The sequence below is a fragment of the Schistocerca cancellata genome, unplaced genomic scaffold (assembly GCF_023864275.1).
Source record: "Schistocerca cancellata isolate TAMUIC-IGC-003103 unplaced genomic scaffold, iqSchCanc2.1 HiC_scaffold_1132, whole genome shotgun sequence".
Lineage (NCBI taxonomy): Eukaryota > Metazoa > Arthropoda > Insecta > Orthoptera > Acrididae > Schistocerca > Schistocerca cancellata.
The window spans coordinates 311,448-455,626 of NW_026047131.1; the positions used below are offsets into that span (position 1 = coordinate 311,448).

At 41.6% G+C, this 144,179-nt stretch overlaps 1 protein-coding gene across 2 annotated transcripts; it reads left to right on the forward strand.

Annotated features, from left to right (window-relative positions):
- The first annotated feature begins 26,363 nt into the window (after nt 1-26,363).
- Nucleotides 26,364-115,484, forward strand: LOC126159400 (uncharacterized). 2 transcript variants are annotated; one of them, XM_049916516.1, is made up of 6 exons: nt 26,364-26,480; nt 48,107-48,248; nt 76,147-76,268; nt 89,850-89,971; nt 95,950-96,020; nt 114,832-115,484. In XM_049916516.1, the coding sequence occupies exons 2-6, from the start codon at nt 48,122-48,124 to the stop codon at nt 114,954-114,956; spliced, it is 567 nt and encodes a 188-aa protein (XP_049772473.1). In that variant the 5' UTR covers nt 26,364-26,480; nt 48,107-48,121; the 3' UTR covers nt 114,957-115,484. The 2 variants fall into 2 exon arrangements, with proteins under 2 accessions (XP_049772473.1, XP_049772474.1); XM_049916517.1 differs by having other exon boundaries at nt 26,388-26,476.
- Nucleotides 115,485-144,179: the final 28,695 nt, after the last annotated feature.

Consider the following 144,179-nt stretch of genomic DNA (forward strand, 5'->3'; position numbering starts at 1 on the left):
TGCATACAGACGTATGACACAAGTGACACCCAATCACCTGACGACGTTTGAAGTCCACGAGTTCTGCAGAGCACCCCATTCTGCTCTCCCACGATGTCTAATGACTACCGAGGTTGCTGATATGGACTACCTGGCAGTACGTGGCAGCACAGTGCACCTAATATGAAAAACATATATTTCTGGGGGTGTCCAGATACTTTTGATCACATAGTGTACTGCCATTTCAACAAAATACTAAAAACATGCAATCTTTAATTTCTTTACCAGTACCATCATTCATAACTGAATTAGAAAAAGATGTTAGACAATGCTGAATTCAGATTCAAGATATATTGTTCAGTTAACAAATACTAAAATGAGGTATTGGAGAAGTGATATATTGGTGTGCGTAACTTCCAAAGGAACATACTTTTCTATCAAATGGTTTATTCATTTTTTGAAATATATACTGTTGCAGCAGCAAGAATGTATGCCAAAAATTAACTGTTCAATAAAGTTTTCTTCTTCATCGAGACTTGTCTCAATGGTAAGGAAGACAGTGCTACAAGCACACTGATTGACATATTGTATGATCTGATAAGGAAATCATTATCAATTACTGGTCATTGACTAGACCATCATTGTTATTCTTATTAATTATGTTTCATATTACAATGGTCCTAAAAATAACAGGCAAAATAAATAAATACATACATAAGGTCACTGAGCAAACGTTTCACAAATACAGAAACTGTTTTGCGAGCATTACAGAAAATTTGAAATTTTTACCTAAAGTTTTTAAAACAGAATAGTAGCTTCTTGAAGGGTGCTGTTTTTCCCCAAACAGTTGAAGCCACATCAGAAACTGAATAACTAGCTGCTGACACTCAGGCCTGTGGTCATGATTCATCTGCCTGGAACCACTTTCCTCTTAGCAAGCAAGCTAAGTGTCTTATTTAGAGCCAAATATCCACTGCACTGCAATGAGACGTATGCAGGTTATAGTTTGGTCCAGCAACATTGAGATGAAAAAGATCAATCCAGGTGTCCAAAACATCTGTAGTCTCAAGTAAACCTAGAAGAACAGTGGCAGCCTGGTTGCTGCATAACAAACAGAGATATTCTGACAGGAATACTCAAGAGTAGCTTGCACTTTGGTATTCCTCATTCACATAAAACTGCTTTCATCATTGCACCAATTCCATTGTCACGTCAAACATACTCTCGAAAAATGAAAGAAATTACTTTTCTGGTGTCCACAGAATGTCATCATCACAGGTCCTTGATGGCTCTAGAGGTTGTGAAGTGATGCTGGGAGATACCTCTTCATCCATTCTGTTCCCACTGCAATTACTGCAGACCCATCGCAGTCTAGTCGCCGTTCAGCTGTCTCTATCATTATGGGGTGGTCTTGCAGTAATGGCAGTGTAGTGTTTCTACTAAGACGACCACATCTTTAACTGATGACATCCTCACAGAAATGTGACAGCACAGCTCCTGTACGAAGCATCTTGTATCAACCCACTTCAGTTTTGATGCAAACAGTTTCTGTTGACACTTCTGGAATAGGCTCTGGTGTTACTCCCATGTATATTCACTCAGACTCCTTTCAGTAGCACTAGCAGTAGGATACGGAGGCGCTCTAGATTAGAGATGGGCAAACTTGTTCATCCTTGGGAACTAGTTCACTGGTGATCACTCTTTTTTGGGAACCATTCAGTTTTACTCATTCATCATTCATTTGTGCTTGGTATATGGTTCTTATGAAAAATTGAAAATTAGTAGCATAGGTGACTGAAGATGGAGTACAGAGTTTTTATTCGTAACAGATTTCTCACACAATTGTAATTTTCATGATTCTGTGAAACCTCTCGTTTACCAATGTAGCATTATGTGACTGATCACAGTGAAATAATATAAGGTGGAGCACGAAAAACTGGCCCCGAGTACAGACTGCTCGCCAATTACATACGATTTGTTGACTGCTACGAGCAGAATAGATAAGCATGTAATAATTAGGCAGTGAAGAAATAACAAATAAGCTAGCACAAACAACAACTTCGAAACAATAGACGATGATTGGTAGGCGACAATGGGCAGTCTAATACTCAGGGCCGATTTTTTGTGCACCACTCTCTACCACTGAAATAATATTGCAGAATTTATCACATTCTCTTTACAAAATGTGACACCATGCATTCTATTACAGAACGTGGACTTCATTCAGTTGTTAAGTCAGTCTGCCTTCCATAATAGTGAACATGATCTTTTACCTTGGACCAAAAAAAAGACGAAAAATGGCCACTCATGTGTGCTGTGACGACTTCCTTTGCATGTGTAATAAAAAAATCTTGCCTTTTTACAAGTATTTCTACTGCCGTTTATCGAAATAGTGAAGTAAGCTGATATGATGTTTTGTTACCTGAAAAGATGTATGTTTTACATACTACATAATTTTATGTAATTTACTTAATTATAAAATACCTTTTAATTACCAGTCATGGACACTGAATAGAATACTAAAAGAACCAGAAGTTCAGAGTTCAAACAAGATTTGAAACGGATCTAGAATGGGCGTGAGCAGCAAACTAAAGAAAAACAACTCAATACTGAATTAACTAGGAGCAGTCAGCAGTGGAACTGCGATGAGTGACCACGTGAAGAAGGAGGAGTCTAGCTGAGGGAGACCAAGACCGACGGGAACGGGACCGAGGCTGGAATGGACGGGCCGACGTGTCATTGCAGGAATGAGACCGACCATTTCCCATTCCCAGGAGCTATAAGTAGAAAACTGTGACCAAGACCGATAGGAACGAGACTGATGCTGGAATGGGACTGATCGTTTCTCGTTCCCAGGAACTATAAGTAGAAAACCGTGACCGAAGTGAACTATGAAAGACCGTTCCTTAGAATTCATTCATCACTCGTTCCTTTCATGTTGATGCACCATTCCTTTGGACCCTTTAGATTGCAAATGATCGATCTCTACTCTAGATGGAATGTGGATAGTGCAGATCACTGGTCAAATCAGCTGATACAACTACATTTGCTGATGAGATGGATAAATGTAACAGTTTTCAGCTTCTTCGCCCATTCCACTGGCTTCTCTCCACATACAACTGTCTTTATGTATGCAGGGGGAACTGCAAGAAAATTAATAGCAAAGTATCAACAACATCCAACAATAGTATTATAGTTCCAAAAATCATCTTAAATGGAAACAATACATATTTTGGTTAAGAGACAGGAATACTATGTAAACATCACAATTCACAAAAAAAACTGCTTATATAGACACTATCTCCAACTTCCATGAGAAATTTGCAGGACAATGATATGATAACCAGTAACCATAGACTGTTCAGTTCAAAGCTAATTTTTTTAGCTGAAAAAAGTCAGTATTCACTCAATGAATTTTAAAGTTATAAATAGTAAGAACACATAAATATATTACAACAATGTGTGTACAAGTTAGACACATCATATTTCAAGTATTTTTATAAATAAGAGTTTCATAAAAATTGGGACATATGCTATGTGGTAATCTAATATCCCTTGCAATACAAATGTATGTAAAGACTGTACTGAATTTCAATACATATTATTAATTGTTGTAATTACTACTTTTAACATTAAATATGTCTAACTGCCTTGTCCAAATGTCACCTTTATGACTCAGTGAAAAATAAATAAATAAGTTTGGTTCAAACAGAAACAAACATCTAATTCCACAATGCCAGAAATACCATTAGCAACTACTCATAGGTTAAGAATGAGCGCAAAGTCATGAGCGACATTGCAACAAACTCTGCCATTGATCAACAGACCATCAGATGCTAATCACAGAAATATCCAAGGACTTACTGAGGTGAAAATGAACATGACATCATTAAGGGTTATGCAATAAATAAGTATTATACAACTCTTCAGGCTTTCCCGGTGATCTAATGACATCTTGGGTTGTCGGGTGTTCTGCCGGATATCAGCGTTGTACTTGCACGATATTTCTGTCATGTAGCTCGAGACCTTCATCAGGTGCGACCTGAGACTGCTCCTCGAGTGGACCTGGTCCAGTATTTATGCCTATGGCCTTCCCCCTCCACCAACGGCTGCAGGCGCTTCCTCTGTGTTCCACGCCCATTCCCTGCGACCTGCTGGAGTGTTGCCACTCTGTTTTTCATCCGCTGCGACTCTGGATGTTCCCTCAGCAGTCCGCGCCCACCAGTCCCACTTCTGGGTGTTGCACCTTCGGTCTGGTGCGCCTGGCAGTCCGTCAGGGGCTCGTTTACCATCTCCATGTCTCTGGTTCTTCTGTTTGTATAGTGTTGCAGCTGGCCCCGTTGATTCTTTAACAATTCCAGAGACGGAGCCCAGGCTCTGCTTAGCTGGTACCCTGTGTCACGATTCATAAGATCGTCAGCCATTTTAATCTCTATCGATTCTCTTATAACACTGTCCCAAAATCTGTGTGTTTGTGCTAGAATCTTGGAATCCTCATACTTCATGGCATGTTCTAGTTCTAGACAGTGTTCAGCAATGGCTGACTTAGTCACCTGTCTTAATCTAGTGTGCCTCTGATGTGCTTTGCACCTGATCTCCACAGTTCTTGTCGTCTGGCCAGTGTAGGACATGCCACATTGACAAGGTATATTGTAAATCCCTCGTTTTCTTAACCCCAGGTCATCTTTGACACTCCCCAGCAGTCCCCTGATCTTGTCGGATGGACAGAAAACACACTTGATATTGTGTTTACGGAGGATCCTACTGATTCTGGCAGAAACAGAGCCAGCATAGGTCAGATATGCCACCTTCTTTGCTTCATCTTGGTCTTCTTCAGGAACCTGTGGTATAGTGGCTGGTCGGAATGCCCTCTCAATTTGTCTGTCCGTGTATCCATTCTTGGAGAAAACTGTTTTGAGACGTTCTATCTCTATGGGTAGATTCTCTTGGTCTGACAGGGCATGTGCTCTGTGGACAAAAGTCTTCAGAACCCCATTCTTCTGTGCAGGGTGGTGACAACTGCTGGCCTGCAGATATAAATCAGTGTGTGTCGGTTTTTGGTACACACTGTGGCCAATTGATCCATCTGCTTTCCTCTGGACTAGTACATCCAGAAATGGCAGCTGGCCATTCTTCTCCAGTTCCACGGTGAACTTGATATTAGGGTGGCAGGCAGGGGCAGCTAAGCAGAGCCTGGGATCCGGCTCTGGAATTAAAGAATCAACGGGGCCAGCTGCAACACTACACAAACAGAAGAACCAGAGACACGGAGATGGTAAACGAACCCCTGACGGACTGCCAGGCGCACCAGACCGAAGGTGGAACACCCAGAAGTGGGACTGGTGGGCGCGGACTGCTGAGGGAACATCCAGAGCCGCAGCGGACGAAAAACGGAGCGGCAACGCTCCAACAGGTCGTGGTGAGCGGGCGCAGACCGCAGGGGGAACGCTCGGTACCCCCGACCGTAGACGAAACCCCCAGGAGCGGGTTTGGTGGGCGCGGACCGCAGAGGGAACACCTAGAACCGCAGCGGACGGAAAATGGAGCAGCAACGCTCCAGCAGGTCGCAGGGAATGGGCGCGGACCACAGAGGAAGCGCCTGCAGCCGTTGGTGGAGGGGGAAGGCCATAGGCATAAATACTGGACCAGGTCCACTCGAGGAGCAGTCTCAGGTCGCACCTGATGATGGTCACGAGCTACGTGACCGAAATATCGTGCAAGTACGACGCTGATATCCGGCAGAACACCCGACAACCCAAGATGTCAAGTATTATACATTTAAACTGACAAATAATGCAATTTTTTCATAATGTGAATAAAATTTCTAAACACATTCAGTATTGATACTGTCATTAACATTTTTTTACACAAGAAATGTATTATATTGCATGGTATTGATTAGTCTCATTTTATACATATGCATACAATGTAACGAAATGAGACTGCACTTAAAGATAACAGTTACGATATTGAGTACCACCGAGGCACCATTAAGCGTAAAAAGACCTTTTGTCCAGTTTTGGAACAAAATACATCACTGATTCTGTGTATAAGGAATCCAACAGCTTGTTGGCAGGTTTGTGGAGGTACGTGGCACTAGATGTCTATGCATAGGTCATGTAATTTGGGTAAATAATGGGCCGCTGATTAGTGTACAATGTGTTAGAACCCTATAGCGGCCCAGATGAGTTCCATAGCATTCATATTGGGCAAATTTTGTAGCCGAACCATCATCATGAGTTCACTATAACTCTGTTCAAACTGCTGTGACATGATTATACTGCTGAAAGATGACATAGCCATTGGAGAAGACATCAAGCATGAAGGGATGCAGGTGGTTTGCAGCAGTCAGTGTGTCTTCAATTAAAACCATAGGTTTCACACAAGCACAGGAGACTGTCTCTCATAGCATAATGCTCCCACCAGCCTGCAAGTTTCAAACCCTGTTCACCTCGATGATGGCATTTTTGGAGACAGCTATTGACCTAATGTATCAAAAATGTGATTCGTCTGAAGAGCCGACAATTATTCCATTGATCAACAGTCGAATCCCGATGGTCCCGTGCCCACTGCGAACTTACTTGATGGTGTCGTTGGGCCAACATGTGAACAGGCAGTGGTTGTGTGCTGCAGAGCTCTATGTTCAACAATGCATGATGAACAATATGCTCCAATACACTTGTGAGTGCACCAGCATTGTACTCTTTCAGCAAAGATGCCACGGATTCCCATCTATCCGCCTTTGTAGAGCTGACAAGCCTCCAAACACCACGTCCAACCATTTAGTGTGTATTGGTAGTTTCCCTGTCCTTCTACCTCTTTTCATAGATGCTCACAACACCAGCACATGAACATGTGATAAAGTGACTGATAACCCAGCTGTTTAGTCCCTTTACTTGCCAAACCAACCAACCAACCAACATTCAACCACCTTTGCCGTTTTTGAGATATTCGTTACCTTTGTCAAAGGTGATTATCTCAATGCAATTCCCCATATCTTCACTGGGGTGATCAACCGTCTGTGTCTGCTCTGCTTGTGTGCTTTTGTTACCATGTTGCATGCCCACAATGCCACCAGACACCACGGCAGGCAGTGATTATAATGTTTTGGGTGAGTAGTGTATATCTGCATAAATCAGTACACAGCAAGGGAGGTGAGAGTGTTTTAATCATTAATATTTCTGTTATAAATTTGCAATTTTAGAAAAGTTTTTCTGATACACAATACAAAAAGTACTTTAAACACTGAGCCGAACAACTATGTCCTGGGAGTTCTATTGACCGAGACTTAATTTTATGACTAACAATAAACTAAAAGAAATCTGCTAAATTTTGATTATGCGAAAAGTCACACAAATCTGAAGGCTGTAAATTCAACTAAATACTTAGGGATTACAATTACAAATAACCTAAATTGGAAGGATCACATATATAATGTTGTGGGTAGAGCAAACCAAAGGCTGTGATTCATTGACAGAACACTTAGAAGGTGCAACAGATCTACTAAAGAGACTGCTTACACCACACTTGTCCGCCCTGTTCTGGAGTATTCCAGTGCAGTGTGGGATCCGCGTTAGGTGGGAGTGACACATGACATCGAAAAAGTTCATAGAAGGACAGCTTGTTTTGTATTATCACGAAATAGGGAAGATAGTGCCACAGACATTATACATGAATTGGAGTGGCAATCATTAAAGCAAAGGCGTTTTTCATTGTGACGGGATCTTCTCATGAAATTTCTATCACCAGTTTTCTCCTCTGATTGCGAAAACATTCTGTTGGCACCCACCTACATAAGAAGAAATGATCATCACAATAAAATAAGAGAAATCAGGGCTTGCACAGAAAAATTTAAGTGCTCATTTTTCCTGTGTGCCATTCGAGAGTGGAACTGTAGAGAGACAGCATGAAGGTGGTTCATTGAACCACCTTCCAGGCATTTAACTGTGAACAGCAGAGGAATCATTTGGATGTAGATGTTGAAACATTTATATAACAAAATAAATAAACATTTTATCATAAAACAAGAATAAACCACTTACCTTACCAGAAGACTATTACCAAAAAAATTTATATCAACAAGTCATCATAATTTTAAACAATTTTTACAACTAATATGACTAGATTTGTATAACGATGGCTACTATATGTAAAACATGAACCATAAGAGGTTATTTAGAGTTTATGATAAATCATCAATTTTCTATAGCTGATAAGCACATGAAATGAGCAGTGCACAATTTCTTTAAATTATTAAGTTTGAAAGAAGGTGTTGATGGCAAAAAGACAAACACAGTACATCTGCAGCCTACCAGTCTATTGTACAGTGGAAATTCTGATGACCACAAGTTCATTAATAGTTGAGCAGTCTAATTAAATCTACACATAATTTCCTGCAAGCCATACATCTTCAACTACTGTTTGTATAGCAGTGTGACACATAGTTTGAGGACTTACATAATACCATATTAAATTCCAGCTTCTTTTTATAACAACAAAAGTAAATCATTGTTTGGCAATATAATGTAAATGGATAGATAAATCTGCTAACCAAGTGGCAGGAGGAGAAAACACACACACACACACACACACACACACACACACACACACCTATAATAAAAGGTTTTACATAGGAAATTTTTCAGAGACAGTGGCTCCTTCTGGCAGAAGGGCTGAAGGGGAAGGAAGACGGGTGAAGGGGAAAAACTGGAAAGGTTAAGAAAAAGGGGTAGAGTTTGGAAAAGTCACCCAGAACCCAGCTCAGAGGTGACCTACCGTTTTGGGGTTCTGTGTAACTTTTCTGAACTCTACCCCTTTTGCTAAGCCTCTTCAGTCCTTTTCCTTGACATCCTTCCTTCCCCTTTGACCCTTCTGCCAGAAGGGGCCACTGGCTCCAAAATCTTGGACCTTTCCGTAAGTTTTGTGTGTGTTTTCTACTGTCACTAATTGGCAAGTAGATTTTTGTACCTGTCCAATTATACTTCCTTCACATAAGGTAGTTGAGATCTTCGTTTGTTGGAGGATGAGTGATGCCTTTGCTTAGTGGTTAGTTTTTGCATTGTAATCAACAAGAGTACATGTAAATCACATGTCTGAGGTTGCAACTGACATGATGAATATTACAAAGTGTGTTCAACATGTAACACAATGGTTTGTTTACAAAGTATGTACTGTTTACATTTTAACACTTTGTGCATCACTTGAAAAGGTGTAAGAACCAGAACAAAACAGAATATCATCCACTACAACAAACTTCAGTGTGTATAATTCTTTCACTTTATATCTTATCAAATGCAAGCACTTAAGCATGTTTCTTGCTATCCACACAATGTAATAAATGTCAATAAATACTGAAAGATTTTTATTCAGTGCAGAGCAGAAGGGATGTTGCTGACAAATACATTACTGTAATTAAAAAGTCAGTCACCTGAAGGTGAGTATGAGAGCCCAATTATGGTAACAGCATTACAATAAAGCTTTGTGAAAGTATTTGCGGTTGGATGCATTCTTTAACAGAAATCCTTAACATTTAGTTTACAACTGGTTTCACAGTGAAACTATCTTCTATTTAAAGTCTCAAGAGCCACTCAATGGCTGTTCTGTAATACCACTGATTCACTTCATGCTGCTAACCTCTTGTCAAGAATTACAACTTACCATGTGCTTTGACATTATGTGAGTGCGAAGGCAACAAAGACATTTAGGTGCAGAGAATGGTGGGATATCAGCTACTTTATCTTTCACACTGGTGCTGATCTGGTAAGCTACCAAAGGTTGTGTGTTGTAAAGTAGAGTAATATTTTAATTTCATCCAGTTCTTTATATTTGTGACGTAAACACAAAAATTATGTTTGCTTTTACTACAGAACTGCTGTGACGCATTAGTTAGTGAGAGATTCTGTTTCTTTTAGGAACAGAGCATTTGACCATGGTCTCCAAACGAAAATTCAGAATACAAAAAAGTTGTGTGTCCTCCTCATCTGAAAGATTTTTTAACCACAGGCATGAGAAAGAAGAAACCACCAAAATAGGTAATAACCCAAACAACTTCTCCATTTTTCATCAAAACATAAGGGGAATAAGAAGCAAACTAGATCAATTAGGAGTTAACATAAATGTCAAAAACTTCATGAACAATGCTCAGCTCTTATGTTTCTTAGAACACCATATTACAGAAGGAATTGGAATGTTATGTTTAGACAGTTATAGCCTTGCCACCTACTACTGTAGAGATAGCATGGGAAAAGGTGGAGTAGCTATTTTCATTAAAAATAACTTAACTTTTAAATCTATCTAAAAAGAAAGATGATGAGACTTACCAAACAAAAGCGCTGGCAGGTCGATAGACTCACAAACAAACACAAACATACACACAAAATTCTAGCTTTTGCAACCAACGGTTGCCTCGTCAGGAAAGAGGGAAGGAGAGGGAAAGATGAAAGGATTTGGGTTTTAAGGGAGAGGGTAAGGAGTCATTCCAATCCTGGGAGCGGAAAGACTTACCTTAGGGGGAAAAAAGGACAGGTATACACTCGCACGCACACACATATCCATCCGCATATACACAGGCACAAGCAGACATTACTTACTTACTTTTACTTACTTTTAAATCTGTAGATGTAAGCAAATATTGCATTGACCAACAGTTTGAAGTATGTGCAGTAGAAGTGACATTAAACAGTTCAAAATTAATAGTGGTTAAAGTCTGCAGGGCACCAGGAACCAATTTCACAGTCTTTATGGTGCAGTTAGAATTGTTACCATCAACCCTATTTTCAAAAAATAATGACATTATCTTACTTGGGGACTTTAATGTTAACTTTGCAACCGAATGCAACAACAAAGTAGACCTCCAGAATTTGCTGAGTTCCTACAGTCTTATATTGGTAGTTGACTTTCCTACTAGGATTACACCTGACTGTCAATCTCTGATAGACAATATATTTTTTGATGTAAGTTTATACCAGAACTTCACTGTCACCCCAATCTTAAATGGCATATCAGACCATGATGGGCAGCACTTCACTCTACATGACTACAGACCTCTCAGGAAAACAGCCCCATCCTGGAAGGCAATCAGACATATGAACAAAGAGTCCCTGGAAATTTTTAACCATAAGCTGCAGCATGAAGACTGGAATTCAGTGCACAGAGTAAATGATGTTGATACAAATTTTAACATATTCATAAATGAATTCCTATCCTGCTTTGAAGAAGATTTTTCTAAAAAGTTTGTTAGGAACAATATTTCCTCATCCTTAAAGAAGCCATGGATCACAAAGCCTATTAGAGTGTCATGTAAATGTAAGAGGGAACTTTATATTGCAACCAGAGGGTCCAGGGACAGAGAATTAATCGTTGTTGTTGTGGTCTTCAGTCCTGAGACTGGTTTGATGCAGCTCTCCATGCTACTCTATCCTGTGCAAGCTTCTTCATCTCCCAGTACCTACTGCAACCTACATCCTTCAGAATCTGCTTAGTGTATTCATCTCTTGGTCTCCCCCGACGATTTTTACCCTCCACGCTGCCCTCCAATACTAAATTGGTGATCCCTTGATGCCTCAGAACATGTCCTACCAACCGATCCCTTCTTCTTGTCAAGTTGTGCCACAAACTTCTCTTCTCCCCAATCCTATTCAATACTTCCTCATTAGTTATGTGATCTACCCATCTAATCTTCAGCATTCTTCTGTAGCACCACTTTTCAAAAGCTTCTATTCTCTTCTTGTCCAAACTATTTACCGTCCATGTTTCACTTCCATACATGGCTACACTCCATACAAATACTTTCAGAAATGACTTCCTGACACTTAAATCTATAGTCGATGTTAACAAATTTCTCTTCTTCAGAAACGCTTTCCTTGCCATTGCCAGTCTACATTTTATATCCTCTCTACTTCGACCATCATCAGTTATTTTGCTCCCCAAATAGCAAAACTCCTTTACTACTTTAAGTGTCTCATTTCCTAATCTAATTCCCTCAGCATCACCCGACTTAATTCGACTACATTCCATTATCCTCATTTTGCTTTTGTTGATGTTCATCTTATATCCTCCCTTCAAGATACCATCCATTCCGTTCAACTGCTCTTCCAAGTCCTTTGCTGTCTCTGACAGAATTACAATGTCATCGGCGAACCTCAAAGTTTTTATTTCTTCTCCATGGATTTTAATACCTACTCCAAATATTTCTTTTGTTTCCTTTACTGCTTGCTCAATATACAGATTGAATAACATCAGGGAGAGGCTACAACCCTGTCTTACTCCCTTCCCAACCGCTGCTTCCCTTTCATGTCCCTCGACTCTTATAACTGCCATCTGGTTTCTGTACAAATTGTAAATAGCCTTTCGCTCCCTGTATTTTACCCCTGCCACCTTTAGAATTTGAAAGAGAGTATTCCAGTCAACATTGTCAAAAGCTTTCTCTAAGTCTACAAATGCTAGAAACGTAGGTTTGCCTTTCCTTAATCTTTCTTCTGAGTTAAGTCGTAAGGTCAGTATTGCCTCACATGTTCCCATTTTTCTACGGAATCCAAACTGATCTTCCCCGAGGTCGGCTTCTACTAGTTTTTCCATTCGTCTGTAAAGAATTCATGTTAGTATTTTGCAGCTGTGGCTTATTAAACTGATTGTTCGGTAATTTTCACATCTGTCAGCACCTGCTTTCTTTGGGAGTGGAATTATTATATTCTTCTTGAAGTCTGAGGGTATTTCACCTGTTTCATACATCTTGCTCACCAGATGGTAGAGTTTTGTCAGGACTGGCTCTCCCAAGGCCGTCAGTAGTTCCAATGGAATGTTGTCTACTCCGGGGGCCTTGTTTCGACTCAGGTCTTTCAGTGCTCTGTCAAACTCGTCACGCAGTATCGTATCTCCCATTTCATCTTCATCTACATCCTCTTCCATTTCCATAATATTGTCCTCAAGTACATCGCCCTTGTATAGACCCTCTATATACTCCCTCCACCTTTCTGCTTTCCCTTCTTTGCTTAGAACTGGGTTTCTATCTGAGGTCTTGATGTTCATACAAGTGGTTCTCTTATCTCCAAAGGTCTCTTTAATTTTCCTGTAGGCAGTATCTATCTTACCCCTAGTGAGACAAGCCTCTACTTCCTTACATTTGTCCTCTAGCCATCCCTGCTTAGCCATTTTGCACTTCCTGTCGATCTCATTTTTGAGACGTTTGTATTCCTTTTTGCCTGCTTCATTTACTGCATTTTTATATTTTCTCCTTTCATCAAGTAAATTCAATATTTCTTCTGTTACCCAAGGATTTCTACTAGCCCTCGTCTTTTTACCTACTTGATCCTCTGCTGCCTTCACTACTTCATCCCTCAAAGCATTCCTCTTCTACTGTATTTCTTTCCCCCATTCCTGTCAATTGTTCCCTTATGCTCTCCCTGAAACTCTGTACAACCTCTGGTTCTTTCAGTTTATCCAGGTCCCATCTCCCTAACTTCCCACCTTTTTGCAGTTTCTTCAGTTTTAATCTACAGGTCATAACCAATAGATTGTGGTCAGAGTCCACATCTGCCCCTGGAAATGTCTTACAATTTAAAACCTGGTTCCTAAATCTCTGTCTTACCATTATATAATCTAACTGATACCTTTTAGTATCTCCAGGGTTCTTCCATGTATACAACCTTCTATCATGATTCTTAAACCAAGTGTTAGCTATGATTAAGTTGTGCTCTGTGCAAAATTCTACCAGGCGGCTTCCTCTTTCATTTCTTAGCCCCAATCCATATTCACCTACTACGTTTCCATCTCTCCCTTTTCCTACACTCGAATTCCAGTCACCCATGACTATTAAATTTTCGTCTCCCTTCACTATCTGAATAATTTCTTTTATTTCATCATACATTTCTTCAATTTCTTCGTCATCTGCAGAGCTAGTTGGCATATAAACTTGTACTACTGTAGTAGGTGTGGGCTTCGTATCTATCTTGGCCACAATAATGCGTTCACTATGCTGTTTGTAGTAGCTTACCCGCATTCCTATTTTCCTATTCATTATTAAACCTACTCCTGCATTACCCCTATTTGACTTTGTGTTTATAACCCTGTAGTCACCTGACCAGAAGTCTTGAACCTCCTGCCACCGAACTTCACTAATTCCCACTATATCTAACTTTAACCTATCCATTTCCCTTCTTAAATTTTCTAACCTACCTGCCCGATTAAGGGATCTGACATTCCACGCTCCGATCCGTAGAACGCCAGTTTTCTTTCTCCTGATAACGACATCCTCTCGAGTAGTCCCCGCCCGGAGATCCGAATGGGGGACTATTTTACCTCCGGAATATTTTACCCAAGAGGACGCCATCATCATTTAATCATACAGTAAAGCTGCATGCCCTCGGGAAAAATTACGGCCGTAGTTTCCCCTTGCTTTCAGCCGTTCGCAGTACCAGCACAGCAAGGCCGTTTTGGTTATCGTTACAAGGCCAGATCAGTCAATCATCCAGACTGTTGCCCTTGCAACTACTGAAAAGGCTGCTGCCCCTCTTCAGGAACCACACGTTTGTCTGGCCTCTCAACAGATACCCCTCCATTGTGGTTGTACCTACGGTACGGCTATCTGTATCGCTGAGGCACGCAAGCCTCCCCACCAACGGCAAGGTCCATGGTTCATGGGGGGGGGAGAGAATTAATCAGCCATTATAAAATGTATTGTAAAATCCTAAAGAAAGTTATTCAGACATCAAAAGCACTGTATTATGTAAACGAAATTGATAAATCCAATAATAAAATGAAGACTGTCTGGCAAATACTTAGCAAGGAGACAGGGAACAATAAAAAAAGACTTGTAGAAAACTTCAAAATCAAACACGAAGGAAATCTTGTGCAAAATCCTGAGATCATAGCTGAAATTTTGTATAAACACTTCCTGTCAGTGTCTGAGCAAATATGCTGCAAGGGTTCTGTGAATGATGCCTTGACCTTTTTGCAAAATACTGTCCCTAACAAAATCATTCAAATGCATATTAGACCTATTACAGTGTCAGGGATTGAAAGAACAATTGCCTCCATGAAAACCAAGACCTCCTGTGGAGTAGACAATATTTCTAGCAAATTCTTAAAACAGTGTTGTATTTCTGTAAGCAGTATACTGTATAATATTTTCAATGCCTCTATACAACAAGGAATTGTTCCTGATAGACTAAAGTATGCTATCTTTAAGCTTCTCTTTAAGAAAGGGGAGAAAACTGATGGTACAAATTTCAGACCAATATCTCTCCTGACTGTTTTCAAAGGTACTAGGAAAACTTTTGTATTCTAGAATTTTTGGACACCTACATAAATTCAATATTCTTAGCAAACATCAGTTTGGTTTCCAGAAAGGAATATCGACTGAACAAGTGATCTATGCCTTAATAGATAAGGTTTTGGAATCTCTAAATGAGAAAATGGTGACAACAAGGTTATTTTCTGATTTATCTAAAGCCTTTGACACTGTGAACCACCAAATACTATTACTGAAGGCAGACCATCAAGGAATAAATTGTGTAGCAAATAAATGGCTCCAGTCATACCTGACAGATAGGAAACAGAAAGTAGTCTTAGATAAGTCACATAATTTGTGTGGTGGAATGATTTCATCAGAATGGAGAGACATAAATTGCGGAGTGCCACAGGGCTCTATTCTTCGTCCTTTACTGTTCCTGTTATTTATAAATGATTTACCTTATTCTACCTTTATACAGTGTAATTTTACCATCGTTGCAAATGACACGAACATAATGGCTAATGGTCATACATGGGAAAATGTTCAAGAGTCTGTTAATATTATTCTTATAGATTTAATGAAATGGTTTACTGCAAATCGTCTTTCACTAAACCTTAGTAAGACTAATTATATTCAGTTCATACCAACTGCCAAAACTGAGGAAGAAATGACTGTTAAATATGCCACACAGGTCTTACAAAGAGTGGAAGTAACAAAATTGCTAGGCATGAAGATTGACTGTAGAGTAAACTGGTCTCGCCACATTTTAGATCTTTACAAGAGACTCAACTCTTCAATTTTTGCAATGTGAATCATCTCTGACAGTGCAAACTTAAGCATTAAAAAACGAGCATACTATGGTTATTTCCATTCTTTGATGGGATATGGATTTATTTTCTGGGGAAATCAACCACTCGCAAAGAAAATATTCGTTGCTCAGAAGCATGTTGTAAGATTGATGTGTGGTGTAGACTCTATACGCATTTGCAGAAGCCTATTCCGGAATCTGGGAATTCTTACAACTACTTCTCAATACATATATTCACTTATGTGTTTCATAAGTAAAAACACTCATTTATACAAATGTAACAGTGAATACCATAAGTACAACACAAGGAGGAAACATGATTTCCACAGTGAAGGTAAAAATTTGAAGGTTGTGCAGAATGGTGTACAGTACTCTGTATAATGATATTTAAAGCTCTTCCTCCAGAAATCAAATGAGAAATAGCCAACAAATCTACATTTAAGGAGCTTCTGAGGCAATTTCTTTTAGCCATATCATTTTACAATTTGGAAGAGTTTATGAAACACAGTGAGAAACTGCCTTGAAATAACATAAGATGTATTATCATATAAATTGAACATTAACCTGTACATTCTTGTCACATATGTAACTCTTTTAGTGTTAACTTCTTATATACAACTCCCTGGGTTATATGACCTTTTCATATTTAATTTACTATGTTTTATACTTTGATATCTGTAAGCCTAATATAGTTATGTAATAGTTATGTAGCTTTCTAATCTTTACTTGTAAACATAGTGTATAAGTAAAAATTGACAAGCACTACAAGCATGCAAAATTCTCACAGTTGGATCCATGGTGTAAGAAATAATTCAGTGATGAAGCTGTAAGTGAAAGCGATCCTTCAAGTGAAGAGCAAAATGTGCTGGAAACAATAGCTGATGATGAAGTTATATGGGAGAAGTTTCCAATATACAAATGTTTAAAAGAGTTTTGTGATGATACGGCAACGGCCTTGCCGCAGTGGATATACCGGTTCCTATGCGATCACCAAAGATAAGCACTGTTGGGCATGCCTGGCACTTGGACGGGTGACCATCCAGCCGCCATGCGCTGTTGCCGTTTTTCGGGGTGCACTCAGCTTCATGATGCCAATTGAGAAGCTATTCGACCGATTAGTAGCAGCTCCAGTCAATAATACCATCATAACGACCGGGAGAGTGGTGTGCTGCCCCCACGCCCCTCCTATCCACATCCTCCTCTGAGGATGACATGGCGGTTGGGTGGTCTCGGTAGGTCTGAAGACGGAGTGTGTGACACTGAAGGGAAACTACCTTTTCGAAAAAAATAATTGTAGATATGAAGGATGACTATAGGACACACAATATCTTTCAGAAGTATATATGTATCAAGAAAGGCTAGTCTCTCTCTCTGACCCCCTGCCTCCCCCCAAAACTTACTTTAGGAGCCAGAAGTATTCTTTCACAGAATATTGGCTTTCACACCTGGTGTTTACTTTACTAAAAATGTCTGGGTTGGGAGGTGATGGCCAAAATATTTGTCTCCAACTGCAGGAGACGAGAAATGTTTGGAGGTTGACATTTCTCCCCCAAAGATGTTTTCCACAGTCTAAAAGTAAGAGATGAGATGTCAGAGATTGTATGTAAGTTCTCTAATCATACTATAATTGATGGCAGAGACTTTAATCATCCAAAAATTAATTGGAAAAATTACAGTTTTGTTAGTGGTGAGCGTGATAAGACATCCTGTGAAAAATTACCAGATGCCTTCTCTGAAAACTATATAGAACAGATAGTTTGGAAACCCCCTCATGATGGAAATATATTGGATCTAATGGCAACAAATAGACTTGTCCTGTGTGATTGAAACTGGTATCAGTGACCGTGATGCAGTTGTGAAAAGAATGATTATCGAAGGACAACTATATCATGAAGAAAGATGTATGTGTTCAGTAAACTAAATAAAAAATCAGTAGAGTCAGAGCTAAATGAGGAACTCGAAATGTTCAGCACACGGCAGGAGCATGAAGAGGAACTCTGGCTCAAGATTAAAAGACTAGTTGACCAGGTACTGGATAGACATGTACCCAGTAGAACAGTTTGTAATGGAGGGGGTCCCTCCATAGTATACAGTCACTGTAAAGAAAATTCCAAACAAACAGAGATTACTGCATAATAGGTGTAAAACAAAGGATAGGGCTACAGGTACAGAGATACTGAATTAACTGTGTTTGGCTGTCAAGAGCAGTATGTAATGCCTTCAATGACTATCATAGCAGAATATTATCAAATGATCTTTCACAGAACACGAAGAAATTCTGGTCATTTGTGAAGGCTGAAGTGGCACCACAGTTAGTTTCCAGTCTCTAGTGAATGAGACAGGAACTGAAACTGACAGTAGCAAAGCACCATTTTTGAATGTTCCTTTACATAGGGAAAGCCAGGAGAGTTGTCCCAATTTAATCGTTGCACCATTCTAAAGATGAGTGTGATCAGCATTAGTGTCAAGTGAAGTTGAGAAACAGCTGAAATCGTTAAAACTGAACAAAACTCCAGGCTCGGATGGAGTCGCTATCAGGTTTTACACTGATTTGGCAGCTCAGTTACCTCCTCTTCTAACTATAATCTATCATGGATCCCTTGGACAAAGAGCTGTGTCCATTTCTTGTAAAAAAGCAAAGGTCACATATGTCTACAAGAAGGGTAGTAGAAGTGATCCACAAAACTATTGCCCATTATCCTTGAAATCAATTTGTTGTAGAATCTTAGAACATAATCTGAGCTAAAACACAATGAGGTATCTTGAACAGAATGACCTTGTCAATGCCAACCAGCATGGATTTTGGAAACATTGATCACATGAAAACCAACTTACACGTTTCTCACATCACAAGCTAAAAGCGTTGGAAGGAGGAGCACCCAGGTAGAAGCTGTATTTCTTGATTTCTGAAAAGCAAAAGTGCTATCATATGGGATATCAAGTGAAATTTGTAATTGGGTTGAGGATTTTTTGGTGTGGAGTACACAGCATGTTACTTGGATGGAGAGTCATTGTCAGATGTAGAAGTAACTTTAGTTATGCCTCAGGGATGTGTGTTTGAACCTATGTTGTTCATGTTATACAATAGTGATCTTGCAGTTCTTAATTGTAAAATCAGACTTTTTGCAGATGATGCAGTTATCTATGATGAAGAACTATCTGAAAGAAGCTGCATAAATATTCAGTCAGATCTCAGTAAGATTTCAAAGTGGTGCAAAGACTGGCAACTTGCTTTAAAAGTTCAGAATTGTAAAATTGTGCACTTCACAAAACGAAAAAGTGTACTATTTTATGACTATAATATCTTGGAGTCGCTGTTGGAATTGGCCAACTCATACAAATACCTGAGTGTAACACTTTGTAAGGATATGAATTGGAATGATCACATAGGCTCAGTCATGAGTAAAGCAAATGGTAGACTTTAGTTTATTGGTAGAATACTGCGGAAGTGCAGTCAGTCTACAAAGGAGATTGCTTAAGAATCACTCATGTGATCAGTTCTAGAATATTGCTCAAGTTTGTGGGACTCTTACCAGACAGGATGAACAACAGATATTGCACGTATGCAGCCAAGGACAGCACGAATGGTGACGGGGTTGTTTGACTCATGGTAGTGTGTTACAGTGATGCTGAAGAGATTGAACTGACAGACTATTTAACATAGACATAAACCATATTGAGAAAGTCTATTAACAAAGTTTCAAGAACCAGCATTAAATAATGTATCTAGTAATATACTAAAATCTCCTATGTATCAGTCACATAGGAACCAAGTTTTGAGCCTTGTGCTACAATATGCTTTACTACTTCAAAATCAGAGTAAAAAGTTTCCATTGTATTCTTTACCTTTTATCTTAATTCTACACTTTTTTCTCTGTTTTCCACGAATGGTTTTATTAGAGTGTCTACCTTCCCCCGATACTATATTTATGCAATGACATACACAGACAAAGGATTTTGAGGGAATTAGGAATACTCAATTAAATTTCTTCTTTTCTTCCAAAGGTCTGATTATGTGTGTCATGAAGCTTGCTAATGCTATCTTTGTACAGTTTCCTTTCATGAATCCATGTTTCACTTCATCCAGGATATCCTTTTTCTAATAATTTCGTAGCTGTTCCTACAGTTTTTTGATAAGGTAGGTGTAAGTCTTATACATCTGTTCAACAATGGAAAATCCAGGATGGAATGTAACAATATTATGAAAAGGGTAGTTGCTACTCACCACAAAGTGGAGATGCTCAGTCGCAGATAGACACAAAAAAAGGACTGTTAGAAAATGAGCTTTCAGCCAACAAAGTCTTCGTCGGAGATGAATAACACACACTGGCCAAGAGCTCATTTTATAACAGTCCTTTCGTTGTGCCTATCTTGACTCAGCATCTCTGCTATATGGCGAATAGCATCCTTTTCATAATATTGTTATATGTCTATATTTTCAGGATTCCCCTTGTCACTGACTTTATAAATTAGACCACCTTAGTCTTTCCCAGACACGTTGGAAACAAACCTCTTTCTGTTACCTTTGCTAGATACTGTGAGCTGTATTTGCTTACTATTGCAGATATTCTATCTATGCTCTCTTTATCTCCGTTTATTAGTAATCTCATAATATTTTTAACTTGTTTGATCTGTTACAAATAGGAATAGGCATTCTGTTATTTCTGGTTAAGCTATACTCCTTTTAGTCAATGCTTCATTTCATTTCATTAGCTTTTACATCTATAGCTATAGTATGCTAACCGCTGTGAAGTGAGTGGTGGAGGGTACATTCCATTGGACCAGTTATAAGGCGTTTTCCTATTCCGTTCAGGTATGGAGTGTGGAAAGAATGATTGTTTCACAGAGTTTGTGTATGCTGTAATTAATCTGCTCTTGTCCTCAAGACCGCTTTGGAAGCGATATGTAGTGGGTTGTAGTATATTCCTAGAGTCATCATTCGAAGTTGGTTCTTGAAACTTTGTTAGTAGATTTTCTCAAGACGGTTTTTGTCTATCTTCAAGAGTCTCCCAGCTTCTAAACTATATTTACATAATACTTATTTAAAGTTAAACACGCTTCACATGGGTCAGTCAGTTTGTTCCCTTGTGCTGTAAGTACTATGTCCCCACTTTCTGTCTTATTTAATTTTATTTTATTTATTTATTTATTTATTTATTTATTTATTTCGTATTCCATTAATCCGTATTGTGATAAATCACAAGGATGTGGAATGAGTCATGATTACATACAACAGATATAATACACATATATAAAATGACAAAAATGTACCATAAGATTATGAATAAGTTTGTAGGTTAAAATCAAATCAAAGGTATAGCTCAAGTAATATAAAACAATACCTAAAAAGGAAATATAGTACATTTTCCAAATTAAACAAATAATACACATATATAAAATGACAAAAATGTACCATAAGATTATGAATAAGTTTGTAGGTTAAAATCAAATCAAAGGTATAGCTCAAGTAATATAAAACAATACCTAAAAAGGAAATATAGTACATTTTCCAAATTAAACAGTTAATGTGATCTATAGCAAACAAATTTTTATCAGTATAAAAAATCATTGCTTATCTGTAGATACTCATCAAGAGAATAGAAGGAATTTACCATTAGGTATTTTCTCAATTTACATTTAAAAGTAGGTAAGACATTAATGTGATCTTTAATACCTGATGGAAGGGAGATGAAAATTTTTGTGGCTGAATAATGAACACCTTTCTGAACAAGACTTAAATGTTTCAGATCCCTGTGTAGATCATTTTTAGACCTAGTATTATGATCATGACATTCACTATTAGTTTTAAAAAGAGATAGGTTGTTAGAAACAAAAATCATCAAAGAAAATATGAATTGAGAGGTAAGTGTTAATATTTGTAACTTATGAAACAGCCTTCTGCAAGAATATCTTGGATGAACACCACTCATGATTCTAACAGCTCTCTTCTGTGCAGTAAATATTTTTTTGGCTAAAGGCTTGTTGCCCCAAAATATTATGCCATACGACATGCTAGAATGAAAATAACCAAAGTAGGCAGCTTTAGTAGCGTCCTCATCACCAATGGGGGTGATTACACGCAGAGCATAAGTTGCCACACTGAGCCTTCTATGTAGGTCTAAGATATGCTCAGACCAGTTCAGCTTGCCATCAATTAGAATGCCCAAGAACTTAGATGATTCACAGTGTAGTATATTTTGGTTACCACAGTTTAAGTGGCATACTTCATTTTCTTGTTGAGATGTGTGAAATTGCATATACTGAGTTTTCTGAATGTTTAGAGTTAGTCCGTTGCACTTAAACCAGTGTAGGATGTCAACGAGTACAGCATTACATTTATTTTCTAGGTCACTGTTAGTTCGACTTTCAAGCAGAATAGTGGTGTCATCGGCAAAAAGAGTAAATTTACACTCGGTGTCTGTGCAAAGTGGGAGATCATTGATGAAGATAAGGAAAAGCAAAGGTACTAGGATGGACCCCTGAGGCACACCACACTTTAATGTGCCCCAATCAGAAGAAATGGGACTATCATTGGCACCATTAATTATCACCTTCTGTTTTATGTTTTGCAGATATGATTCTATCCATCTACCAATGCTACCTCGCAAGCCATAAAAATTAGCCTTATGTAAGAGAATGTTGTGGTCCACACAGTCAAAGGCCTTAGACAAGTCACAAAAAATTCCAATAGGTGACATTTTATTATTTATTGACTCTAAAATTTCATTTGTGAGAGAAAAAATAGCCTGCTCAGTTGATCTACCTTTTTGGAAACCAAACTGGTTTCTGTTGAGTATGTTGTGGCTGTTAAGATGTTCTACAATTCTTGTATACATTAGTTTCTCTAATACTTTTGAGAAACTACTTAGTAGTGATATTGGACGGTAGTTAGATAAATTAGTTTTGTCACCCTTCTTGAAAAGTGGTTTCACAACGGCAAGCTTTAATCTCTCTGGGACAACACCTTGCTGGATAGACTCATTAAAAATGTGACACAGGACTTGACATATGTGGTCACTACAATGCTTCAGTATTTTTGGTGAAATGTTGTCAATACCAGTGGAATTTTTATTTTTTAAGGCCTTGATGGTATTTTTAACTTCAGTAATAGTAACTGGGGCAATACAAATTGGGTCATACGTGTTAGGGTTAGCTCTGTGTAATAAATGCGTAGCAGCATTTAAGGGACCGTTACAACCTACTTGTTCTGCTGCAGTTATGAAGTGATTGTTGAATATGTTGGAAACTGTTACAGGATTATGAATAACCTCATCCTTATAGCTTATCTCTGTGGTAATAACATTCTTGTTACTCTTGCCACACTCTCTCTTTATAACATTCCAAACTGCTTTTATTTTGTTCTCAGATTTATCAATTTCAGACTTAATATACAGGCTCTTGGATTTGTTTATCACCCTTTTTAAAATTTTACAATATAACTTAAAATGAGACCTTTCAAGGGGATCATTTGATACTCTTAGTGAGGCATGTAACTCCCTCTTATTCCTGCAAGAAATTTTTATACCTCCAGTAATCCATGGTTTACTGGAAGAAACCTCATTGTTCTTTCTGACAGTTTTTTTTGGGAAAGCCATTTCAAATACAGATATAAATTCATTTAAAAAAAGGTTAAATTTATCATTAACATCTGATGTGCTGTACACTGGCTCCCAATCTATCTGTGACAAATAGTCGTTAAAGGCAGACACAGTTTCAGTGTTTATACATCTATAGGACCTATAGGTGTGGGAGATTTTATTGCACAAACTGATGTTATTTACTTTCAGAAGTTGTCCATCATGGTCAGACAGGCCATAAATTACTTTGCTCACACTAGCACTGTTGACTCTATTCTTGTCAATGAAAATATTATCTAGAAGGCTCTTGCAATTTTCTGTAACTCTAGTGGGCCAGGTAACCATCGCAGCCAAGTTGTAAGAATTCATTAAGTGGTCCAGGTCAGTTTTGAGGTTGTTATCAGTTAAGAAGTTGACATTAAAGTCACCTACAATTATTAAATTTCTAGTTTTAGAGAACAATTTGGTCAAAAGAGATTCTAACTTATTCATAAAGATGCAAAACTTCCCTGCTGGAGCTCTGTAAATTGCAAGCACAGTAAGTAACATGTCCTTTGCAGAAGTGTCAGTCCCGCAAACTTCAAAATGTTGATCTACACAATACTTACTTAGATCTAAAGATTTATAAATGATTTTACTGTCTATATAAATTACAGCACCACCTTTCTCCTTACTTGTTCTGCAGTAATGAGTAGCTAGATCATACCCATCAAGCTGCAGCCCATCAATTCCAACTGTTACACGATGCTCAGTAAGGCATAAAACGTGAGGACGGTCAACAGTGTCCATGTCCCCTAAATTTACAGATAAAAACTCTAATTTACTTTTGAGACTTCTGATATTTTGATGAAGAATAATAAGATTCTTATAGCTACCTCTACTGTCCTTCTGCTGGTCTGCTTGTCCATTAACACCGTTAGTCCCCGTTGCACTCAAAACTGTGTTGGATACATTAAGACCTATGTCGCAGCTGGAGATTTGTTCACTAGATGTCGTTGGTGAGGTCGGGTGGGTGCTGGCCATAAAAAATCACTGTTTCTTTTTGGAATTCTTCTTTCTCTCGTAGAAAATCGGGGATTACCTTTTATCCTTGGAGATACTGCATCGGAATTATTTTCCAGTCCTTGAGGTTCTTTGGGTGGAACTTCATCATATGGTATTAATATGTCATTGGCAGTGACAGGGTGAGACACAGCTATACATCTGTTTCTTGTATTCACATTGGTTCCCTGTCTACCTTGGCATGAATTGGTTTCTACAGTACCGGTACAAAATCTGACCTTTCTTGCAGAGCTGGTTGTAAGTGTTTTTACTACATCACACCGTTTCCATGGGTTTGATACTGATGAAGCAATGTTCCTGCACAGTCTGAGCTTTCCTGTTTTGTTCAGGTGTAGTCCATGATTAGTGTAATCAGGCCTTTGCAAGAATAAATTGACATCAATTACTTTCACATTAACAAAATTAGATGACAAATTCGTTATATATTCATTAAATCTGTACACTGTTTCGTTGACTTCTGGCTTGTCATAACAGTAGGGAACGGTACATAACAATAGCTTTGTATGATCAAGTGCTGCAGTCAACTTTTCTAAGTCTGGAATAAAGTTGTTTTTCTTACGAATGTCATTTATTCCTGCAAGGATAATAACTGCATCGTCCAAATTGAAATCACTAGTAAGATCTGATGCCCCTTCAACTACACCACTGAGGCATGCATTTGGTTTAACAACAGATGATGTGTAGTACTTGGGTTTCAAAAATTCATTTAGCAATGATGCACAGTTTCGCCCATGACTGTCCGATAGTAATAAAATTTTATTCGTTGGCTGACTCTCAATTGGTCTTTTTGTCGAATTTTTAGGAACATTGTCTCGTCCTACCACCTGAGTAGATTTCTCTGTTTCATCAATTTTATCACTTAAGGCACTAAAACGGTTGCTTGTATTCAGATGAGTAGATTTCTCTGTTTCATCAATTTTATCACTTAAGGCACTAAAACGGTTGCTTGTATTCAGATGATATAACTTCATTCCTCTTTGTATTTATGCATATGGAACATATAACTAACTAACCATCTTGTTTAAGAAATATTTTATGAGGTTCCAGCTTCTGATAACGATATTTTCTTGTCTTATCACCCTGCTATATTCTTTTTTTCTTGTATCTGTACATTTCACAGTCTGCTTGAGTATTAAACATTCCACACCTTTCGTTCAAATCTAGCATTCATGATTTCTCTGTTGATCCATTTCTTGCTGTGTCTTACATTTATGTTTCAGCGGACCTTTCGAAAAGCTTTGTTTATGAGGTGACTTAAGACTGAGATGAAAGGTTTGCACCTTTTTTCCACATAATCGCTGCATGAGGTCTTCTGATCTGAGTAACATTCCCAAAATTACAATGTCGGAAAAATATCTATATATGGCGACTTTTATCCATTTTCGACATTTGCGAGCTGCTAATACGGCTTTACTACAATTAGGTAACGTTCAACTCAGATCTATGTCTTCATATATAATATTGATAATAAAAATAATATTTTTTAAACGAAAAACATGTCACGGCCAGTTACGAAAACTTTCCTCCAAAATTTGTCCACAAATGATAATGTAAACCATGTATTAGCATTTTTTTTATTGAACCATACTACGAAACAGGCAAAATGGCAAGAGAGGAAGAGTTTATTTGTAACATTTATGTGTGAGGCTTTTTAATTGGGCGCCATCGCGTTTATTTTGTTTCCGATAGACGCTTTATCTGTGGTCGTTCCCGTGAGCTGATAGGTCGCTGCTCAGTGGTCGCAGTATGGCCTATGGAATATATGGCGGTATTTACGTATTAAATGATGAACGCTGACACATTCGCGCTGTACAGTAGTCTGTAGGTAAGTTTCATAATTACAACACATATACAACAGATTTTATTTTCAGGTTATCTAGTATTTGCATTTAGCACGACTGTGAGTAGTTCGAAAGATTCCTTCGTTGTATCATTTCTGGATGGTGTCAGACCCGAAAAACTAGACTTACAGGCTTAGTGCCAAATAATGGAAAAATACCTATGGTTTAAGAAGTTTTCAGAAAGAAACTAATAAATCTAGTCCTATGACATACAGATTTTAGCCCCGACGATATCCCAGATGACAGTGCTAAAACTTCACGATATAAAGAAAGAAATGTTATTCCTTGAAATAAACATGCATTGGAAAAATTCTGTCTTCTGAACTTGCGCATTGAAATTCTGGATACGCACATTTTATTGAAATTAACTGTGCATTATACCTCGTTTATTGTGTTCACATTCACTATATAATAAATTTGCATATGACCACCTTCGCTCACCTTTATACGTTGCTGGCTGCAGAGGAACTCACTCGGCGTGAAAAGTGAAATGAAAGTATTTCTGATAATGACATTTAATGTTCTGGTCGTATCACTATAGTCCTTCGAATAAATTAAAATTACCTACTCGAACGTAAGTGGGAGTTTGTGCATTATTAACTGACCAATAACAAATCTAAATGTTTGTGTTCTGAGAGGGAACCCGTTTTGAAAGAAGTTTTCGAATAACATGCTACAGTTCGTTGGGATTCAAAATTACGTCGGTTTTGTGCTGGCAGAGTGTAGGGCAGTTTGTGTGTGTTAACTGTTCATATATTAAGACTGAATACAGTGCAGTCATACTATTTTAAGACATTGTAAGGCTTAAGGTCTATATAATACCAAGCTAAAAATATAAGAAAGGAAAGAAATTGGGTAAATAAGTCTCTCAAATTAAGCGGCTAGATTGTGGAAATGAGTCTACTTGATGTAAATTCTTTCCCATGAAGAACTTGGATCTTTTTCATAATAAATTAACCTTATAAAATGTTGTTAATGAAGTTTATCTGTAAAGAAATATCAGAAATAGCTTGAGAGACTGGTGTTGGTCTCACCTTCATAAATGACACCTTTGGTTAAATTAGGATCACTTAGCTATGTAGACTTGCAAAGAGGAGCTCCTTGAGGATGACAAAAATTTTGAAATGTTATCTCTGTGTATTAGAGGACTGACTTAGTCACCACTATTTCAGCATTCAGGTTTTATTTGCATTTCTGCCCGTTTGCTTTCTTTTTACTGCCAGTAAGACTTCAATTTTCATTTATGATCTTTTCATGGAAGTAAGTGAAGTTCTTGTGCACTGTAAAAGATGTGGAGTTGACATTCATTAGTGGGTTACATAAAAAAAAAAGTTTGGATATTTCTTTTCATTATTTCACTGATTAAATGATCATGTATGTTGGGAGGGGGGGTATATTATAGAGAGAAAACCTAATTTAACATTTACTCTTAGAGATACAGCTGAAACACATTTAGTGCATGTTGTCATTGTTATTACCTATAATCTGGATATTTTTCAATTTTTTCCAAATTATTTGATCAGGACATTCATGGCTACATTTAGAACATGTTCAATCACCTGAGGACCATTGTCTTAATAGTTTGAGTTGGTTATGTTTGTAGATCTTATCTTGTTGTGTTTGATTGCTCCCCCCTCCCCCCTCTCTCTCTGTCTCTCTCTCTCTCTCTCTCTCTCTCTCTCTGTCTGTCTGTCTCTGTGTGTGTGTGTGTGTGTGTGTGTGTGTGTGTGTGTGTGTGTGTGTGTTTTTTATTTACATAGGGAAGTTTTAATTTTTGAGGCGTTATGGTTTTGTTTTTTGCAGCGGTAGGTGTTGGTTTTTCCATATCAGTAGTTATGGTTGACCTATATAGGTCAAGGGAAATGACAGATTCTGATTTTCGTATTTTTATATGTAGGTGTAGGTGGGTACCGAAAGCTGTGGTCAAGGGAAATGTCAAATTCCAATTTCCGTAGTTTTTGCTGTAGGCGTTGGTGTTTTGGTATTGTCAGCTGCCATTGACCTATATAGGTCAAGGGAAGTGTCAGATTCCTGCAGATTTTGTAATTTTTTTTTTTTTTGTTCATCATGTGTGTGTTAGGATCGTGGTGGTTTTTTTACTGTTACATTTAGCTTGTCCCCTCCCTAAAACCCCAAATTACCTGCAGTTGTCCCATTAGTTTGATTGTATTTTTGGAAGGAGATGTTACTATCTAATTTATACGTATTTTTGTGTTTGTTGCCATGTGTATGTAGTGATATCATAGGTGCCATATTGTTGACGCTTAGAATAGCCATTTCCACTATATTGATATCATGGGTAAAAGCAGACGGGTGGAATATGACACTTCCATATTCGCCTCTTGATCATATATAAGGATGTCTGTTGTCAAGTGAGATACCAGTTTTCATAGGAAGTTCATATCAGTATGCTTAAAATTAAATGCAGTCCACAAAGTATTACACACAGTCAAAGAATTCCTGTAAAGAATAGAAACAGCTGTGCAAAAGAAAAATTTTAATCAGACCACCAGTGACTGATTTTATGTGAACAAGTTTATTGTATGTATACCTGTATGATTGAATAATGTACTGTTTTTTGTCCTATGCTGAGAGTTTTGTATCTTCGTGAAGATCATTTACTACTTGCATTGCGATATTTATTTTGTAAATTAAACTATTCTTGTTGACCAAGCACATAAGTGAAAAAATGTACTGGCATTCATGACGAGCTGCTTGAATAAATTTGTGCAAGAGTGTCTAGGGTCGATTCTACTCATAAACCTGATTACCTCCATTGGTGCCATCAAGACATTGGAAAAAAAAGACATTTTTAAATCTTTAAATTAAAAGCTTTGGTGCCAAACATTTAAAGTCTTTTCTTCAACATTTGAGTGCTGCAAGATGTGCCATACTGAAGAATTTGTTTACATGTGACTGATTTCACTTGAATATAACGTCATACGTCATAAATATCCAAGGTATGCAGCTTTGATTGTTTGCAAATCACAGAATTGTAACTGAACAAACAGCATCTGGTGTCGAATTGTCTTTTTCATAGGTTGAGGATGTGGACTTACTTTCAGAGCTGATTATTAGTGTGTAATACCAGGAATTTTGAAGGCTTAACTGTCGATTTATTTCAGCATCTTCCTGTTTTTTGTGTGCAGTTGAAACTGAATGAACTGAGTCTTGTGAACACTGAAAGACAAATGATTTGAAGTGAACCAGCCTAGAGCTGCATTGAATATTGTGGGTGAAGTGTTCTCTAAACTGCAGTTGGTTGCTTTGTCAACCATAATGGTTGTGCTGTCTGCAAATAGGATAAAGTGTGCTTTTTGGCTCACACACAATGGCAGCTCATTGATAAAGATTAAGAATATGAACTCTACAATATTCGACATCTCACTGCGCCCAAGTCAGAACAGGCAGTAGCTATTGCAGAATTATTTGACACTACCTTCTGCTTTCTGCCCTCTTGTTTCATGCCACATCCCTGCTGTTCCATTTAGACCATAGTAGAATTTTACTATGGATACTGCATTTAGATGGTCCATAATCCTCTTGTACATAAACTTATCCATTATTTGTGGATGACTTGGAAGCCTCAGCTTTATCACCTTTTTTGAAGAATAGTTCGACAATTGCACATTTGAATCCAATAGGAAGAGCACCTTGATTTAAAGGTTCATTAAATATTTGACAAAACTCTTAAAAATAAATTAATAGCACTGCTGTATTACTTTAATTGGGAAATACGGAAGCGTCCGATCCCACCCGTCTGCTTTGACCCGTGACATCACAAATATGGCGGAAATGACCATAAACCACGATTCCAATACAGCACATATAAAGTCGTTACATACACATTATGAGGATGAAAATACATCGAAAAACAAACACACACACACACTTTCCACAAAAAGCCTAACGGGACGTGTGTGGAAAATGGGGTGTTTTTCGGTGGGGGGCAAACTAAATATAAACAAATTTAGGCACCCACACACATACAAAACCACACAAAATGACGAAAAAAACCGACATAACAAAATTCCCCAAATACCACTGAACACAATATCTTCTGGAATCGGACACTTCCCTTGACCTATATAGCTCATCAGCAGCTTCCGATCCCATAAATTAGGATCACACTTCCCTTGGCTTATATAGCTCAAAAACATCTCCCAATACCAATACCAACATACACAGCCACACTTTGGGATTGAACACTTCCCTTGACCTGCGCAGTGTTAATTTTATCTGTCTTATCCATTCCTGAACAAAAACAACAACCGATTAATTTTACTAAAATTACCACACGACGTACAGCAAACAACACTAAATTAACCTTCACACAAAATCGTTAACTCACTGAAACGAATTCCACTACAAACACAGCCGACACGCGAACAATTCTTGATAAAGAGCAAAAGCAAACTGAGCCCATTACACCACACAAACGGAAACCCTGAACATACCACCAGAGAGCACAACAAACCACAACACGATGACATCTACAAACACGCCACACTCACAAACCAAACTCCACGCTGTCATGACATCACACACGACAACACCCTTACGTCACGGGTCAAAGCCGACACGTGGGATCGGACGCTTCTGTCAACCCCTTTGATTGATACATTGTCCACACCAGTGCTATTTTTGTCTTTCATTTGTGTTATCACCTTCCCAACCTCATAGTGGGATAGCCCTACATGCATCTGGCTGACTTTGTTCTCTGCAGATTTTTGTAGAAAGTTCACGGCATCAACCACAAACCCTCTACTACCAATTTCATGAGTTATTGTCCAAAAATTGTTGTTGAAAATATTGCTAACTATTTCATCATCTACCATGCTGCCATGATAACGCACTTCAGTAGTGCCTGTATCGCCTGCACTTTACCTGTCCTCCCTTTTCGCCGTCATCCAAATTGTAGCATTTAAAATTGGTCTTACATCACTCTTGTGAGAAAGTCAATAACTGTCCTCAGATTAAAAGAGCTCATTAAACTCTCAGAATGTGTCCTATCATTATTGCAGGTAAGAAAATTTACATTAAAATCACCAGGCCTGTCTATTTCCTTGATTTTTGAGAACAATAGTTAAGTGATTCTGCCTGCTTGAAAAATATACTCAGATTGACAATTCATTGGATATAAATGCTACTTTACGGATTTCTCCTGGAATATTACTGTTTCCTTTGAGAGTAACTATCATACTGATCATTTCACATGTTTCTAACTGCCTTTTAATAAACATTTTTCTCTGCCAACTGTTTCAGTGCTGGTGTCTTGCATTTGAAAAATCACAGTGTGTCTTTCAAGAGAATTTAAATTATTTTTCCACTTTATTGTAAGATTTATGCAGTGCATTCTTCAACGTACAAAATTGTTCATAATATGCATAGTAATATACATTGGAGATTTGTCTATTGTACTGGGTGGTTGTAATTAAATTTCCCTATTTAACACACTATATTGCGGAAACTAATTACCATATGAGTACCACTTGGTGGCCTTAATGTCCAGAGTTTGGGGTGCATGATTTCCATGTGTAACAGTGCCACCGTGCAGTCCAACTATGGCCACCACGTGCCATTATCTGTCATTGTGATTCATAGTCTTGCAATCCTGACCATCCACAGTGCACTTGTTGATGTGTCAACATGAGCTTGGAAAAAAGGAGTAGGGCATTATTGGTGAAGCACTATTATCAAAACAACGGTAATGCTGCAGCTGCACTTCGAGAATATCGCGGGCTGAAAGGATTGCGGAATGGTTCTGTTTCTGTGCCTGCTGTGCGGAATGTGATGAAATAATTCGAATCGACTGGAGAACTGGGCGTCTCTCTGGGAAGAGGCCGACGATCGCTTGCACCACAGATAGTTGATGAAATTACTGTTGCTGTGGCAGACAACACTGCATGCAATTGCTGATTATCAGGTGATGTGCATGCTGTTTAAAATAGTTTAACATCCTGTGGTCCACTGTTCAGAAGGTGCTTTGAACCATTCTCAAATTGTATCTGTGTAAGGTCCATATAATGAAGCAGCTTGCACCACAGGACACACAACGGGTTGTTGACTTTGCTCTTCTTTCTCACAAGGGTTGAAGTTGACAAGGGCTGGTCCTGGACCATCCTACGGACAGACGAAGCTCATTTTTCTTTAACGTATGAGGTGAACACACAGAATTGCCGGTGTGGGGATCTTCACCTCCAGTCACTGTGCCTGAAATTCCTCTGTATGGTGAATATGTTACCATATGGTGTGGGTTCACAGCTTTGTTCATCATTGGCTCATACATTTTTGAAAAGGCTGGCGCTCAAGGGCCAAAGACGTGCAGTGTCACTGGCCAGCATTACTGCAATATGCTTCACCAGCGTCCCCCGTGCACATCGCTTCTGAAGTTCATCTGCTTCTCAGAAATACATTCGGAAATGATCAAATTATCAACCGATTGTTTCCAAATGCTTGGCCGGCACGATCACTTGATCTCACTCCCTGTGATTTCTGGTTGTGGGGCTACTTGAAAGACAGGATTCACCAAGGAAACATCCACACACATGCTGATCTGAAGTGCAGCATATCAAGAGAGGTAGCCAGCATACCTATGGACATACTTCGTCTGTTGCGGAGAATGCAATCCTGTTCTTGCAAACTTATCTGGTCGGTGATGTGCACCATAGTGAGGCTCTTCTGTAGCGATATCGGTACCAGTATGTAATGGTATAATGTACTGTAGCAGCTCATTAAAAGTGGTTCAGTTGCATTGATTCAGCATTATTTCTCTCACCATCTCCTTGACATTAATGCTACCAAGTTTGATACCCCCCCCCCCCCCCCCCCCCCCCCCTGCGGGTCCGGGGATTAGAATAGGCCCGAGGTATTCCTGCCTGTCGTAAGAGGTGACTAAAAGGAGTACATCCCCCTCAAGGGGGTAGTTAGCGCCTGGGTCCGGAGACGGACAGTTCCACGACCTATATTTGTGGTCTTTTTGGTTTTTCACTTCTCGTTTCTTCCTTCCTTTGGTTGGTTCCTTTCTTTGTTCTTCTCCATCTCAGTGTCTTCCTTACTCTTCTCCTTGCCTTCTTCTCCTTGCCTTCTCTGGTCTCCGCCTCGGCGTTTGAGACAGTCTGTCCTCTCTCTCTTCCTTTTCCTCTTCTTCCTTCCTCCCTGTGCGCGCCTGAAGGCCGACCCACGCGTTCGCACGCGTAGCCGGTGACGGGGTAACGCATAATTCCCCGCCCTGGGTAGACAAGTAAGGCACGCACGTACTCCCTGGTAAAGGCCAGGCCCAGGGAGGGGTGATTGCCTGAGCTGATACCTTCTGACCATGCCGATTGGTCCCTCCGTCTGTTTCTTGGGAGGTGTGACCTGAGGTGTAAACATTCACCTAAGGCGGGAGTGCCCTCTGAGAGGGTCCCCCTAAGGAAGGAGCACGCCATTGGAGACGCTGGCAATCGTGGGGGATTCCTCCGCAATGGATTTCTCTTCTTCTCTCTCGACTTCTGCCCACAAACGGAAACATGGCCAGCCACCAGTGACAAAAGTACTACCGCCTGCCCCACAGTTCCTCGTCGTTTCTTGATCTGAGGACGGAAAGGATTTTTCCTCTGTCAACCCTTTCATTATCCAGAAGGGCGTCGATGCCATAGCCGGTACTGTTAAGTCTTGTACAAGGTTGCGTAATGGTACCTTGCTACTAGAAACTGAGGGCGCCTTTCAGGCACAGAAACTGCTTCGAGCCACACTCCTGTACACATTCCCTGTCCGGGTGAAGGCTCACCGAACTTTGAATTCGTCTCGTGGTGTGGTCTATACTAGATCTCTCGACGGATTGACTGACGAGGAGAATCAGTCTTTCCTCGCTGAGCAGGGCATGACGGCTGTCCATAGGGTCATGAAAAAGGTCAACAATGACCTTGTACCGACCCGGACACTTTTCTTGACCTTTGATAGTGTTCAGCTGCCATCGCGCATCAAAGCGGGCTACGAGGTTATTTCTGTTCGCCCCTATGTCCCGACACCTACGCGCTGCTACCAGTGTCAGCGTTTCAATCACACTCGCCAGTCTTGTTCCAATGCGGCTAAATGTGTCACTTGTGGCAGGGATGCCCATGAGGGTGACTGTCCACCTCCGTCTCCTCGTTGTGTGAACTGTCAGGGTGACCATGCGGCATCCTCCCGCGACTGTCCCATCTATAAGGAAGAACGCTGTATCCAAGAAATTCGGGTCAAAGAGAAAGTGTCCACCTCGGCTGCTCGCAAGCTATTTGCTAGTAGGAAGCCCACGCTGCTCCCAGCGGGGAAATACAGTACTGTCCTCGCCTCTCCTCGGACTACCAGGGAGGTGGCAACCCAGACATGCGATCTGACCTTCAGCACCTCGGTCGTCCATTTGGTCAGTGCTAAGATCACGCGGTCGACGTCTCCTCTTCCTCCCATCACCCCCAGACACAAGCCCCTTCATCAGCTTCTGCTAAGACGAAGACCCAGAAGTCAGATGCAAGGGCCTTCAAGAAGGAACCGTCCCTTGCAGACTTCCTACATACCTCGACCTCCCAGCCATCGACCAGTACTTCCACCAAACGACCTTCCAAGAAGGCTCATAGGAAGCACAGTTCTCCTCCTCCGCCACGGCACATTTCTTCTCCTGCGCCACCCAGTGGTTGCCGCCCCAGGCCGTCATCCGTTTCGCCTGGCCGCACCGCTGGTAGCCGAACATCTGGCCGTTCACCGGCGGAGGAAGCTCCCCCTCCCGGCCATCTTACCAAGATGGCCGATGAACATATAGAACCAATGGACGATGACTGTCTGCCTACTGATAGCGGCGGCAGTGCTCGCACGAAGCCAGGCCCTCAGTGACCTTTGAGGTGACCCCTTCTTTCATCTTCCTTTTCTTCTTACGATGGCACTTATTCACTGGAATATTCGTACCATTCGCTCCAACCGAGAGGACTTGAAGTTGCTGCTCCACTTGCACCGTCCGCTCGTCGTAGCCCTCCAGGAAACGAAGCTACGCCCATGCGATCAAATTGCCTTGGCAGACTACACCTCTGTGCATTTTGACCTACCCCCTGTGGTAGGTATTCCGGCTTATGGAGGGGTTATGTTGCTGGTCCGGGATGATATTTACTACGATCCCATCACATTGCACATCGGCCTGCAGGCAGTTGCCATCCGAATTACTCTCCCCACTTTTACATTTTCCATTTGTACCATTTACACTCCATCGTTGTCTGCCGTTACCAGGGCAGACATGATGCAAATTATTGCTCAGCTACCTGCACCATTTTTGTTAACTGGAGACTTCAATGCCCACTATCCCCTTTGGGGCTCTCCAGCATCCTGCCCGAGGGGCTCCCTGTTGGCAGACCTTTTCAACCAGCTCAATCTTGTCTGCCTCAATACTGGCGCCCCTACTTTTCTTTCGGACACATCTCACACCTATTCCCATTTAGACCTCTCTATATGTACTACCCAACTTGCATGCCGGTTTGAGTGGTACGCACTTTCTGATACATATTCGAGCGACCACTTCCCGTGTGTTATCCATCTCCTGCAGCATACCCCCTCTCCGTGCTCATCTACTTGGAACATCTCCAAAGCAGACTGAGGGCTCTTCTCTTCCAGGGCGATCTTTCAGGATCAAATCTTCACAAGCTGCAATCGTCAGGTCGCACACCTCACGGGATGCTGAATATTCCATCCCTCACCCTACTTCTTCTCCACATCGCGTACCGGTCCCCTGGTGGACCGCAGCATGTAGAGACGCTTTACGTGCTCGTCGCTGTGCTTTACACACCTTTATACGCCACCCTACAGTGGCGAATTGTATCAATTATAAACGATTATGTGCACAGTGTCGTCGTATTATTAAATAAAGCAAGAAAGCCAGCTGGGCTGCTTTCACAAGCACCTTCAATAGTTTTACTCCTTCTTCTGTTGTCTGGGGTAGCCTGCGCTGGCTATCTGGCACTAAGGTCCACTCACCAGTTTCTGGCTTGACGGTCGCGAATGACGTCCTTGTGGCCCCTGAGGATCTGAGGATGTCACCAATGCCTTCGGCCGCTTTTTCGCAGAGGTTTCGAGCTCCGCTCATTACCACCCTGCCTTCCTCCCCCGAAAACAGGCAGAGGAGGCTAGGCCACCTAACTTCCGCTCCTCTAATCGTGAAAGTTATAATGCCCCATTCACCATGCGGGAACTCGAAAACGCACTTGCCCGGTCACGGTCCTCTGCTCCCGGGCCTGATTCTATTCATATTCAGATGCTGAAGAACCTTTCTCCTGCGGGTAAAGGTTTTCTTCTTCGTACATACAATCGCATCTGGATTGAGGGACATGTTCCCGCATGCTGGCGCGAGTCTATTGTTGTCCCGATTCCTAAGCCGGGGAAGGACAAGCACTTGCCTTCCAGTTATCGACCCATCTCGCTTACCAGCTGTGTCTGTAAAGTGATGGAGCGAATGTTTAACTCTCGTTTGGTTTGGCTGCTCGAGTCTCGACGCCTACTTACCAATGTACAATGTGGATTTCGTAGGCGCCGCTCTGCTGTTGACCATCTGGTTACCTTGTCGACCTTCATTATGAATAACTTCTTGCGGAAGCGCCGGACCGCAGCTGTGTTCTTTGATTTGGAGAAGGCTTTCGACACCTGTTGGAGGGCGGGCATTCTCCGCACCATGCATACATGGGGCCTTCGCGGTCCCCTCACTCTTTTTATTCGTTACTTTTTAATGGATCGACAGTTCAGGGCACGTGTAGGTTCTGTCCTGTCAGACACCTTTCGCCAGGAGAATGGGGTGCCACAGGGCTCAGGTTTGAGCGTCGCTCTCTTCGCCATAGCGATCAATCCAATAATAGATTGACTCCCAGCTGATGTATCAGGCTCCCTTTTCGTGGACGATTTTACTATCTATTGCAGCGTGCAGCGTACATGTTTCCTGGAGCGCTGTCTTCAGCATTCTCTTGACCGTCTTCACTCCTGGAGTGTCGCCAATGGCTTCCGTTTTTCTGCCGAGAAGATGGTCTGTATTAACTTCTGGCACTACATAGAGTTTCTCCCACCGTCCTTACGACTCGGTCCCGTTGCTCTCCCATTCGTGGAGACAACAAAATTTTTAGGTCTTACATTTGACAGGAAACTTATCTGGTCTCCACATGTGTCATATTTGGCTGCCCGTTGTACCCGTTCTCTAAATGTCCTCCGTGTTGTCAGTGGTACGTCGTGGGGAGCAGATCGAACCGTCCTACTTTGTCTATATCGGTCGATCGTCCGCTCCAAGCTGGATTATGGGAGCTTCGTATACTCCTCTGCACGGCCATCCATCTTACGCCGCCTCAACTCCATACAACATCGGGGTTTACGTCTTGCGATTGGAGCGTTTTATACTAGTCCCATCAAGAGTCTTCATGCTGACGCTGGTGAATCGCCACTCACCTACCGGCGCGATATACTGCTTCGTCGGTATGCCTGTCGGCTACTGTCAATGCCCGACCACCCATCTTATCGTTCCTTTTTTGATGACTCGACCATCAATACGGGTTGTATGTCTCTGCCCTGCTACCCCCTGGAGTTTGCTTTCGTCGCCTCCTTCAACACCTTAATTTTTCACTCCCTGCAACCTTTCGAGTGGGTGAGAGCCACACGCCACCTTGGCTCCAGGCTCAGGTTCGCGTTCACCTTGACCTCACCTCGCTCCCAAAGGAGGTTACCCCCGGTTCGGTCTACCACTCCTGTTTTCTCGAACTTCGTTCGAAGTTCATTAATATGACCTTCATTTATACAGATGGCTCTAAGACCAATGACGGGGTCGGGTGTTCTTTTATTGTCGGGGCACAAAGTTTCAAATACCGGCTCCATGGCCATTGTTCAGTCTTCACAGTTGAGCTCTTTGCCCTCTACCAGGCTGTTCTTTACATCTGCCGCCACCGACATTCTGCTTATGTCATCTGCTCAGATTCCCTGAGCGCCATCCAGAGCCTCAGTGATCCGTACCCGGTTCACACTTTCGTGCACCGGATCCGACGCTCTCTTCAGCAGCTGGTGGACGTCGGTTCTCCGGTTAGCTTTATGTGGGTTCCTGGCCATGTCGGTATCCCTGGGAACGAAGCTGCAGATGCTGTGGCCAAGGCTGCGGTCCTCCAGCCTAGGACAGCTTCTTGTTGTGTCCCTTCGTCAGATTGTAGCAGGGTCATTTGTCGGCGCATTTTATCGCTGTGGCATGCCGATTGGGCTGCACTTACGGACAACAAGCTTCGGTCCTTGAAACCTCCTCCTGCGGCTTGGACGTCCTCCTCCCGCCCTTCTCGGCGGGAGGAGGTCGTTTTGGCCCGGTTACGAATTGGACACTGCTGGTTCAGCCACCGCCATCTGCTGACGGCTGCGCCGGTGCCGTTCTGCCCATGTGGGCAATTGCTGACGGTCCGCCACATTTTAACGTCCTGTCCAGATTTTAACACACTGCGTCTTGATCTTGGCCTGCCATGTACTCTAGATGCCATTTTAGCGGATGACCCACGAGCAGCTGCTCGCGTTCTTCGTTTTATCAACTTGACAAACCTCTCTAAGGACATTTGATTATGCTGTTTTTTTAATCCTATGCCTGTCAGTCTGTCTTTTATCGTGTTTTCCCTTTTAGTTGTTGTTTTAAACTTGGGCCTCGCGGTGCATTCTTAACGTCGTCAGGGCGCTAATGACCATTGAAGTTGTGCGCCCTAAAACCACCAACAAAAAAAAAAAAAAAAACAGTGGTGTGCAGTTGGCAACTGGAACCCTCCATATGATTCCTGTAGACACCCTCCTGGTGGAAGCTGGTGTCCCACAAGGGAGTGATGGTAAAACGCCAGCAATTCTTGGTGACTATGCAGTCACAATCTGTCAGATGCCCTTCCATCAGTGGTACTTAACTGTTTCATAACCAGCAGTTCTGACTGCTTACAAATTGCACAAAATTGGTTAGACCAGCTGGGATACGACTGGAGGCTCCAGGCGAGGACATCAAACTGCTGCTCTTGTCTGTGTGCATGGAGTTCCCTCTCAATATCCCCTGTGGTGTGTACCCAGTCCTCTGTTTCAGATGATCCTCTTCTGTGTCCCCTAAGAAAATTGTTGACCCCTCCTTCCTCAGACACCTATTCTATTCTGTTCGGTTCTCTGCAGTTACCCAAATTCGACATCCATCTATGCAAATGGATGAAAAGTTAGTGACAGTTTTGGTTGTGCATTTGCATATGCAAGGTGACATGAGACGCATTTTCTGCCACATTCATGCAGTGTACACATGGGCTCTGCAGTACAATACAATAAAACTCTCTCTGCAAAGGACATCCTGATTTGAAGAGAGTCCGTGAGCATGGCATAACTCAATGCTACCACAGAAGCGTTTTGGTCACTAAGGTCCAAGACTAACTAGTTAACCTTCACAGTTCCGGAACTGGACTCTGCCCCAAGTGGGGTATTCTGAGAAATGAACATGCTGACAAATTAGCTAAATAAGCAACCACAGAAGACATGAGCCCACAGTACCCAGACATACGAATACATCATCAAATTTTGGAAATCTGGGATAAGGGATGTCAGGCAACCACAACCCTCTACAAGCTGAGAACAAACGAGGTGACCACCAGGGCCTGGTATACTTCACTGCAAGCCTCTCAGAAATCTACTTCCAGGTACTCCATGTCAGTGACCTCAGTAGTCATTGGACATTGTGAGAGAGCAAGTTGAGGCACTCCGCAGAACTCTGGGACTTTGAACGTGGTCAGGTGATTGGGCGTCACTTGTTATACGACTGTACACGAGATTTCCAGGCTCCTAAACATCCCTAGGTCCACTGTCTTCCGATATGATAGTGAAATGGAAACGTGAAGGGACACGTACAGCACAAAAGTGTACAGACCGACTTTGTCTGTTTACCGACAGAGACCGTCGACGATTGAAGGAGGTCATAATGTATAATAGGCAAACATCTAACCAGACTATCACACAGGAATTCCAAACTCATCAGGATCCGCTGCAAGTACTAGGACAGTTAAGTGGGAGGTGAGAAAATTAGGATTTCATGGTCGAGTGGCTGCTCATAATCCACACATCACACCAGTAAATGCCAAGCGACGTCTTACTTCGTGTATGGAGCGTAAACATTGGACGATTGAACAGTGGAAAAACATTGTGTAGAGTGACGAATCATGGTACACAATGTGGCAATCTGATGGCAAGGTGTGGGTATGGCGAATGCCCAGTTAACTATCGTCTGCCAGCATGTGTAGTGCAAACAGTAAAATTCGGAGGCGGTGGTGTTAGGGTGTGGTCGTGTTTTTCACGTTGTGCCCCTTGTTTTGCGTGGCACTATCACAGCACAGGCCTACATTGATGTTTTAAGCACCTTCTCGCTTCCCACTGTTGAAGAGCAATTCGGGGATGGCAATTGCATCTTTCAACACGATCGGGCACCTGTCCGTAATGCACAGCCTGTGGCAGAGTGATTTCACAACAACAACAACATTCCTGTAATGGACTGGCCTGCACAGCGTCCTGACCTGAATCCTGCAGAATACCTTTGTGATGTTTTGGAACGCCGACTTTGTGGCATGCCTCACTGACATACGTCAATACCTCTCCTCAGTGCAGCACTCTGTGAAGAATGGGCTGCCATTCCCCAAGAAACCTTCGAGCAACTGATGTCTGCAAGAGTGGAAAGTGGAAGTTGTCAAAAAGGCGAAGGGTGGGGCAACACCATATTGAATTCCAGCATTACCGATGGAGGGTGCCATGAGCTTGTAAGGCATTTTCAGCCAGGTGTCCGGATACTTTTGATCACACAGTATATCCTAGTAATTCTGACTACAGTGACCCTTGTTATGAGTATCCTTCAGTGACTGGCTACAGTTTTTAGCGATCACAGGCCCTGGAGCTGCCAGTTCTAGATGTTCTGCTTGTTTCCAGCACCATTTGGATGAAGATGACTCTCACGTTTTCATTTGCTTTCTTGCGTGCAAACACTAGCAGCATGTGAATTCTTACTCACCTTAACAGACCCACTACATCGAAATTGGTGAGAGAACTCGCATGTAGCCTGTGAGTGTGTGTTCGCTGTTAGCTGAAATGGGCATGAAAACATCTGTCACTATCATTCACTTTGTTTCTAAGAATAGTAATGAAACCTTTGCCTTCTGTGCAGTTGTCGGCCTTCCTCTGTCAGTCACCATTAGAAGTTAACGCCATGGACTTACGATGTTGCATGCGCAATTTCAAAACTGATAACTCATTCACATAGCTTTTGTTGTTCCAGCCTTAAATTGGAAGATATGTCTTATGCGGCTGTCCACAGTAGTGTATTCTGTGCACTCTTTTCATATTTGCATAATTATTGCATCTACATTCACTGTAGTCTATTCTTGGTCTCTCACTACAATTTGTAGCCCCACACTTCTGTTATGTAATTGACTGTACCTTGATAGCACAGGATGTTTCATATCTACTGATCACTTCTTTTAGTCAAGCAGTGCCACAAATTTCTTTTCTCTCCAATCTGATTCGGGTCCTCTTCTTTAGTTCCATGATCTACCCATCTAATCTTCAGTGTTTTTCTGCTCCACCACATTTTAAAATCTTCTGTTATCATGTTGTTTCTACTGTTTATTTTCTGTTATTTACTTCTGCATAAGGCTACACTCAAGACAGCTGCTTTTGAACAACACTTCCTAACATTTCATTTATTATTATTATTATTATTATTTGTGGATAAGTGCATTAGATTACTTAGATGTGGGCATTTCTCTTCCTCTGTGCCCGTGTTTCTTTCATTCTCTCCTGTGTGCCTGCTTTCTCACTTCAGAGCATGTTATTCCAGTCTTCTTCTTTGGTTTTTTCTTGTGGTCAACTTGCCGTTTGTGAAATTTGGACCTGAAGACTTGGCATTTGTGAATATTTCCTGGAGTAACTTCTGCCAATTTCATGTCAGTTTTGATCTCGGCAACCCATTTCATTGTGTCCGTTTTGGCTTTGCTCGTGTTGTCATAAAATCAGACAATTTGTTTTGTAAGTTTGTCTAGGTTCATTCTTCTAATGTGTCTATAGAATTTTAACCTCTGTTTCCTAATTTCATTATGGGTATTTGTGTATTGTTGGATTTTCTGATTGCTCCTGAGTTGGTATTGTTCATGCACAAGTTTTGGGCATAGAATTTTTCTTATGATTTTGCATTCCTTTTTCTCAGTGTTTTGATTGCATTGTTTTCTCATTCCAAATTAGTGTTTCTAATCCAAAGAGGTATTGTGGTTTAATTACCATATTGTAATGTCTTAGTTTTGTGCGCTTGGAGAATTATTTCTTGTTATAGATATTTTGGGTGAGTCAGTGTGCAGTTCCATCTGTCGGCATCTAATTTTGTTCACTTTTGTTTTGATTCCATTTTCCTGAATCCACCAAGATATTTAAATTGTGGAACTCGTTTAATTTTTCCATATTTTGTCTCCGTGAATTATGGGACTCGTTGTCTCAAAATATATCTGGTGACTGACTTTTTGTGCAGTTTCTTTCTGCATCAAGATCTTCATCTACACTATACCTACATACAAACTCTGCAAGCCACTATATGGCACTTGGTGGAGGGTGTGTTGTACCACTACTAGTCATTCCTTTTCTCTTTCACATGCAAGTAGAACAAAGGAAAGCAACTGTCTGTCGGCCTCCATATGAGTCCCAATTTCTTTCGTCTTATCTTCGTGGACCTTTCGAAAAATGTATGTTGGCGGCAGTAGAATTATTTTGCAGTCAACTGCAAATGCCAGTTCTCTAAATTTTCTCAATAGTGTTCCTCAAAAAGAATGTAGCCTTCCCTCCAGGATTTCCTATTTCAATTCCCCAAGCATCTTCATAAAATGCAGTCTTCTTTACAGATGAACCACACTTACCTAAAACTGTCTAAACAGAATCTGACAATCCGGCTTTCCTACTACAATCCTTACATGCTCATTCTATTTCATATCACTTTGCAACATTATGCTTAGATATTTGAACAATGTAACTGTCTGAAGCCTCACACTTCTAATGCTGTATTTGAACATTATCGACGTGTTTTTCCTACTAATCTGCATAAACTTACATTTTTCTCCTTTTAGAGCTAGTTTTCATTCACCCCATCAACTAGAAATATTGTCCAACTCATCTTGTATCCTCCTAGAGTTCTCAATGACGACATCTTCCTGAATGCACATGACATAATAATCCTCATAGAAGCTCTGACAGCTATATCCTTAGAGATAAACAGATTTTACTCACAACGTATACCAGCAACACTAGGACCAAGAGGACAGCGAAACGAGGAATTTCCTGCTTCTTCAAGCCAAAAATGGGAAAATTACTAAGCACACACCAGGATCAAGACAAACTCGTGATGAATTTCGAAAACCTCTCTGTAATAGCCATGTGCATAGAACCAGTAACGCCAATTGAAGACATAATAGCAGCCATTATGACTACCTCAAGACACGTGATGCCGGGACGAAACATCAACGTAGCTGGAGATGTCAACTGCAGATTAGACGTCATTAGTCATAGAACAAACGAGCTGCTAGACATGATGACAAGAAAGGAATCACCAAGGTCAACAAGGCGGACGAACAAACATACTTTGCACACTCAGGATGTAGCACCATTGACTTAATATTCTTCAAAGGATCAAACGTGACACTAAATAATTATAAAGTAAGTTAATCAGCAGATGAAACACCTCTAAAGAAGCAGTGCCCAGTTGTGGCCAGCTTTTGCTTCCCAAAAGTGAAGAGCAGAGTAAAAGCCACAGCAATTAACACCTCATGGCAGCTAAATAGCCATGTTGTAAGTCAGTAGACAGAAGAATGAAAAGAATTTGAGAACCACTTAAAGGGAAACAACATTGAATCGGCTGCCATAACCCTGGCAAAAATAATTCAGTCTGCCCTAATGTGCAAACCCAAAAGGAGAGTGCAGAAATGGTTTGACAAAGAATCTTATGGAAAAAGAAAGATCACCCTCCATATAGCAAAATCCAGCCAGAGCCTAGAGGATGCAAGATCATACAGCCAAATCAGAAAAGAAAACAAAAATCTTCAGAAGACTAAACGAAAGGGATGCATGTAACAGGAAATGATCAATATGTTGGAGGAAGTCATAAAGGACCCATACTTAACACTGAGGCTACGAAAAGCTCAGAGCAGTGGACAAATAGATACAGTTGGGGAAGAAAATTTTAGAAATATTCTCAACATTGATCAAACCAGCACTGCATATGAAATGATCAATATGGAGACAGACCTAGCAGAAACTAACCCCTTCATGATGGAAGAGGTACATCAGATAACATAGTCTCTAAAACACAATAAGCCTCCAGGCCCCGACAGAATATGTAATGAACATACCAAAAGTTCAACTAGCCTACTGCTCCAACCAGGTATATGAAACATATGTCTACAAGAGGGCAACATACCAGAAATATGGAGGTTGTTGACAATTAAGATGCTATTTAAGGGGAAAGGCAACAAAATGGATCAGAACTCCTACAGGGAATTGTCCTGGAAAAATGCATGTTGAAGATACTAACAAACATTATCACAAAAGCAAATTTTTGAAGAAGTAGACCAGAAGATTCCGGAAGAACAATGGAGATTCCGGAAAGGCAGGAACATGCTACACACTATTAGCAACCTAAAAGACGACGTAGAGGAGGCATTAAGACATCGCCAAGGAAAATTCCATGCAGTCTTTGTAGATTATACCAAGGCCTTCAATAAACAAACAGGTGCATACTAATCTCAAAACTAGAATTAATAACAGGGAAAGATAAACTTAGTGTTGATCCATAATATGCTGATCACTAACTTCATTCAGATCAGATGATGTAAGCACGTCGAAAACAATAACACAAACCAACGGCGTATTGCCCTGTACTTTTCAGTATTGCCACATATGATGATGTACAGATGATAAGACAAGAAATGGAGGACATCAAAATCTACATATATGCGGATGACATGGTCATTGGTTCAAACTCCAGACTCAACCTGCAAAGAGCAACCAACCAACTCGAGACGTGGGTGCAGGAGGTCAATATGGAAATTGACACGGGTAAAATCGTAAAGATGTCATTCTGCAACGGAGGTCGAGAAGCTGTGGAGGACAGAATATTTCTTGGGATGGAACCTCTTATGACAGTCGATAGCTTCAAATATCTGGGGCTGAATCTCTAACCACTGCCAGGTCATTCCCAATACATGTAAAATCTTGAGCAGCAGCTGCCACAAAAGTCATGTTTCACATCAAGGCTGTCACTGAAAACAGCCATGGCCTTGTTCACTACAAAAATAGTTCCCATCACAACCTATGGGATAGATAAAATTTGGGAAAAGTTGAGTCTGAAAGACCTAAGGACTCTGGAAGCAGTTAAGTCATGCTTCTTGAGAGCACAGAGTTTCAATACACACAGTCTATGCCAGTGTATAAACTCACCAGGGAACCCTTTTTCATAGAGGAACTGCGTATGAGGCTCCCATCGTCCGACAACTCGAATAAACTCCTACATGAAAGAGAGAAGAAAAGGGAAATTTGCCTGGACTTTTATACAACAGGAGCCATGACAAACATATCCTGGACCAACACAAATCGAGAACTCCTCACCTGGTGAACTCAATAGCAGTGCATGGATATGACCAAAAAATATGCCAGAACAAGTGTTTCCACGATCCCGGCAGCAACTGTGTGTGTGAATTGTGCAACCAACCCTGTGACGGTTACCATGTGACCAGCTGTAAAAAAAACGAGTACAATCACTGGTAGAAGTCTGTAAATAGTAAACAATGTGAACACAGAAATGTGAGGAACAAGATGATATCACAAAGCTATGTAACTTATGCACAACCTGTGCACATTTATTCTAATTATAATTCTTATAATAATATGAACTAAATAATATATGTGTAATGGATGATAAAAAAAATCAGGCATTTATAATGTGTGTACACTATGCTTTGGTAATTATAAAATATAAGGGGCTGTCAAATAAAAATGAGACAGATTAAAAAATTTAAGTAAATTGTTTATAATTTCAAAAATAATTACACTGGGTGATGAGACAGTCAGTGCCAGCATGGAAAAATACCTAAGGAACCATTATACACTCATGCGCCTCTTTGTCTGAAGCAAATCAACAGCCAAGAGTATCTTCTTTCAGGGTTCCAAAAAATATGGATAATAAGTGATTCAAAGGGTAATGATTCACTGAAGTCCCACAGCAATGCTCACACTAGTATCAGTTGCACGTAAATGCCTTTAAGATACCTTTTAATTTCTTGCAACACCAGCTGTTTTTCAGATTCATAGTAAATTTCTAACAGATTCTCCTGTGCTACAGCCAGAGCATCATTAGAAGTTTAAAGCATTAATTTTGTTTCAGCAATTTGGAAAAATTGTAAACTTCACTTCTAGTACCCCTATTATGTAGGTGGCATAGATACCAAAATTTGTTTCATGTAGAATAATTGCATCTAACAGACAACTGATTATCTTTCAACAGTTCTTAAGTTCCTCGCAGTGTTTTACGAAAAGCGTAAAAATTCTGAACCCGCTCATCAAAAATTGCCATAAGCTGGTAATTGATAATAGATACCTATGTTTATACTCAGATTTATGGGTCTTCAAATTTCAAACTGCCTTTTCTTTACTGAACTTATTTTGACCTTGTTTGAGATTTTATTAAAATTTATCTGATCATTGGGGGGGGGGGGGGGGGTTATGAGGTCTTCAAGATTTGGAAGTACCCCACGACCAGAGGCCTGGGGCAGAGTGCACACCACCACGCCCCTTCCCATGTCGCTAGCCCAGCACTGCCTCGGCTCCATTGGACAGACTCAGTACTGACTGTAATGCACTGGTTTGCTGGATTTCATTTTCTTCTTTGAGCCTTGCTTCAGCCTGGATTAGAATGATGGCCGAGTATGACACTGAAAGGAGGTGAACACTTTGCATCGGTGCACTTTGCATTATCCATAATAATACTGTATGGACCATGATATCACAGAGTAGCTTGTTACTAGTATGTCGCAGGGTAGTGGTTATAAGTGCCATGAGCAATTTTTTGCGTGCACCCAAACTGTGGATTCCGTGATAACTAATTGCCACAGCAGTGAAGTTAACAAACTTGAAATTTAGTTAATGAATGATGATGACTTGTACATACTATTCTGCATATGTTTTGGCTTGATCAATTTTGTTCTGTATCTGTTGAAGCTGATAAGAAACCGGACAATAAACTTGCCATTTAGCCAGTTTAGGGGCCAGAAAAAAAATCATTTCGTGGAATGTTTGTGTTTCTGATATTTCGCGATATCTTGCCTAAATTAGAAATAATTTTGAACTGCAAATACAGTTAACTACCTCTAAAATGTGCAGTACTTCATATATCAAAACATTTGTTTTGTCAACATCGATATATATTTGTCATACATTTTACATAATACCATGGATAGCAATAATTTATTTCTAACACAATGTTGGCATATAATTTGAAGCAGAAATTTCTGATATTGCAATCTGTTTAGTTGTCACCTCTTTATGTGTAAAATTTCCTCTTTGTATTTTATAACAGCTGCACTGTCTCAATATGGCTATGACTGAAGTGAATGGATCTGCAGATTGCTCCGAAAAGTGCCAGAGCCTCATTGCTCGTTCTTTCGAAATACATGAACAGTTTTCAGAAAAAGAGGCAAATTTGATGAAGAAGCTCAAAGGTATTTATTAACTAGTTTATTCTTTTGTGAAGTGAAAGCTTTTAATATTGCTGTTTTCAAAAACATTTCTAATTCACACTGCAAAACATGATATAAACTAATGAAATTCTGACAGTTTATCAGCAAAGGAACAGCATTGTGTTGAGCCATTATTTCCAGTAGTTTCCTATGTGCTGTGTACGGGTGAAGTTCTAGGTTCCTGTACCAATCAGTATTTTACGGACTCTGGACTCCACTGAAAAGCATGCATCTGGAAGAGTGCTGTCCAACTTTAAGGATTTAGGTTTTTTCATAGTTTCCCTAAATTGCTTTAGGAAAATGCGTGGATTGTTTCTTTTAAAAGGATGCAACCTATTTGCTTCCCTGATACGTGATTATGCTCTGCCTCTAATCACATCAACAACAGTCTGTACACCCTAATATTTCTCCATTTCTGTGCATCTAGTATTGAGGTTGGAATGTTACCCTAAATTTGCACTTGGCCGTAAATACCATAGAGTAAGAGTGTGGATCAGTGGGGAATGTAGTAAAGGTGATGGCTATTACAGTGTCATCCCATGCAAAGTGAAGTTTTAATTATGTCTGTAACACTTCCTGACCCTTTGTTTGGTGGCAAATCAGCACAGATCATATCATCAAACCCTTGCTGTTTGTTGTTCATATTCAGACCTATCTGTGTTCTATGTTCACTCTAATATTTCGTTGTTAATTGTACAGATGTTACATCAATAACCACGGAATGACCTTTCACCATACTTGCAGCGTGATGAAGGAGGCTTAGGCCTTTAATATATCTTTTTTTGTTGCAGCTGAGATTGCCAAAAGAAACCTTTCCCTTGCTTTGTTGGATGTGCTCTGTTTCTTAGTCCTTCTTGCATAAATATAAAATGATTCAATGGATTAATGAGTAATAGATTCCACTCCATCATATTTTGAGACTCGGAGTTTATTTTAGCTTTCTGCTACAAAAGCTGTTTTAAATAGCCAAAAATTGAATTTATGTGAATACTAAGGTGAAATAATAAAAACCTTCAGTCAGATCTCTCTACCTAATATACTTGAATACAATAGTAGCAATTATTTTCGTTTATCTTCAGAAAAAAATAGCCATATTGCAAATCTTTATGCATTTGCATGTATGTTACATAATTAATTGGTATAAAACTTGAGTGTTGGAATTTTTTTTTCTTTTTTTTTTCTTTCCCTGGTGGGTTTCTAAGAGTGACCTCCAGCATCTTCTCTGAGCATTTGCCACTATTAGATCCTTGGGAAAGACCTGAGAAAAACCTAAGCAGATGACATCAGTTTTTCCAAAATGTTTTCTAATGAGTGGGTTTAGGATATGATGGGTGTTCTCTTCCAGCCAGTTACTCCACCTTGGATCTGTGTCATCAGAAATGCTACAGTTGTACAAGTGTATGAATATTCTATGTAACTATGAAGTACTTCTGCTTCCTGAAAGTAACAACTGCCATTGATACCTATTTTAGCACATACACACTCCCTTGTGAAATATTCTGTAAGAGAAAACATTTTGTTAGCTTCAGTTCAGTATTATTACTTAAAATTTTACATAAATTAAATTCCTAATATTGTGCATTAATTATTCGTCTATGAGAGAATGCAACAGTCATCAGATTTCATGTGCAAAGCATAACATATTAGTCATTTTTTATAAAAAGCTTCCATAACATAAACACAGTTCCATGCCAACCTGATATGAAACATATGAATCATTTAGAATTAGTATACATGAAACAGTTTGGATTCAATCACTTGTTCTTAGACATAAGCAACTCATAAGATTCATATGTCACAAAATTTTTAACATGTGCAGCATCAGTGTAGAAGGTGCTATGGATGTCTGATGCTTCTTGTCCATGTTCAGCAATCAATCTGGAATGTTTTACAGTTTAGTTCATTTCTTATTCACAGTATACAATGTATTCTACATCATTCAGCCCAGGATACTACCATCTCTTACTTGTGATCATATTACCGATCATATGAACAGTGGAAATTCCAGGATGCCATAATACAGAATATAAAGGAAAATATAACTGATTGATGTGTGGTGCTTAGAAACATGTAAACAGAAAACGGTATCCACAATAGCTTTCGAGCTCTTGCTCTTTCTCTAGCAAATGTGCAGCCATTCATATACACAACCCCACAAGCATGCAAGTGCACAGATCGGTATCTTTGTGATTTTTGTGGTGTGTGTGTGTGTGTGTGTGTGTGTGTGTGTGTGTGTGTGTGTGTGTGTGAGCGTGAGCAAGAGCTCAAAAGCTAGTGTGAATACGGTTTTCTGTTGCCTGTTTCTATGTGCCACATGTCGGTCAGCTATGGGTTTTATTTTATGTATTATTCACCACTCACAGAATTATACCTCAGGACATTGATCTCTACGCTTCCTGTCTTCTGCCGGCCGTTGGTGGCCGCCACTGCTACCCCCCCTGCTTCCTCACCCCCACCCCCACCCCCTCCGCTCTTTTTAAACTCGCATTAGTTTACTATTACATAGTGTTCAATTGTCCTGCAGGGACTGGATGTTAAAAGTGCTTAGCAAATGCTCGTGTGTCACAGATAGTGTGTATGTTCTTTTTTTTTTTCTCATGGATTTCAAATTCGGTATCTTACTTAATATTATCTACTAAATAATATTCGAAAGCAAACATTATTAATGACTGTCCCTGATTTTAACACATTCATATATTCACTGCTACACTTTGTCATTGATACTAGGTCTCTTCACATCACACAGTTCTCATGAATGGAAGTCTCAGTTAAAAGTTCCTTTATCATATTACCAAAATACTCACTTTAACCACAGCATAATATCGCTTTTTTTTGTACTTACTTGTAAGTCCCTCGCGCATAAATACACCACCTTCTATGGGGGATTTGAATCTTAGTAAATCTTAATCCATAGGAACGTAAACACAACAATACATGCGTGTGTGCGCGCGAGCCCCCCCCCCCCCCCCCCTCCCACACACACACACACACAAATGACTAACAAGAAAAAAAAACATAAATAAAATTCACATATGTCTATATTCAATAATTTGTGTGTGCTGGTTCATTCTTGTTCTCTCCTTGTATAGCTGTAAAAATACTTTAAATCATGGTATGCATGTAGCCTTTCTATGTGTCCTGAAGTTGGATAACATACCAAACACATTTCTTCATGAGGAATGGAAACAGTTCCATGTAGTTTAGTATATAACACTTTGCATTTCTCTACATGTTTAGCTGACAGTGACAACAGGATGATTTGGCATGAGGACTAAATCTCACACCTTATACTCCCATTTGTGAGCTATTTTTCTGTCAGATACTCTTTTATTCTTTTGCTTAGTTTAGCATGGTAATTACTGCTTGCCACACTTTCTATTCTTGTCCAATGTTTGTGCATTTGTGCTGAAGTATACAGTGTGAACTTTCATTTCGTTCTTTGTTCCTAAATATTAGTTCCTGTGACCTAAGGTCAGTAGATGAGTATGATTTCCTAAAACTGATATTGATAATCAAATCACCTTCCTTGTCTTTTAGAGCAATGTAGTCTCATAAATCAGTTCAGTTAATGAAGAATTCGTTCTGTTAGGCTGGTTTTCATTTAGTATTTTGATGTAAGTATTTGCTTAGTCCCAGAAGTTGCTAAGAAGTTACGCCATTGATCACAAGTAAACTGACTTCTGTTATCTGATACTATCTCTGGTTTGCCAACCATCGCAAAGTAATCATGAATTCTCATAATAAATAATGTTTTGATTATGTTTTGTCTCACATAAAATTTCAGATATTTTGTGAACATACCATACAAGGCAATGCTATATTTCACACCTCCTCGTCCTTTGGGCAAAGCGCCACAAATAACAGCAGCAACTATTTATAATGGCTGAGTGGGGATAATCGGATGTAACTCTCCTTTTGTGAATTTATTACTTGCTTTGGTTTTTGACAAAGTAAACAAGATCTCAAAATAATCTGTACTTTCCTTCTTGCATTTGGAAGTAACAGTACTCATTTAAATTATTAACTCATTTTGTGACACCCTAGTGCGTTTATGCCAAATCGCTCTGTTTTCAGTCTCCAAAGGAATACGAACTAACCAGTGATCCATGTTGGGCCTTCTCCTGTAAAATAATACTTCTGGTTAGGGTATAATGAGTGATAAGCTTGCTGTTTGGGTCTATTTTCAGAGTTCCTCTTACTTTCAACCAGGTAAGATATGCATCTTGGATCTGACTTTTTTACACAGGCTCAGAAAGTATTTGACATGTTCCGTCTTTCACAAGTAAAACTTCTATATCTCAGATCTCTTCCTTATATGTAGACAATTCTTCTAATCCTCCTGATGATGATGATGATGATGATGATGCATCTGTGACTGTTCCATTCTCATTTAATGGTAATTATTTCAAAACTGTATTCCCATAGGGATAATACCTGGAGTACTAATCATGCATTCAGTTGTGTACAATTGAATAGGCAACTTACAGCTGTTCTTTTCTCCTTGATGTTAAGTGTTTCAAATCTGTATTGCAGTAGGGGTGGTGCCAAAGTAACTGCACTTGCAGAAATGTAAAACAGAGTAGCAGACATAGAGCTTTATGATCACTGTGTATTTTGGTACAGGGACCTGTTAAATAAAAATGAAACCCCTCGAATGCCAGTACTATGGCCAAAGATTAAATTTCAGTTTTGGACTAAGACTTCCCACAACCTATTAACACTCTGCTTCTACATCCAATAGTGCGAAAAATTTGTTCTTCATTAATAGTTTGAATCTGAAACAAAAAAGCTTGCATGTCAACAAATGAATCATCAGTTGCTACCTTGAAATCATAGTTTAAATTGAGTGGTATAACATGTTAACTTGACTCAGCCCTTGTTCAGTTATACCAAAGGCTTATTGACGTACTGCTGTCCATTCCCATGTCATAGGTTTCTTTAACTCTGGGTTTATACTTTGTACAGTCTGGATGCACTACACACCGGCAACCCTTCTCACAGCAGTGATGTATCAGCAGCCTAACATCAAAGGAAACTCTAGCTATGAATATCAACAGTGCAGGAAAAGATAAGATCGCTACTTACCGTAAAGAAGACAGGTTAAGTTGCAGACAGGCACAATTAAGACATTTATATAGAGCTTCCAGCTACAGCCATCATCAGCAAAACACACACGCAGGCGCGCGCGCACGCACGCACCATTCATACAGACAAGCAAGCGCACCTCATGCACAAATGACTGCCACCTCAAGCGTTCCAGGTTGGAATGCAACTGTCATTTGGGGTGCAAGCAGCGATCAGGAGGTGTAACGAAGGGAAAGGGGTGGTGGTGGAGGGTGAGGAGAGAGGCAAAGACAGTCGCAGCTTCAGAGGTTATGTGGCAGGGAGGTGGGGCAAAAAGGAGCGAAGAAGGAGAGGAGTGGGGAAAGAGTGGCAGGAGCCTTGTCTGAGAGCAGCAAACAAAGATGGCGGGAGACAAGAATGGGGAAGAGATGATAGCACAGAGGGGCTGTAAACTGTTGGTTGGGGGGTGTGGGGACAGTATGTTACCATAGGTTGTGGCAGAGATAACTGCAGGAGCACAGAGTGTATTGTAAGGATAACTCCCATCTGCGCAGTTCAGAAACTGTGGTGGTGGTGGTGGTGGTGGTGGTGGTGGTGGTGGAGGGGAGGAACAGCTGCTCAGGTAGTGAAGCAGCCATTGAAATCAAGCATGTTCAGCTTGCATGTTGTGCCACTGGGTGATCTACTTTGCTCTTGGTCACAGTTTGGCTGTGGCTGTTCATCTTGGAGGACAGCTGGTTGGTAGTCATCCCAATATAAAAGGCTGTGCAATGATTGTGGCAGAGTTGGTAAATGATATGGCTGCTTTTGTAAGTAGCTCGGCCCATGATGGGGTGGGATAAACCGGTGACAGAAATGGAACAGGAAGTGCTGGGTGGGTAGATAGGGCAGATCTTGCACTTGGATCTTCCACAGAGATATGATCCTTGTGGTAAGGGGCTGGGATTGAGAGTGGCATAGGTATAGACTAGGATGTTTTGGAGTTTGGGAGGGCGACTGAACACCACTTTCGGAGGGGAGGGAAGTATCTTGAGTAGGATGTCCCTAATTTCAGGGCATGATGATAGGTAATCAAAGTCCTGACAAAGGATATGGTTCAGTTGCTAAAGTCCGTGGTGGTTCTTGGGGATGGTAAGATGGTTTTGTGTGTGTGTGGGGGGGGGGGGGGGATGAGTGGAAATGGCATGGGAAATCTGTTTGTGGACTAGGTCTAGGGGATAGCACCTTTCTGTGAAGGCCTTGGTGAGACCCTCAGTACACTGAGCATGGGAGTTCTTGTCGCTGCAGACACTCCATGCTCAGGTGGCTAGGCTTTATGGGAGGGATTTTTTGGTGTGAAAGGGATGACATCTGTCAAAATTCAGCTACTGTTGGTGGTTGGTGGGTTTAATGTTGACAATGTGCAGATCGAGCCATCAGAGAGGTGGTCAATGGGGTAGGTAGGTGATACACTGAAGCGGATAGGAGAGGTGATGACAAGGTTGAGAAGGATTGAAGGTAGGGTGTCTTGGCCTTGCGTCCAGATCATATCATCAATGAACCTGAACGAGACTAGCAGTACAGCATTCTGGGAGGCTAGGAAGGTTTCCTCAGATGGCCCATTATTGGTTGACATAGGAGGATGACATGCAGGTGCCCACGGTTGTGGCACTGATTTGTTTCTATACCTTCCCATCAAAGGAGCAGTAATTGTGGGTTAGGATGAAGTTAGTAACGTGTATCAGGAATGGGATTAGAGTCTGAAGGACGTTGGGAAAGGTAGTGTTCAATGGTGGTACAATCGTTGGCATGAGGAATGTTGGTGTATAGGATATAGCGAGTGATGAGTAGGGATCCAGGAGATAAGAAGTGGGGATAGTGGAGAGTCAGTGAAGGAAATGGTTGGTGTGTTTGATGTAGGAGGCTAGATTACTGGCAATTGGTTGGATGTGTTGGCCAATGAGGACCGAAATTCTTTCAGTGGGGCCACAATAACCAGACACAGTGGGGTGTCCAGGATTGTTGGGCATGTGGATTTTTCAAAGCATGTAGAAGATGGATGTATGGAGTGTCATAGGGGTGAGGAGTGAAATGGGGGGAGGTTCTGGGAAGAGTGTAAGGCTTTAAGCAGGGATTGGAGGTGGTTTGGGCTTCTGGGATGGGATCACCCTGCAGAGTTTATAGGTAGAGGAGTCAGATAATTGGTGGAGGCCATCTGTCATCTAGTCACTGCAGTTTATAACAACAGTAGGACCTTTGCAGGCAGGGAGATTAGGCAGGATTTGTTTTGTGATTGTGTGGCTATTCTTTCTTGTTCTGAAAGGTTGATAGTCTGAGGAAGGGACCTGGCAAAGGATGGTGATGCTAAGTTGGAGGTAAGAAATTCCTGGAAGGTGACCAGTGGTGTTTAGGTGGGATAAAGAGAGAGGGGGGAGGGGTGTATCACAGTTGGATGGTGGTATGGACTGGAAGAGGCAGGGTTCAATGTTGTAATTAGGGTGCTTTTGGTTGGAGGGATTAGCGGCGAAGAAGTGCTTCAATTGCAGGGTGCAGGAGGAGGAGAGTAAAATTTGAGGCCTTTGGATAGGACTGAAGCTTCTTTGAAGCTGAGTTTCAGTGGAAAGGTTAACAGTAATGTTGAGTTTGTTTGGCTGGGGGATGCGACAAGTTGAAAAGGTCAGCTAGGCAGAGTTTAAGTGTTGTGAGGGTGGAGGAGGAGGAACACTGTGGGTAGGATAGCGGTGCCCAGAGGTGCCAATAGGATGTCCACAGGGTGGATAACATATGGTATGGTGTCTCACATGCTCCTCTAGGTGTTGGAGAGCAAAGGATTCATTTACAGAGATGCAATTTATGGACTAGGGATTGCACACTTGTTTGCTGCCACTCTCTCCAAACAAAACCACCCAGATTCTAACATTGAACCCTGCCTCCTCTAGTTCATACCACCAACCAACCATGATACTCCCCCCCCCCCCCCCTCCGCCACACACACACACACACACACACACACACACACACACACACACACACACCTAAACACTACTCCCCCCAGGGGGTTCACAACTCTTTCGTGGATACGTGCGTGGCAAGCACGGGGCCCTGAGCCATTGCAGCCTTCTTTCTCTCCAGGGCTGCATTTCCTTTCCCTTCCCCTCCTTGCTCCTTTCCCCTCACCCTCTCCTCTCCCTGTCTTGGTGTCCTTGCTTATGTTGGCCCCGCTATCCTCCTGGTTCTGTTGGTTTTCTAATTCGGCTTTGTTGCATAATCATCTCCTCCTTTTGGCATTCCTTGGTCCCCCTCTGGGGTTTGACCTCCATTACAAAATTTCTCCTCCGTAGTGTGAGCCATTTGGGGAAGAGCACCTTACCTAGTGTCTCCGACGTGCGCCCTCCTAGTACATTCCATCTTTTCTTTCACGTCGTTGTCTGATGCTAGGGTGCATAGCCAGCACGGTAGCCAGCCCGTGTGGGGGGGTCGCTATGTACCCTTTTGGTTGAGCCCCCTGAACACACAGGGATCACACTTCTGATACCTGAGCTGTGACCTCCTCATGCATGCCTCGGAGTGGTCGCTCGTCGTCCTGGAGCATCGGAACTCCCGGCAATGGCCGCCGTGCCAGACGGCCCTTGCTGTGGCTGGGTGGCGCCCGTGAGGAGAGCCCCTGATCGGAGTGGGTGGTATCAGGGCGGATGCTATGCAAATGAAACGCATACGGGTCCAGAACTCTGGCCGTTCTTCTGCGGCCGTCTCTCTGTGTGGAACTGATTCCTCCAGTGCTGCTTCTCTTGCCCCTTCGGCCTTCCCTTCCGTGGCTACCCCGTGGGAAGAGGGTCAGGCCCGTCGGCTAGGGGCAAAACCTTTCCCCCGTTACCTAGTTTGCACCAGGACTGATGGAGATACTTTCACCAATACCAAACCTTTATTCTTTGTGGAACACATTGAAGACAAGTTTGGCGAAGTGGACTCCCTGAGCAAGATGCGGTCGGGTTCGTTGCTGATAAAAACTGCTTCAGCTGCCCAATCTGCGGCCCTTCGTGCCTGTACCCATCTTGGCACAATACCTGTGTCCATTACCCTCCACCAGTCTCTAAATATGGTACAAGGTGTGATTTTTCACAGGGACCTCATCCTTCAAACTGATGAGGAACTTCGGGACAATCTCGGACGGCGGGGTGTTCACTTTGTTTGGCGTGTTCAGAAGGGTCCTGAAGACAATCGTATTGATACTGGTGCCTTTATCCTGGCCTTTGAAGGGGATACCCTCCCTGAGAAAGTTAAGATTATGGTCTATCGTTGTGATGTGAAGCCGTACATCCCACCTCCTATGAGGTGTTTTAAGTGCTTGCGTTTTGGACACATGTCTTCCCGCTGTTCACAGACCCCTCTCTGTGGTGACTGTGGACGTCCACTCCATGAGGGGAGTCCCTGTGCTCCCCCTCCTGTCTGTGAAATTGTCATGGTTGTCATTCTCCACATTCACCAGATTGCCCAGTATATAAGAAGGAAAAAAAGATACAGGAGTATAAGTCCCTCAATCGTTTAACCTACACAGAGGCCCGTAAGAAATATGCAAGACTCCACCCCGTGTCCAGGACATCTAGTTACGCCTTGGTTACATCTTCACCCCTTCCTCTCCCTTCCTTACCCCCATCCCGGACCCCTCTCCTCCCCCCCATCCCTGCGGCTCCCACACCTTCTCCTCTGGGCGCTGCTCCCCCTCCTCAGCCGGAGAAGTGTCCCACTCCTTCGGCGTCTGCCGGTCGAGGGCGCCTCGCCCGGGATGCCCCTTCCCGGCACCTTCCGGGCCAAAGGTCTGCTGCCGCGGGACGACCGCAAGAGCTGCGGTCTCTCGGCCCCCAGGTCGCCCGGTCTCTTTCTGTTCCTGATCTTGCTGCAGCTGGCTCCTTCATGCCACACAGCCCTCCTCGATCGCAGCCTGAACGGAAGAAGAAACATAAGTCCCGGGACAAAGAGCCTCTGGTGTCACTGGAGGTCATTTCCCCGACTTCACAACCGGATTCTGACCTGTCGTTCATGGATGTCGCCCCCTCCTTGTCGGTGACGGGTGGGGACCCGGCGGTATGACTGGATTTAAAGTGTTCAGCCCCCATTTAAACCCTCGTTCTGTGGTTCTCCGATGGAATTGTAATAGATACTATCGCCACCTTCCGGAATTGAAATCCTACTCCGCAGCTTGTGTGGTTCTCCAGGAATCTCATTTTACTGATGCTCACTCACCGACCCTCCGTGATTTCCGTGTTTTCTGTCGAAATCTGGTCGGACCCCTGCGGGCTTCTGGTGGCGTTTGTACATTGGTCCATACAGACATTGCTAGCACGTGGATTCCTCTTCAAACTACATTGGAAGCGGTTGCTGTTAGGGTCCACTTCGACTCTGCAGTCACAGTTTGCAATCTTTATCTCCCTCCTGACAGGACTCTTACACCTGCTACCTTAACTGCCCTTCTTCAGCAACTCCCTCCTCCCTTCCTCCTCCTCAGGGATTTTAATGCTCATCATCCTTTGTGGGGCAGTGCCTTTCCATCTAGACGAGGTCTTCTTATAGACCAATTTATTGCAGACCACGACCTGTGCCTTCTTAATGATGGCTCCCCTACTCATTTCAGTGCCGGTCATGGTACCTTTTCTGCCATTGATCTTTCTCTTTCTTCTCCCTCTCTCCTCCCTTCATTACACTGGTCGCCACACGACGACCTTTGTGACAGTGACCATTTCCTGTTGATTATCACGCTCCCTTCCCGCTCCCCGATGGACAGGTTGCCTCGTTGGTCTTTCCAACGTGCCAATTGGCCTCTATACACTGCACAGGTCGCGTTTTCTCCCTCTTTGTCGGGTTGTATTGATGACGTCCTACGTGACACGTCTGACGCGATTGTTCACACTGCTAGCCTTGCTGTCCCACGCTCATCTGGACTATTTCGTCACCGGCAAGTCCCGTGGTGGAGTACGGCTATTGCCATTGCCATCCGTGATCGCTGTCGAGCTTTGCAACACTTCAAGAGGAACCCATCCGTAGCTAGCCTTACTACCTTTAAACGTCTTCGCACTAAAGCCCGTTATTTAATCAAACAGAGCAAGCGGATATGTTGGGAACGATTCGTTTCTTCCCTTGGTTCTACTGTCCCTCTGTCACAGGTATGGGCTACACTTCGCTCTCTCCAAGGTTGCCATCGGCAGTCCACCCTCGCAGGCCTTCACCTCCCGGATGGCATTTGTACGGACCCATCAGTTCTTGCAGAACATCTAGCGACCCATTTTGCAGTGGCATCAGCGTCAGCCTCCTATCCAGCTGCTTTCCTTCATCAAAAACAGCGGGCTGAAGCTTCCACCTTATGTTTCACTCTTTGTGAGTCAGAATCTTACAACGAACCTTTTACTGAATGGGAATTTCTTTCTGCTCTATCTTCTTCTCATGATACGGCTCCTGGCCCATATTCCATTCATAACCAACTGCTTCAACATCTCAGTGCTCCACAACGGCAACATCTTCTTCGAGTGTTTAACCGTATCTGGCTCCAGGGTGACTTCCCTTCTCAGTGGAGGGATAGCATTGTGGTTCCTGTCCTTAAGCCTGGTAAGAACCCCCTATCTGTTGACAGCTATTGGCCAATTAGTTTGACCAATGTTGTTTTCAAGTTACTTGAACGGATGGTAGCCCGTCGGCTCAATTGGGTCCTCGAATCTCGGGATCTATTGTCCCCTTACCAGTGTGGCTTTCGAGAGGGACGGTCTCCAATCGATCATTTACTCCGCTTGGAATCTGCAGTCCGGCAAGCTTTTTCCCAGCGCCGCCATCTGGTTGCAGTGTTTTTTGACCTTCGCAAGGCCTATGACACGGCCTGGCGCCATCACATCTTACTTACCCTTCATCAGTGGGGTCTTCGGGGCCCACTCCAGATTTTTATCTGCCAGTTCCTGATCCATCGGTCATTCAGAGTACGAGTTGGTACTGCTTTTAGTTCTCCACGGACCCAGGAGACAGGCATCCCACAGGGTTCTGTCTTCAGTGTCCTTCTTTTCCTCATTGCTATTGATGGACTTGTGGCTTCTGTCGGTCCCTTGGTCGCCCCTGCCCTGTATGTGGATGATTTCTGAATTTGGGTTAGTTCCTCCTCGATGGCATCTGCAGAACGGCAGCTCCAGGTAGCTATAAGGCGTGCCTCTGCATGGACCCTCTCACACGGGTTTCAATTCTCTCCTTTAAAATCGCGAGTGGTCCACTTCTGTCGCCGTACTACGATCCACCCTGATCCAGAGCTCTATCTCGCTGCACAAAGATTGCCTGTGGTCCCACAGTTTCGTTTCTTGTGTCTTCTTTTTGACAACAAGCTCACTTGGCTGCCCCATATCAGACTCCTGAAGGTAGGATGTTTCCATAAACTCAATGTCCTTCGCTTCCTTGCCCACTCCTCTTGGGGTGCGGACCGTTCCCTCCTCCTCCGTCTTTATCGTGCTCTAGTTCTGTCTCGCTTGGACTATGGTTGTCAAGTTTATGGTTCAGCTGCTCCTTCCACACTGCACATGCTGGATCCAGTCCACCATCGTGGTATCCGTTTGGCCATCGGTGCCTTCCCTACTAGCCCTGTTGATAGTCTCCTGGTTGAAGCTGGGATCCCCCCCCCCCCCTTTCTGTTCGGCGGTCCCAGCTTCTGGTGTCTTATGCATTCAGTATCCGTTCCTCTCCCACTCATCCTTCCTATTCTATCCTGTTCCCAGACCATGGACGTCGCCCACCCGACTCCCGCCCTCGGGCGGGTTTATCGGTTGGGCTGCACCTTGCGTCTCTTTGCCGTGATTTTCAGCTTCCTTCTTTGTCCTGTCTTCCTCGCTCCCTCCCCTCTACCCCTCCTTGGTTAGTTCCTTAGCCTCGAATTCGGACGGATCTCCGGCGAGGTCCGAAAGATTCCATCCCCCTGGTGGTGTTCCGTTCCTTTTTCCACCAAATTTTATGGGAGTTTCGGGATGCTGTTGTTTTCTACACTGATGGCTCTAAATCTGCTGATCATGTGGGGTATGCCTTCACGTCCTCTGTCGGAATGGAAAATCATCTGCTGCCACCTACATGGGGGGTGTTTACTGCGGAATTGATGGCAATTTCCCAGACCCTTACCTTTATTAAACAGTCCCAACACAACCGCGTTTTGTTATGTACGGACTCAATGAGTGGCCTTCTTGCTATTGACTGGTGTTTTTCGCGCCATCCCTCGGTCTCTACCATCCGTGACCATCTTGCTGATATTCACCGTGCTGCTTGTTCCATTGACTTCCTTTGGGTCCCTGGCTATGTGGGTATCCCGGGTAATGAGCTCGCTGATCGTTTGGCTGGGGGAGCAGTCACTTACCTCCCGTTTTCTGTAACCCCCTCCTGCAGCGGATTTACGGCTTCACATCAAATCCCACTTCGCACAGTCATGGGCCACTTCTTGGGAGGCTACTCCCCTGTCTAATAAACTTCGTGCAATTAAGGTGACACCGGGCCCGTGGCGTTCTTCCTTTTGCCTCTCCCGAAAGGACTCGACCACACTGTGTCGTCTCCGCATTGGCCATAGCAGGCTGACCCAAGGTTTTCTTTTGCGTGATGAGCCACCCCCACTATGTGGTTGTGGAGCCTTCCAGTCAGTAGCCCACATTTTGGTTGAATGCCCCCTTCTTTTGGCTCTGCGTGCTAAGTATAGGCTCTCCAACACTTTACCTTTGATGTTGGCTGACGATTCCCGGATGGTGTCTCTGGTTCTCGGTTTCCTCCGGGAAAGTGGTTTTTATTCTCAGTTTTAAGGTTTTTAATCTCTCTTTGGTGTTGGGGCAGGGCGGTGAGTGTTTGGGTGTCTCCCACTGTAAGCAGTGTTCGGAGATTCCCGATTCCCCTCCCTGACCGAAATCCTCTTTTCTTCCCCTTTTACTCTGTTTTTACCCTTTTTTTTAAGGCTTGGTTAGTCTTTCTATTCCCGTACATACGTTCTAGATTCTAGCAGTTGTACCTTTTACGTCACAGGTGCTCCTGCCTATGCTGCTTCAGCATAGTGTTGGATTCGTTCTCTTGCCGACTTCGCTCATTTTGTTTTTTACCAATGACAACATGACTGCCCTTTTACGTTTTTACCTTTTTCCGTTTTATTTTTCTGACTTTACTGCGAAGTCCCATTAGCGGAATGGAGCCTATTTGAAACAAGGGACTGATGACCTTGCTGTTTGGTCCCTTAAACCTCAAACAACCAACCAACCTAAACACTACTAGTCACCTCCAACTTAGCATCAACATCCTTCCCTAGGTCCTCCTCAGAACATCAACCCTTCAGAAGAAGAAAGAATAGCCACACACAATCTCAAAACAAATCCTGCCTAATCTCCCTGCCTGCAGACAAAGGTTCCACCACTGTTGTTATAAACTGCAGTGACTAGCTGACAGATGACCTCTGCCAATTGTGACTCTTCCACCTATAAACTCTGCCAGAGTGATCCCATCACAGAAGTCCAATACAACCTCCAATCCCTGCTTAAAGCCTTACACTCTTCCCAGGGCCTCTCCCCTGAATCAATTTCCCTCCTCACCCCTACGACACCACGCACATCCATCTTCTGCATGCTTCGAAAAATCCACAAACCCAACAATCCTGGACACCCCATTGTGTCTTGTTATTGTTCCCCCACTGAAAGAATTTCGGTCCTCATTGGCCAACACATCCAACCAATTGCCCGTAATCTAGCCTGCTACGTCAAAGACACCAACCACTTCCTTCACCGACTCTCCATTATCCCCACCCCTTTTATCTCCTGGATACCTACTCGTCTCTACCTATACCCTATACACCAACATCTCTCATGCCAGCTGTTGTACCACGATTGAACACTAGCTTTCCCAACGTCCTTCAGACTCTAAACCCATTCCTGATACACCCTACTAATTCCATCCTAACCCACAATTACTTCTCCTTTGAAGGGATGGTATAGAAACAAATCCATGCCACAACCAGAGGCACCTGCATGTCATCCTCCTATGTCAACCTGTTTACAGGCCATCTGAGGAAACCTTCGTAGCCTCCCAAAATGCCAAACCCCTACTCTGGTTCAGGCTCATTGATGATATCTTCATGATCTGGACTCATGTCGGAGACTCCCTATCTTCAATGCTTCACTACCCCAACACCTTTTTTTCCCATCCAATTCACATGGTCCTCTTCAACCCAGCTCACCACCTTTCTAAATGTTGACCACTTCCTTTGCGATGGTTCAGCCACACATCTGTCAACATTGTACACAACAGTACCTGCATTTTGACAGCTGTCACCCCCTTTCACACAAAAATATCCCTCCCATAAAGCCTGGCCACCTGACGAGGCGTGTGTGCCATGACAGGAGCTCTCTCGCTCAGTATGGTGAGGGTGTTACCGAGGCCTTCACAGGCAGGTGCTATCCCCCAGCCCTAGTCTGCAAACAGACCTCCTATGCCATTTCTCCTCACACCCTAAATTGCCCCACCACCCCGAAGAACCGGCCACAAAGGAGTGCTCCTTTGTCAACCAGCACCACCCTGGACTGGAACTACTGAACCGTATTCTTTGTTACGGCTTTGATTAGTTATCATCATGCTCTGAAATGAGTGACATCTTACCTGAGATACCGCCCCCCTCAAAGTGGTCTTCTGTCGCCCACCCGATCTCCAGAACATCCTAGTCCATCCCTGTGCGCCTTCCAATTTCCAACCCTTGCGACAAGGATCGTACCCCTGAGGAAGACTCAAGTGCGAGACCTGCCAAATACACTCGCCCAACACTTCCTATTCCAGTCCTGCCACAGGTATTTCCTACCGCATCAGGGACAAGGCCACCTCTGTAAGCAACCATGTCATTTATGTCATTTATCAGCTTTGCTCCAATAATGGAACAGCTTTTTATATTGGTATGACTACCAACCAGCTGTCCAACAGGTTGAATGACCACTGCCAAACTGTGTCCAAGAGTACAGTAGACCACCTCTTGGCACAACATGCAGCTGAACGTAACACGCCTGAGTTCAGTGGCAGCTTCACTACCTGAGCCATCTAGATTCTCCCCGCCACCTCCAACTTTTCTGAACTATGCCGGTCAGAGTTATGCTTAAAACATATTCCTGGCCTCAACCTATGGTAACATACAGTCCCCATACCCTCCACCCAATAGTTTCCACCCCTTCTCATCTCCCATCCTTTTTGTTTGCCACCCTCTCCCAATGCACCTGCTTATCTTTCCTCGCTCCTCTCCTTTTTCACTTCTTTTCCCTCCACCTCCCTGCTCCCACAACTTCCTGACACTGCTTCTGTTGGCATTCTAGTTCCTGCACACTCCGGCAGACAGCGTTCGTCTCTCTCCCGCCCGTACACTATAGTCACTTCCCCTTCCCCACTCCGTCCAGATAGCTGCTTACATCCCACGTAATAGTTGCTTTGCGGCCTGAGATGCGGGAGGTGGTGGTCATGTGTATATGAGGTGTGCTTGCTTGCGTGTATGAATGGTGTATGCTTCTCCTTTGCTGATGAAGGCTGTGGCCGGAAGCTGTAAGTAAGTTTCTTTCAATTGTGTCAGTCTGCAGCTTTACACATCTTCTTTACAGTAAGTAGCGATCTAGCTTTTCCTACATTGTTGATTAACCACAAAGAGGTTACAGCAGCAGATGGCAGAGCTTCAATTGTGCACGCTGCGTAGTCCAGCTAGTGGCGGAACAAATGCTGCCAGAGGTCGCTGGCCCTGTGGACCTGTTTGCCTCCGTGAGCCACATGATCACAAATAGCTCCTCTAGTGTCTCTGTGCAGCCTGGGTACTTAGCGCAGTGCAAAGCCACTTCAGGTCACCTTCCGTTAAGCTCTGGGCCAGTTGCCAGCTGCATCCACGGATCTTAAGAGTCCTGACTGGAACCTTCACTGCGTACGATGGTGTGCCACACCCGCCATTGCCAGTCAAGGGAACTGCCAGTGTCTTTCACGATCATCTGGACTTGGCTTCTGCATCAGAGATGATCGGGAACTGGGTATCGGCTGTCGACCTTAACTGTGTTGTTTCATTCTACTTTTGAGTTAATATTAGAATTTGACTGTTTCATCATTATAACGTTCTGTGGATGTATGTAAATTTAGTGCGAATCGCGAACTTTGCAATCTGTTGTAGTGAGTAACTTTTTTCCCAAAGGAGGAGTGTTTTGGTTTATGTACTTTTCGGTAAAACTGCTGTGCATTGAAACTTCCTGGCAGATTAAAACTGTGTGGCGGACCAAGACTCGAACTCGGGACCTTTGCCTTTTGCGGGCAAGTGCTCTACCAAATGAGCTACCCAAGCACGACTCATGCCACGTCCTCACAGATTTACTTCTGCCAGTACCTCGTCTCCTACCTTCCGAACTTAACAGAAGGTCCCTAGTTCGAGTCTGTCCGGCACAAAGTTTTAATCTGCCAGGAAGTTTCATATCAGCGCACACTCTGCTGTAAAGTGAAAATTTCATGCTGTGCATTGTTTGCCTGGGCTCTGTTTTCATTGCACCTCAATCAGTGCAAGATTTACCAAGTGATAATGAGAAGATGGTCTGTAAATCAATATTTTCACTTGTGTTTTGTGCCCCAGGTATACAGTGTCGGTATGCATACAAATCCTATGTTGTGAAGACCATGGTAGTAAATTTTTGCTCCACCATGCCTAACCCTTCCAGTGTTGCTACCCATATGTTGCTCCTACTCCAGGGCATGCAACAAGCTGTGCACACTACGCTGGACAAGATAGTGACCATCATCACAACCACATCCAAACACTGTGATGTCCAGCTGGTTGTCCTGCATCAATTCTCTGTGAAAAGATTCAGAGGGGAATTGTTGTCATTCCAAGTGTCGACCGGAAGATGAGCTCTGGGAAGCTATGTGGTCAGAATGGAGCAACCGTTCCTGGCCCATGGTATTACAGCTGACACCCAGTAGTATGCATTACTTTTAGCCTATGCAGGTCTGGAAATTTATGTGTTTTTTCAGGAATTCAACCATGAAGTGGAGCCCAATGCCCTTCCATACAAATGCTTAAATACTTTTTACTAGAATATTTCAATGTTAAAGTGCATGTTGAGGTGCCCCGCAATGTTTTTAGCAGCCACAAGCTTTCAACAGGACCGTGCCTACTCGCGATCACTGATTTTGTTCAGATTTATATTCTCTAGTCTTGTGTTCTGCATCTTCGTTCAGTGCTTGTGGTTACACCAGAACCTTCCTTGCCCCCTCCTCCCAAAAGCGACAGACTGTTGTCGTGTGGGAAGTGGGCCCAGTGTCAGGCTGGAAGCTGATTGCTGCAGCTGTACCCTGCCATCCAGCCTGCGCTCTGGTGAAAACGACCCCTGGAAAACGACCAGAAGGGTACGCATCCACCTCCTGGTGCCATGAACCAGATGAAGGCGGAGACTGCTGCGGTGTGGGTGGGTCCAGTTCTGTCGGTAGGACAAGGAGAGGTGAAGGCTCCTTCTCCGTGGGGTCGTCCCGTGTTGTTGTGATGACAACCTTTGGTGGCTGCAGTGGCCTGCTCTCCTCTGGACCCGTTAATCTGGGAGAAGAGAGACTGAAAAATCATTGGGTACATGCCAAAGATGGTGATTTTGATGGTGGCGCTGCAAGCTATCTGGACCTAAAAGAAGATACATACAAGTCGACAGACGACAGACAATCTTGGTTCTCGCCCATGGTCTGTTGTCGCTAAAAACCCTGTAAAAAAAAAAAAAAAACGCAGCGCGAAGCGATACTTGAGGCTTTCCTTTGGCACCGGATGCTGAGGAGGGTGGAGCAGTGTCCAATGGCCGTGGCCGTGAAGCAATTCTGCCGGCGATGGCCCATCTCGTGGGTGCGAATGATGTGAGGTGAGAAACAGTTGCAATGCTTGATCCCTGGTGTGTGTGGAGCAAAGTTTGGTCTTCTGCTGTTGAAGGTTGTGACAGAACATTTCTCTCTGCTGTTTGACTGCGGATGGAACAGTGCACTAGTTACATGCAGTATTCCAATGAGTTCACAGAATGTTTGAAAATTTGTTCTCAGAGTTTGACATCGGGTACAATGTACACGATCACATCACGCAACATAACATAGCACCACAAGCACATTTGAGAGTGCCGTGTGGCTAGGGCCTCTCGTCGGGTAGACCGTTCGCCTGGTGCAAGTCTTTAGTGTTGACACCACTTCGGTGACTTGCGTGTCGACGGGGTTGAAACGATGATGATAAGGACAACACACCACGTAGTCCCTGAGTGGAGAAAATCGCCAACCCAGCCAGGAATCGAACCCGATCCGTTAGATATGACTTTCTGTCCCACTGACTACTCAGCTAACAGGGGCGAACTGCATTTCCTTGTCACACCCTGTAAATCTGTTACCCACTCGCGATAAGTGTGTTCTGACTGTTTTTCGCAATTGAAGAATTGATACCTAGCTGCTACCACATTCCCTTGTTGTTCATAATAGTTTGTTAGTGAGTCTACCACTGCTTGGTAAGCAAGTTCACACGGAGTGGCATTAGGAAAGAGTTTGTGAATTAATCTGAACACTGCACTTCCTACCGTGGATAAGAGATAGGTATGTTTCACAGAACCTGCAACATTGTGAGCTAGTAAATGTGCCTCAAAATGTGATAACCACTTGAGCTATTCCTCTTCTTGGTCACTAAAAAAAGGTGGTATAGCAGCTGTAGTAGGTGGTGCTTGTTCCGTCGGGCGCACAGCATTGGCGAGTAGCTGCTGCATCGTGTTGAGTAGTGCTGCGATCTGCTGCGTCTGGAACTGAAACACGTGCATTAGCTGTGTTGCAGTGCGGAGCCTGAGCAGGGGGGCGGGACAGGATTTGTGGGCATGTGGGAAGATACAAATGCAAAAAATATACAAGGCAGGCAATCTAAATAATGACAGAATCAAAGAAATATTCTGCAACACCCACCTGAAAACACTGATTAGCAAAACTGACAGGAAACTGTTAAAGCAATGAAGCGCTCCTGCAAAGTAAAGACAGAGAATTTAGGAGCCAGCACAATATAAATGAAATTCTGTGGCCACTGGGCAGTGGGTTCGGATGAGACTCGTCGCCAGTTGTTGGGTCATGCCCACTCGTCTCGTGTAGGGTGTCTAAGGGATGCTGCGTTCTCGGAATGCTATGCAGCAATTCGAGCAAATAACATTAGTAGTTTCATTTCTATAAATCATATCTACAATACCATGTTGTGGTGCGGTCCTCATCGGCGCACAATTGGCCGATGTCATTTCATTGCCTTCTCCAGTCTTGTGTTCTTTGTCTTCATTCCGGTGCTTGTGATTATGCCAGAACAGTTCGGGACTCTTCCCAGTGTGTCAACCACTGCCTGGGAACTACACTAGTATAAATAGTTCATGCCTTGCCTGACCCATGCCAAAAATGCTACTTTTCTAAATGTTTACCCATGTACATACACGAAAAATTTGGATGAAATCGATGATGAGTAGGCATGGTGATCCCCTTGTGAATGGACCATCTTACAGGAAGAGAATAGACAAGTTGTGGGGTTTATCCCATGACTATCCGTTCTAGTGCACTAAATGTGAACAGTCGTACAAAACTTCCCTTGTCAAAGAAATGGTTACTTTACATTCACCAGGTGGAAGACTTCGTAATGACCACCTCAAGCATGAGGATCCCCCATTAGACTTACCTCCCCATAATTAGGGCTTTTGAACAGTCTGTACGGTCATCAGCAGCATTACATGACACTTCGCAAGTGCATGAGTTGGGAGACTTATCACCTTTTGAGCTCACCCACACTACAGAAATTCTCATGACACATGCATAGCTACAGCAACGATACTATCAAAGTGAAAGGACAGTTTTTGGCTTGCACTCAGTATCATTCCACTGTTTTCATGCCAAACATCTTGCTGGTAAGCATTTAAGGAACCACAAACATCCTTGGTTTGAACCTTTTTAATACTTTGGACTCGGAAGTACATGACTCCACCAAACGCATTCAGCTGCCAGAGGCTAGCTCATACTTTAGCAACTTCATTCAAAGTACAATTCAGTCATGTCACCCTCCTGCCAACAGCCACTTCCTGTTTCTTCAAAGTGTGGAATGTTCTATTCGTTCTCTGGGATGAGCTATAGTCAGAACTACAGTGCATCTAAGAGAAAGTTAGTCTCAATCCAGTCCCCAGCAGTCGGAGTGGTATTTTGGAAAAGCCAATTCACGGTCAACGTACAATCCGCTACAAACACCTATCCAATTCCAAAAGTGGATGACACTATGGCATGTCTTGCAGGAGGCAAGATTTATTAGCAGGATGCTTTCTTTCAGCTCCCTCTGAAAGAAGCATTATAGAGCATTCTGCTCATTGACATTCCTTTTGGACTATTCCACTATAACAGGCTTTCTTTTGGTGTTTCCAGTGCTCTGGCTATTTTTCAGTGGTACTTTCAACAGTTGATGTCCAGTGTACCCGGCATAGCAAACTATCTGGATGAATTCTAGTCATTACGTTGATGTCCTTTAACAAGTGTAACATTTTTTGTCCCTCAGGTGTCGTATCTTGATCATGTTCACAATGCTTAAGGAATACAATCCACATCATACTACATTTAAACAGTCCAGTAACTTTGAGGACATTAAGTAATTACAATTTGTGCTTGGCCAACTTAATTATTATTGCAAGTTTGTCCCGCATACCGTGGTCATATCGGAACCACTCCATCAGTTATGTAAAAATGTAAAATTGTGGTCTTTGATCCAGCAAAACCTTTAATTGTAGCAACTGATGGTTCTGATTACGGCTTCGGTGCATTGTTATCTCGTATAATATATGGTGTGGAACATCCTGTTGCATTCATATCCAAAACTCTAACACAGGCACAATGCAACTACAGCCAAATAGAAAAGGAGGCCGTGGTTGCTGTGTTTGCACTAAAGAATTCCACAATTATGGCTGATGTTTCATGTTATTGACTGAACATAAACGTCTTTTACCATTATTGAAAGCAGACTCCAATATTCCTACCACACTGGCGTGTCTCCTCCGGAGGTGGGCATTGTTTTTCTTAGCTACTCGTACGACATCAGATATCGCTCGACAGCTCAGCATGCCGACACTGACATTCTCTCCATATTGCCAAATGGACACGACACACTTTTTGATTTGAAACCAGAGGTCTGTTGCCAGACGGACAAAGAAGCTGAAGGAGGTGTAGCCACCCTTCCTTAAGGTGCATTGCCCATCACTGACTGGAGGACCCAGTTATCTATCTTCACCAGTGGGGCCCTGGCAGTGGTCACCCATTTATTAGGACAGAATGTGGTGGAAATATGATTAAACAATGGCTCTGTGTGTCACAAGCATCTGGTACACTGAGGATGGCTAACAGATGGGAAAGAGTTGGATCATCCAGAAGTCCAAGCATTCTGGCACAGGTGCCACAAGTTCTCTATCCTCATTAGAGCCCTCTTGCTGCAAGGGGAAAGTGGTCAAACCTGCACTGTGATTCAGTTTGCCTTGTGGCACAGTATACCATCCCTGAACATCAGAGACACTGGGGAATAGTGCTCATGAAGAGGCTGGCCCCTCAATATGAGTATTGGCAACAGATTGATGCAGATATTGCCAACATGGCGGTGGTATGTGAGACCTGCCAAAGAAAACGGGCAACACTCTTTCACAGGATGCTTCGTGCCCCGATCTCGACTCCATTTAGACTTTGCAGGCCTTCCTGGGCTAATTGTGGTGGTTGTGGTTGGCACAGTAACCGGATTCTACTACTTAAACATCCTCGGCACATGCTCTCCAGACTCTGGTACGGATCTTCTCCACAGGACGACTCCCAGAAACCATGGCTACTGTTAAAGGGCATCAATTCACATCTTCTGAATTTACCACTTTTTGTGCTTCTGACAACATTGCCGTAGTGTGCAAAGTGCCTTTCATTCCACATCCACTGGATTAGCAGAACATTTCGTATGTGCATTGGAGTCACAGTTATCAAAGCTGCATCCCCTTCATGATTTAGATGAAGCCCTCACTTTGTTTTTGGTATCGTATTGTGCCACAGGTCAGTACGGCATCAGCCCCCCAAAAATTTCCACGGATGATTGTATCGGTCCAAACTCTCCGACCGTCAACATACAGGACCTCCGTTTCTCCATTCGTCGTCTCGATTCCAACTTTATTCTGTCAAAGATGATGTATGGGTATTGGTTTTCTCCAAAAATCTTCACCAGTGGGGCCCTAGCAGTGGTCACCCATTTATAAGGACAGAATGTGGTGGAAATATGACTAAAAATAGCTCTGTGTGTCACAAGCATGTCAACCAGGTGTGCTCACAGAAGACAGTGACAACTCCTAGCGTTGGATTGTTACGCCCTTTGGTTCCAGAGTTGGACAACAGCATTTCTCAGATAATAATGCCCCTATTGCCATGTGTCATGGCTTAAGGTGTATGTGTACGTGCAGTGTGCAAAGTTTGCCCTCATCTAGTCTATAAGGTAGTTTCTCACTGTCGTCGCCATAAATCCGTTGTATCGCATAATGGACCAACCCTGGTCTGGAAATATTTTTACGAAGTGACGTAGCAGTAATAGACAGTGTTTCATTTGCTTTGAAAGTTTAAAGATTTGTATACCTCTTCTGAGACAGTAGAAGAGGAAGGAAATTAAAAACTTAACAACTCATTCATAATATACAATAAAAATAGAAAACAGCTGTCTGTGATCTGCTTGTAGCCCATGAAAAGGGACAAATTAACATGAAAAAAAAGTTCTGCAAGCCCAGTTTTCACCCTTTAGCACTGACTATTCACAATGCCCAGTGCGCGATCCTCAATTACATAATTCTTGAGGAGGATTTCAAAAATTAGAATCAGTATGAGAATACTGGTGATTTTTTTGTAGTATTCAACCACTTACCACTCTTTGAGAAAATACTGAATGACAGACGGACTCAGTTTTCTTTTATTTGCTTATTTAATTTAATATTTTGATCATATGTACCTTGAAACTGAGGGAGTGAGAAGTTTCCAGGCTTCCTTAGAGTTCAGTGTTTATTACAGAAAATTATAGGAATAAAAAAACTGAAAATAGGTTATTTCAGAAACAGGTTATTTTGAGCACTTGTAACAGTCAGGTTAAACTGGTGTGGAAAATATAACTGAAAACTGGTCGTTTCAGCGATAACGACAATTGCTAGGAGTTGCGTCGCAATGGATACGTATAGCACTGACTAGCAGTACCAATTGCATTGCTGTTTCCAGCATCTAAGTTTGCCAGAATGCCTTCCTGTGCCCCTACCTAAGCCACAGCTTGTTCTGCTAACACAAAGGGATGGTGGCATTGTTTGTGTTAGATTAGCTAAGTCCAGACCTCGGAGCATCTGACGGATCAGCCCTCAACCTGAGTAGGAGTGGATTTTTAGTCCTGGGTACATGAACACGGGCTAGTAGGGGGCAAAGTTGAGAGGAGCACCCACTTCTTTGGAGTGTGGGGCACTGTCGCTGGTGAGGATTGGATGAAATCATTGTCACTGAAGTGGACCAGTGAGCTCGCAATGGTGCAGCGAACCGTGCAGCTCAGAAGTGTCCGTGGTCTCGGGGGCAAAACTGATGGGTGGACTGTACTGTATTAACGGCACAAGACTACAACGTAAAGGAATTTTTGGTGGTACTCGATAGCACTGACATGTTAGAGGCAGATCGGAGAGATGTAATAGGACACAATTTTATGATAAGGAATGGCAGAAGAAACTATGGAAACAACTGAATCCTTAACAACTCCCCCTGTGCCGTGCACCAGGATTTTTTATGCAAGTCAAAGATGTTGCACCTCAGTTCTTTAGACAGTGGATGTAGTCCAGCCTGAGTGGCAACGCAAGAAGGCAGAGAGGTTTTGTGTAATAGCATCACTTCCGCAGAAGTGACTTGTTATCCCCTCCCCCACTGTACGTACTCAAAGCAAACCTTTGATGAAAAATCGTGCACACAGCACTGTCAGAGGCCAGTACCAAGTGTGCCACTGATGGTGACCAGAATGGACTTTGCCTGCCAGAACATGAGAACAGAAGGCAAAGTCAACTCATTTTGAAGGGTTACACCCACCCACTCAATCACTCTGCAGGACAGAGCAGTGATGTCTAGAGCTCCACAGACCGTGTGGGTGGCAACCATTGTTGCAGCTTTACCTGATATTGCAGCAGAGAGGGGCTTGCTAACAGCGGGTCGCCCAACAATGACACTGGACACGGAAGTGGCACTGTGTTGTCTTTTCAGGCGAGTCCTGTTTCTGTGTACAGCAATATCCACTTGTGGATCTTCCGAGGAGGATGGGTTTTGCTGAATTGCATTCGTTGTCCTTATGCAGGACAGGCACCTGGCGCGACTGGTGAGGAGACTCATTGAGTATACAACACGAAAACCTCTGGTTTTCGTACCTGATAACTTGCACAACAACCCTTACATTTCTGATTTTTTAAGGTCAGTGCATGTGTCCTGTCTTCAGGGACTCCATTATCTTTGAACAAGATAATGCAAGACTGCATGTTGTCTGTGCTGTCATGTTCTCCAGACCTTACCCATTGAAAACATCTGGTCATAAGTTATAGAGAAACTGGAACTTCACCATTTGCCCCTTTGTTTGAAGAACTCTGGAATAGAGCTGTAGCAGTGTGGAATGATGTAACTGTATCTGTCATCCATGCTTAGTTTTACTTGTTGCCCAGCTGTGGTAGAGCCATGGCTGCTGCCAGAGGACCAGGTCTGTGTACTCAATTTCACACCCTCTACCTCTCCAGAATTCCTACGAATGTTATGTTTTCTTTCAACAATACTGTGTGTGCGCAAGAGGACAAATTCTGTTTTATAAAAAGATAACTATTTATCAAACATGACTGTTTCATGTATGAAAAGGTTTTTCAGAGGCCACTACTCGTCGCAGAATTTGACTACTTAAATTATTTGATGAATCACGTAAACCTCATCTTCAGATTACAGTAGTGATACAAAAACATTTTTTTATACTAACAAGCAATGCTGTTACAAGTATTCCAAGCATACAGAAACATTAAATTGAAAATATAAAACACTTTTAATATCTATGTGTACTTTTGTTAAATGTTTTTGCATTGCCATTGTAGGCTGAAGATTAAATTTATACTTCCTCTGTCAGAAAACTTTGATGACTTTAATTTATTTCTGAGTTTGCAATACTAGAAAGGAACAAATGTTGCTTTTATGCTACCTGGTATGTATGCGTCCTTAAAATGACCTCGGTCATGTTTCTGTGCAAACTCAGTAGGTAGCAGGGCTGTGCTTAGCAAGACACTGTTTGGGTTCTCGAGTTAAGGTGACGCAACGGATGCTGATCGTAAGCAAAGAGGGAATATCAAGTTCTGTACTAGGCTCGGAAAAACTCTTAGTGAAACATGAAAAGTGATTAAGACTAAGCAAGCGTATGCAGGCGAGGCACTTTCGAGAAGTGGTGTTTTAAAGTGGCACACAAGTTTTTTTGTGAAGGCAGAGATTCAATGCAAGATTATTCCAGAGTTGGTCGCTCGTCTACAGCACATTCCGATGCAAACATAGAGCGTGTAAGGCAGTTATTGCAAGAAGACTGCCATGAAACTGTGCGTGCAATATGAGAAGAGCTAAATTTGAATCACGATATGTGTCATAAAATTTTATGCGAAGATTTAGGGAAACGGAAACTTAATGCAAAACTCGTCCCTCACACACTAACAGATGAACGAAAAGAGAAAAGATGAAGAATTTCTGCTGAACTACTGGATAGAGACAGATTTGATCCCACATTTCTGTCAGTGATTATTGCTCAGGATGAAAGTTGGTGCTACCAGTATGACCCTCATGCGAAGTGTCAAAATGCTGAATGGAGGAATCTCGGATCACCAGGAACCTTCGAGAACATAGACAATGTTTATAGCATTCTTTGATAGTAAAGGATTAGTTCACCGTATGTTCCTCCAGGTCGAGCAGTGAACCAAACTCTTTACATCAAAGTTTTGAAATGTTTGCGACAAGCAGTTCAATATCGCTACCCAGATGTGTTGCATTTTCAGGACTGGTTCTTGCTGCAATACAATGCGAGACCCCCTACGGCTTTATCTGTTACTGAGTGTCTGGCCAGACATTCTGTTTTTGCCATCCTACATCTGCCATATTCACCCGACCCCTCACTTTTTGATTCTTTCTTGTTTCTGTGAGTGAAAAGGTGGCTGAAAGGAAAGCTTCATCAAGATATCACAAACATCCAACGGCCTGTGACAAATGAGCCTAGAAGCATTTAATTTCAAAATCTCCCTGCTTGCTTCCAAGACCTCCAGAAACATTGGCAACTGTGTAGCCTATAGATAGCCAAGGAAACTACTTTGATAGGATCTGGGCTCATCACTTGGTGAGTGCAATTTTCTATTTTTTTAAAAAAAGGTCCTGGAACTTTTCTGAGAAAGGAAGTGTTTTGAAATATGTGGCTTCATTAAATAATTTAAATAGCCAATACATCTAGTGACTGGTAGTCATCTATCAAAAACCTTTTTGTAAGATTTTGTTATTTTCAATCTTTCCTGATGCAGAAATTGTGATACCCAGCAGCGTATATGAATAAATGCAACCATACTGATATTGTTTACCTCCCCTTTACACCTGCATTGACTGAATCCTTTTGCATCACACCTTCCCTGTTTACTGCTCTTACTTCCTCCTCCTCCTCCTCCTCCTCCTCCTCCTCCTCCTCCTCAACCCATCGCGCCTATCCCATGGATAAAGTGTTTTTAATTCATCTTAGTGTAATATGTAATATGAATAACTGGTTTAACAGAGCTGGAAATGAAGGTAAAGGAACAAAAGGATAAACTCGAGGAGCTATGTGAATATCAGAAAGAGATGGAAATGAAAGAGAGAGAGGAGGATGCTGCAACAGATTCTTTAAAGCATGAAATGGTGAGTTTTTAATTTGATTTGTACCACATATTAAACAATGTTACTCCCTGTTCTTGTACTGATAATGGGTCATTTCAAGACAGTGTGGTGAGTTCTGTAGTTGTAATTGAATTTTTATTTAATTTTAACTTCTAAGCCATTTATGCGATTGTGAATTGACACAAATGAAACATTTCAATACATAATCCACACTACAGCGTGTACAAAATTACTTCAGGATGCACGGCTATGATGGTGAGGCCCTTGCTGGAGGCACAGCACACATTTCACTAATCCCACGAGATCTTTAGCCACACCAAACGCACACAGTTGCCAAACATCACCCCACCCCCCTACCACCACAACACTTCCCACTTACTATATACTTTAATTTTAAGCAGTATGCTGTCCTGTGTGATCTTTCATTGCACACTGGGATTTTGTTTGTGTTTGGGTTTATGCTCACAGGAATTATTATTTTATTTATTACTGGCTGTTACCTGCTGTTTTGCTCACTTATCAGTAGTTTTTTTCTGACGAGTGTTGGTGAGTAAGAAAGCTAGTAATTTCACAAAATTTCTGTGTTTGTAGCGGCGTAGAGACATACGTGTAAAAAACGTACCCGTTATGTGGGTACATAATGAATGTATTTATATTATTTTACTGCATATCAAATCTGAAAGCATGCATTGTATTTTCTAATTATATTAAAACAGTGACTCGATTCATCACATTCCTGCAGAAGTATAAATTTTAGGGTTTTCTCTGGCCCGCCTAGTACTGGACCGACCATTCTTTCAAGTAGATTAGAAGCTGTAAGAGGTGCGTGACACTCAATGTCTAAAATGCGACGGACTTGTGACAGTTCTAATGTCTCTGTAGCGGAGTGAGTTACTTTACCAATTAATAAAACTGGTATTAATACTTAAGTGTAGATTGAACATGCTCAGAATTAAATAAGCATTGTATTGATTACATTGAATCATGTTCAAACAAATTTCAGGCATGTAGCTGGTCATAGTTTTAATTCATTGCACAATATTTTGCCTGGGCACCTGCCAGTACCTTGAGGTGAGCCACGGAAGACTGATAAAGACTTGCTCTGTTCCACCCTATAAAATCTGATGAACTGTGATGGTGGCTACCAGTTGGTCACTGCGTGGAGCTCCATCTCCACGATTTGTTCCAGTCAAAGACGACAGTGTGTGTCAGTGCCTGCGGCGAGCCGTAACACGGAGGACAGGTGAGTTTTGCGGTTCCTCCAGCGAAGTGTGGTCTGTCTGTCAACTTCGTCAATCTTAGATTGCTCACCTGAAGGTAACTGGCAGGTGCTCAGTTGAAATATCCCACAATGAATTAAAGTATGACTGGCTGCAAGCCCGAAATTTGTTTGAACACGGTTCAATGTAGCCAATACAATTGTTATTCAATTCTCAACATGTTTAATCCATACTTAAATATGAACACCAGTATTATTAATTGCAAAAGTGACTCACGCTGATACATTTTCGTGTCTTAACCGTTTAACCTATTCCGATGGTATTTGGTGTGGAGATAGGCTGATTTAAGAAGTATTGCTCCGGTTTGGAAATATTGTAGATCTGAGCTGATGCACAGAGCAGTCTGAGTTGTAGTGGGGGGGTGGGTAGTCTCCACGTGACCCGTGTTTATGTATAGTGACTTTGCTGTTTCCTCTTTGTCCACTGCTCTCACATCAAATGAAAACAAAATGAATTCTGTGACCGGGAGCTATCGAGTGAATGAAAATACGTTCACATAATTACGGAAGGCTAAAACTAGTCATAGGTTTCAGACTATATTATTTCCACCTTTCTGGCAGTTGAGCATCAATGGCCTTGCATAACAATGAAGTTATTTTTGTCAGTTTGCTAAAGAAATTTGGCTTTTATAAGTCTTTTCCTCTGAGGAAGACAATTTATTTGAAACGAAGTGTGTAATTCCACATTATTGACTAGTTTTAACTGTTCACTGAACTTCAAGTGCACTTTTTCATTCTCTAGCATGTTTGGCATTATGCCATAATACGAGGAGCATTCAAGTTCTAAGGCCTCCGATTTTTTTTCTAATTAACTACTCACCCGAAATCGACGAAACTGGCGTTACCTCTCGACGTAATCGCCCTGCAGACGTACACATTTTTCACAACGCTGACGCCATGATTCCATGACAGCGGCGAAGGCTTCTTAAGAGTCTGTTGTGACCACTGGAAAATCGCTGAGGCAATAGCAGCACGGCTGGTGAATGTGCGGCCACGGAGAGTGTCTTTCATTGTTGGAAAACTCCAAAAGTCACTAGGAGCCAGGTCAGATGAGTAGGGAGCATGAGGAATCACTTCAAAGTTGTTATCACGAAGAAACTGTTGCGTAACGTTAGCTCGATGTGCGAGTGCGTTGTCTTGGTGAAACAGGGCACGCGCAGCCCTTCCCGGACGTTTTTGTTGCAGTGCAGGAAGGAATTTGTTCTTCACAACATTTTCGTAGGATGCACCTGTTACCGTAGTGCCCTTTGGAATGCAATGAGTAAGGATTACGCCCTCGCTGTCCCAGAACGTGAACACCATCATTTTTTCAGCACTGGCGGTTACCCGAAATTTTTTTGGTGGCAGTGAATCTGTGTGCTTCCATTGAGCTGACTGGCGCTTTGTTTCTGGATTAAAAAATGGCATCCACGTCTCATCCATTGTCACAACCGACGAAAAGAAAGTCCCATTCATGCTGTCGTTGCACGTCAACATTGCTTGGCAACATGCCACACGGGCAGCCGTGTGGTCGTCCGTCAGCATTCGTGGCACCCAACTGGATGACACTTTTCGCATTTTCCGGTCGTCATGCAGGATTGTGTGCACAGAACCCACAGAAATGCCAACTCTGGAGGCGATCTGTTCGACAGTCATTCGGCGATCCCCCAAAACAATTCTCTCCACTTTCTCGATCGTGTCGTCAGACCGGCTTGTGCGAGCCCGAGGTTGCTTCGGTTTGTTGTCACATGATGTTCTGCCTTCATTAAACTGTCGCACCCACGAACGCACTTTCGACACATCCATAACTCCATCACCACATGTCTCCTTCAACTGTCGATGAATTTCAATTGGTTTCACACCGCGCAAGTTCAGAAAACGAATGATTGCATGGTGTTCAAGTAAGGAAAACATCGTCATTTTAAGTATTTAAAACAGTTCTCATTCTTGCCGCTGGCGGTAAAATTCCATCTGCCGTACGGTGCTGCCATCTCTGGGACGTATTGACAATGAGCGCGGCCTCATTTTAAAACAATGCACTTGTTTCTATCTCTTTCCAGTCCGGAGAAAAAAAAATCGGAGGCCTTAGAACTTGAATGCACCTCGTAAAGAGCCAAACATGAGATAATACAGTATTGGTACTCCAAGAAAATTTACATCCGTATCAGGACATGTGAATGTGCACTTTAAGCCAAATTATGCATTTTAGTATGGTTCATGAAATTCCAATGTTCTTGGAGTATCCTCTAATGTCTTGTTCCTTTTATGACATAATGTAAGATCTTTTAATGTTTTACACATACGAACTTCCGGGCTTCCTGAGTCATCGTAGCTGCACAAACGTGGTGATGCCAGTTGTCGGGTGCTCTCTGGCAACTGCTAAAATGAACCTATTTCTAACAGGTCACAGAAAATATTGCGAGTGATTGTTTGAAAAGCGTTATTTTCAAAATAAATTTCCTTTTACGCAAGATGGTCTATGTGTGAGAATGTACAGTGAATTTCTGAAATCACAAACTGTTGAGCTCTCATTTAAAAAGTAAACTCTTTGAGAACGACCATTTAGAATAATTTTGAGCCCAGAAGATGAGACATTTTTCTCATTGTTAAAAAATTTACTGGCACATTTGTGTAATGTATCTTAAAGTATAACATGCACAAAAAAAGATCAACATTATATGTGAAAGCTTAGCTTCTCGTGCAGCTTTTTAATCTTTGAGACTAATATGTGAAAGCTTTAATTTTCTTGTATTAACACTATGTATATTAATTTAAACCATTAATGTTTCCTATTTGTGTGTTCGCTCTACTTAACAGTGATGTTCCTATTGGTTTACTACATCACGTGTCCTGTGCTCTGAATGTCCGCTGTCATCGGCTGGCAAGATCACGTGACGTGAGCTGTGACTGTCTTACAAGAGCACATCACAATCTAGATTTCAATGCTTCAGATAGTAACATGCAATGTTCGCTGGAATTCAAATTTCTACTTTTATAACACAAATGTATACAGTGTTCATGTTGCTGCACATCAGACATCTTTCCAAAACGTGTTTTTTTTCCCCTGAATTTCGTTTCCTAAAGTGCCAGGAAATACTACGCCGGTGTATAAAACCATATCATTCCTTTATTTGGTTAAGCTTTACAGTTTCGAGGAAAAGTATACTGTCACTTAACGTGGAAAAAGTGTATTTTCACCTGGGAGAAAGTTTATTTTTTACCGGGAAAAATCCGGGAATTTTCTTCCTTGTCCATATATACATCCTGCCATTTCTATCACATATGGAGCGCAGCAAAAATGACTGTTTAAGACACCTCTTTGCCCACTTTAATCAATCCAATCTTGACCTTGTGATCCCTACGGAGCAGTACGTAAGTGCTGCAGTTCACTGCCCCACAAAAAAAAGTGAAACATATGGAAGGCGTGGTCAGATGTTGTATATAAGGGGCATTCAAAAAGAAATGAGCTGGAGGCATAATTACAGAAACCAGTACCTGTATGTTTGAAGTATTTACCCTGGCTGTTCAAACCAAAGTTTGCCGGCTGCTTTACCTACAACTGAGCCTATGTGACTGTTCCATTCCATACCTCTACAAAGTGTTACATACAAGTATTTGCATGTATTAACCAATTTGAATACTGAATCATTGATATTGTGGGCATATTGTACTACTTTCCTGTGTGAAGTGCACAATTTTACGCTTCTGAACATTTAAAGCAACTTCCCGTTCTTTGCGCTTCTTTGAAATCTTATCAACACATGACTGAAGGTTTGTGCAGATTTTTTCAGACAGTATTTCATTACAGGCAACCACATCATCTGCAATAACTCTGAGGTTACTATTAACATGGTTTTTGAGGTTACTAACATAAACTACAAACAGAAAGGGTCCTAAAACAGTTCCCTACTGTACACTTTGCTTCCTCAGATAACCTCTCCACTCAAGATAGCATACTGTGACCTCCCTACCAAGGAATCCTCAAACCAGTCACAAATTTTGTTTTATACTCCACGCAATCATTCTTTCGATAATAAATGTATGTGTGGTACATCATCAAATACCACTCGGAAATAGAGAAATAATGCATCTACCTAATTGCCTGGATCCCTGGATTTCAGTATGTTGTGTGAGGAAAGTGCAAGTTGGGTGTCACATGATCAATGTTTTGGGAATCCGTACTGGTTGGTGTGGAGGTGGTGACTCTGTTCACAATACCTCAGTACTTTTGAGCTCGGAGTATGTTCTAAGATTCTACAACAAATAGATGTCACGGATAAAGGACAAAAGTTTTACAAACCAATTCTTCTACCCTTCCGTTTGCAGCCCTTGTCTTCTCCCATCCATCCAGCAGAGTCCACGATGACCTGTGTGGTAGTGTCCACTTCCCGATCTTCCTGTCCCTCCCTCAGCATCACTCCCCTGGACACTTGCCCAGATGGACTCTCAACAGTGCTAAAAGAATACAACTACAGACATTCTTTCAGCAGCTGAGCTAGCAATCCCCTGTTCCTTAGTCCACCCTGATGGAAGACAGTACCTTGGTGGTCATAAGAAACCTGAGGCCATTAGGGATCATAGGCGGACTCTCCAACATCATAAGCGGCACCCATCAACGGAGCACATCATTGCCTTTAAGCAGCTCCATACCTGGGTCCGCCACCTAATAAAACAACAGAAGCAAGAATGTTGGGAATGATACATTTCAGTTATCAGACCATATACCTCTCCTTCACAGGTTTGGACTGAGATCTGACATCTCTGCAGGTACTGAAACCTACGGGTGTAGCTTGTATTACCTCGAATTGCACTATCTACACTGACCTAGATGCTGTCGCCAAACAATTTGCTCTGTATTATGCTCGAGCCTCAGCACCTGAGAACTATCAGCCTGCCTTTTGCGTTCTAAAACACCAGGTGGAGTGAAAGCAATTATCATTTACTACTACCCACTTTCAGCCATATAATGCATCATTCAGTCAGTGGGAATTCGGAATTAGTCACTGTCATAGCTTACTGCCCTGATATAGCCCCAGGGCTATGATCAGGAACTGTCAGTGGATTGTCAGCATCATATCCTTCCCATTTTTAATTGCATCTGGATTGAGGGCAAATCTCCATCACAGTGGTGAGAAAGAATTATTGTCCCAGTGCTGAAACCAGGTGAACACCCTCTAAAGATGGAAAGTTATCACCCAATAAGTCTCACCAATGTTTTCTGTAAGTTGCTTCAGTGCATGGTGAGCTGGTTACTGTGTTGGCTCCTTGGGTCTCGGAGTATTCAGGCTCCATCCCGAGGTGGTTTTTCACCACAGCCATTCCACTACTGATAATCTGGTTTACCTGGAGCCTGCCATCTGAGCAGCTTTTGCCCAACGTCAACACCTTATAGCCGTCATTGTCGACCTGCCAAAGGCTTATGACACCACCTGGCGTCACCACATCCTTGCTACCTTAAACAAGTGGGGTTGAGCCCTGATGACCACGCTGTTTAGTGCCCGTAAACCTCAAAAACACACACACACACACACACACACACACACACACACACACACACACACACACATGTAAGTGAGGTCTCTGAGGTCTGCTCCCAATTTTTATACAGAACTTCCTGTCATGCTGTATGTTCTGGGTTTGAGTTGGTGCTTCCGACATTACCCCCAATATCCAAGAGAAACTGGGTCCTGCAGGGTTCTGTATTGCGTGTCTCTCTCTCTCTCTCTCTCTCTCTCTCTCTCTCTCTCTAGTAGTCATCAATGGACTAGCAACAGCTGTGGGGTCCTCTGTGTCACCACCCTTGTATGCTGACAACTTTGGCCTCTACTATTGCTCCTCTAGTGTGCGTGTCGCCAAGCGTTGACTGCCAGGTGCCATATGAGAGGCACAGGCATGGGTCCTCTCACATGGTTTTTGGTTTTCAACTGCCAAGAGCCACATCATGCACTTCTGTCTATGTTGTACCATTCACCCATAACCAGAACTTTGCTTGCAGACCTGCTACTCAATGCGGTGGAGACTTATCACTTTTAGGAGTGGTCTTCGATTCTTGGTTGACGAAATTCTCCATCTTTTCCAACTTAAGGCAAAGTGCTGGCTGCACCTTAATACACTTTGCTGCCTGAATAATAGCAGCTGGGGTGCAAATTGCACTACCGTTCTGCAGCTTTACAAAGCTGTGATACAGTCCCGTCTTGATTATGGGAGTCTGGCATATTGTTCACATCACTCTCAGCATTGCGGATACTGGATCTGATACACCACTGTATGGTTTGACCTGCACAGGAGCCTTTGGAACTAGTCCTGATAACAGGTCCTGCCATTGTGGATTATGCGCGAACAACAGCTTGTTATGAAACTTCCTCACAGATTAAAACTGTGTGCTGGACGGAGACTCGAACTCGGGACCTTTGCCTTTAGTGGGTGTGGTGTGCGTACTGTAAGACCTTCGGTACACACACCATCAGATTATTTCACTTGTCGCTCTAACGAAGTAGGCGAGTGTGAGCAATATGTCTGGTGGTCTTATCGTGGCGTGTTTATATTCTGCCGTTAGGTCAGACGATAGAAATGCCACTTGCACGCTTAGAGTAGCAGATTGACGGTGACCAACTTTAAACAGAACTTGATTAATTTTCACACACATTTATTAAAATAATAAAAAGCATAGACATTACGTAGCTTGATTCTGGATGCTGTTTACAATTGACAATCTGAAGTTCCTTTGGTCATGGTACGTTAATCTTATTCTCACATATCTCTGATACTTGACAAAGTGTCTAGTCATTTATCTTCATGGCTATGTACAGGAATATGGTAATCTTATTAGGCGCAGACTGAAACTTGACTATAGACTGGTGCAGACTGGTCACCGTTATAATACCTCGAGCGTTCATGTATTACTGTGTGAGTGTGATCTGCGAGGAGAAAAGATTCTACGTTAGCAGCAATCTCATTGGCTGCTGCATTACATATTAATACGTGGATCAGCGCAAGCAGAATTTGGTCCGTCTCTAAGACAGCGCCATCTCTTAGTGCAGAGACGGACGAGCGTGCTGACTACACGGAACTATGTACACAACAGTGGGCAAGTGCTCCACCAACTGAGCCACCCAAGCAATACTCACGCCCCGTCCTCACAGCTTCACTTCTGTCAGTACCTCGTCTCCTACCTTCCAAACTTCACAGAAGCTCCCCTGCAAGACTTGCAGAACCAGCACTCCTGGTAGAAAAAATATTGCAGAGACATGGCTTTGCCACAGCGTGGTGGATGTTCCCAGAATGAAATTTTTACTCTGCAGTGGAGTGTGCGCTGATGTGAAACTTCCTGGCAGATAAAAACTGTGTGTCGGACCGAGACTCGAACTCTTGACCGGTCCGGTCCTCACCCTACCTGCTCATTTACTGTTCTTCCCCCCTTCTCGCATGGTCTGTTAGACTTGTTTCTCTTTTGTGTCTCTGCACTTCTCTAGCCCTGTTTGTGTTCTTAGTATTTCCTAAGCAATTGTTTAGTGGGGTACATGTGGTAAGTAGTGGGTGTTGGGAGCTGTACATTCCCTCATTACAATCTGCTTTTGGGGCTTCCAGCTGCTTCTTAGGTGGGACATCTTGCCTGCCTCTTTCCCTGTGTCTCCCTTTCTTTCTTTTGTCCCTTATCTCGCCCTTGTTGATGTTTCGTGGACATCGGGCTTTTCTTCCCTCGGGTTTTGTGTGGTAGACTATATATGATCTACAGCATAGAGACCCATCTGTCGAGGATAAGGGAACTGATGATCTTGCAGTTTGGTCCCTTTAATCCTCCAGCCAGCCAGTCAACCAACCAATCAACCAGTTGGTGCCCATATAGGTTATACTTAAAGTAATGACTGCCAAAACAAGTGTCAGAAGTTCCTTTACTCAATTCGATTCAGAGAACCTAATGCATAATGGATTTTTTTTTTTTTTTTCACTATCTTGTATTTAACTCCATACGCAACATGAAGCAAAGTTACTAGCATCATACGACAAAATGAAAATTTGCTCAAAATTTGGATTTGCCAAGAGAGGCAAATGTGTAAGAATTTTTTAATTTTAAAATTATACTCTCCAACTTTGCTGCCCAGACAAAGTGAGTTCTCTTCACTAGTAATTTTGTGAGATTTTTCATGGTGACTGTATAGTTCTCCATGAAATTTCAGTGGTAATAGGCTACACCAAGAAACAATTGCAGTTTTTAAACATTTTTTGTGCTGGAAAATCATTTGCTGTGTAAGTTAATTGTGGGTCTAGTTGTATACCATCTGACACAGTTATGTTCCCTAGACAGCACGCTTGCAATTGTGAGACTACCATTTTTTGAAATCAACTTTAGATTACCAGTACTTATACAAGTTAGGAAGTTTCTTAGTCACACTGCATGCTCTGTCATTGTACTCAAAAAGACTATTATATCACCAGGTACTACAATACACATTGTCGGGTTTAACCTTGTAAAAGTAAATCATTGAAACACGACATGAGCATTTTGGAGGACAAAGAACATCCTTATGTATTCATAGACCCCGAAGGGCACAACTAAGGCTGTTTACTACCAATATTTCATAGCTATTGTTAGGTGACGGTAACCAGATTGCTTACCTAAGCTGATGAATAATTTGCTTTTGCCGAGCTTATCCAGAGTGTCATTGATCGTTAATAGGGGATAGGGTTTGTGTCGTGAACTCATTGACTGCTCTCGTGTCTACACAGATGTGACAAGACTTTCCCCACTACAGATTTTTGTAGGGGCTCTCTCTGAAAATGAAGCTCAGAGATTGAAGGAAAGTTGACTTAATTTTACTCCTAGAAAACCTGAAATATTTTACTCTACTGAAGACTTCAAGTGATAAGTTATTTAATATGGTGATGGTGCTGTAGGTTGGCATAGCATCACCTGCAGGAATCTCACGGTATGTTGAGGAGGTTCGTGGAAATCATTTCTTCAGGGGAAGTCGCAAATTTGGCTAGAACAGGGTATGATATGTACTGATCTGCTGTACACAGGTTTTAAAATTTCTTTACATTTCTCTTTTCACAGGTAACATAAATGCAGAGGAAGACTGCACTGTACTTCCTTCTCTAGATTGTCACATAGATGATAAAATGGTAGATATTGAAATAGACGACAGAGGGATAGAGAAACAATTAAAACCGCTCTAAAGAGGAAAGGCTGTTGGACCTGATGGGATACCAGTTTGATTTTACACAGAGTACGTGAAGGAACTTGCCTCCCTTCTTGCAGCGGTGTACCGTAGGTCTCTAGAAGAGCGTAGCATTCCAAAGGGTTGGAAAAGGGCACAGATAATCCCCGTTTTCAAGAAGAGACGTCGAACAGATGTGCAGAACTATAGAACTATATCTCTAACGTCGATCAGTTGTAGAATTTTGGAACACATATTATGTTCGAGGATAATGACTTTTCTGGAAACTAGAAATCTACTCTGTAGGAATCAGCATGGGTTTCGAAAAAGACGGTCGTGTGAAACCCAGCTCGCGCTATTCGTCCACGAGACTCGGAGAGCCATAGACACGGGTTCACAGGTAGATGCCGTGTTTCTTGACTTCCGCAAGGCGTTCGATACAGTTACTCATAGTCGTTTAATGAACAAAGTAAGAGAATATGGACTATCAAACCAATTGTGTGATTGGATTGAAGAGTTCCTAGATAACAGAACGCAGCATGTCATTCTCAATGGAGAGAGGTCTTCCGAAGTAAGAGTGATTTCAGGTGTGCCGCAGGGGAGTGTCATAGGACCGTTGCTATTCACAATATACATAAATGACCTTGCGGATTACATCGGAAGTTCACTGAGGCTTTTTGCAGATGCTGTGGTGTGTCTAGAGGTTGTAACAATGGAAAATCGTACTCAAATGCAGGAGGATCTGCAGCGAATTGACGCATGGTGCAGGGAATGGCAATTGAATCTCAATGTAGACAAGTGTAATGTGCTGCGAATACACAGAAAGATAGATCCTTTATCATTTAGCTACAAAATAGCAGGTCAGCAGCTGGAAGCAGTTAATACCATAAATTATCTGGGAGTAGGCATTAGGAGTTATTTAAAATGGAATGACCATATAAAATTAATCACTGGTAAAGCAGATGCCAGACTGAGATTCATTGGAAGAATCCTAAGGAAATGCAATCCGAAAACAAAGGAAGTAGGTTACAGTACACTTGTTCGCCCACTGCTTGAATACTGCTCAGCAGTGTGGGATCCGTACCAGATAGGGTTGATAGAAGAGATAGAGAAGATCCAACGGAGAGCAGCGCGCTTCGTTACAGGATCATTTACTAATCGCGAAAGCGTTATGGAGATTATCTATAATCTCCAGTGGAAGACTCTGCAGGAGAGACACTCAGTAGCTCGGTACAGGCTTTTGTCAAAGTTTCGAGAACATACCTTCACCGAAGAGTCAAGCAGTATATTGCTCTCTCCTACGTATATCTCGCGAAGAGACTGTGAGGATAAAATCGGGGAGATTAGAGCCCACACAGAGGCATACCGAGTATCCTTTCCACGAACAAAACGAGACTGGAATAGAAGGGAGAACCGATGGAGGCACTCGAGGTAACCTCCGCAACACACAGTCAGGTGGCTTGCGGAGTATGGATGTAGATGTAGAACTAAAATTGGCATAAAAGTTCTTTCAGGCTGTTCATTTTAATGGCATGTTGTTATATTATCAATATTTAGTTCATGTTCTTTGGTGAATCTAGTACATGGAGAATTTGTCTCTCCGCTTCCAAAATTACACAGGTCTGCAAGTAAAAAACTGCATACTTTTGCAGCTGTCGTGCTCTTATTTTTTGTCACAATCCTCTTCAATGATTGTCTGCCATAATAACCAATTCTCATTTTTTGTATGCATTATAACCTTGTGGATGACGTTTATCCATTTCACCTGTATGTGGTATAGATATTTGATATGGTGCCTCTTCAGTCAGCAAACACTTGAGCTACATCTACATCTACATCCATACTCTGCAAGTCACCTGACGGTGTGTGGCGGAGGGTACCTTGAGTACCTCTATCGGTTCTCCCTTCTATTCCAGTCTCGTATTGTTCGTGGAAAGGAGGATAGTCGGTATGCCTCTGTGTGGGCTCTAATCTCTCTGATTTTATCCTCACGGTCTCTTCGCAAGATATACGTAGGAGGGAGCAATATACTGCATGACTCTTCGGTGAAGGTATGTTCTCGAAACTTTGACAAAAGCCTGTACCGAGCTACTGAGCGTCTCTCCTGCAGAGTCTTCCACTGGAGTTCATCTATCATCTCCATAATGCTTTCGCGATTACTAAGTGATCCTGTAACAAAGCACGCTGCTCTCCATTGGATCTTCTCTATATCTTCTATCAACCCTATCTGGTACGGATCCCACACTGCTGAGCAGTATTCAAGCAGTGGGCGAACAAGCGTACTGTAACCTACTTCCTTTGTTTTCGGATTGAATTTCCTATGGATTCTTCCAATGAATCTGTCTGGCATCTGCTTTACCAGTGATTAATTTTATATGGCCATTCCATTTTAAATAACTCCTAATGCCTACTCCCAGATAATTTATGGTATTAACTGCTTCCAGTTGCTGACCTGCTATTTTGTAGCTAAATGATAAAGGATGTATCTTTCTGTGTATTCGCAGCACATTACACTTGTCTACATTGAGATTCAATTGCCATTCCCTGCACCATGTGTCAATTCGCTGCAGATCCTCCTGCATTTCAGTACAATTTTCCATTGTTACAACCTCTCGATACACCACAGCATCATCTGCAAAAAGCCTCAGTGAACTTCCGATGTCATCCACCAGGTCATTTATGTATATTGTGAATAGCAACGGTCCTATGACACTCCCCTGCGGCACACCTGAAATCACTCTTACTTCAGAAGACTTCTCTCCATTGAGAATGACACGTTCATGGAAGCACCCACCATACGAGCACCAACATCTGCCCACATCCTAAGTCACTTACCTCCAGCATAACGCTGTCACAACTACACAGAACACTGTTTTGACCATAACTGGCACTTGCAGCATATTTAGGATATTGAACAGGTGCCATTCATGGTCAGATACAACAGCACAACCAGCATGCTTGGCTGGCATCTGCATTTATGTTCAAGGATGCATTTCTGGCAGTGTTTCCATATTTGTCATGTGGCAGTATAATGTTTGTCATGTGGCAGTATAATGTTTGTCATGTGGCAGTATAATGTTTGTCATGTGGCAGTATAATGTTTGTCATGTGGCAGTATAATGTTTGTCAAATCAGTGGTTGTTAAATCATACATATCTAGAAATACCATAATGTTGTTCTTTGCAGAAACTTTTAAAAGACAAGAATCACGAACTTGAAAATAAGAGAGAGATGCTGAAGAACAAAATAGAAGCGTTAAAAAATTTTCAGCCATCGGCTGAGGACGCTGCCAATTTACAGTTATGTCGGTAAGTTTTCAAGGTGAAGTTAACAACTTTTTTTAGGCTATCTAAATGCTTTGAGAATTCAGTCATGTATGTCTTTATTTGTTTGTTTATTTTTATTTTTACTTTCAAATTCAGTTACATCCTTCAGGAGATCTCTTGGTTTTTCAAAACAAATATCGGACAGTTGCTACCGTTACATTAATGGCAAACAGTGGCAGATAATTTTACAACAGTAATAGACTTGAACAGTGATACAAATTATTGAATGAGTAAAGTAACCACCCACATAAGACTGAAATTATTAGTGTCTCTGTGTGATCCACAACAGTTTGTTGAATTAATGAAAAGGAGACTCAAATTGCTTTGTAGAACTTTATTCAGTCCAGAACCACTTTCAGCTTTCTTACTAAGCCATTCTCAAGTGGGTCTGAAACTGCTATACATATGATAGAAGTATACATGTATATGATTGAAGACGAAAAAACAAAGCTTACATTTGTTCATGTAATGCACACTTAAAATTACTCTGCAAATTTGTAGCTGTATCAAAATGGTATCTAGACGTTTGTAAATATGCCCTGTAAGCAGCCCACAACACTTTCAAGCTATACCAAAAAACACTTTAGTTCCCTGTAGGTCAACTTTTGTCACAGTAGGACTATAATTCTTTACTTGACCTGGATACTGGAACAGTATTGCATTTCTGTTAAAAAAATGTTTTTACCTTCTTACTTCTACTGCCTGCAAATTTGAATATGTCCAAATATAAAGCCGTCTCTCACTGTATGATCACAGAATATACCAGTAACCTGTAATTTATTGTCAAACAAATTAATTACATCCTTTCTGTTTAAGTAAATAACCTTCTCAGTGTTGGAACTCTTCAGAAACCAAGACTGTGACTTTCACAATACATTATTTCTGGTTAGGTGGTTAAGAAACCAACTTTTCTTAAATTTTTGAGACTGCTAGCAAACGTTAAACTGCATAAGTTTTATCTCCTTTGTTATACAGATGGTAAACTTAAGCATATCTCATCCAATGAGTAAATTTTCTGGTGGTAGACAAGTAGTTAGACAAATAACTTAGTATGTCACTAAACTTGGAACACTAATTAACTCTGCTGATATTTTATCATAACCACTAGACATTTTTTATTTCAAAAATTTTATACTGGTTATTACTTCTTCTAGTGTAGAGAGAGCCACATTGATGTTACTAGAGTTATTAGTAATGGCTAGTGTGAGATGTTCATTGGCAGCATCTATTGAATGTGAAAACCTTATCTTATCAGCAATAGTTTATTAAATGTTTGTTAAAAAGTTGTGCGACTAGCAGTGGAGTGTGCACTGAAAGGAAATTGTCCGATGATAAGAATTTTCCTGCCAGATTAAAACTGCGTGCTGGACCAAGACACGGATTCAGGACCTAGCCTTTCATAGGCAAGTGTTGTACTGCCTGAGCTACCCAAGCATGACTCGTGACTTGTCCTTGCAGCTTAAAGTCTACCAGTACCTCAGTCTTGAGTTTGAGTCTTGGTCTGGTACACAGTTTTAATCTGCCAGGAAGTGTCAGTTTTGCAACTCCCCACACATTTGCTACCAATATTTCATTTACTCTTAATACTATAAACTATTTCACTCTCCAAAATGTTGGGTTCAGGACACAGATTTATATAAAAAGACAGTGCAAGACACCAACATGGCAATATATGCCATTACATATTTGATCCGTATCATAATTTATATCCAGTGTACTTGAAAATAACTTTCGGCAACATTTTTGTAATCATACTGAGAACAAAATAAGAATAGACAGTTGCTGGCAGTTATGGAGTCATTCCATTAAATCTTAGTTTACTATCTTCTACTAGCTGTCAGTTCCTAGTCCACTGCTCATTTTTGGCTTTCTCATTCACTCACAACATACCTCTTTGTTTAAGTGCATAACATCAGTACTTTAGTAAATTTGAAGTTTACTCTGTGAAGAGCAGCATTCAATAAAAATAATTTACACAGCATGAAGGACCAGCAGTGATACGTATGAGTGTGTTGAAAAGTAATGCCTCCAAAAATTTTTTGTTCTGTTCTCAAAATCAGTGGATGTATTACCTGCCATGCATATTACTCAGTCGCTGATGCAAGTTGTGTATCTCTGCTGCTAGAGGGCTATAAATTGTAGTGTGCTGGTATGTAATTTAACTATATCACGCAACTATCAGACCCTCAGAAAACTGAAAGCACGAATTCGAAGAGTTTGTCCACATGTGAAGCATCCTCTCCTTCAGTATGACAATGCTGCAACAGTCTGAAGCCTTGGATTCACTGTCATTGATAATCTTCTGTACAGTCCTGACTTGGCCCTATCTGATTTTCATCTATTTCTAAAGCTTAAAGATCACCTTCGAGGATTTTACGTTGATAGGGATGAAGTGGTGCAATCAGAGGTGTGGTTGTGGCTGTCAACAAAATCAAACACTGTACCGTGTCAGTGTCAACCAACTGATCTTTTGTTGGAAGAAAAGTGTTCCTTGCGAAGGTGACTGTGTTGGGACATAAATGTGTAAACGTGAAGATTAAGCCCAAATTGCCTAATATAATGTTGGAAATTGGGAAAAAGTAATAGAATGAGTTACGGTAATCTCACAGTATAGCGGAGGTACTGAGCAATCAACAAGGGCATACAAAAGATTAAAAACTCTTGTTAAGAGTCCTGATAATGTCTTTCAACAGAGTAAAATGGTTCAAATGGCTCTGAGCACTATGGGACTCAACATCTATGGTGATCAGTCCCCATCAGAGTAAAGTGATCCACCCCTGTCGTAAGGCCTCTCAGTTCACACTGTGGTCTCACTGCAATCTCCATCTTCCCGTGTTCTATCCCTTGCCTCCGAAATCAGTACACTGTGTGACACAAGCAACTTCCCCTGTGCCAAAGCAGGCTTACCAGTGCCACATTCGTATCTTTTTTTTTGTTTATACCCCCTCCCTCCCAGCCAAGAGCTGCCCTTCCCTCCTTCCCTTCCTACCTTTCATTCCTCTCACCCACTCAAACTGACACACCTCATAATCATGATTACACTGTAGCACTAGGATAATATCGTGATGCGTGTATATATGTGTGTTTTTATTGGTTGCTTAGGGATATGAGGGATATTTCTGAAGGATTAACAACAATTTCAGTCTTATTTAATGAAAAGGCCACTCCAATTGCTTTGTAGAACCTTACTTAGTCCACTAGCATTTGCAGTTTTTTTGTTTAGTCATTCTCAAGTGGATCTGAAACTACAACACACATACAGATGTTTACATACATAGGGTTGAAGATGGAAAAAACAAGGCTTGTGGAGAAATGCTCTCCAAGAGATACAAGTCTGGTAGATTGAAAATCTTGACTATCTAATGATGTCATGAGAATACAGTCATCTAAAGATTGTTTAATTTATTACATTATAATTCTATCTTTTGCTTAAAGTGGAGTTCAAATTATTCACGCTATACTCAATCAATATTTGATAATCAGAGCACTTGGTGACTTTAAACATAATATCAAACCATTTTTAAACTTTTTTTTCTCTTATGTACTTAATGTCAAATATGTAACACATTAACACATTTGTAAAGTAATCAAATGTTTGAAGGCATTTAATATAGGGGCATTCAATTCTTTAAAGAAGCGAGAGGGGGGGGGGGATACTTACTAATACTGTAGTAATCAGTGTGTAGGTGCAAGTGGGCACACGCCGTTAGACGTGATCTATTGCGTCCTCCAGTGACAGTCTGCAAATTATTTTCCCTAACTAAAATGTATGTGAAACAAGTGTGTTCAGAGGGCCACTTCATTTCCAAAATAAATTTTGCGCTCTGCAGGAGAATAGAAGTAGGTGGGAGAAGTTCTGTGTTTGAGTCTCGGACCTGAACAGTTTTAATGTGCCATAAATTTTTAAAACAGCTTGTTAATTTGTATTACCTCTCACAGAATGATATTGTTGTTTTATTAATCTGTCAAGATATTTGCTGTCAGTTTGGGAGGTATATGTTTTGCAGTTAATTTTCAGATTTTTTTGTGAACAATGGTCACAGTTGGACATGTGTTCATAGAGTGAAATAGATGACAGATGAGAGAGTAGTACAGTAATTTAGTGGTGAATTGTAGATTGATGGTAATCTACTGTGAGGTAAATGCTGGCATACGAATTGGGAATTAGATGAAGAGGGTATTGTCGTTGTGGTCTTCAGTCCCGAGACTGGTTTGATGCAGCTCTCCATGCTACTCTATCCTGTGCAAGCTTCTTCATCTCCCAGTACGTACTGCAACCTACATCCTTCTGAATCTGCTTAATGTATTCATCTCTCGGCCTCCCCCTACGATTTTTACCCTCCACGCTGTCCTCCATTACTAAATTGGTGATCCCTTGATGCCTCAGAACATATCCTACCAACCGATCCCTTCTTCTGGTCAAGTTGTGCCACAAACTTCTCTTCTCCCCAATCCTATTCAACACTTCATTAGTTATGTGATCTACCCATCTAATCTTCAGCGTTCTTCTGTAGCACCACATTTCGAAAGCTTCTATTCTCTTCTTGTCCAAACTATTTACCATCCATGTTTCACTTCCATACATGGCTACACTCCATACAAATACTTTCAGAAATGACTTCCTGACACTTAAATCTATACTCGATGTTAACAAATTTCTCTTCAGAAACGCTTTCCTTTCCATTGCCAGTCTACATTTTACATCCTCTCTGCTTCGACCATCCTCAGTTATTTTGCTCCCCAAATAGCAAAACTCCTTTACTACTTTAAGTGTCTCATTTCGTAATCTAATTCCCTCAGCATCACCCGACTTAATTCGACTACATTCCATTATCCTTGTTTTGCTTTTGTTGATGTTCATCATATATCCTCCCTTCAAGACACCATCGATTCCGTTCAACTGCTCTTCCAAGTCCTTGCTCTGTCTGACAGAATTACAATGTCATCGGCGAACCTCAAAGTTTTTATTTCTTCTCCATGTCCAGATGTCATAATCAGCAATGTTTCGAGAGGACTTGTAGTTTGCAATTGTCAGAACCAAGAATGAGTTCGTCAGGGAAGCGTAACTTCCATGCTGCGCAAAATTGACGGAAGACCACTTATCACGGCCAGATGAATTTGACAAACTTTGAGAAGGTGTGAGAAAAGATGTGCTGTACACTATAGTTTGTGAGAATAAGCCACCTGAGAAGTCGTATGTTATGGACTAGGCTGAAAGCAAGGACATAGTGTCATACAGTCACACCTTATAATCACAGTCTAAACACAATAGAATTGGTATAGGAAAATATTGAAAGGCATATTGGGGGCACAACACATCAGGGGATTTGAGGGCTCTTAAGAAAAGTTCCTTCCAGTTAGTTACTGCCAAGGGTCGAGAAGGATTTTGGAGTAAAGGGCAGAAGTAGAGGAAGAATAATAGGTTCCGCTGTTCAGCACCGATAAAGTCAAAAAATAATTGGCACTTGGTGTCATCGAAATTGCTGTCGATGAAATCATCATAATATGGCCACATCTGCCATCAATGAAATCATAAGCATAACTACATCTAATGTAAGTGATTCATTCTCTTTCTGTTGTATAAGTGTATATAACTATTGCAGTTAGGATCTTTATGAATATGTCAATACATAAGGTGATTTCAGCTTCGGCTGTGAAAAAAATTTAAGTCATCTTTACCTCCATGCGTGCTTTTGGCTTTTGCGAAAGTGTGAAGTACTGGAGATAAGCAAGGCTGCCCCCCCCCCCCCCCCCCTCTTGCCTTCTTACCCTGCGACAATCTATGTGGGGATGGGTGCGCTTTCTCCACTCCCTGCAACACCCTCTGCAATCAGCCTGCATACAATTAACACACAGTATCTCTCTCAGAATAACTTAAATGGAAATTAATAACTGTAACTGAAATTTTCTTGAGGTAATTAGCCTAGATCACTTGCTTGCAATTCTTTGTTTGTTCACAGGCTCAAATACCAGCTCTACAAAGACATAACTGGAGTGCGCTGGGATTATAAAGCTAAGGCACCTCGGGGCTGTATCCTTTAATAGAATAACATATTTCTTCTGATTTTGATTTACAGTGATGTTCAGATGTGTTAAGAAAGCATTCACACCCCCCTGCGGGTCCGGGGATTAGAATAGGCCCGAGGTATTCCTGCCTGTCGTAAGAGGCGACTAAAAGGAGTCCATCCCCCTCACGGGGGTAGTTAGCGCCTGCGTCCGGAGACGGACGGTTCCACAACCTATAATCGTTGTCTTTTTGGTTTTTCACTTCTCGTTTCTTCCTTCCTTTTGTTGGTTCCTTTCTTTGCTCTTCTCCACCTCACTGTCTTCTTTACTCTTTCCCTTGACTTCTCCTTGCCTTCTCATTGCCTTTTTCTCCTTGCCTTCTCATTGCCTTTTTCTCATTGCCTTTTTCTCCTTGCCTTCTCATTGCCTTTTTCTCATTGCCTTCTCATTGCCTTTTTCTCATTGCCTTTTTCTCCTTGCCTTCTCATTGCCTTTTTCTCCTTGCCTTCTCATTGCCTTTTTCTCCTTGCCTTCTCATTGCCTTCTTCTCCTTGCCTTCTCATTGCCTTCTTCTCCTTGCCTTCTCTGGTCTCCGCCTTGGTGTTTGAGACAGTCTGTCCTCTTTCTCCCTCTCTCTTCTTTTTCCTCTTCTTCCTTCCTCCCTGTGCGTGCCTGAAGGCCGACCCACGTGTTCGCACGCGTAGCCGGTGACGGGGTAACGCGTAAGTCCCCGCCCTGGGTAGACATGTAAGGCACGCGCGTACCCCCTGGTAAAGGCCAGGCCCGGGGAGGGGTGATTGCCTGAGCTGATACCTTCTGACCATGCCGATTGGTCCCTCCGTCTGTTCCTCGGGAGGTGTGACCTGAGGTGTAAACATTCACCTAAGGCAAGTGCCCTCTGAGAGGGTCCCCACAAGGAAGGAGCGCGCCATCGGAGACGCTGGCAATCGTGGGGGATTCCTCCGCAATGGATTCTACTCCATCTCTCTCGACTTCCGCCCAAAAACGGAAACGTGACCAGCCAACAGTGACAAAAGTACTACCGCCTGCCCCACAGTTCCTCGTAGTTTCTCGATCTGAGGACGGAAAGGATTTTTCCTCTGTCAACCCTTTCGTTATTCAGAAGGGCGTAGATGCCACAGCCGGATCTGTCAAATCTTGTACCAGGTTGCGTAACGGCACCTTATTTCTAGAAACTGAGAGTGCCTTTCGGGCACAAAAACTGCTTCGGGCCACCCTCCTGTACACGTTCCCTGTCCGGGTGGAGGCCCACCGAACTTTGAATTCGTCTCGTGGTGTAGTCTATACTAGCTCCCTCGACGGATTGACTGACGAGGAGCTTCAATCTTTCCTCGCTGAGCAGGGCGTGACGGCTGTCCATCGGGTCATGAAAAAGGTCAACAATGTCCTTGTACCGACCCGGACACTTTTCTTGACCTTCGATAGTGTTAAGCTGCCATCGCGCATCAAGGCGGGCTACGAGGTTATTTCTGTTCGCCCCTATGTCCCAACACCTACGCGCTGCTACCAGTGTCAGCGTTTCAATCACACTCGACAGTCTTGTTCCAATGCGGCTAAATGTGTCACTTGTGGCAGGGATGCCCATGAGGGTGACTGTCCACCTCCGTCTCCTCGTTGTGTGAACTGTCAGGGTGACCATGCCGCATCCTCCTGCGACTGTCCTGTCTATAAGGAAGAACGCTGTATCCAAGAAATTCGTGTCAAAGAGAAAGTGTCCACCTCGGCTGCTCGCAAGCTATTGGCTAGTAGGAAGCCCACGCTGCTCCCAGCGGGGAAATACAGTACTGTCCTCGCCTCTCCTCGGACTACCCGGGAGGTAGCAACCCAGACATGCGATCTGACCTTCAGCACCACGGTCGTCCGTTCGGCCAGTGCTAAGATCGCGCGTTCGACGTCTCCTCTTCCTCCCATCACCCCACAGACACTAGCCCCTTCCTCAGCTTCTGCTAAGTCGAAGACCCCGAAGTCAGATGCACGGGCCTTCAAGAAGGAACCATCCCGTGCAGACTTCCTCCGTCCCTCGACCTCCCAGCCTTCGACCGGTACTTCCACCAAACGTCCTTCCAAAAAGGCGCATAGGAAGCACAGTTCTCCTTCTCCGCCACGGCGCATTTCTTCTCCTGCGCCACCCAGCGGTTGCCGCCCCAGGCCGTCATCCGTTTCACCTGGCCGCACCGCTGGTAGCCGTACATCTGGCCGTTCACCGGCGGAGGAAGCTCCCCCTCCCGGCCATCCTCCCGAGATGGCCGATGACTCTATAGACCCCATGGACGATGACTGTCCACCTACTGATAGCGGCGGCAGTGCTCGCTCGAAGCCCGGCCCTAAGCGGCCTTCGCGGTGACCCCTTCTCTCATCCTCCTTTTCTTACGATGGCACTTATTCACTGGAATATTCGCAGCATTCGCTCCAACCAAGAGGACTTGAAGTTGCTGCTCCGCTTGCATCGTCCGCTCATCGTAGCCCTCCAGGAAACGAAGCTACGCCCATGCGATCAGATTGCCTTGGCACACTACACCTCTGTGCATTTTGACCTACCCCCTGTGGTAGGTATCCCAGCTCATGGAGGGGTTATGTTGCTGGTCCGGGATGATATTTACTACGATCCCATCACGTTGCACACCGGCCTGCAGGCAGTTGCCATCCGCATTACTCTCCCCACTTTTACGTTTTCCTTTTGTACCGTTTACACTCCATCGTCATCTGCCGTTACCAGGGCAGACATGATGCAACTTATTGCTCAGCTACCTGCACCATTTTTGTTAACTGGAGACTTCAATGCCCACCATCCCCTTTGGGGCTCTCCAGCATCCTGCCCGAGGGGCTCCTTGTTAGACCTTTTCAACCAGCTCAATCTTGTCTGCCTCAATACTGGCGCCCCTACTTTTCTTTCGGACACATCTCACACCTATTCCCATTTAGACCTCTCTATATGTACTCCCCAACTTGCACGCCGGTTTGAGTGGTATGCACTTGCTGATACATATTCGAGCGACCACTTCCCGTGTGTTATCCATCTCCTGCAGCATACTCCCTCTCCGTGCTCCTCTAGTTGGACCATCTCCAAGGCAGACTGGGGGCTCTTCTCTTCCAGGGCGACCTTTCAGGATCAAACCTTCACAAGCTGCGATCGTCAGGTCGCACACCTCACGGAAGTCATTCTCGCTGCTGCTGAATATTCCATCCCTCACCCTACTTCTTCTCCACGTCGCGTACCGGTCCCCTGGTGGACCGCAGCATGTAGAGACGCTTTACGTGCTCGTCGACGTGCTTTACACACCTTTAAACGCCACCCTACAGTGGCGAATTGTATTAATTATAAACGATTACGTGCTCAGTGTCGTCGTATTATTAAAGAAAGCAAGAAAGCCAGCTGGGCTGCATTCACAAGCACCTTCAACAGTTTTACTCCTTCTTCTGTTGTCTGGGGTAGCCTGCGCCGGCTATCTGGCACTAAGGTCCACTCCCCAGTTTCTGGCTTGAAGGTCGCGAATGAAGTCCTTGTGGCCCCTGAGGCTGTCTCCAATGCCTTCGGCCGCTTTTTTGCAGAGGTTTCGAGCTCCGCTCATTACCACCCTGCCTTCCTCCCCCGCAAACAGGCAGAGGAGGCTAGGCCACCTGACTTCCGCTCCTCGAATTGTGAAAGTTATAATGCCCCATTCACCATGCGGGAACTCGAAACCGCACTTGGCCGATCACGGTCCTCCGCTCCTGGGCCTGATTATATTCATATTCAGATGCTGAAGAACCTTTCTCCTGCGGGTAAAGGTTTTCTTCTTCGTACATACAATCGCATCTGGATTGAGGGACATGTTCCCGCATGCTGGCGTGAGTCTATTGTTGTCCCGATTCCTAAGCCGGGGAAGGACAAGCACTTGCCTTCCAGTTATCGCCCTATCTCGCTTACCAGCTGTGTCTGTAAAGTGATGGAGCGAATGGTTAACTCTCGATTGGTTTGGCTGCTCGAGTCTCGACGCCTACTTACCAATGTACAATGTGGATTTCGTAGGCGCCGCTCTGCTGTTGACCATCTGGTTACCTTGTCGACCTTCATTATGAATAACTTCTTGCGGAAGCGCCCGACCGCGGCTGTGTTCTTTGATTTGGAGAAGGCTTACGACACCTGTTGGAGGGCGGGCATTCTCCGCACCATGCATACATGGGGCCTTCGTGGTCGCCTCCCTCTTTTTATTCGTTCCTTTTTAATGGATCGACAGTTCAGGGTACGTGTGGGTTCTGTCCTGTCCGACACCTTTCGCCAGGAGAATGGGGTGCCACAGGGCTCAGTTTTGAGCGTCGCTCTCTTCGCCTTCGCGATCAATCCAATAATGGATTGCCTCCCAGCTGATGTATCAGGCTCCCTTTTTGTGGACGATTTTACCATCTATTGCAGCGCGCAGTGTACACGTGTCCTGGAGCGCTGTCTTCAGCGTTCTCTTGACCGTCTTTACTCCTGGAGTGTCACCAATGGCTTCCGTTTTTCTGCCGAGAAGACGGTCTGTATTAACTTCTGGCGTTACAAAGAGTTTCTCCCATCGTCCTTACGACTCGGTCCCGTTGCTCTCCCAATCGTGGAGACAACCAAATTTTTAGGCCTTACCTTTGACAGGAAACTTAGCTGGTCTCCACATGTGTCATATTTGGCCGCCCGTTGTACCCGTTCTTTAAATGTCCTCCGTGTTCTCAGTGGTATGTCGTGGAGAGCGGATCGAACCGTCCTCCTTCGTCTATATCGGTCGATCGTCCGCTCCAAGCTGGATTATGGGAGCTTCGTATACTCCTCTGCACGGCCATCCATCTTACGCCGCCTCAACTCCATACAACATCGGGGTTTACGACTTGCGATCGGAGCATTTTATACCAGTCCCGTAGAGAGTCTTCATGCTGACGCTGGCGAATTGCCACTCACCTACCGGCGCGATATACTGCTTTGTCGGTATGCCTGTCGGCTACTGTCAATGCCCGACCATCCGTCTTATCGTTCCTTTTTTGACGACACTCCTGACCGTCAATACGGGTTGTATGTCTCTGCCCTGCTACCCCCTGGAGTTCGCTTTCGTCGCCTCCTTCAACACCTTAATTTTTCACTCCCTGGAACCTTTCGAGTGGGCGAGAGCCGCACGCCACCTTGGCTCCAGGCTCAGGTCCGCGTTCACCTTGACCTCAGCTCGCTCCCAAAAGAGGTCACCCCCGGTTCGGTCTACCACTCCCGTTTTTTGGAACTTCGTTCGAAGTTCATCAACATGACTTTCATTTATACAGATGGCCCTAAGACCAATGACGGGGTCGGGTGTTCCTTTATTGTTGGGGCACACAGTTTCAAATACCGGCTCCATGGCCATTGTTCGGTCTTCACAGCTGAGCTCTTTGCCCTCTACCAGGCTGTTCTTTACATCTGCCGCCACCGACATTCTGCTTATGTCATCTACTCAGATTCCCTGAGCGCCATCCAGAGCCTCAGTGATCTGTACGCGGTTCACCCTTTTGTACACCGGATCCAACGCTCTCTTCAGCAGCTGGTGGACGTCGGTTCTCCGGTTAGCTTTATGTGGGTTCCTGGCCATGTCGGTATCCCTGGGAACGAAGCTGCAGATGCCGCGGCCAAGGCTGCGGTCCTCCAGCCTCGGACAGCTTCTTGTTGTGTCCCTTCGTCCGATTTTAGCAGGGTCATTTGTCGGCGCATTGTGTCGCTGTGGCATGCCGATTGGGCTGCACTTACCGACAACAAGCTTCGGGCCTTAAAACCACTTCCCGTGGCTTGGACGTCCTCCTCACGCCCTTCTCGGCGGGAGGAGGTCGTTTTAGCCCGGTTAAGAATTGGACACTGCCGGTTCAGCCATCGCCATCTGCTGACGGCTGCGCCGGCGCTGTTCTGCCCATGTGGGCACTTGCTGACGGTTAGACACATTTTAATGTCTTGTCCAGATCTTAACACACTGCGCCTCGATCTTAACCTGCCTAATACTTTCGATGCCATTTTAGCGGATGACCCACGAGCAGCTGCTCGTGTTCTTTGTTTTATCAATTTGACAAACCTCGCTAAGGACATTTGATGATGTTGTTTTTTAATCCTATGCCCGTCCGTCTGTCTTTTATCGTGTTTTCCATTTTAGTTGTTGTTGTCAACTTGTGCCTCGCGGTGCATTCTTAGAGTAGTCAGGGCGCTAATGACCATTGAAGTTGTGCACCCTAAAACCACAAAAAAAAAGAAAAAAAGAAAAAAAAAGAAAGCATTCACTATAGCATGTAGCACCATCTTTTACTATTATCATGTATTATCATGATTATTATTCATCATGCCGTGGAGTCTGTGAAACATATGTTTTGGAAGAGACAACCGTTCAATTGCAACCACAATTTGTGAAGAACAGTCGTGCACATACTACATTTGCTCAATATGATGAAACTCATTTGACTTTTGGGGCTATGTAGAAACTTTGTGAAGAGGTGATTAAATCTCTTTCATGTAATGCAAGAGTGATTAAAGTAATGTCCTGTTTAGATATACACATTTTAAGTAGGTGGACAGACAAATGCACATGATCTACCAGCAGGTTGTGATACTGTTGTGTTATGAAGATTGTTGACATACAGATTAAAGTGTGTTCTTTTCTCATTCACAAGTATTTGCCATACAATAATGTTGCTATTAATATTAAATATATCTCACTTTTTGAGTGACTTACACTTTGTCATTTGTGTGTACTAACCAGTTCCGTAACTTCATAGTCGAGGAAGCAGTCTTTTATGGTGTGAGCATGTATTAGATATGTTGTGCACACATGTTTTTCTGTGCGCCCTATGATGCAGGGCTAGTAGAGTACTCGGCTCTGTATTCCTCAGTGAGGTAATTGCTTTGATGGGAATATCATTGCACATATTGTTGTTGCTTTTGAACATTGAATTGTTTGCTCTTATAATCTAAACTAGGCTATTGCTGTCAGGCGATGCTGTTAACATTAAGACTTGACCCTGGTGGTTGTGATTTTACCCAAGTCAGTGTATTCATAGTAAATTTGTCTCATGGTGGGCAACTGAGAGCTCAATGCTCAGCATCAGAATAGAAATTTCTCATGTGTCTGATCATCACCAAATGTACAGAAATCTCGTGTGATTTCCACTTGGACTGCAAATACAAGGGGTAATGGCACCATGGTTGCATACCTAGTTGAAGTATTGCTGTTGTTGGGATAAGGCTGATACCTCTAATTCAGTTACCCATCAGTATACTTTTTGTCCCAATATTTTAATAAACATGTTTTAGGCAGTACATGACATTTCTACACACTCGGTATGCAATTAATTTGTGGCTCAAAAACAAGTCAATTGTGAGTGTCATATTCATTTTGTGAAGTATCATTTCTTTCTTCCTTTATATTTCAATAAATACATTGCTGTTGTTATTGTTACTTCACTTTGATCAGTTACCTCATTTCTGACTTTTGACGTGCTACTACAAAACTTCCCTTCATGCATAACACATGCAGTAGAAAACAATTATTTCATTAAGCCCCTTACGTAATTTACAGTGGCCAATATGACAAAAAAAGTATTGCATGGTTGCAGTTGTTGCAAGATTTTATGTATGTAATTGTTTTAAAGTTATGCGAGAAAGGAAGTAACGTCACTGTTTGTTTGTTACTTTAGAAGCCATTGGAGGCAGAGTAACAGTGCTAACAATATTATTAAAAAGATTGTTGCTACTAACCATATAGCGGAGATCGTGAGTCGTAGGTAGGCACAGTGAGCAGACTGTCACAAAATAAGCTTTTGTCCAACAAGCCCTTTGTCAAAGATAGACAAAAAACACACACACACACACACACACACACACACACACACACACACAACACACACACACACACCTAAAACACACAACTACTACACAGTACTGACTTAGTCAGGTATGATACTGAATTAAAGTGGGTCTGCCTTCTTGCAAGAACACAATTTTTGTTTTGGTTTGTTTAGTTGCAGGAAGGAGATTCATTATTATTTTCTGCAAGCAGGGAACAGTGCTTCAAATTTGATTGTAATAATAGTCGGATATGGATAGGTGAAGTTGATTGTGGCCTTGCTTAACAAACCATCCTAGCATTCACATGACCTGCACATCATGGTAGAATAACAGTCTACCGCGGAGAACTTCTGATTTATGTTTAATTGGGTTTAGTTTTAATAGTGTGTAACATCATGGCAATTCTCATATATAGTAAAACCTGCTTTCAAGAAATTCCTGAACATAGGAAAATTTAGCTTTTAAGTATATCAAACCATTTTTAAATTCGGACCTATTTTTGACAAAATTTCTAAAATTTGTTTGTGGCTATTTTTTATTTTTTCAAATGTCACACTATAATTGTAACAGTGAGTGCCACAGTTCACAGCTGATTCTTACTGTCAACATCTTAGTGTTTTGGTCGATAATTTTGTGCCTCATTTTCCTAGTAATTGTGAGTTTACTGTTAATTCATAGTCTACAATGAACGCATTGCGTTATGTTAAATAGTTCCCTGACCGTCAGGATATGAAGTGTGTACTTGATTTTAGTCTTAAAGTACACTACTTTCATTGTAGAATATAGATGATATTTCAAGAAAACAATCAAAAACTGGCATTATTTCTTTTCTACAGAGAAATTTCTAAATTTGGAAACATAGTACTAAGTTAAGATGATCAATCAGAAAGCAAGAATATATGCAGCAATTTCCACTCAGATGTGCTTGCTGGACTGTAACATAAGTCACATTACATAGTGTTACAAATGTTGGCATACAGACTAGTTTTGCAATAGCACTAAACTCTTTAACTGCATCCTTATAAAGTGAATGTTTAAACTTAAGACTGTAAAAACAATTGTTTTAGTATTTGTGTCAATAGAGTTGCTGCTGCAAGTTACAATTCTTTGTCTAATTTGTTTTGCACATGACACATTTTGGGTGAAGTTTACTGTTGTCAAGTGTGTGTTTTCTATTACATTTTTATGAGTTAAATGTTATGCTTGCTGTGTGTGAAGTACTGCATTGTTCTAGAAACAACGAGCAACAATTTGTTGTTATTAATGTTCTACATTAGATCGATATTACGCAGCAAAATTTCTTTCACATTTCCAACAATCTGTAGGGGAAGCATAGTCAGTAGCGATAAATTTTCAAGTTTTGAAAATTAGATTTGTTACTGTGGTGCATTGAAAGGCCTCCCTGCAGTGGAAACAAAAAATAATTTTTTTGTAAACACTTGTTGCTGGTTTTGTAAAGACCTCAACGCTATTGTTGTGGAGGCCGAGTTGACACTGTCGTTACGGAAGGCCGAGTTCGTGAGTTTGTGAAATGGCTTCTGGTGCAGTACACTGCTAAGACAATTTTTTTCTGCCACTATTACACAGCTATGGCGTATGGTCACGTAACAGGATAGGACAACGAAGTTTCTACAACACTCCAACAGTTTGTAACAGTCACACAAGTGAGTTATAAAGGTTTACTTATCTTTGTGACTTGTTGAATAATAGTCTGCAACACTGCTTGTAATATAACAAAAAAGGCCCTCAATGGCTAAGTGCAAATAATAGTAAGTAAACTTCACAGTACATAGCAAATGCAATTTACAATAATTGTCTGTTGACTTCTAAGAGTTCACTAGACAGCGTTCCCTGTCTAAGTCAGCTCTGGACGAGGATCTATAACCGTGTAGGCGAGAACTGCTTTTCTATCTTCCGAGTGGCCTTCCGTCTGTTGTCGTCCAGTCAGTGGCAGATTGTACTCGGTTGGCAATTGGCTGAGGCGGATTTGATGTCTTCGTCCTCAGTGCCGCCTGTGGCGCTGGTGAAACTCAAACGAGTGGAGAGTGTCTGTGGCACTTGTACCAGCTCGCATCATTGTGCCTGTGGTGCTTTTCCCTGGCTGTGTCTTGTTCAGAAGACACAGCACTCCTCCTCCCCAAACCACCACACCATTGTCACGTACGGCTGAGCACCATATCGACAGTGAGGAGGCGGCACAGGTGTCGGAACCGTTGTCGGAGCGGCGACCGTTGCTGTAGCCGATGCCGAGTCGCTGCTCGCACCCTGACTACCGTCTCGAGATCGCGAGGGAACACCGGCCGAAAAACGGTGCAGGAGGTGTGTCCTGGCATCCGTTGTGAGGGCATCTTCTTGATGGCGTGAATCCGCAACGGCATCTTTCTAACTGGAGGCCCCTCGGTAGGCCTCGGCACGGTGCTGACCCGGCAGTGGTAACGTGGCAGGTGCTGCCGGACATCTGCTAGTGGGCAAATGCGGTGTCAGATTGATGCCCGTCGGCTCGAGGTCCGAAAACAGCATTGCGTGACCCCACTGTGAAGGGTGGTGCTTGGGTTGTGTCGACCAGGAAGCCGAAGAAGCTGTGAACATACAAGAAGTGGCAGAACTTTGCAAGCGACAGAGGCGAATTTTAGGTGCCGCTTCTGCAATTCATCGGGACCTCGAATCTGAAACGTGTGTGAACCAATTGAAGTAGTAATGATGCCGCATTCCCGTGACTTCTTTCTGCCATAGATTCTGTGAAACACATGTTGGCTAATCTGGTATGTCGGCTGACTAGAATCTGTAGGTTCCAGCTGCAGCAGGGGTTGGAGCAAATGCGAGAGTGTGCGGTGGCATCGCCCGTGTAGCAAATCTGCCAACGAAGGCCTGTTGTGGCGCTGAGAGTGAGAAGTGGACAAGAAGTGAAGCAAGGCTTGTTGGCATCGATGATGCGAGCAAAGTTAGTCCATTCGCTTTTTGAACATGCGAACAAAACGTTCAGCCTCACCATTTGTTAGGGATGAACCGAATGTAGTAATTGAGACTTCCCTAAGCCAGATTGCAATTCTTTTACATTCTGACATGGTTAGAGAGCATGTATTGCTTGCAAATGTGCCTGTGTCGGATGAACAACTCGAGAATTGCAGCCAGCAACTACAATATTGTCCCTGTAATTTGTACATGAAGGCACAGAAGTAGTTAGCTGTTCTAAGTAGTGTTGAAAAATGGCATGTGCTGATGTGCTACTGAAAGGCAAACAAAGGGACTTGAAAAGTCCTAAATGTGTGTTGAAGACACAGGTAGGTATTGCGAAGGTCAGTTTTTGAAAAATAGCGACCTGTGCCTAAGTGATCCACGAGTCTGTCACATCGAGGTAATGCATAACTGCCTGAGGACTGACAGTGGCTTTGAAGTCAGTACAAATCCTAATTTTTCCTGATTATTTGTGAATATAAACTACTCGGGAAGACCACTGACTTGCAGAGATGGTACGATTATGCCATTATTTTGCCAGTGAGCCAGTTCTTTCGCAACCTGTTCACAAAGTGCTACAGGCACTGCACATACTGTGAAAAAGCGCGGCTGGGTGTTGTCTTTAAGCATGATGTGCGCTACAAAGTTATTGGCTTTACGTACGCCAGAAGCAAACAGTTTTTGAAATTCGTCACAGAGCTTAGCAATACTGTCACTTGAATTGAAATGAGACATAGCTATCACATAGGCGACAGTTTTAGTTCAAACAAGTAGAGACCAAAAATATTAACTGATTGTCTACTTCGTAGAACTTGAAAGGAAACTGTATCTGCAGATTGCGATACGTGGCTACAATGTTCAGTGTTCCTATCACTGGAATGTTCTGACCATTGTATGCTGTAAGCATATTTGTAGACTGACACAGTTGTGGTTTGCCTAACAGTTCATAAGTTTCATAGCTTAACAAGGACACTGATGCACCTGTATCTAATTGAAGTTTGACCATATGGCTTGGAATCACTAAAGGTACATACAACTTAGTAGAGAGATGTTGTACAGGGGAACTATTCCAGAATGAGATTTTCACTCTGCAGTGGAGTGTGCGCCGATATAAAACTTCCTGGCAGATTAAAACTGTGTGCCGGACCGAGACTCGAAGGTAGGAGGCGAGATACTGGTGGTAATAAAGCTGTGAGGACGGGGCGTGAGTCTTGCTTGGGTAGCTCAGTTGGTAGAGCACTTGACCGCGAAAGACAGAGGTCCTGAGTTCGAGTCTCAGTCTGGCACACAGTTTTAATCTGCCAGGAAGTTTCAGGGGAACTATTGATTGTTCTGTGGGAGCAACGTGTTCTGAATTTACAACATGCACTTGCGTAGCAGGGAGCAAGTGTTTCACATTGTGACCCGAGGACTTTGTCTTTTTATGGAAACACTTTGTACATGTCCAGTTCGGTGGCAGGAGTAGCAAGTGGCTTGGCATGACAGGCAATCTTCACGTTTATGTGCTGAATAGCATTGTGGGCAAGATTTTGCACCACACTGTTGGTGAGCGAAGCACTGCTTGCACTTAAGCTGTTGACATGTTACGATGTTCTGTCCGTGAGGCTGTTTGTGTGCTGTTAAGTGTGGCTGTTTACGGGACCACGTAGCACTGGAGCTATTTGCACCTTTCCGTTCTACAGCACAAATGTTACCAGAGTGCTGAAAACTGTCTACAGCAAAATCACAAGAGCCTTGGTAATTAGTGATCTGCAATACCTGCTCAAGAGTAGGATTGGAATATTTCACAATCTATTCTCTGATCCTATTGTCTGTCACATTCTGTGTGATTGTGTCCCTGATAATATACTCACTGTAATATTGTCCACATTTACAACAGGCATTTTTATCACAGTGTAAGTGATAAAAGATTTTGTTGAAGCATTGTGCCTCCCTGTTTGTGCTAAGGACAACCTTAATGTTGTATAATGAATGTCATTTTTTCCTTCTGGTACTGTAATTTTGAACTATAGTGGATTATTTACAAAAAACTTAATGAGGGAATAAATATACTGTGAAGCCATAGCCAGACTGACCAATTCCTTAAATAGGTGGCTAAAGGACGATTGTGGGTGAATACCACGTATTATTCTTATGGCACTTTTTGCACAATGAAGACTTTCTTAAAGATCAGTTACCCCACAACATTATACCGTATGACATTATTGAACGAACCATTTCTTCTGTTTCTGTTTGTATGCTTGGATTGATTACAGTACTAGTGCCATCTGCAAAAAGAACTAATTGTTCTTGTATACTAGATGGAAGAACCTTTACATATATGAGGAACAGTACTGGACCTAAGACTGAACGTTGTGGAACCCCATACATCATTTCTCCTCAGTCAGAATCATGTCCTTGGACTATATTGACTTGCTAAGTACAACTTTCTGTATTCTTTTAGTTAGATATGGGATCATCCAGTGGTTGGCTATACAATCAATCTCATAAAATGTCTACCTAGGAGAGTACTGTGATTCACTGAGTAAAGTGCTTTTTGGAGGTTGCAGACAATACCAACCTGCACTGTTTTATTATTTAATGCTTGTAAAATATGGTGAGTGAACTTGTAAATAGCATTCTCAGTAGAGCAACCCTTCTGAAACCCAGACTATGATTTTCCAAGGATACTGTTGTTGCTAATATTATTCTAGAATACACCAGCTTCTCAAAAATTTTGGAGAATATTGTCAGCACTGAAACAGATGAGTAGTTATTGATATCTCTCTTAGCATCTTTCATTAAGAGGGGTTTAACAGCACCATATTTCAGTCTCTGTGGAAAAATGCCTTGAGTTAGGGATACATTGCATATTTCAGGTAGGACTGGTTTTATTACAGGGGAACAGATTTTTAGTACTCTACTGGAAACACCATTAAAACCAGATGAGCTTAGATTTTTGAGAGAATATATGTTTATTAATTTCAGAAGAAGTTCTTGATACACTCACATGATTGAATTTTATGGAAGTTACATTTTCGACACACTGCTTTGATTTTGCTTCAGAACTGTTTGTCCCTATGCTTTCTGCCACATTTCAGAAATGGTTATTAAATACGTGTGCTACAAGTGACTCATCATTTACAGCTCTTCTCTTGTCTTGTTCTGTGGCTGGTTGTCCTGTCTCTCATTTCACTCCATACCATATAGCTTTAAGTCTGTTCGAAGTACTGATTTCTGATGTTATGTGCATGTTCTTTGATTTTTTAATAACCTCTCGTAGTAGTTTTGAGTAGGTTTTTTTAGTGTGCAACTACTGCATGATCTACTTGTTCTTGCCAAAAGACACATTACCATTAAATGAATTTGCAATTGTCAATGAAGACAACCATCAGCTGTAGAATGAAAATTTGTGCCGGACCGGGACTCGAACCCAGATTTCTCACTTATTGCTAGTAGTCAACTTTCCATTTGGCTATCTGTGCACGACTCACGGCCAAACCCGGACTCCCGTATGTCGTCAACCGTGCGACTGTAACCTGTACTCGTACATCCATTATATATATATTCCCATACAGGTCAGACATTGTACTTGAAAGTGGCTTGCCTGGTATCAGCAGGTAAATACAACATTGCAGTGCCTGTGTTGTTCTGATTATGATGCAAAGGAACTTTGCATCATAATCAGAATAACACAGGTACTTCAATATCATAGATGCATTTCCCTTTTCCTTTCACAGGCTACTTTAATTCCTCTAGTGATCGATGGTTTTTTGCAGGACTGTTAAGTGTCTTTTCTGATTAGCTTATGTGGGAAGCTATTTTCAAAGAATGATATGAATATATCATGGAACAGATTAAATTTTATGTAAGCATTTGGTTCATTACAAATTACCCCCATGTCATCTCATCCAAACTATTCTTTAAAACATTTATCAGCAACCAAATAAATAAAAATACTAAAAGAATGTACAGAAAGGATTGGCCTGCAAATCTCTTTCCAGCAGTCTGCATTCTTCTGCTCAAAATTACACACAATGTGCCAAGATAAATGGAGTTACATATTTCAGATAGCTAGGTGACATCCTTAAACCTGCAGAAGTAGGAAAGGTCGTACAGAAGACTCTACTATAAAAAATGAAGAGAGCTAATAGCAAAACTCAAAATGTATATTATAAGAAATGCATATCCTTTCAGCCCAAAGTCAGGCACTACAACATAGTGATCAAGTCTGAATTCTGTATGCAAGTGTGACATTAACACTGCATACAGAAAGCAAGATGGAAAACATACTGAAGGAAGAATGCAAAATCGTGAGAGAAATTCTTGGTCTAAAGTTGACCTAGCAGCAGGTGTCAGAAAAAGGTTAAAATTTTACACACACATCAACATACTCACCAACAGAATTGTGACATACAGACAAGGGATCAAGTCAACAATTCCATGGACCACACTAGTCAAACTTGACTTAGAAAATCACAAATCGATCCAACAGAAATTGAAGACAGAAACATTATACAGAGACAAAATATACAAGTTGAATGTTAGGTCAGAAAATGCACTCCAGAAGAAACCAGGAACAAAGTGCACTGAAGGTAGAAAGACTCCACGGAGAAAAAAAACGAGAGAATTATGGAAAATCAGGCAGAATTCTTTGAATGAGCCAACAGGAGCTCTATGCAAGTAAGACGTGGAATCTTCTTCCAGGATTGATATGCTGTGTCAAATTTTGCCTCTTACATTTGACAAAAATCTTTAACTTTTATATTTATAATGCATTTCTTTGGCTACTTTGAAGTTAATGCAATAGATCATTGAAGACAATATCATGATTGACATAGGACAGGCAGTGTGATTGCTGTGGCCGAAGCGGCACACGTGAATGTACTTTGATGTTGATATCTATATTTCGAGACTGCATTTGACAGTCGCATTTGTATTAATATTTACATTTTCTGTGGATACCATTAGCAGTCCACATAGGCACTGGGCATCAGTATTCCTTGTTGCTCGTTACCTAGTATCAATGCTGCTTACCCCCCAATAGCAGTCCATCTCAGTTAAAATTGTTGGGACCTACTGTCATCTCCAGATCTTCTTGGACTTTCTTCTGGAGCATGTGCATCTCTTTAACAAGTATAGAACTACTTTCAAAGTTGATTACCTGACCAAATTCCTTACCATATTTGGCAATTGTGAGTTGTAATGGATGATTTAAGCCTTTGTGACATGGTAATTTGTGTTGTGGAACCTTACTTCATCTGTATAAGTATCATTAAAGATAAAAACCAACAGCTCTGTGTTGTTTTCCTGTATTATATTGAAACAAGTTAATTTTTTATCTTCTGAATGCTTGAAAATACGGCTGAACTTCTTTCTTTCTGAGTTTCCTGCCATATTCAGTAATGCAACTGGTGCAGGGCAGAATTGCAATTTGGTGTCGTGTCCTCGACCTGCTTTGATGTTGATCAAATTTCTACTGATTGCAATGTAACATATCCATTAGCCATTAGTGTCTTCCTCAAGAACCAAAGTTCCTGTCCTATATGTTCAACATCACTGATGTGATACTCATCTGGGCCATGTCCCAAGGACAGCCAAATTTTCTGCAAGATGGTGAGTTGAGACCACATGCAGATATGTTGATGTTGTTGTCGCCGTCGTCGTCTTCAGTCCAGAGACTGGTTTGATGCAGCTCTCCATGCTACTCTATCCTGTGAAAGGTTCTTCATCTCCCAGTACCTACTGCAACCTACATCCTTCTTGCCTCAAAAAGTTGAGGTTCTGAAAGCTGTACTACATTACATTTTCTACTAATATCTTGCAAACAAGGACATCTAGAGCTGCAACGTCAGTGTCAGTATCGAACAAGATGGACTCAAGTTTGGAAGGACTGGTGTTCAAATTTCTGTTCAACCATGAGATGTAGATTGTGTGTGGTTTTCCTAAATTTTTAAAGTGAATGCCAGGCTGGTTCCTTTGAAAAGGCCACAGCCAACTTCCCTACCAACATTCCCAAACTCAAACTTGCACTCTCTTTAATGACCCCATTGTGGACAGGCAATTAAATCCTGATCTTCCTTTTAATATTGTCAGTCTCCTCAATTCTTAAGGTTACATTGAGGTGACTGCCATTTACATGCTTGTCGTACCCTTCATGCTATTCCTTTCCGTATTCCAGATCGTGAGGGTGTTATGTACCAGATGGCTGGCACTTATTCAAGAACACACAAAGGAACACTTTGGAAACACAAACATTCTTGCTGCAGAAGATAAGGGAATCTCATGCAGTGCCTCAATAATTTTGTTTTCCTACTGGCTACTAGGGACTCTGATACTTGGCACTGATGTGTGTTGTTGATCGCTACTTAGAAAATGTAAATCTCAACATAAGCAAGAACCCAAGTTTACCAGTTGCCCCTCAATTACCACAGTGGCAGTTAGTCACGATGCAGCTACATTTTCGTATACCATCAGCAATTAACAGCCAGTGAAATGCAGTCTAACATAAACAAGTGGGGTTTGTGTCTAATATGAGGGAAGTAGTTACCAAGAGTACAGCAGTGCAGCTTAATTAGCCATAGAAGAAGACTCCAACATCAACATTGAAACATTGGCCATCTTACTGTGTTAGGCATGTTTTTCTTTAGTTCATAATACAAAAGGTTTGGATAATGATTTATCTGTTCCTGTATTTTAAAATGGATTTAAAAAAGTCTTGACTGCAATAAAATATTTATTTGGAATGCTCAGTTGAGCAGCAGACGTTTGTGGGTCAACGACACTTTCTCCATTCACTGCCACCACTTACCATCATGGTATAAATTATCTGAAGATGGCCACATTCTGACTGAAACCAGTTACTGTTATACATAAGTATTTTACTGCAACCAAGACTGTTTTTTATCCATATTAAAATATTTTAACTAGGCTGCTGATTTTCTCTAAGAGAAATGTTCTAAAAATTAAATTACTCATTCCTGTATTACAAAACTGTTCAGCTGTTTCCTGTTCTGTTGATGGTAATAGAGCTTTGTAAGCTATCAGTTATCAACTACCAATATCATCTTTTTTGTGTAGTTTCATTTTCTCTCTCTAATTTTGTACTTGTTTGGTGTAGAGCTTAAACTACCTCTGCAGTTAAGGTCACTAACACATACACGTGTGATTGCACTTGACTCGAGAGGCTGATACTTTCAAGACCTAGTGGTATAAGAATTTTCCAGTGGCTCTGTTTGGCTGGCACATGCACGAGTCCTATAAAAATTACGCCAACATCCTGTGTTACATTACAAACCAATCGGCAGTGTTCTATGGAGTGAAGGTGATGTGTCTGATTTGCATCTGACATCTTCTCCTTCCCTTTCATCCATATCAATACAAACACAACATTACTCTCTACAAGCACTTCTCACAGTTGCCAACACAACACTGATATACACGTCTTAACAGGTTGGAGGAAGACAGCTACAAAACACTTCCACTAGGATCTCACCGAGCGAGGTGGCGCGGTGGTTAGCACTCTTGACTTGCATTCGGGAGAATGACAGTTCACTTAAGGGAAATGCTGCGATGGTTCCTGTGAAATGGCACGGCTGACTTCCTTCCCCATCCTTCCCTAATCTGAGGGGACTGATGACATCGCTGTTTGGTCCCCTCCAGCGAATCGACCATCATCTGCTAGGGTCTTGTCCAAGATGACGATGAATGATTCCCGCATCTGCCCCCAACACTCATTTCACAAGTTAGGATTGACTTTTTAAGTGATGTTCACATTCTGTAATTTATTTGTTGAGCTGTTTGAATATAAAAATGCTGATACCTGTATTGACTCTTCACTTTGACATTGGTATGATATAAAACTCAATTTTTCTGCATTAAGTCGCCTGCTTTGGGAATTCAGTATGCTGCGACTATAGCCTTTAAACATATTGGGAAAAAATCAGAGCGTTTATATGTGTGTATCATACACTGATTTAATGAGCTCTTGTAGGTATTTCGGTAAACTATTGTTAGATATTGTATATGTAAGTTAAAACTCTTGCATGCTTTGTAGTGAATGTTTTCCTTAATTTTGCTTCAGATGTTGTGAATAAGACGACTCACTATGTGAAACCATTTTCACACGAATCTCCCAATGAAGATAAGTTGTGGGAGGAAATTGCAAAAGCCAGCACTGCAGACTGGAGTGCTTTTTCTTGTGAATGAATCATGAAACACACTGAAAAATACTTACACTTTTATATTTCCATGACATTAAATATATTTTAGCTATTCATGTGTAAAGTTTTATATGTCTGTCAGAACAAGAATGTTGCACATATCTTCAGTGTGAAGAAGCAGTAGCATTAAATAAGTATAAAATCACTATTTTTCACAACCTGTCCTTTACTACCCTGCACTGCTACCACAAGTTATCACTTTAAAATATGTCACCAACTTAAGCTCAGCAACTCTCCTTCCCACCATAAAAAAAACTCTGCATTCAATTTTATCTATCTCATTGAGGACTTAAGCTTCACACTGAAATATTTTTCTCATTTTGTACAAAAAACATGTTTCTGTAAGAGAGGGTGGTTAACCTCATGTAAATATTATTGTATCTAAAAGAAGTGTTAGTTTTCATCATGTTAAACAAAGCAGAATAATAACTGTATTTAATTAAAAATTAAATTGATTTGTGAAAGTTTCCGAAAGAAAACTGTGTAAAATATACTTACTATCCATGTTGGCAAATCCAATTTTTATTTTTTATTAATTTTTTTATTTCAGAATTTTTTGTTTTAAAGACACTTTAGGGAAGCAAAGATGAATCGTACAAGAAAGAAAAATTAGAATTTGGAATTTAAATACTCTTGTAAGATTTCTTAATGCACTAGTGGCAATCTTCTAAACCTAAATGCAAACAAAAAAGCCAGATTAACATCTATAAATTCCCAGTTGCATCAGAGAGAGATTATTTAAAAAATGGAAGTTCATTTGCACTGTAGCTGAATAAGTTAACTGTCGTTATTATTATGTGTGCGAAGATCAATTCTAGCCAGCAGATTTTGTAAACATCACTAGGCACAGGTATTCGAGAACATATGGAATTGGCATTATACTAGCATTTGCCCTTTTCAGGTTACATGGGAGGTGGTGGTGGTGGTGGTGGTGGTGGTGGTGGTGGTGGTGGTGGTGGTGGTTGTAGTAGTAGTACTGTGGACAATTTTTTCACCAATCAGATGCAGATATAACTGTGCATGACATAGGTTGCAGTGCAAACCATAAAATATTGGAAAAGCCAACCAGTTCCTATTTTCAGCACACAGAGTATGATAACAGATTATTATCCACACTGTTTTATGATAGTGAAAGGAGTAAGGATGTAATGGGCTCTAGAATTTCAAAATGTGATTCAATTCCAAGAAAAGAAAGAATGTATAAATTGCATCAAAGTACAGGTTACAGATTAGGTAAATTTGAAAAAAAAGCTATAAAATGAGGAGAACCAGTTGAAAAAAACTAAAAAAGCTATATGATGACTGGAAATTTCAGTTAATTGAAAAGTTACATCATGTCACCAAAAGATTTATTAATAGCCAGTTAAGGAATGCCAGTGAAACATCCACAGCAATATGATGGTTTGTATAAGATAATGCATTTGCTTTATCCATTTATAAGAGTAGTTCCAAGTTGTGAAAATTACTGAACTATCAGTTTTGTACATCTATCAGCACCTGTTTTCTTTGAGATTGGAATTATTATATTCTTCTTGATGTCTGAGGGTATTTCGACTGTCTCCTATGTCTTGCTCACCAGATGGTAGAGTTTTGTCAGGACTGGCTCTCCCAAGGCTGTCAGTAGTTCTAATGGAATGTTGTCTACTCCTGGGGCGTTGTTTTGACTCAGGTCTTTCAGTGCCCTGTCAAACTCTTCACGCAGTATCATATCTCCCATTTCACATTCATCTACATCCTCTTCCATTTCCATAATATTGTCCTAAAGTACATCGCCCTTGTATAGACCCTCTGTCTCGGAGATCGGCAACAGACGGACCACGGAAGGTCGAACCTCTGACCAGCAAATATTCTTAAATACAATCCGACGTCCAACTAAGTATCCCGGCGCTAAACGTGTCTGAAAAACAAACATTTAGTTGAGTAGATCAGCAAATCATTTAATTGAGTCGATCCACTTTATTGTATTTTTGTTGGCGAGTAGCGTCTCCCACCACACGTCACTGCTCACTGGTTCATTTGTTAAACAAGTCCAGACCTGCCGTTTAGTCAGAGAGAGCACAGTGGGCGGTCGGTCTTAACTTCGTTTCGTCAATCGCAAGCAGGCTGCGGAGCAATTATTCATTTGTGTTACAACTTGTTGTGTGAAAAACCTTTTCGTGCATACATACCTACCTACATTAATAATGGGTCCTAAAAAGCGAAAATTGGACACAGGAAATAGATTTTTGAGTGAATGGACTGAACAATATTGTTTTACACTGCCTGATAGGCTTCCAGCGGTTCCAGTTTGCTTAATATGTAATAAAACTGTCGCTGTTATTAAAAGTGGCAATTTAAAGCGACACTATGAAACAACTCGTCAGCGATTCCACAAAAACTTTCCTCTTGGCAATGAGGCTCGTAAACAAAAACTACAGGTAATATAATTCTGTTAGATAATGTATAAATGTGATGTGTATAACTGCTTTGTAAACTTATCAAGATAAAATTTAAATTTAAATTAGAGGAATATCTCACTTCTGATGAAAAAAGCACGAAATTGTTGGTTCGCTGCATGAGTGAGCAATAAAAATCGGCAGAAGCAACATTACGTGTGTGCTACTTAGTAAACACCAAAAACCATTTTCAGATTCTAAAATAATGAAAGAATGTATGTTGGAAGTAGCCTTGGCACTTTTTGAAGAAATAAGGACGTTGTCGCTGCAATTCAAAGTATTCCAATGTCAGCAAGAAGTAATAAGAGAACAACGGAAATTTTAGCTACTGGTATTAAAAGCACTCTGCTTGAACTTTTGGAAAAGGCACCATGCTACGCCATGTGACATTGTTGATGAACAAATGTCTATTTGCGTGAGATTTTTCGACATTGAAAATAAGATCTTCTGGGAAGAATTGCACGCAATATTGCCTTTGAAAGGTAACACTTGAGGAGATTATTTATTCAAAGCTATTGACGAATTTATTATTAATTCCAACATTCGTTGTGATAAAATAGTGTCTCTTTCAACTGACAGCGCCCCAGCGATGATTGGCAAAGAAAAAGGTGTAGTAAAGAAAATCAGGGATCAGAATCCAGGTCTAATATCGTATCAGCATATAATTCATCAGACTGCCCTTCATGGAAAACTCAGTGCTACACTGAAAGAAGTAATGGACAGGTTGGTGCAGTTGATTAATTTTATGAGATCTCATTCTTCTCTTCAACACCGATAGTTCAAGAAGTTTCTTTCAGAATGTGATGCAGCGTATTCTAACTTACTGCAATACACCAATGTTCGTTGGTTAAGTAAAGGTCAAGTTGTTGAACGTTTCTGGCTAATAAAGGAAGAAGTAACCTCCTCCTTGCAAATCTTGGATACGCAGGAAAAAAAAAAACCATAACAAACGAGCGCAATATGCTAGCTGTGGCTTTTCTGAAGGATATTCTGAAATATTTAAATGTGCTCAACATAGAGTTACAAGGGAATTGGAACTTAATATGTGATCTGGTGCAAAGCGTGTCTGCTTTTCGTCGTAAGCTGGATATTTTTGAAAAAGATATTGCAAGGCACGAATTTATTCATTTCCCAACAATTCTTGAGTATAAAAAAGAAAACTCTGAAGAAGACATTGCAGTGTTTGTAAGATTTCTGTCTGATCTAAGGGACAAATTTGCTACAAGATTTCAAGACTTGGCAGAAATTGTAAAGTTGTCTCAATTCCTAAAATTTCCTTATGAAGTTGATGCATTGGCAGAATGGACTGATGTGGCTGTTAAGTTGTTCAGTGTTTCAAAGTCTTCACTTCAAGTGGAGTAATTGACTTGCAAGAAGATATTTCTTTGCAGATGTATAAAACTCTATCCACTGAAGAGTTTTGAGGTAAACATGTTTCATAAAAATTTGAAAATTGTACGAAAGTAACTATCAATCTGGCCACTATGTTTGGTTCGACATATATATATATATATATGCGAATCATCATTCTCAAAAATGAATTTTTCGAAGAACGCATATCTGTCAAGGTTGACGGACACCCACCTCGAAGACATTCTTCGTATTTGCTGTACCCCTCATACACCGAACTTTAAAAAGCTGGCTCAAGACCGTCGATGTAATTTCTTGCATTGAATATATTATAATATTAACTGAGAACTGCTTGTTTTACTTGGTTTACTCTTTTTTTGGAAACTAACTCATCTTGAAAACAAAATAAAAAACGGCCACTACGTATCTCCATTCTATTAATGATAGACTCATTCGTATTCTTAATGTTCAACTTTATTGTGAAGCAATGAACCAGGCATTAACATAGAACATCTAAGACAAAAACAAACATCAAGCAAAGAGTAAATGATTATGTGCACACTAGTCTTTGCTGTTGCCCCTGTACTGTGCACACGCAACTATTCGTCTGCATGCTCCCACACACCCCCCTCCCTGAAGAGCGGAGCTCCAGAAGTGTGCGGAAACTTGTACCAGACCCTTTGCCCGAATTTCTGGCTGTACTTCCTCCATCGTCATACCTTCATCTGGTTTGCTGTCCTACCATCCGTTGCACCCTGCAGGGGCCCCTCGTCTTGCTGCAGGCCCGCCTCCTCTTCTCGTCTTACATCTTCTAGCAGTGAGCCTGCTGCACCTGGTCTATTGACACAGTAACACTCTTATCGTGAACTAGGATAGTCAAGGCCTGGTCCGTACGGTGTAGTACTTTATAAGGTCCCGTATATGTCGGCTCCAATGGAGTTCTGACTGTGTCGGTTCGCAACATTACATGCTAGCATTTGCTCAATCCTGGATGTACAAATGACAGCCTAACGCCATGCCGTGTCACTGGTTGTGGCCTAAGCTCGGCCAGTTGAGTCCTTACTCTTGTTAACAAGTATGGTAGGTCCGTCTCGCATGTACTCTTCTGAAAAAACTCACCGGGTAGACTTAAGGTTTCCCCGTATACTAATTCCGCTGTAGATGCTCAGAGGTCAGGTTTGAAAACAGTGCATAAGCCTAGTAACACTAATGGCAGTGCTGCTGACCAATTGTCGCCATGGCACATTAACGCGGCCTCAAGTGTTCGGTGCCACCGCTCTACCGTACCAATGCTTTCCGGGTGATAACTTGTGGTACGGTGACGGCGGAACCGGCACATGTTTGCCAGCTCCAGGAACAAGGATGATTCAAACTGACATCCTTGGTCCGTCACGACATGGACCCGACATCCGAACCATGCTGTCCACGTCGTCAAGAATGCCCGGTTGACTATCTCTTCTGACTTGTCTGAAATGGGGATTGCTTCTGCCTATCTCATAAATCTGTCAGTTTCTGTCAATAGATACTTATAGCCTTCAGACATTGGCAATGGTCCAACAATATCCATATGCACATGTTCGAAATGACCAGTTGGCCCGTCAACTTTACCCACTGGCTTTTTAACGTGGTGACCCACTTTACATTGCTGGCAATCCAGACAAGTCTGCGCCCACTTCCGACAGTCTCTCTTAATTCCTGGCCACACGAAACACTCCGTCATTAATATTACACTTGCTCGGGGTCCCAGATGAGCCAAACCATGTAACCCTTCGAATACTTCCCGGCACAAACTGTACGGCACGAAAGGTCTAGGCCATCCCTGTGAGGTATCGCACCATAACTGTATTGTCTCCCCTTCTGGACACAGTTTACTTAACTTCAACCCAGTGGGCGAGCTCTGCCGAAAAACTTGCAGCTATGCATCATCCTTCTGCTCTCTCGCCATTGTAGCATACTTCACTGAATACTTTATTACTGCAACTCGTGAGAAGTAATCTGTCACCATATTCTCTGCCCCATTAATATGTCATAAATCAGTAGTAAACTGGCTTATATATTCCAGTTGCCTGAATTGTTTAGGTGACAAAGAATACATACGCTTGCAGAATGCGAAAGTCAGCGGTTTGTGATCTGTAAACAATGTAAATGGTCTGGCTTCCACATAAAGCCGGAAATACTTTATGGCTGCGTAAGCAGCCAGCAGCTCTCTTATCATACGCACTCCAATTCCACTGTGGGTCTGTGAGTTTCTTGGAGAATAATCCTAAAGCCTGCCTGTGACCAGCAGTCCACTGATGCAATGCTGCACCAATCGCCACCTGACTTGCGTCAACAACAACAGCTAGCTTCGCATTTTTCTCTGGGTGAGCTAGTAAAACCACTTGCTTTAGGCTTTCCTTGATCCGCTCGAATGCGCGCTGCATACTTGATGTCCATTGTAGCTTCTGGTTTTTCCCGGTGTTCGTGCCCGCCAAACCTTCCGTGAGTGGCGCTTGTAAAGCCCCAGCTCCTGGCAGATGTCTGCGGTAAAAATTTAAAACACCTAGGAACCTCCGCAACTGTTGCAAATCTAACGGGCGAGGCATCTGCTGTAAGACCTAGACCTTCTCCTCCAAAGGACAGATGCCAGCTGCTGAGACTGTGTGAACCAGGTAAGTAACCCAATCTTTACGCAAACTGCATTTTGTGTCATTCACCACTACACCATAAGTACGTAACCTCTCGAAAACTGTCCGGAGGTGCTCTTCGTGGAGGGCTGCTGTCGCTGAGAACACCAGTATATCGTCTAAGTAGGTGAAAGTGAAATCTAGCCCTCGCAGCACCTCATCGATGAAACGTTGTCATGTCTGTGCAGCGTTTTTTTAAACCAAATGGGATGCATAAAAACTCGAAAAGACCGAAAGGTGTAGTGACTGCTGTCTTTGGTATGTCACTGTCAGCCACCGGTATTTGGTGGTATGTTTTTTACAATCGACTACACTGAAACATTCAGCTCCAGCCACTTTATTTGTAAAGTCGCGAATGTTGGGAACTGGATACCGATCAGGTATCGTACGAGCATTCCACAAACTATAATCACCACAAGGTCTCCAACTTCTGTCTTTCTTCCGCACTAAATGTAAAGCCGAGGCCCGTGCACTATCAGATCTTTGTATCACTCCCATTTCCAACATCTCTTCGAACTCAGCTTTTGTGTCTGCAAATCTGTCTCGGGCCAACCTTCTCGGTCTGAGGGAGACCGGAGGCCCGGGCACAGTGTTTATGTGGTGAACTGTATGATGCGCCACCGTGGCTATCGACTGTGCTGACGGTTCTCTAATTTGGCATTCTTCTGTCACTCCAACCGAACCATGTACCTGCTCTGTGATTATTCCTACATGACCCTGCACCACCTCTTTGCCCCTTCTAAGCTGCGATAACTGAATGTCCACCGCAATACTGAATGCGTATAGAAAATCTGCTCCTAATATGCACTTTGCCACATCTGCAATGACAAAAGTCCAATGACAAATAGTACTAAGTCCTAAATTCACTTCTTTGACACAACTACCATACGGCATTATGGGCTGTTTATTTGCAGTCTTGAGTCAAAACTATGTGGTGTCACTGAGGGAAATACATTTCTCCTTTGGCCACGTGCTGACATCAGACCCCGTGTCTATCAAATAATAACAAGAAGCCGTCACATCCCGAACATAAAGTCGCCGAGATACCATTAATAAAGAAACATCTGTACTTACAGTCTCCACGATTTACGCGGCGAGTGTGACTGCACGGTAGGATGCACTTTGAGACTCGCTCCCCGAATCGTCGATGATACCAACACAACTGCTCCTTCCCAGCATCTCCACTGTCCTCGTGTGTCGGCATGACCTCCAAAACGGTAGCTCTCAACGCCTCCAACTGCCTCTGCAGCTCTGGCCGGGCTTTGAAGTTTTTAAAGTTGTGTACCAGTAACAGCGCGCCGTTGCTTATTAATCGCCGCCGCTTCGTATTCTTCCGTCATCACCTCCACCTTTGCTATACTGAGAGAATTTGTTGGTTCAACCGCTGCATGAACCCTGTCGGCGAGTTGGAGTAGTGCTTGTATATCGTATCCGTCATTCGCTGCCACAGCTGCTCTTACTGCAGACGGAAGCAGTGCTGCCCAAACGGAATGAAGTGTAGAGTTCGAAAATTCGTTTTCCATCACGATTCCACGCAAATGCCTCCAATATTCGGAGGGAATTCTGTCACCTCTGCATTCACCTCGCAACACCAGGCAGATTCTTTGATCTAGCGGTTTAGTAAGCCAGCTTATTAAAAAGCCCTTCAGTGTTGATATTGCTGCGTTTCCGGTTGCTGTCTAATTATCTCTTCAACCAATATTGCTGCCCTGGCATCCAGACTGTTTGCCGCTATCATGAACTTTTCTCGGTCGTCAGTTACCCAATTATGCACGAATGCCAGTTCTAACGTGGAGAACCAAAGTTCCGGTTTATCGGCCAGGATCGGTAGCGGACGTACTTTGATGCGTTGTTCCAGCGAATCTTCCTCTCGTATGTGTGTTCCGGCCGCGGATTTTGTCCTGGTAATATCACTGTCCCACTCTGCTGAATCCATTCCGTGGTGTTGAGCGTAGTTCCGTAATTCCCAAAACTGACCGCACAGCGTACCCTGCCGGTGTACTGATCGTGCTGTATAGCTTCTGCCGTTTGGCGTATGTTGTAGTGTACCTTCATTGTCCTTCTCCTCTGCCTCTTGCCGTTCTTGTTCTTTTGACTTTGGGGTCACCACTTTGTTGCCACTATGTAGATCCATTCTATTAATGATAGATTCATTCGTATTTTTAATGAGCCAGACATTAACATAGAACATGTAAGACAAAAACAAACACAAAGCAAAAAGTGAATGATTATGTGCACACTAGAGTCTTTGCCACTGCACCTGTACTGTGCACACGCTACTATTCATCTGCATGCTCCCACAGTACCTTTTAATTTTTAGTTTTTTTCTCGACCTCCATAAAAATTTTGCACCGAATTCGGTCAACACTGAAAACTACTTGCCAACCCCTGCTCTATATACTCCTTCCACCTTTCTGCTTTCTCCTCTTTGCATAGAACTGGGTTTCCATCTGAGCTCTTGATATTCATACAGGTGGCTCTATTTTCTACAAAGGTCTCTTTAATTTTCCTGTAGGCAGTATCTATCTTACCCGCTAGTGATATATGCCTCTACATCCTAACATTTGTCCTCTAGCCATCCCTGCTTAGCCATTTTGCCCTTCCTGTCGATTCCATTTTTGAGACATTTGTATTCCTTTTTGCCTGCTTCATTTACTGCATTTTTGTATTTTCTCCTTTCATCAATTAAATTCAGTATTTCTTCCGTTACCCAATGATTGCTATTACCCCTCGTCTTTTTACCCACTTGATCCTCTGCTGCCTTCACTACTTCATACCTCAAAGCTACCCATTCTTCTTCTACTGTATTTCTTTTCCACATTCCTGTCAATCGTTCCCTTATGCTCTCCCTGAAACACTGCACAACCTCTGGTTCAGTCAGTTTATCCAGGTCCCATCTCCTTAAATTCCCACCTTTTTGCAGTTTCTTCAGTTTTAATCCACAGTTCATAACAAATAAATTGTGGTCAGAGTCCACATCTGCCCCTGGAAATGTCTTACAATTTAAAACCTGGTTCCTAAATCTCTGTCTTGCCATTATATAATCTATCTGAAACCTTTTCATATCTCCAGGGTTCTTCCATGTATACAGCCTTCTATCATGATTCTTAAACCAAGTGTTAGCTATGATTAAGTTATGCTCTGTGCAGAATTCTACCAGACGTCTTCCTCTTTCATTTCTCTTCCCCAATCCATATTCACCTGCTACGTTTCCTTCTCTTCTTTTTCCTACCGTCGAATTCCAGTCACCCATGACTATTAAATTTTCGTCTCCCTTCACTATTTGAATGTTTTCTTTTATCTCATCATACATTTCATCAATTTCTTCGTCATCAGCACAGCAAGTTGGCATATAAACTTGTACTACTGTAGTAGGCATGGGCTTTGTGTCTATCTTGGCCGGAATAATGTGTTCACTATGCTGTTTGTAGTAGCTTACCTGTACTCCTAATTTTTTATTCATTATTAAACCTACTCCTGCACTACCCATATTTGATTTTGTATTTATAACCATGTATTCACCTGACCAAAAGTCTTGTTCCTCCTCCCACCAAACTTCACTAATTCCCACTATATCTAACTTCAACCTATCCATTTCCCTTTGTAAATTTTCTAACCTACATGCCCGATTAAGGGATCTGACATTCCACGCTCCGATCCGTAGAACGCCAGTGCTCTTTCTCCTGATAATGATGTCCTCCTGAGTAGTCCCCGCCTGGAGATCCGAATGGGGGACTATTTTACCTCCAGAATATTTTACCCAAGTGGACACCATCATCATTTAACCATACAGTAAAGCTGCATGCTCTCAGGAAAAATTATGGCTGTAGTTTCCCTTTGCTTTCAGTCGTTCACAGTACCAGCACAGGAAGGCCGTTTTGGTTAGTGTTACAAGACAAGATCAGTTAATCATCCAGACTGTTGCCACTGCAACTACTGAAAAGGCTGCTGTCCCTCTTCAGGAACCACACGTTTGTCTTGTCTCTCAACAGATACCCGTCTGTTGTGGTTGCACCTACGGTACGGCTATCTGTAACGCTGAGGCATGCGAGCCTCCCCACCAACTGCAAGATCCACGGTTCATAGGGGGGGGATGTCGTGCATGTGTATGCATATGTGGTAAAATAAATAACATTGGATTAAATGGTACCTCAATTTGACACAGCATTTTGGAAAAAAAATTGCATCAATTTCTTTTTTTAATAACCCTAAGCAGGTTTAAAAATATTCAGAATATTTCTAATTTGTTTGGAAAGTGTGCTGCATTACCCTATATCAACAAAAAATCTGTAAAACATATACATTATAAACAGTGCCTGAAAGACGTAGGTGTTGACTTTTACATAATATTGAGCTGGAAAAGTACCCTGTATCCTTAAGGGGCCATTGATTTGCCTCGGACGAAGCAGTGAAAGAAGCAGTGCATTGCTGGCTCACAGCTCAACTGAGAATCTTCTTTTATGAGAGCAGCAAGAAGCTGGTACAACGATGGACCAAATGTGTTGAACCGCAAGGAGACTTTGTCAAATAATGATGTTCTTGTAACTTTCCTATTTGATTACAATAAAATTTTATAGCTACATTGTGGATAATAATTTACTTATCCTCATATATAAATGATACGCTCTGTAGTATTACGGCTAAATCTAACATATTTCTGAAACTTCCTGGCAGATTAAAACTGTGTGCCAAACCGAGACTTGAACTCGGGACCTTTGCCTTTCACAGGCAAGTACTCTATCACTGAGCTACCCAAGCACGACTCACACCCCATCCTCACAGCTTCAATTCTGCCAGTACCTCGCCTCCTACCTTCCAAACATCACAGAAGCTCTCCTGCGCAGTAGACAAACTCTCATCCACAGAAATTGAAGCTGCATTTGAGATTATCTGGGCGAGGCTCACTATCATGGATGGGCATAAAATGGTAATTGGATCCTTTTATTGCCCACTAGACTCATCTCCTCATGTAACTGAAAACTTTCGAGAAAACCTCCATTCACTTGTATCTAAGTTTCCCAATCATACTATAATTGATGATGGAGACTTTAATCATCCAACAATTAATTGGAAAAATTACAGTTTTGTTAGTGGTGGGCACAATAGGACACCCTGTGAAACATTACCGAATGCCTTCTCTGAAAACTACGTAGAACAGATAGTTTGGAAACGCACTCATGGTGGAAATATATTGGATCTAATGGCAACAAATAGACCTGACCTGTATGATGATGTCCACACTGAAACTGGTATCAGTGACCATGATGCAGCTGTGAAAACAATGATTATCAAAGGACAACTAAATCATTCAGAAAGATATATGTGTTCAATAAACTAAATAAAAAATCATTAATGTCATAGCTAAATGAGGAACTTGAAATGTTCAGCACAGGACAGAATCATGTAGAGGAGCTCTGACTCAAGATTAAAAGAATAGTTGACCAGGCACTGGATGGATGTGTACCGAGTAGAACAGTTTGTATTGGGGGAGGGGAAGACCTTCATAGTATACAGTCACTGTAAAGAAAACTCCAAACAGACAGAGATTACAGCATAATAGGTGTAAAACAAAGGATAGGGCTACAGGTACAGAGATACTGAATGAACTGTGTTTGGCTGTCAAGAGCAGTATGTAATGCCTTCAATGACTATCATAGCAGAATATTATCAAATGATCTTTCACAGAACACGAAGAAATTCTGGTCATTTGTGAAGTCTGAAGTGGCACCACAGTTAGTTTCCAGTCTCTAGTGAATGAGACAGGAACTGAAACTGACAGTAGCAAAGCACCATTTTTGAATGTTCCTTTACATAGGGAAAGCCAGGAGAGTTGTCCCAATTTAATCGTTGCACCATTCTAAAGATGAGTGTGATCAGCATTAGTGTCAGTGAAGTTGAGAAACAGCTGAAATCGTTAAAACTGAACAAAACTCCAGGCCCGGATGGAATCGCTATCAGGTTTTACACTGATTTGGCAGCTCAGTTACCTCCTCTTCTAACTATAATCTATCATGGATCCCTTGGACAAAGAGCTGTATCCATTTCTTGTAAAAAAGCAAAGGTCACACCTGTCTACAAGAAGGGTAGTGAAGTGATCCACAAAACTATCGCCCATTATCCTTGACATCAATTTGTTGTTGAATCGTAGAACATAATCTGAGCTCAAACACAATGAGGTATCTTGAACAGAATGTCCTTAATGCCAACCAGCATGGATTTTGAAAACACTGATCACGTGAAAACCAACCTGCACTTTTCTCACATCACTAGCTAAAAGTGTCGGATCGAGGCAATCAGGTAGAAGCTGTATTCCTTGATTTCCGAAAAGCATTTGATTCGGCACTGCACCTACACTTATTGTCAAAAGTGCTATCATATGGGATATCAAGTGAAATTTGTAATTGGGTTGAGGGTTGTCATTGTCAGGTGTAGAAGTAACTTCAGGCATGCCCGAGGGAAGTGTATTGCGACGTGTGCTGTTAATGTTATATACTAGTGATCTTGCAGACAATATTAATTGTAAAATGAGGCTTTTTTTATGATGCATTTATCTACGATGATGAACTATTTGAAAGAAGCTGCATAAATATTCAGTCAAATCTTAATAATATTTCAAATTGGTGCAAAGACTGGCAACTTGCTTTAACTTTCAGAAATGTAAAATTATGCACATCACAAAACGAAAAAGTTTTCTATTTTATGACTATAATATCATGGAGTCACTGTTGGAATTGGCCAACTCATACAAATACCTGAGTGTAACACTTTGTAAGTATATGAATTGGAATGATCACATAGGCTCAGTCATGAGTAAAGCAAATGGTAGACTTTGGTTTATTGGTAGAATACTGTGGAAGTGCAATCAGTCTACAAAGGATATTGCTTACATATCACTCGTGTGCCCAGTTCTAGAATATTGCTCAAGTTTGTGGGACTCTTACCAGACAAGATGAACAACAGATATTGGGGGTATGCAGCCAAGGTCAGCACGAATGGTGACTGGGCTGTTTGACTCGTGGTAGTGTGTTACAGTGATGCTGAAAAAACTGAACTGACAGTCTTTCAGATAGACATAAACCATCTTGAGAAAGTCTATTAACAAAGTTTCAAGAACCAGCATTAAATAATGTCTAGGAATATACTAAAATCTCCTATGTATCAGTCACATAGGGATTGTGAGGCCAAGATTAGAATAATTGCTGAATGCACACAGCCGGCCAGTGTGGCAGAGTGGTTCTACGCACTTCAGTCTGGAACCGCGCGACTGCTACGGTCGCAGGTTCGAATCCTGCCTCGGGCATGGATGTGTGTGATGTCCTTAGATTAGTTAGGTTTAAGTAGTTGTAAGTTCTAGGGGACTGATGACTTCAGATGTTAAGTCCCATAGTGCTCAGAGCCATTTGAACCATTTTGCTGAATGCACAGAGGCATTCAGTCATTCTGAAGAAACCCTACTAACTGGTACAATGTGACGTACCCTCTGCCATCATGTTGTGGTGGTTTGCAGTCCACAAATGGTTTTATTAGACTGGCTACTTTCCCCTGATACTATATTTATGCAATGGCACACACAGACAAAGGATTTTGAGGGAATTAGGAATACTCAATAAACTTTCTTTTCTTCCAAAGGTTTTCATAATATTGTTATATGTCTATATTTTCAGGATCCCCCCTTGTCACTGACTTTATAAATTAGACTACCTTACTCTTTCTCAGACATGATGGAAACTAACCTCTTTCTGTTACCAAGTTTACTAGGAATGTCAGAGCCTTCACTAGATACTGTGAGCAGTATTTACTTACTTTTGCAGATATTGTATCTTTTCTCTTTTTATCTCCATTTATTGGTAATCTCATAATATTTTTAACTTGTTCGATCTCTCGCAAATAAGAATTGGCATTCTGGTTAAGCTATACTCCTTTTAGTCAATTCTTCATTTCATTTGCTTTTACATCTATAGCTATAGTCTGCTAACCACTGTGAAGTGAATGGTGGAGGGTACATTCCACTGCACCAGTTATAAAGCGTTTTCATATTCTGTTCAGGTATGGAGTGTGGGAAGAATGATTGTTTAAAAGCATCTGTGTGTGCTGTAATTAATCTGCTCTTGTCCTCAAGAACCCTTTGGAAGTGATATGTAGTGGGTTGTAGTATGTTCCTAGAGTCATCATTTGAGGTTGGTTCTTGAAACTTTGTTAGTAGATTTTGTCAGGACAGTTTGTGTCTATCTTCAAGAATCTCCCAGATTCTGAACTATATTTACATAATACTTATTTGAAGTTGAATACTCATCACATAGGTCAGTCAGTTTGTTCCCTTGTGCTGTAAGTACTATGTCCCCACTTTCTGGCTTATTTAATTCATTCCTCTTTGTATTTATGCGTATGGAACATATAACTAACTAACCAGCCTCTCGAAGAAATATTTTATGAGGTTTCAGCTTATAATAATGATATTTTCTTGTCTTATCACCCTGCTATATTCTTTTTTCTTGTATCTGTACATTTCACAGTGTGCTTGAGTATTAAACGTTCCACACCTTTCGTTCAAATCTAGCATTCACGATTTCTCTGTTGATCCATTTCAGCGGACCTTTGGAAAAGCTGTGTTTATGAGGTGACTTAAGGCTGAGATGGAAGCTTTGCACTTTCTTCTACATCATCGCTACGCGAGGTCTTCTGATCTATGTAATATTCCCAACATTACAATGTTGGAAAAAATCTATAAATAGCGACTTTTATCCACTATCAACATTTGCGCGCTGCAAATATGGCTTTACTACAATTAGGTAACGTTCAACTCAGAGCTATGTCTTCATATATAATAATGATAGTAAAAATAATATTTTTTAAACGAAAAACATAACTGTCTCCAACAGTTACGAAAACTTTATTCCAAAATTTGTCCACAAATAATAATGTAAACCATTTATTGGCATTTGTTATTTAACCAGGCTACAAAACAGGTAAAACGGCAAGAGAGAATGATTTTATTTATCACATTTATGTGTGAGGGTTTTTAATTTGGCGCCATGGTGTTTATTTTGTTTGCTATAGTCGCTTGATCTGTGGTTTATCCCGTCAGCTGACAGGTCGCTGCTCAATTTGAATTTGTTGTCTTTGTTCGTGTAGGACTGCAGGAGCTACTCCAACGCACTTGCTTCTAGGGGACGCCAAAGAATTGGCTTTGCTGATTGGCCACGTCGTGCCATGACGTCGTCTCCCACACCAGCCAATCCAGATCGTTGCTACTTTCTGAAACGCGCTGTTCTTTAAACGAGGCCATTCGTCTGTCGATACATTGTGTGGCTAACTCGTTATAGTACTTCACTGTTGTGTGTTCTAGGCCTATGTTTATAATGGCAGATTCCAACACGTGTTTTGTGTGCGGTAAAGCATTTCAGCTTCAAATAACTTTATACCCGCACATCAGGAAAATGTATGATGTAGAGCCAAATACAGAAGGTAAGAATAAGTGCCCACAAGACAACTGCAGCCATTCCTTCAATACATTGGCTAGTTTGAGAGCACATATGGAGGAAAAAGCACATGGTTTGAACTGCGGATGAAAAGATTGTATTCCAGTCAATGGACTGTAAGAAACACTGCATAATAATAAGTTTTTACTATTCAATAGTAGGATCGTTTCTGGTAAAACTATAGAATTTCGTTCTTTGTGCATTCAGTAATCTGGTGCAATGTTGTACTGCAAAGTTTCTTTCAGCTCACATGAAAGGATTATTTGTATTAACGGACTAGTCTTAGAAGACATTTAAGTCACAGTCATTGTAATCCACAATGGGTAATTAACAAACCTTATTTTTACTGTCCATAAATTTTGAAGAAACTTTTTTTTTTCCCCTATCGCTCAACGCATGGAACCCAGATTGGAATGCAGTTTCATGTGTAACAGATTTCTCTTAGCAAAAGGAACACTCCTCACTGGGAGATAGTGAGCAAATTCTGAAGCTGTGGGAAGAAATTGCTGTCACTTGTTAACTCTCGCTCCAAGAAAGGAGGTCAACACTGTGCCAGCAATCAGTTCAACGAACATCTAACAAACAGAACTTCAGTCCAAAAAGTGTCTTTGGTAAACCAACCCTGGCTGAAACGCCAAATGTTGCTAGTGCTTTGGTGCAACCTGACAGTGAAGTGTTGAGTGTACATGTTGGCTTTGATCACACATACTCTAATAATTAAATTTATCTGTCCTACAGTTGTGTGTGCATGTTTGGGTATCACGGTTTACAGGCCTACTGGGGAAACTCGCCATCTAAAAGAATGAGTAACGCATCATACTCGGTACCTCAGGGTGATGTGGAAATCCGAGTGTACTTAATAAAGAAAATGTCACTGTTTGTGTGTTTCTTTTGACTCATGTATCCTATTGCATATAGTTAACAAAATGTAACTGAAATATCTACTAAACTGTAACATTAATTTGACTATGTACGTAGCCATTTCAAATGGTTTTGCTATTTTTCACAGGTAAAGTATGAGTATTCACCAGAATCCTACAGTATGAATGTTTTCCAGTTGACAACTGAATGAAGTCAAAAAGCAAAATTTGCTTGCACAAGTTGAAAATTGTTTATTCAGTTCCAGTTATTATTTTTTATATTAAAACAGTTCCCGAGAATCTATTTTGCTGTCTTTCCTGGTCTAATTTTCTGTATTTAACGTGTCGGTTATGACATGCTTGGTGATGGATGTTTTGTCACCAGGCATATGGCATCAGGTGTGTGGCTTTTAGTGACAATACTGCAGTCGATGTGTTAACAGCTTTTCGGGACCTTGAGCATGAAGTATATGCATCTAGAAGTCTTGTTTAAAAAGTGCAGCCAAAATTCTAATGTCTGTCTGAGGAATTTTCCTTTAATGGAATGTTTTTGCCCAATAATTCAGTTAATGTCTAGTAATTACTTAACGTGGTAAGTGCTATGAGGCCAACACCAGCCACAGCAGAGCTGTCTGCCATGGCTGCTGGCAACTTTGTGACATTGAAGGGATAATATACAAAAGTGGGCTGTGCAAGAAGTTCAAACTAGTTTTCTTTGGTTAAAGCAATTCAAATCAAACTTGTGAAGCATGTTGAAAGTCACATACTCCTCACCATTATTTAGTGCATAATAAATGTTATATTTTCTTGAAACCTTAAGAACCAAACCAGTTGGTTGAAATAACATATGAGTAAACCCATCACAATAGCACTATGTTATGCATCAATTAGCTGTAGTTACAGGATAAGTAAACAAGGACAGTAAACTTTTCATACAAATTTTATTATAGAGCTTGCAAAGGTTATAGAAATGATGGACAACAAGATAAACTTGTGTAGGCATCATTGTAAATACATTTTTACTTCAAGAAAGCTGAATCAGATAATAATCTCAAGATGCCTTAAATTGCATGACACATAATCAATCAGGTATTTTCTGTTCGAGAAATAGTCTGGTTTTTCAGAACTTTTTCATTTGCTCTTGTGAAAAACCTTGTATCAAACAGCTGTTTTTCTACAATCAATCCATTATTACATGCATGTAGTTTTGGTGACCCAATGGCAACCATCTTAATGCTGTATGCAAACCACCAGATAAACATATCTACAGAGTTGGTCTGTATTGTGCAGGTCCCAGCAGTTTTTATTAGATTCTGTGAATGTCTCCTTCAGTTCCATGTGGATGCCTCTGACATAAAAGTATTATGATAATTTTATTAAATGCTTTCTTGCTGTGTTGACCTATATCAATGGTGACACAAGAATATTTTTACTGGATCGGGATTTGAACCCATCACTCCTGCTGTCAAGGCAGTTGCACTTACTACTTCACTACCCAGTCACAGTGCCCATCACGACTACGTGGATTACCTCAGCAAGTCTCCCATCTGACCCAAAATTCCATATGTCACTACTACTGCAGTAGTACCCTCACTACAGCAGTCCATCTCACTCACCGTCTCCATGAGATATTCCTGCAAATGGCTCTGAGTGTATGAGTGCATCTGAACTGAAGAAAGTTACCCAATGCCAAGCTAGGCTATGTATAGATAAAATTGTATGCATGGTGACTGTTCTTTTGGCTGTTTGAAAGAATGGATACCATGCATATGATTGCAGAAATATAACTAGTTGTCTTATGACTGAGGTGTCCACGTCAGTCTGAAGAAGTCTGTGGAATCTAGTAAAAAACCTGGTGGCACCTGCATAATGCAGACCAACTATGTGATATATTTATCTGTTGGTTTATGTATAGCCTTAAGATTAATGGGGTGCCGAAACTAGTTGCATATAGTAAAGGATTTATAAAAAGTAAAACAGCTGTTTGGTACAAGGTTTTTCACGAGAATTTGAAGCCAGCTGCAGTCCTATATCCCACCTCTGATGGATTCACAAAAAGAAGGAAAAAATCATTCATTGCCCTAAGAATTTCTCCAAAAATATTACCCATTACATGGAATGACCAGATGCTGCATTCAGAACAAGAATTTTGGAGACCTATGCAGGACCAATGCCTGGTAAGTGCTAGATCAAAATATGACCTCTTTCAACAACTTTTCTTTTTCTACCTAGTTTTCATGTTCTTCTTCTTCTTCACCTAACTCTGAATTACTGTCATGGCTGCTATATAATCCAGATAAAGGCCCAGCTCAGTGTTGTAGCTGGTTACTTTCTGTAGAAGAGGGCAAAATGAAGACAGAAGTCTTACATTTTGCATTTAAGAACTCATTCACACAGGGTGATCATACAGACACACTTGATTTTGCCCATCACACAGACTGGCATGTGATTGAACTTGAATGTGGCATCAGAGCTCACTCCCCAAAATTTACAAGAATTAGGGGACTTGTGTGCACAGACGTGGTGCCAACTCCCTCCAGCGACCTATCAAGGCTTCGTTGATTCCGTGCAAATACGCATCGTCACTGTTATCCGTGCTGAAGATAGACATACTGGCCATTAGGTAGATGGTCAAAAGGTTCTGGTTAATCTTATTTTCATTTCTTTACGAGAATATAACATCGTTTCAATCTATAGGAACAGGAAACAGTTCGCTAGAGAAATCCCACAAGGAATATGGTGGGGTCAGTCTGGCTCCAAACTTACCTGCTCTGAACACAACCACTTGGTTTTACAGTTCAGAGTGCAAAGTATGCACACCTAAAGCACTACAATTTTACAAGCATTCAATCTAAACATAAACAAAATTCCCTGGCATCCGTATTAACCCACCACACTGGTTATCAGTTAGATAGACTACGCCAGATGACTTGGCAGACATTTGTAAAAGAAAGAAATGAAGGTAGTTAACTGAGGTGATGGAAAAAAGAGGCAAGTGAAAGTAAAGACTAAGTATCATTGAAGTAAAGATGCACTAGGAAATTGCATAAAGGAACTAATTGGAAAATATTTCAAAATCTTGCAGCGTACGGAAACAACTAACTTTCACTTTATTTAAATATTACTATTTGCCTAAATAAACACTTGCATAATATTGTACATACATTTTCAATAAAAAAAGTTTTGGTTGCCAGCAGCTTTTCAAGAAGTAATGTATCTTATACAAATTCATCCTACCAAATACAGTACTAAATTGTAAAGTGAAAGAGTTAAAATGATTGTTTCGATAGTTTTCTGTAAAGTGATCGGAATAATGGTGTTAACCCAATCTACAGAAATTCTGGAAGTGCTTCTTAGTATTTCAGCAGGTTATATGGTTTAATGTTTTATGTACTTTTAAATTATTCATAATTTAAGTGAACACACTGAAAACAGAAAAAATTCTAATAATTCAATTAAAAATAAATACAAGCTGAAACACTAGCAGGACCATGAAACAAAAAATAAAGATTGAATTTCCATGTACAATGTACCATTATATCTGTATAGGAAGTTACTTTTATTTTTAAAATAAATGCAAAAGGAAAGAGTGTGTAAGGATTAAATAATTATGGGTAAATCACCAGAAAATGTTAAGCAAACAACAGTATGTTTTAGCCACTTTTGATGATTAATTAGTAATGCATTTCAGACATTGCCCATCATCAGAATATCTTTCCAGAAACATCACAAAATATGTATGACACATTAAGCGTACTTAGATTCATAGGCAAATAAGTTAACATACCAGAGAAAAAAAACTTTGCTTCAGAGTATCATGGCAAGTGTTATCTATCATAACTTCGGAGCTCTCAACTCACAGCATTCTGCCGTCACATAATTAGCTGTTATAACATACCACTAATTGACTTGGTTGTAGAAGTGCTGAGTTCATTTGTCATATTTTGACAGATAATTAACAAAAATCAACTGAAAAACCATAAAAACAGTACATCGTTCTAAATGATTTTTTATTCCTTTAGGAAAACTAATAATGACCATTGAGAGTACAAAGATCACATTGGAACAAAAGTACAGTATTAATACAGGTGGTATGGGCAAGAGACGGAGGGAAGGGGAGGGACAAGGGGAATGTGGTGAGAGGCTTCCAAATTAATCTCAGCTTATGTAAATGAGAACCAGCAATCTCTGGTATTAATAAACTTAAAATAGGGAATAGAGGCTTACTGTAAGTCTATTAGGTATTGCGCATACACATAATAAGTTGAAGGTGAAATTTCTTTAAAGTGCATAAACAGGTTATTAAATTATTCCAGCACTTAGATAAGAACACACAATATATTCAATATAATGTTATTCAAGTGGGGAGAAGCCATCTGCCTCTGTCAAACAGTAGTAAGTCACATATTTAGCTTTTTTTGTTTGTTTTCATAGTTTAATTCTTAAGTTAGAAATGGTAGGACGGATAGTGTGTGTTGGACACAATAGGAGCTGGCTGCAGTTCATGATTGGCTGAAGGTGCTTTTAACTATGGTCAGCTGTCTTCAGGCTGGTGCATTCTGGTGTAATGGCGGTGGAGAAAGTGGTGCATTGCTTGGAACAGCTCAGGTATTATTTGTTTAACCATAGGCTCTGCTGTTGAGGCACCTTCTAGTGTTTCTGATGTGGTGGGTCTGCCCTGACCATAGGGTGAGTGGCAGTCGGTAATACATTTGCATCACTTGAGGCAAGGGGTCAACATTGAGACAGATCATTGGGACGGGGGGTGTGGACGGCACATGGTAAAGTGAGCATTATGATCAAGGAAAGATGTAAGCAGAACACGGATTAAAGGGTCAGTGGAAGGAGAGTTGAGGCATGGAGGTGTACAAAATAAGAGCAGAAGAGAGGAATTTCTTTGTTTGATTGTGGAACTACACTCCAGAAAATACCCTCTATGTTTTGATGGCTATCAATGTCAACACTAATAGGTAAATTTGGATATCATCTTATAATGATTGATATTGGCAGTCATTAGGTGTAGTATGATGGTCTTTGTGATGTTTGAATTCTTTGCAGTATTAGGCATTTAATATATGTATTGGCTATCTATGCAAATTCCCAGTTGGAAGTAAGTTTGCTATTAATTCGGATAGAACACTACTGTATAAATTGGGATCGTGCTTATGACATGTAGTCCGTAGTCTTGTCTTAATGCTGTGACATAATCTCTTCTAGATTTGTATTTATTATGACTCAAAACCACCCCCCTGCCACCACCATTTAGTCACTATTTATTTTACTTATACCCTTTACCATACCTCCTCATCTTCCCACTGTTCTTTCACAATCACCCCTCCCTCCAAACAAACATTCTGTATATGAAATTAGGTCAATTCTGTTGAAGAAATCATCAGCCAAGTCATGAGGACAAAGACACAGCATGGCTTCAAATGTGTGGTGCAATGGGTAAGTTAGAGAGTAAACAGGCAAGGAATCACATGAGTCTTTCTGTCACCAAGGAAAAATAAAGAAAGGTTGTGACCTGACAAACATACTCTCAGGCTCAGTGTACCAGGGATTTATAATATTCCGTGTGAGTATGGTATCAGTTATGTGGGACAGCCTCTACAAACTACTGCTAATTGCTGTGTTGATCATCATCTCAAGCATGAAAAAATGAAAATCACAACAATATACACACTGGCTATGTAATTATCAGTTTATTTATTTTCTGTCTTCTAATACAAGAACAGACCACACGTTGCACATGAGGTAGTATATATGAATATAACACAATAGTTTCACACAATTTCAAGTTAATTAGTATAATTAAGCAATGCATGGAAGCACACACGTCGGAAAGAAAAATTACAGAGAAAAACTTCACATAGTTCACCACCTATTACAAGTGATGGCACTGCAAGCTATGCTGGACAGCTTGCGAGAATGTGACCTATGGATGCAGAGGGTGTTGCTTTAGCATATGCTTTCTCCATGATGTAATTTAGCCAACTGCATTGTGTCCACTGGGCATAAGTGTGAACCTCATTAATTTTATGACAGTCAGACTTGGCCCCTGACAATAGTGATGGAAACAGTAATCAAAAGCATGGGATTCTATTCAGATTTAATGTGGAATCTTATGAGAGTACTTTTTATCCACATGAGTAAGAGTATTGTGTAAAAGTGATAGTTTGACATCTTACAGAAGCCTCCTCATTGTACTTGAGTTTTACACTCTCATGTCAATACATTAACCCCCTAATTTTATTTGGTGTTCATAAGAAGTGTGAATTTAGGATTATTTGTGAAATTAAATGCCATAATACTTGCATAGTCTGTTTCTCTGCCTGGGATTCAGAATAGAAATTTACATTCTGGCGCAAAATCATACTTTTATCCGTGATGGATGGTGCTGATTTCCATGACTGTTCCTTTATTTAACACCCTGTAGTCTAACAGGTTGCTGGCAGGCATCAGACAGAAAACTGGAAACCCCAGCTATTAAATAAATGTAATTTTTTCTGAAACAGTGATTTACTGCCATATGGAGTTCTGCTCCACAAACAGCCACTGCCAATGGGTCTGAAGATGACCACATAAGTGGCCGAAACCAATGACCAAAAAATATTCAAATTGTGATCGACAATGATTTAAAGTAAATTATCCAAAATAAATATAAAGTAAAAGAGTAGCTGATTAGCCTCCCCTCCTATAATTAATCATAATGTTTGGACTTAAGGATGCATGTACTGGATAACAGTAATGTTCATATTAAAGAGTTATTTAACTTTACAGTTATATGAACAGCTGATGGTGCTCTCTAAAAATTATAAATTGGTTTGTATGAACTATTAGAGGAACCACCAGTTGAGTAAAAAAACTATTTCTAGCTTTCTGTACTCATAGTTCCTTCCTCTGGGAAGATGGATACATTTGGGAAGACTGGGAATGAGGGGAGTGTCGCTCAGACGACAAGTTGAGAGAAACCCACCTGTATTGAACTCTGATGCAATTCATTCTGGAGTACCACTTGAATTTTTGGGATCCCCACCAGGTCAGTTTAAGGAAGAAACGAAGCAGTTCAGAAGTGGGCTTATAGATTTCTTACTGGTAGGCTCAATCAACATGCAAGTATTATGGAGATGCTTCATGAACTCAAATGAGAAACCCTTGGACAAACATGCTCTTTACATGGAACACTATTGAGAAAATTTAGAGAAATGTCATACAAGGTACCCATCACCACATACTGTATTGTAGCTAGCAGACTAGGCCCTATGTTTGTAATAGAGAATACGGAAAAGAACTATGAGTGAATGTCTAATACATTAAAACATACGGTATCACTCTGAAACTTTGTGATTTATTTCAAATGTTTTGTTACACATTTCAGTGTAAATGATAAACTGTGATTACCAGTGACCTACATCTATAACAGTCTCACAATTTAGAGATGTGAGTATTGTCTAGGCCTATTAATCTATAAACTATACAAACTATTGCTAATTGCTGTGTTGATCATCATCTCAAGCATGAAAAAATGAAAATCAGCAGTTTCCGAGAACTGTTTAGTGAGTAAATGCAAGAAAGCCCTTAAGCAGATGAGGATCTGACCCATATTTCTAGCTGTTGGGTCTCTGTAATTACGGAAGTAGCTGAAATTAGACTGTATGATCACAACAATATACACACTGGCTATGTAATTATCAGTTTATTTATTTGCTATTTTCTAATACAAGAACAGACCACATGTTCCACATGAGGCAGTATATATGAATATAACACAACATTTTCACACAATTTCAAGTTAATTAGTATAATTAAGCAATGCATGGAAGCACACACGTCGGAAAGAAAATTAAGCTAATTCCTCATTCAGCATTGTTTATCACAATGTCATATGAACATAACCCGGATTCTGAAAAACTAGACAAGGTGTAGGAAGACGCAGTTCGAGCATAACACTGACATATAGTTCCTTGTTTACATAACAATGACCAAAATTGAAGCATAACACATACTTTGCTGTTAACTCATCGACTGCAGTATTGTCACTAAAAGCCACACACCTGATGCCATATGCCTGGTGACAAAACATCCATCACCAAGCATGTCATAAACGACACGTTACATACAGAAAATTAGACCAAGAAAGTCAGCAAAATAGATTCTCGGGAACTGTTTTAATATAAAAAATAACTGGAACTGAATAAACAATTTTCAGCTTGTCTAAGCTAATTTTGCTTTTTGACTTCATTCAGTTGTCAACTGGAAAACATTCGTACTGTAGGATTCTGGTGAATACTCATACTTTACCTGTGAAAAATAGCAAAACCATTTGAAATGACTATGTACAAAGTCCAATTAATGTTACAGTTTAGTAGATATTTCAGTTACATTTTGTTAACTATATGCAATAGGATAAATGAGTCAAAAGAAACACACAAACAGTGACATTTTCTTTATTTAGTACACTCGGATTTCCACATCACCCTGAGGTACCGAGTATGATGCGTTACTCATTTTTTTTACATGGCGAGTTTCTCCAGTAGGCCTATATACCATGACACCCTAACATGCACACACAACTGTAGGACAGATAAATTTAATTCTTAGAGTATGTGTGATCAAAGCCAACATGTACACTCAACACTTCACTGTCAGGTTGCACCAAAGCACTAGCAACATTTGGCGTTTCAGCCAGGGTTGGTTTACCAAAGACACTTTTTGGACTGAAGTTCTGTTTGTTAGATGTTCGTTGAACTGATTGCTGGCACAGTGTTGACCTCCTTTCTTGGAGCGAGAGTTAACAAGTGACAGCAATTTCTTCCCACAGCTTCAGAATTTGCTCACTATCTCCCGGTATGTCTAAATTGTTCCTTTTGCTAAGAGAAATCTGTTACACATGAAACTGGATTCCAATCTGGGTTCCATGCGTTGAGCGATACGAAAATAAAGAACAGTTTCTTCACAATTTATGGACAGTAAAAATAAGGTTTGTTAATTACCCATTATGGATCACAATGATTGTGACTTAAATGTCTTCTGAGACTAGGCCGTTAATACAAATAATCCTTTCATGCGAACTGAAAGAAACTTTGCAGTACAACATTGCACCACATTACTGAATGCACAAAGACCGAAATTCTATAGTTTTACCAGAAACGATCCTACTACTGAATAGTAAAATCTTATTATTATGCGGTGTTTCTTACCGTCCATTGACTGGAATACAATCTTTTCATCCGCAGTTCGAACCATGTGCTTTTTCCTCCATATGTGCTCTCAAACTAGCCAATGTATTGAAGGAATAGCTGCAGTTGTCTTGTGGGCTCTACATCGTGCATTTTCCTGATGTGTGCGTATAAAGTTTTTCGAAGCTGGAATGTTTTATCGCATACAAAACACGTGTTGGAATCTGCCATTTTAAACATAGGCCTAGAACACACAACAGTGAAGTACTATAAGGAGTTAGCCACACAATGTATTGACAGAGGAATGGCCTCGTTTAAAGAACAGCGCGTTTCAGAAAGTAGCAACGATCTGGATTGGCTGGTGTGGGAGACGACGTCATGGCACGACGTGGCTAATCAGCAAAGCCAATTCTTTGGCATCCCCTAGACGCAAGTACCTACTCATGTGGTCCCAGTATGTACTCTGGAATATACGGCGGTATTTTCGTATTAAATGATCAACGTTGACACATTCGCGCTCTACAGTATGTAAGTTTCGTAATTACAACACATATACCAAAGATTTTATTTTCCGATGCCAAATAATAAAAAAATACCTATGGTTTAAGAAGTTTTCAGAAAAAAACTAATAAATTTGATCTTATAACATACAGATTTTAGCCCCGACGGTACCTCAGATGACAGTGCTAAAACTTCACGATATATAGAGACAAATATTATTCCTGGAAATAATCACGCATTGGAAAAATTCTGGATACACACATTTTATTGAAATTCACTGTGCATTATACCTCCTTTATTGTGTTCACATTCACTATATAATAAATTTGCAATGACCAACTTCGCTCACCTTCATACGTTGTTGGCTGCAGAGGAACTCACTCGACGTGAAAAGTGAAGTGAAAGTATATCTGATAATGATATTTAATGTGCTGGTCTTATCAATCACTATAATCCTTCGAATAAATTAAAATTACCCAATCGAACGTAAGTGGGAGTTTGTGTATTACCAACTGGTATTCGACTGAAGAATAACAAATTTAAATGTTTCTGTTCTGAGGGGGAACCCGTTTTCGTTTTCAGTAAACGAAATTTTCAAATAACATGCTTCAGTTCGTTGGGCTTGTCTCGTCATAATTTATAATGTGAGACAATGGAACTCTTCTTAAAGAGTTCACTAGGTTTCTGAAATAAGATACAATAACGTCCTGTGATATCCCAGATCTCGCTCTCTTTATATTCGCTGAACATTTCACAGTTCAGTGACATGTCTGAGACAATACACACTTGGCATATTGTCTGCGAATCGTGACTGTTACTCCTTTCCTGTTGAGATACTGCTGTACTACAATTGTACTGTCTGTACTTCCAAGTGGAAACCCCCAATGTGCACATAGAAGAAGACCTTCCACAAGTCATTTCCCTTTTTTTCACTTAACACAGTTGACCTTTAATATTTCATTAATTTATCACCTTCTTTCACCCATCTTTGAAGTAGTATAAGGCACAGCATAAATTTCAGAAGATTTTCACAAAGCCGTTTCATTGTTCTTTCCTTTTATTTACTGCTTCATGCAAATAAGCTTCATTATAATTCCTTTTTCCTTTTGCTCCAAGCTGCTTTATGTATTTTCGGGGCACGATCCACTTTACGCCTGGAATTACAAAAAAGTCATGTTTGGCACAATAACTATTAGATAACCTAAGCCGAGAAGGTGAGTTTCACATACATTCTAGATGTAGTATTGCTTTGATAGAACTCAGTTGAAAAATAGATGTAGCTACTAACCTGTGGGCTCTGTATCAGTTTGATTTTGTTGAAATCACAAATCTTAAAATGTACTCTAAGATGATAATTTCTTATGACACAGGTGACAAACATACAGGTCACAGTCTTCTGTGTAGGTGTCAGAGTTGGTGTTGCTCTCTCCTGTCACCTAGACGGCAGTGATGTACTACAGTAATGTGTCTTTGATACATTTTACCCCATTCTACTGTATTACAGTCGTCGTCGCTGCTATTCGTAGGAATATCCACGATTTCCTTGTCGTATAAAGTTTGTCCCGACACGGTAAAGGCTACACGAGCGAACGCTGTCGTCTCACCTGTAGCACAAAGAGCACTGTCCGAATGTTGGACTCTTAAGCAGAATGGGCCCAGGGAAGGTGGAAACTAAAGTCCTTTCCTACAGTTCAAAGAAGACCAGATAATGACACTGTTGTCAGAAATGCAGACAACAGAAAGTAGTTGTTTTATTGTGTACGTTTACCTGCTCTCGAGCTTAGCCGTATATGGGTGCCGTTAGCCGTCTGGACTTCGTGCCCACTGGGCGTGCATCTACACCTGTAGCCGTGTTGCCTTTCTACCTGCCAAGTGTACATGTACGCCTGTAGCCATGTAAGGGTTAAATTAAAATGAATGAAATGTGTTCAGAAATATGTTGTGATCTTCAGTCCGAAGACTGGTTTGATGCACCTCTCCGTGCTACTCTATTCTGAGGGAGCTTCTTTATCTCTGAATAATTACTGCAACCTACATCTTTCTTTCTGAATGAGCTTTTACTGTATTCATCTCTCGGTTTCCCTCTACGATTTTTTCACACACACACACACACACACACACACACACACACACACACACACACACCCTGCAACACGAAATTGGTGTTCCCTTGATGTCTCAGAATGTTCCTATCAACCAATCCCTTCTTCTGGTCAATCAGCATTCTTTTCTGGCACCACGTTTTAAAAGCTTCTAAACTCTTTATCGTCAATGTTTCACTCCCATACATAGCTACACTCCAGACAAATGCCATCAGAAGACACTTCCTAATTCTTAAATCTATATTCGATGTTAACAAATTTCTCTTCTTCAGGAAAGCTTTTATTTCCATTGTCAGCCTACATATTTTATATCCTCTCTACTTCAGCCATCATCAGTTATTTTGCTGTCCAAATAGCAAAACTCATCTATTGCTTTGTGTGTGCTGTTTCCCATTCTGAGTCCCTTAGCATCACCTGATTGGACTACATTCATAATCCTTGTTTTGGTTTTGTTGATGTTCACCTTATATACTCCTTTCAAGACACTGTTAATTCTTTTCAGCTGCACTTTCAAGTCTTTTGCTGTCTCTGAGAGAATTACAGTATCATCCACAAACCTCAGTTTTTATTTCTACTTCCTGAGCTTTAATTCTAGCTTCAAATTTTTCTTTGGTTTCCTTTATTGCTTGTGTGCATT

Coding starts and splice junctions, on each gene's coding strand:
- LOC126159400 (XM_049916516.1), top strand. CDS start 48,122: ATGGCTATGACTGAAGTGAATGGATCTGCAGATTGCTCCGAAAAGTGC. Junction 48,249..76,146: donor TTTGATGAAGAAGCTCAAAG/GTATTTATTAAC, acceptor CTGGTTTAACAG/AGCTGGAAATGAAGGTAAAG. Junction 89,972..95,949: donor GCCAATTTACAGTTATGTCG/GTAAGTTTTCAA, acceptor GTTTGTTCACAG/GCTCAAATACCAGCTCTACA.